General features: G+C 37.8%; 1 protein-coding gene across 11 annotated transcripts; it reads right to left on the bottom strand.

The window, feature by feature from the left end:
- Positions 1-5,468: 5,468 nt before the first annotated feature.
- Positions 5,469-89,517, bottom strand: RNF111 (ring finger protein 111). Of its 11 annotated transcripts, none has more exons than XM_084872223.1 (14): positions 89,348-89,517; positions 50,956-51,848; positions 45,014-45,140; positions 41,336-41,499; positions 37,970-38,164; positions 33,617-33,936; positions 28,677-28,941; positions 23,002-23,344; positions 20,615-20,740; positions 19,601-19,727; positions 15,249-15,341; positions 10,157-10,252; positions 8,972-9,075; positions 5,469-7,106 (listed from the first exon to the last, which is right to left on the bottom strand). In XM_084872223.1, exons 2-14 carry the CDS (start codon positions 51,827-51,829, stop codon positions 6,989-6,991), a joined length of 2,952 nt encoding a protein of 983 aa, XP_084728349.1. In that variant the 5' UTR covers positions 51,830-51,848; positions 89,348-89,517; the 3' UTR covers positions 5,469-6,988. The 11 variants fall into 11 exon arrangements, with proteins under 11 accessions (XP_084728349.1, XP_084728346.1, XP_084728342.1 ...); XM_084872220.1 differs by having other exon boundaries at positions 20,615-20,767; XM_084872216.1 differs by having other exon boundaries at positions 8,972-9,099; positions 20,615-20,767.
- Between the last annotated feature and the right edge of the window lie 14,721 nt (positions 89,518-104,238).

Here is a 104,238-nt window from a genome sequence, read left to right on the forward strand (position 1 = left end):
TCCTCCTATTTCCACACCTGTTCTTTTTTTTTTTTTTTTTAATACTTATTTTTTTGATTTTTTTTTTACAGAGAGGAAGGGAGAGAGATAGAGTTAGAAACATCGATGAGCCGAAGCCGGTTTGGCTCAGTGGTAGAGCGTAGGTCTGCGGACTGAAAGGTCCCAGGTTCCATTCCGGTCAAGGGCATGTACCTTGGTTGCGGGCACATCCCCGGTAGGGGGTGTGCAAGAGGTAGCTGGTCGATGTTTCTCTCTCATCGACGTTTCTAGCTATCTCTCTCCCTTTCTCTCTGTTAAAAATCAATAAAATATATTTAAAAAAGAAAAGAAATATCGATGAGAGAAACATCGATCAGCTACTCCTGCACACCCACTACCGGGGATGTGTCTGCAACCAATGTACATGCCCTTGTCGGGCATCAAACCTGGGACCTTTCAGTCCACAGACCAACGCTCTATCCACTGAGCCAAACCGGTTTCTGCCCACACCTGTTCTTTTGGAAATCCGTGCTCCCTTAGAAAATACCACCATTCCAAGACCTAACTCATATCTAATATGGAATTATGTAATTCCATACTTAATGTTCAGACCACCTCTGGAATAATGCTCATTAATAGGTGTTATATTTTGAAGAACATGAATAAACTAGAAGTATCCAGAAAATAGTGATAAGAACAGCTAAGAGGCTTTTCAGTTTAAATAAAAACAAGGGTTCTAAGGATCTTTCACTTGTAGACCTAAATAAGTCAAGATAGCAGTCCTACAATAAATATCTGAGGAACTAGCAAATAGCAAGAAACCAGATTTATGCTCTAGAATATAGAATAGGACCCTATGTGAGCTTATAGGAAGATCAAAAGAATGATTGCAACTGTTTACAAAAAAAAAAAAAAAAAAAAATGTGCTTCTTCAATAAGTAGTGACTTCTGCCGAGCCAGCTCGATGGTTGAATGTCGATCCATGAACAAGGAGGTCATGGTTCGATTTCAGTCAGAGCACATGCCTGGATTGCATTTGCAGGCTTGATCCTGAGCAGGGAGCATGCAGGAGGCAGCCAATCAATGATTCTTTCTCATTATGTTTCTAGTTCTCTCTCCCTCTCCTTTCCTCTCTCTGAAATCAATTAAAACATTTTTTAAAAGTAGTGACCATCATCTCTGGAAAAACATAACCAGAAGCAGGATAATTGCATTAGTCAGGGTTCTCTAGAGCAGTGTTTCCCAACCTTCTCTCATGATGAGAATCACCTGGTGGAGTTGTTAAAACACAGATTCCTGAATCCCAACTAAGAAGTGCTAAACTAGGATTTTTGGGAACATATAGGTAAAATTGTATACTTAACTAGTGCTCTAAGACAGATGTTATATACAGAGCACTAAGTTAGGTATGCAATTTTACCTATATGTTCTCAAAAATTCTAGAGAACCCTCTAGAGCAGTGTTTCCCAAACTTCTCTCATGATGAGAATCACCTGGTGGAGTTGTTAAAACACAGATTCCTGAATCCCAACTAAGAAGTGCTAAACTAGAATTTTTGAGAACATATAGGTAAAATTGCATACCTAACTTAGTGCTCTGTATATAAAATCTGTCTTAGAGCACTAGTTAAGTATACAATTTTACCTATATGTTCCCAAAAATCCTAGTTTAGCACTTCTTAGTTGGGATTCAGGAATCTGTGTTTTAACAACTCCACCAGGTGATTCTCATCATGAGAGAAGGTTGGGAAACACTGCTCTAGAGGTAGCTGACAAATCATGGAAGCTGATAAATTCCATAACATTAGCATAGGAAAGCGATTCCTCTGATGATTATATTTAAGAACAAAGACCATTTTGCACATATGGCTCCTCCAATTCTAGACTTTTTTTAGGGGTGGAGAACTAAATACATTCAGGAAGTTTGTACTAGGAATTCTAACAACGCAATGGGCTTGTTTTACTTTGCTGTGATTCAGGATGGCCACAATTTTTTGCTACCGTTTCTATTAACAGGTGTAGTCTATTTTCCTCCCCTTGAATCAGGGCTAGTCTCATTACTGGCTTTGACCAACAGAAGGTGACAAAATGATACTGTGCCTGTTCCAGGCTTGGCAGTTTCTTCTTAGAGCTCTGAGCCATCATGTAAACAGGTCTACCAAGCTATCCCTCAGAGGTCACATTGAGAGAAATGCTGTGAGTTTCCAGCTGTCCCAGCCACCCCAACGGAAGCATCAAACATCTAAAGGGGGGCAGGGTGGACATTCTACCCCAGTGGAGCTCCCAGCTGGATGCAGCCACGTGAGGAACACCAGTCATACCACACAGAGATGAGCTACGAGCTACTCCTGCCTTGCCAGTGCCCAACTACCAGCAAATGTTGTGTTTTAAGCCACTAAGATTTGGGTGGTTACAGGAAAGAGATACATTTATTTGGGGCATCCGAAATCTTTGCACCAAGTAAGCCTTTTACTTTGCTGGAATAGTCTTTGGTAGAATTTTGGCCACAGAGGTCCAGATGTATATAGACTAACTAGGTCTTGACATAGGAGTTAAATTAACTGTGATGTTTTGTTTTAAATGCAGTTATATGGTCGTTGACAGGCCACATACATGAAGGTGGAGATGAAAAATTCCTAGTGCCTAGTGATATGGTAGCTGTCAGAACATCATAGCACAAAGGTTGCATAAGTCAGCAAGGCAGAGGGTGCTTTAACCTGGGTGTGGATGAGGATGACTGTGAAGCTCCTTAAAGGTGGTTCCTGAGGAAATGTCTAATGAGGAGTTGTGGAAAATGGAACAGCAACGCGTAGCTGAAGAAGAGGCAAGAAAAAAGAAAACTAGAAGAAAGAGGCCATCTCCCCACCCCCACAAGAAAATTCAGTGAAGGGTGTAAGCAGAAGCTTTTGCAGACCTCAGAAAGCTCATTAAAAAGTGTGAAAATGGCCGAAACCAGTTTGGCTCAGTGATAGAGCGTCGATCTGCAGACTGAAAGGTCCCAGGTTCGATTCCAGTCAAGGGCATGTACCTTGGTTGCAGGCACACCCATGGTAGTGGGTGTGCAAGAGGCAGCTGATCGATGATTCTCTCTCATTGATGTTTCTGACTCTCTATCCCGCTCTCTTCCTCTCTGTAAAAAAATCAATAAAATATATTTTTTTTAAAAAGAAAATAACTTTAAAAAAAAAGTGTGAAAATGTCTCTCCCTTCCTCTCTGAAATCACCTAAAATATATTTTAAAAGGTGTGAAAACATGGACCACAACATTGAAAAGTTTTCATTAATAAAGAGGAATGTTCATGGTGTGTATCTGGCTACAAGCAAATCTATGAAGGTAAAGTTAATTTATTATTGAAAAATATATATTTTTTATTGATTTCAGAGAAAGAAGGGAGGAGAGATAGAAACATCAATGATGAGACTCATTGATGGGCTGCCTCCTGCAAGCCCCACACTGGGAATCAAGCCCACATCCTGGGCATGTGCCCTTGACTGGAATCGAACTGTGACCTCCTAGTTCATACCGTAGGCTGTTGCTCTACTATTGAGCCACACCAGCTGGGCTGCCTAACACAATTAGGAGAGTATGAAAAATTCTAGTTGTTTCTCCATAAAATTTTCTTTTAGGTCATAGAGAATAAATGGTTTCCTCTCCTGCACCAATTTTGATCCACTAGTAGTAACAGCCTCACACACAGCACTGGGCGGTTCTGGTGGGTGATGCTCCTGCTGTGACTGCAAGGCAAGGGAAGCAAGCATGTGTGCTGGGAATCTTCTGACCCTCTGGTAGAAGAAAAACTCCAACTACTTTCTTAGTAACTAGCTGCTTGTATATAAGAGGAAGATGAGCACAAACCCTGATCTATAGTTCAGCACCTTGCTAGGCTACAATTTGTAACCAAAGGCAAGAGTATTTGGGTGGTGAGGTGGGATGAAGCAAGCATCGAGTGAACTTACATTCGTAAGTATGCACTATATGCTCTCCACACTCGCTATCTCATTTAATTCTGATAACCTATGTTTTATAAAAATTGAAAAATTGGGCTCAGAAAGCTTCAGATGTTCAAAACTGCACAATTCAAAGCCCAATCTGTCTGACACTAAAGCATCCCAAAAATCATCTGTGTGGCCCATGACAGGATACACAGGAGAGAGGAGACTGTCCCTAGTAGACCCAACCACAAAATTGGTAACATTTAACTTTCTCAGTAAGAAATACTTGTTTTGGATATGTCTTAATTGAAGACAATTACTGAAATCTATAACTGAGAGGATATTTCAATCTTAATATATCTAATATCATGACACATATTGGATAAGTCTTGAATAAACAAGAAAATCCACTATGTTTCCAGAGGTTTTGTAAGTCAAGTGAAAAATCAGGGTGCATTTTTCTAAGGAATTAAACTATTCCCATTTATGAAACACTAATAATAAAATGTCCACAGAGTTTATATTTTAATTTCAGTGTTACAAATGCCATTTTTAAAACAGAGCTAGTTTTCTGTATGTCAAAGTGTTATGGTTCAAATGATGAAGTGTGCTTGCAGCTAAAATAAAGTCACCAGAGTAAGAAAAACGTTTCAAATATCAGTTTATCACTTGCATATTAACAACAATAAAAATAAGGATTTGCTGACAAAAGAATTTTAAAGTATTTGGACAACTATCACTGAAATTTTCATTTTGACATAAGATGCAGCAAAATATGTAAAACACCGAAACAAAGCACAAAAAGTTAAAATATTAAAAATTTTCTTTCTTACTGTTCATTACTAATCACATTTTCCTGTAACTAACTACAGTACCTTATAAGCTCCTGCATTAACAATTCAGGTTTATGCCACAAATACTTGCATTAAATAAATTTAAAAATAATAAGGCTTTATCTAATAAAAATTCAGTAGCAATTATTGAACAGGTCAACAGGTAGTTGTGCATCTAAATCTGATGTAATCTTAAAAAATAGAGAAATATATCTGTCCTTTTTGTGTTTGGGAACACCAAGAGGAGTCCTTTATGCAGAATTCTCCCCATCTTATCCCTTGGCACAGACCCTGGGTTTTCCAGTGGCAAAGTCCTACATCCACCACAGGCTCCTTGAAGACAGGCTACTTGCTCTTTCCCCAGTAAGATGGCAGACATGAACCACTCTTCCATTCTCTGGCCCCCCTGCCCCTGCCCTCCACCCTTCCACATCTTGCAGCTTAATCAAGTATTTTTTAAAATGTTATTTTATATCCAAATTTCTTTACCACAGTCCATCTTCCATCTCTACACATACTATGTTGAAGCATGTTTGATATTGACAATTACTACAGTGTAACATTTAATAATACAAAAAAGACAAACAGCCATAACTAAATGAATACAAACACCAAATGCAAATATGCACTTGTCAATTATGCAAATGTCAACCTCAGAGAGATCACTATTTTTGAATTCCAAGATGTGTAAACTGTTATACAAAAACTAATTATAAAACACAAAGACAATAGAAATATAAGTTATTTATTAATCAATCCACTTACAAAGCAGGTGACTTAATGCAAGCTTATTGACATCTTCACATATGATCCATGGGAACATGTCTTCCACATACAGACAGTGATGTTACTGACTGATGCATTTGCAATCTGGGACATATTAAGCATATTTAAACAAATAAAATCAGGCTATTCTGTATATGAAAGCATCTTGATAATATGCATTTGAAGTGGATTAAAACTTTCTCCAAAGGAGAAATGTTAGTATGTTAACTTAACTTTATATTCTATATTATGCAGTAAATCTTAACTATTGAAATTAAAAATTTTAAATCAGTGATCGACTCTTGGTTAATGTACGAAGTGGGAGTCTAAAATCAGAGCAACAGTAGGTTGACAGTATAATTTGTGCCTCACAGTATCTGCAGATTTATTGTTTTTCAAGTTTAAAGAGAAATAAAACAAGAGACATGTAGATTCAGCTAACTTTATTTATCTTTAAACTAATAAAAATCCCTTAAAAGTGATCCTGGGACCTTTAGTATGAATGCATAGATACCTGCTAATGACTGCAATTCTAAATCCTGACTGAATGTGTGTAAAAAAATCAGTGTAAGCAGCTATCTTTACTATACGTGCTTAGCAGAAGACTAAACGAATTCTACATGTCTTCTTCAATTTCCCCAAAATTTTGTTAAATCTGCAAGTATGTACAATCCAGCTAATTGAAATTAATATTTAGTGTTTATCAGAGCTGTTTCACAGCAGCAAAAACTGAACCAGGGAAATAAAATTTTAAACAAAGTAGGAAAAAGATAAATATAATCAGAACAGCAGTCTAAATGTATAATATCAATATCAACTTTCTGCATTGTGTTGAAAGGAAAAGGATACACCAAGACAATTTCTATTGATCACTGGTGATGTGAATACCACCTGCATCTGACTGAATATGGTTTGTATTCTGTTCCCAGTATTAAGGATGGTATTTAACTCAGAACTCCATATTGTAAATATACAGCAGCCATTTTTGTCCTAATTAAGGAATGTCTTAATACACAATATTATCATTTTCTAGAGGATCTTTATACATCAAACTAAAGTACATGATTGATTAAATTAAAGGTTAGTAATGGATAAAAAAAAATTCATCTTAAGACCTGATACTATGTAAAAAATAAAAAGACCACAAAATTCTACTTACTAAAGCAGCTAATCTTGCCTGCAAGTTTAGGGTCACAAGCCCATAATATGTGCAAAGAAATGCAATACAAGGAACCATGCAAAAATACAGTAAAATGATACAGGAAAAATGTCAAATCTAGAAAAAAAGCTTTTATAAATACATCAAAATCAACTGTATACATAAACTGTAGGTCTAGCATTAGTTGTACCATATAGCAGAGCCAGCACTCTAAGTTCAAGGCTTCCAAATCTGCGCAGGTAAGTCATGCCATCTTTGGTTGAACTGCAGTACCGGGAGGATGGGAATGAGAGGGAGGGCAAGAGTTCTGAAACATGGTGTCAACTTTCACTTGGCAGCTGGGCCTCAATGTCCACTCTACATATGGGGCACTTCTTATTGGTAATCAACCACTGGTCAACACACACTTGGTGGAAAAGGTGCATACAGGGAAGGCGTCTGTTATAGGCAAACAAAACAAAAAGCAAAATTAATATTATGACAACTGCATGTGGCATTTACTCTTAAACAAATGATATGTTTAATTGTAATGTTTTTAAGTTATTAGACATCTTTCTATTCTATTCAAAACAATAAAACATCTAATAAAAGTTACACTTAAATTAAATTAACTCTCTGAATAATACAATGTATAAATAAGATAATTGTCAGAGCAATTAAACCAAATCATGTAATATCAAAGAAATTTAAGAACAATTACACTGGTAATTAATGCTATTTTTGTTTCTATATGTGAGCTGCCAATACACTGGAGTTGGCAGTACCTTCTCTGTTATATAATCATTACATTATTAAAGTGCTTCAAATATATATAATTTAATTCTCTCTCAAAAACATTAGGATTCATATAAATATTTAGCAGCCATGTCATACTAATTAAGGAATTTAATATCAATATTGTTTTCTATCTAGACGCTAGCAGTAAATCTGGTGTTAAGTCATTCTAGAGGATCTTTATACATTAAACTTAAGTACATGATTGATTAAAGGTTAACATTATATTTACAACATAACTGTTGCATTCATTGTTACATTTACTTAATACTATGCTACATTTTTAAAAGTAGGTTAAAAGGAGATGTTTATTTAAGTACACTAAACTAAGTTATCAATTAGAAATTGAAAAATAAAAAAACCTTCTAGGAAATCCAGAGTAACATTAGTTACTGATTTAAATACCCATTTCGACTTCCATCTATTGTTAAGAGTTGTCATACATTTTCAGACTTCCTAATAGTTTCCAAAAATAGTAGCTAAATAAAAGTGTTGCAATTATTCATTATTGACATTATTGTCAACAATGTAAAAACAATTATCTTCCATATTTATAAATCTTCATTAGAAAAACAATGTTCAAAAAACCTTTTATGTGATATGAAAGAAAACTTTATATTTTTCTCTCTCAGCCAATTGAAGAAATATGACAAGGTTATCCTTATAAATTAGGGCAACAAAATTACCATATGGTTCTGTTATTTATATATATATATATATATATATATATATATATATATATATATATACACACACACACACATATATATATAGAACCTGTTTCACATGGGATCATGTTACATTAGGGGGGGGGGGGAAACTAGAAACAAAACAATTATCTAAGAGATTGTAAGAAAATGACTAAAATTAGTACTGTGTTAATATATTTTCTAAATCACAGAGTTGCCAGAAGAGAGTAGTCCTGCAAGTTGAGAGGAAATTTTAAGATAAAATTCATTTATAAAAGATGCTATAGCCCAACCGGTGTTGAGCGTCCACCTATGAACCAGGAGATCACAGTTCAATTCCTGGTCAGGGCACATGCCCAGCTTGTGGGCTCAGTCCCCAGTGTGGAGCGTGCAAGAGGCAGACAATCAATGATTCTCTCGCATCATTGATGTTTCCCTCTTCCTCTCCTTTTCTTTTCTGAAATCAATAAAAATGTACTTTTAAAAAAGATGCTGTAAGATAAATTGTATGGAGCTAAACTTGATCTCCCTATCTCAGCCTCAAAAGCATCTCAAATTCTCCTTTCCCCAAGATTTGTAGAAGACAATTCTGACCACAAAATTTCCATGATCGACTCATGGTGTGGCCCAAAAATAGGCAGTATATTTCCCATCCCTGTGTTGGCAAGATAGAGGCTTTAATCTTTTTACTCTTTCACTCACTATAAGAAGCAAATTCTATATGTCAGAGATTGGTAACAGGGTATGCCGGGAATAATCTTTAATTTCTAGTCTACTTTTACATAAATATAATCTCTTATAGTTTTGACAACAGATTTTAGATAATTAGTATCTAGTTACCTCACATCTTCACCTTCCTCTAAAATAGACAAACAGATAGTACATTTTTCCTCTGTGTCCTCCTCAGTCCCTTCTTCCCCATCTTGTTTGCAGTGCAGTTTCCTCTGTGAGAACCAATCAGTTGTTACCTTGTTAGTAGAGATGACATTATTGAACAACTGAGTAAAGACTGTGTTTATTTGAAATACAAAAATAAAACAAAACCACACATTCACCCACAACTTATTTCCCAGGTTCAAATATCATGAATTAGTGGACTTAAGGTACTATCACCAATTAAATGTTTCTTTATGACCCTTAAATAATTAGCATCAAAAGCAAAATCAAAGTTAACAGAAATTCATTAGTTTGAAATCTATGATTTTTAATTCACAAAAAGAATGATACACAATATAAACTATCTCTGTACTATCATGAGCATAGCTAAATAAACTTTATTTTACTAATAATGTTTCAAAAAAACCATTCAAATTAATTAATACTAATTACAGTACTTAGCTTAGTCAGCTGAAAGGACTTAAATTTAAAGGTAATATACACCGTTAATATACTTAGAAAACAGATGAAAAATACAAATAATAATTTTCACAATTTATTACTCTGTGCAGCACAGAACATTGTTGTTTGTTGAAACAAACTTATTTAACATGTCTATTTCACAACTTCTTGATATATTACTACGTAAGGAATTGGGGATAGAATATAAGAAATGTACATTAACTAAATCTCCATCAAAATAAGAGGCTGGTTAAATTATGGTACTGTCATATGATGGAATTCTGTATATGCTATTAAGTAAAAAATATGGATGATCTGTGAGTGAAGATAAAGAATGAAAAGAGAATGTGTCAAATTCTGTGCACAGCAAACCCTTTGTGTTATTTTTCAAAGTGGAAAAAATATATACATATGTACATTATTACAAATGTATAAAAATATTTGAAAAATTACCTAAGAAACCCTTAACCATTGTTTTTCTTTTGAAAAGGAAGACTGGGGACGGTCAGCAGGGCAATAAACATCAGAGTATATATTTTTTTATACTTTGAATATTTTTAACTATATGTATATATTGTTTTAATAATAAATAATATAATTGTTATAATGCACAAACTAAAAGAAGATCCATATTAAATTTTATCCATTTTAATAATAATGTAGGTGTTTCACAGAGTAAATTCTTACCTTTTTGTATTTATGTGGATATGTACATCTTTCAATTGTTCCCTGGGATGCTCCACGATTGACATTTCCTAATCTTTCTTCCAAATGAATCAGTTCCTGAAGGTGAAGAATAATTAGTATTAAAAACCAGGATGGTTATTCTTTAAACAGCACTGTCAATATTGTAAACTAAATAAAGTTCCATATTTATAAACCTGCAATGCAATGCAAATAGTGTTCAAAAAGCTGTAGATAGTGCCTAAGCAGTGTGACCTAATGACTGAACCAGGTGGTCATGGTTTGATACCTAGACAGGACACATGCCTAGGAGGGGGCATGCAGGAAGCAGCCAATCAGTGATTCTCTCTCATTATTGATGTTTCTATACCTCTCAACCTCTCGCTTCCTCTCTGAAATAAATAAAAATATATACTAAAAAAAAGAAAGAAGTGGTATGGAAAAGTTATTGTTACAGATAAGGGAAACATATTCCCACATAGTATTATATAAGTCAGTAAGTATGTATGTACAGCAGGGTGGGGAATCTTTTTACTGCCAAGGGCCATTTGGATATTTATAACACGATTTTCGGGCCATACAAAATTACCAACTTAAAAATTAGCCTGCTAGGAGAGAAACCAAGATGGCGGCATAGGTAAACACCTGAAATTGCTCCCTCGCACAACTACTTCAAAACTACAACTAAAAGACAAAACAGACATCATCCAGAACCACAGGAAGGCTGGCTGAGTGGGAAATCTAGAAGGAAAGAGAAAAGCACAACTATAAGGAAAGAAAAGCACACTGAGACTCAGGGGAGGTATGGAAGTCAAGTGCAGAGGTATGAAGGCAAGAGTGTGTGGATCCGAAACCGGTTTGGCTCAGTGGAGAGGGCGTCAGCTTGTGGACTGAAAGGCCCCAGGTTTGATACCAGTCAAGGGCATGTACCTTGGTTGCAGGCACATCCCCAGTGGGGGGTGTGCAAGAGGCAGCTGATTGATGATTCTCTCTCATCAATGTTTCTAACTCTCTATCCCTTTCTCTTCTATGTAAAAAAAAAAATCAATAAAAAAAAAAAAAAATATATATATATATATATATATATATATATATATATATATATTAAAAACATATATATTTAAAAAAAAAAAAAGTGTGTGGAAAGGGGCTGGCAACTGAGTATGTAATTGTGTTTTTCATTTTGGAGGGAGACACAAGCTCCTGACTGCTCTGAACTCCAGTTCCAAGTAAAACTCTGGGGACCCAGATTCATACAGGGAGAAATTGGACTGTCTGGCATCGGGCCAGACATGAGGGCAGCCTTCTCTCAGAGATGCTTGCAGGGATTAACAAGGGACATTGAGACCCAAGAGCCTATTAGGGAAGGGCTGAAGGTCTGCCATTGCTGTTTGCTCCGCCCTGTTAATTCCCTGAGACCCAACCCCACCCAAGATGTATGCATAGACTTTTGCATATGAATGGCCTGACCCTTTGCAATCTAAAATTACCTAACAAACTGCAGCTGGGTCAGAAAGCCCCAGAACATCCAAAAGAAGGCCCAAGGCCCCACAGAAACTTGCACTGCTTCACAGCTGGGCCTCATCTAGGCACATCCAAACCCCAAACAAAGAAGAGGAATTTGCAGATCTCTCTGTAGCTCCTGCAGGGTGGCCTAAGGCAGAGGCTAAATTTTCACCTCCTTAGAGATCCCAGAGCCAATGTACCCAGTGGTCAGAGTGGGACCATCCAGATTACAACTCCTCGGATCCATATAGGACACCTCAAGGGGCAGACTCTGAATACCAAAGCCCCAGTAAAGCAAGTCTTTCCCCAAAAGCACAAAAGTTCTCCCATCGTAGACACAGCTGATCCTCAAAGCCAATTGACCTGGAGGTCAATTCTTCCCAATGATACCAACAACAATCAATGCTTAACTACAACAAGACTGTGTACACAGCCCACAAAGGGATGCACTAAGAGTGTCCACCTCAGGTAATTGGGGAGGCTGAGCCACTGGGGCCTATAGGACACCTAACACACAAAGCCACTCTATCAACACAGGGAAGCAGCCAAAATGCGGAGGCAAAGAACAGGTCACAAATGACAGAAATGGAGGAAAGCAAACTACGAGTTCAAAACCACAGTTATAAGGTTTTTCAAGAATCTTCTAGAAACCACCGATAAATTTAGTGAGACCCTCAAGGATATGAAAAAGGACCAACTAGAAATTAAGCATACACTGACTGAAATAAAGAATAATATACAGAGATAAAACAGCAGACTAGAGGATCACAAAAATCAAGTCAAAGAGTTGAAATACAAAAAAGCAAAAAAAAAAACAAAAAAAACCACACCCAACTGGAAAAGAAAAAAGAAAAAAGAATCCAAAAAGTTGAAGATAATGTAAGAAGCCTCTGAGACAACTTCAAGTGTACCAACATCAGAACTATGGGGCTGCCAGAAAGAGAGAGAGCAAGATATTGAAAACCTATTTGAAGAAATAATGACAGAAAACTTCCCCTACCTGGTGAAAGAAATAGACTTACAAGTCCAGGAAGCAGAGAAATTCCAAACAAGAGGAATCCAAAGAGAACTACACCAAGACACATCATAATTACAATGCCAAGAGCAAAAGACAGAGAATATTAAAGGCAGAAAGAGAAAACCAGTTAGTTACCTACAAGGGAGTACCCATAGGATTGTCAGCTGATTTCTCAACAGAAATTATGTAGGCCAGAAGGAAGTAACAAAAAATATTCAAAGTGATGAATAGCAAGAGCCTACAACCAAGATTACTCTATCCAGCAAAGCAATCATTCAGAAATGAAGGTCAGATAAAGAGCTTCCCAGATTAAGAAAAAGCTAAAGGAGTTCACCACCACCGAACCAATATTACATGAAGTGCTAAAAGGTATTCTTTAAGAAGAGGAAAAAGCCAAAACAGGTTTGGCTCAGTGGATAGAGCTTCGACCTGCAGACTCAAGGGTCCCAGATTCGATTCCCGTCAAGGGCATGTACCTTGGTTGCGGGCACATCCCCAGTAGGAGGTGTGCAGGGGACAACTGATCGATGTCTCGCTCTCATCAATGTTTCTAACTCTCTATCCCTCTCTCCTTCCCCTCTGAAAAAAGTCAATAAAATATATTTAAAAAAAAAAAAAAAAAAAAAAAAAGAGGAAGAAGAAAAAGGTAAAGAAAAAAAATTATGAACAACAAATACCTATCTATCAACAAGTGAATCTAAAAATCAAGTGAAAGACCCAAGATGGTGGCTTAGGTAAACACACCTAAACTGCTACAGTGCACAATTTCAAAACTACAACTAAAAGATAAAACGTCTATCACCCAGAACCACGGGAAAGCATAACCACTGTTGCTTGTCTCATTTTCCATTCTTATAAGTATATTTCCAGTAGTACGTAATCTCACTCATCTAGGGGAAATGATGAACAACATAGACTGATGAACAAGAACAGACCCAGAGATAAGGAGCCATGGGTCAGACTGTTGAACCTCAGAGGGAAGGTGGGGATAAAAGGAGAGATAAACCAAAGGACTTGTGTGCATACATATGAGTCTAACCAGTGGTCAAGGATAATAGAGGGTTGGGGGCATGAGTGAGGAGGGGTGGGGGATTGGAATGGGGGATTGAGGACAAATATGTGATACTTTAATCAATAAAGAAAATTTTTTTCTAAAAAGAGGGAAACAGCCAAAACCGGTTTGGCTCAGTGGATAGAGCGTCGGCCTGCGGACTGAAAGGTCCAGGGTTCGATTCCGGTCAAGGGCACGTACCTTGGTTGCGGGCACATCCCCAGTAGGGGGTGTGCAAGAGGCAGCTGGTTGATGTTTCTCTCTCATTGACGTTTCTAACTCTCCCTCTCAATTCCTCTCTGTGTAAAATCAATAAAATATATATTTTTTAAAAAGAGGGAAACAAATCAAGCAATATTTCTAAGCCCTACTTCCTCTAAGTTACAAATTGACATGAAGAAACAAAACTTTAAACCATATTTAAATGATTTGTTCTTCTGAAAATTCAAACAAGGAGATATTTAGTTATAAACTAAATCACTTAGGATACTTTTCTTCCTGCAATATTTTAATAAAAATTAAACTTAGGCCAAGACCGGTTTGGCTCAATGGATAGAGCGTCAGCCTGCAGACTGAAAGGTCCCGGGTTCGATTCTGGTCAAGGGCATGTACCTTGGTTGCGGGCATATCCCCGATGGGGGGTGTGCAAGAGGCAGCTGATCGATGACTCTCTCTCATCGATGTTTCTAACTCTCTATCTCTCTCCCTTCCTTTCTGTACAAAATCAATAAAATATATATTTTTTTAAAAAAATTTAAACTTAGTCAAAAGCATTAAGCCCCCCCCCCCACCTCCAACATTTCAGTTTGGTTCTTTATCTGATATTCATAATGATTTTATACATTTCTATATTTCTTTTTTTAAAATATATTTTATTGGTTTTTTACAAAGAGGAAGGGAGAGAGATAGAGAGCTAGAAATGTCGATGAGAGAGAAACATCAACCAGCTGCCTCTTGCACACCCCCTACCGGGGATGTGCCCGCAACCAATGTACATGCCCTTGACCAGAATCGAACCTGGGACCTTTCAGTCCTCAGGCCGATGCTCTACCACTGAGCCAAACAGGTTTAGGCCATTTCTATATTTCTTTATATTAGGTTATTTTCATTTACTCTCCTTTAAATCCTTGGGTAATTTTTGTTTTGTTTTGTTAATCCTCACTGGAGAATATTTTTCCATTGATTTTTAGGGAGAGTGGAAGAGAGAGGGGAAGACAGAGAGGAATATCAATGTGAGAGAAACACATTGATTGATTGCCTCCTACATGGGCCCTGATCAGGACTTGGACTGACGCTCTATCCATTGAGCAAAACTGGCTAGGGCTCCTTGGGTAATTTTTAAACTAAGATTAATAAACCACAATCCACAGAAGCAATATCAGAAATTCAGACATTTTACTGCCTTCTGCTTTACTGCCCAGTCACAGAGGCAATCCTATACAATTGTGAATACGAATAATACATATATTTCCTCCCTGCATTAACGATAGTATGGCAGATAAATTAATTTTATTACCTACCTCAAAATTGCCCCTGAAAGGACCTCTAAATGACGTTCCATCCAATCCTGATGAAATGTAACGGATGTGAGGATAGCCGGCCATGTCAGGAACCTATTTTAACAGAAGAGATAAGTTAAACCCATCAAGCACAGGCTTGGATTCTTTTATTAACATTAAATAACTCAGACACTCAATTCTCTCCATTCAGCTACTCACGCACTTAAATTCAACTTCTGTAAATTTATATAATTCCAACTAAACATTCTGTAACAGAGTTAGGTTCCTCTTCAAACATAATCTTGTATATAATAGCTCTTAAAATGTAATTAGATAAAAAAGCAATAGCTGTCCATAAAATAACAGGTTTCTTATATTTGATTTATTTTGCATAAGGAATCCTAAGTAGAAAATACCCAATCTTAAGACTGATAATAGGCTAAACATATAGACTAATATTTTCATAAGATCTTATCAGTTTCCAAGAGCTTTATTAAACAGTATTAAGGAACAAAAATGCAGCAAATTTTCAAACAAAACTTTATTTTCAGTCTTCTAAAGTATTCTATTCCTTTGTTGTTGTTGTTGTTGTTGTTAATCCTCACCCAAGAACATGCTTATTGATTTTTGAGAGAAGGGAAGGGGGAGAGAGAGACAGAGAAACACCATTTAGTTGCCTTCCTGGGGGATCAAACCTGCAACCTTTTGGTGCACAAGATGACGGTCCAACCAACTGAACCACTAACCAGGGTCCCACTCCTTTTTGTGTTTGGTTCTGGTAGTGAAGTAGTAACAGCGTTTTCTAATTTTTTAAGTGTAGCTAATCCTCATTATCCACAGATCCTTTATTTGTGAATTTGCCTACTTGATAAAATTTATTTCTAACTCCAAAACCAATACTTGTGCTTTCATAAACTTTCATGGACATGCACAAAGCATGCACAAAAAATATAAGATGCCTGACGTGTGTCACAGCACAGGTAGAAACAAGGCCTTTTTTCAGCTCTTACATATACTACTAGAAACCCAGGACACGGATTCGTGCACTGGTGGGGTCCCTCAGCCCGGCCACACCCTCTGGAAATCCAGGACCCATTGGGGGATCTAGTAGTGTGCAAAGCGACAGGCAGCCAAGGAGGAGCCAAGCCAGGCCAGGTGCCGCGCCACTGCTGCTCATCCTGGCCCCGCTACATCTGCCACTGCTGCTTGGTAGTGCTGCCACAGAGGCAAGAGGCTTGTGCCGCAACAGCTGCACTTGCCAGCCGTGAGCCCAGCCAGCCTCTAGTGCCCATCAGTCAGATGAGTGGCACTCCCATTGTGGGAGTGCAATGACCACCAGGGGGCGGCTCCTGCATTCTGCGTTTGCCCCCTGGTGGTCAATGCATATCATGTTGACCGGTTGTTTGGTCACTTAGGCTTTTATATATACTAGTATACAGATTAGAAAATGTCTTTTTGCTGCCTCTTTAGTACCATGTTTCTCACATTTTTGTGCTTTCTATTTTTAAAAAAATATATTTTATTGATTTTTTACCGAGAGGAAGAGAGGGATAGAGAGCTAGAAACATCGATGAGAGAGAAACATCGACCAGCTGCCTCTTGCATACCCCCTACCGGGGATGTGCCAGCAACCAATGTACATGCCCTTGACCGGAATCGAACCTGAGACCTTTCAGTCCGCAGGCAGACCGACACTCTACCACTGAGCCAAACCGGTTTCGGCTGTGCTTTCTATTTGTGTTTCATTGTTTAAAATGGCCCCAAGCATAATGCTCAAGTGCTGACTGTTGTTCTTAAGTGCAAAAGGACTGTGATGTGCCTTATTGAAAAAAAATAAATGTAGACAAGGCACTGGCTTTGAGTTCAATGTTAATGAATCAACAATATGTATCAAATAAGGTGTCTTTAAACAGAAATATACATTAAACCAAAGTTATGTATTGATGGGTTTTGTGATCAAAGGCTTGCAGTAAACTAACCCTGTATTTATCCCAGGAATAATGGTTCAGTATTCACTTAGCATTGGCAACAATGTTACAAAACATATTTGCCATGAAAAACAGGGGTCCACTTTATTAAGAAAGGGAAATTCTGGAATAGAGCACCATTCTTCCCTCTCTCTATATAACTAGAGGTCTGGTGCATGAATTCGTGCACAGGTGAGGTCCCCTAGCCTGACCAGCAATCAAGGGCTAACAGGGGGGCTGGAGGGAGGAGGGAGCGTGGGAGGTTGTCTTGTGGGAGCGCACTGACAACCAAGGGGCAGCTCCTGTGTTGAGTGTCTGCCCCCTGGTGGACAGTGGCCAGTAGTTCAGTTGTAATGGTTGCTTAGACTAAAATCTATCTCTCTATCTATAGATACAGATATAGATAGATAGATAGATAAATATAGACATAGATAGATATAGATACACACACACACACACACACACACACACACACTAGAGGGCCAGTGCATGAGGTCCGGGGGAAGGGAGAGAGGAAGGGCGGGGCGGGGGGGGAGGGGAGGGGCGCGCCTCAGCCTGGCCTGCACCCTCTCACAATCCTGGTTATTATTTCTAACTCAGATATGTCTATGGTTTGCAAGTTCAGACCATAAACCTAACTCCCTACTGGACATTCCATCTTAATACACACAGTCATTTCAGATTCAATATGTCCAAAACCTAACACACTTAACCCCTTAATGAAACCCTCATCTAATATTCTCCAACTAAGTGAATGGCATCACTATAATATAATAATCCAAGCTAGATATCATCCTAAATATTACTCAAATGTGTCCCATCATGTTTATAGCAACTGCTATTGCCTTTGTTCAGGGATTCATCACTTTACTAAACTCTTACACTATAAGTCTTAACTAGTTCCGTCCACCCTGAAATCTATTTTCCACACAACTGAGAAGGTGGCCTTTATAATTACAAGCTGATTTAATCACTCTAAAACATAAATACCATCAAGATATTCCCTTTTCCAATGATTCATTGAGTCCAAGTTTCTTGGCAGGGCAACATTATTTTATATTGCTAAGTTTCCCTCCCCTTTAAGATTGAGAAATTCCAATTTACTTGGAATTGCTTGTACTTATGCTATTTGACAGTTCTTTATATGCTGTGGCCACTGTAAGAGCACCATTTTCTTTTCTTTTTTAAAAAATATATTTTATTATTTTTTACAGAGAGGAAGGGAGAGGGATAGAGAGTTAGAAACGTCAATGTGAAAGAAACATCGATCAACTGCTTCCTGAATACCCCCTACTGGGGATGTGCCGCAACCAAGGTTCGATTGCAGTAAACTAACCCTGTATTTATCCCAGGAATAATGGTTCGGAATCGAACCCGGGAACCTTCAATCCGCAAGCCGAAGCTCTATCCACGGAGCCAAACCAATTTTGGCAAGATCACCATTTTCAATTCCAAAGCCTGATCAGAAGCTACATGCATAATAAAGCATCTTGGAAACCCTTCCCTTCAGTGTCTTTACCTGCACAAAACCAAACACTCCCTTCTCTCTACCACTTGTATAACTAGTATGTATTATAAATAGCAAACTCTGTAAATTTTTTGACTTGTTCTTTGGAACTCAAACTGGAATCAACAAAATCTGGATCTATTTAAATCAGATATAGAGAATTAATAGTCCTACAGATAAGAGAATAAAGTACAAATACATCAGAACAAATTACTACTATGAAAAATAAATCACATTTTAATGACAATGGATCAAGATTATTATCTTTGTATAAAAGAAAAAACGGCCAAAACCAGTTTGGCTCAGTGGTAGAGAGTCAGTCTGCGGACTGAAAGGTCCCGGGTTCGATTCCCGTCAAGGGCATGTGCATTGGTTGAGGGCACATCCCCAGTGGGGGGTGTGCGAGAGGCAGCTGATCAATGTTTCTCTCTCATCGACGTTTATAGCTCTCTATCCCTCTCTCCTCCTCTCTGTAAAAAATCAATAAAATATATTTTAAAAAAAAGAAAAAAACGTATTCATTTTTACATTAAGAAGAGTTCATTTTACAATACAAATACAGATTTAAATGTATCCAATATCTTTTTTTTTTAAATATATATTTTATTGATTTTACACAGAGAGGAATTGAGAGGGACAGAGAGTTAGAAACGTCGATGAGAGAGAAACATCTACTAGCTGCCTCTTGACCAGAATCGAACCCGGGACCTTTCAGTCCGCAGGCCGACACTCTACCACTGAGCCAAACCGGTCCCGGCCCAATATCTTTTTATAGCAAATTTTCTCTAACAATTCTCAAATTCTATTAAGACACCCACAATTCCAATAAAATATTTAACTTAGAAAAGAAAGAATACTTTTAGGAGAATATATCAGAACTTTGAAATTTTCTATTTTACCATTAAAGGAAGTGCTCCTAATTGTAAGTGATGAAGTCGAGGTGGTGCATGGTAATGGGCCAAGTGAGGATGCAATGCTCCAGGTGTGTAAGTAGTTGCAGTCACTCCAGCTTCAATTCCCAATTCCCTGGCAAAGGATGAGAAGAGTTTAACTGTTAGACATCCTAAGTGGCTTTATTATCAATGAAAATGAGGGAGAAAGTAATCCAATGTATATAAGATGAGAAAAAGATAATTTAGCCCAAAAGATTTAACTCATAATTTCAAATTCATTGCAGAAATTAAAATTCAAAAATACAATTTTATGACCATCAGGCCCAACGCAATTTGTACATGGTTTCAAAACTTACAAAGAAAAGCAATACAGTTGACACTTGAACAACATGGGTTTGAACTGCATGAATCCACACCTGTTTTGTTCAAGGGTCAACTGTATAATGAATGGCCCCTAAGGTTCCTTCCAAACTAAAAGTCTGATCTACTTGAGGAGCATGCAAAGCAGAGTTGACTTTTTTTGTTTACATGAATGTTACAGATGCTCCCATGGCTTTTGTTTGTTGGTATCAACTGCCTACAGATAATTGTTTCAGAAAAAAATTTAAAGCAAATCTGCTTCCATTTCTCCAGGAAAAGACCAGAAACCTAGGAGGTTGGATTTATTATACTTTGTCAATGGCAGGGGTTTAGGGGCATAAAGCAAATTTGAGCACAAAGCCAGATAAAAATGTGAGAAGTAGGATTCACTTATGGAGTTAACTTTGATGATGACACCCCTGAAAACAACAATCAAAAAAGCTCTACTCTCGTTTAACATGGTTCCCTGATCCAGAACTCAAGCTCCTACTCTTTCATCTCAAGGTCTCTTTAACTCACCCATAGTCAGTGCCTCAAAGCTAAGCTGCAATTCAGTTTTTCCACATCATCCTTCTGTATGGCATTCCACTACAAAGCATCTCTTCCAGCAGTTTTACCACAAGATGCTGAGCAGAACTTTAAAATAAACAAGATACTGACCAGGCGGATCTCTCTGGAGCCTGTCGAGGATGTGAGGACATAGTCTGAGGCACGTGAATATGATGCCCATGACCATAGTTTGGGTGCATCCTATGTGGATGGGGTGGGGGGCGTTCATGTGCCCGCCTGGAAACACAGAACACAAAAAGACCACTGGAAATAATTGAATAATTGGTTATTTCTTGATGTAGAAAACAATCTGGTACAGTACAAACATCTATAGATTAGTCATAAAATTAACTGTAACAATAAATTATAGGAATATAAAACAAAATGATTCATAATAAATCAAGAAACCCTAACAACAAAATTCTTACTGCCCATTTATTATAATGCCTCCAATTCAAATATCATCCAAAAATAAAGGCAATTTTAACATTATCTACTATACCTTCTTTACAGTAGGTATTTTAAACGGAATAGTAGAAATTGAATAAAAAACAATTTTAAAAATTAAATACCCCAGCAAATGCTGCAGGCACAAAGAGGTTATTTCTATGTAAACATATAGGGCAAAAAAATATAAGCTATTTGTTTGCTTCATTTTTATATTATAACAACATTCATTTTAATGGATAAACTTTTAAGAGAAAAACATTTTGACCTTGTTCATTTTTGTCTAACACATGCCAAGTACAGGTTAGTATCATTTGAATTAACATCTGAAAAAGTGTTACTACTCCATTCATAATCTTTATTCTGCATCCCAGCTTATTATATTTTCTCTTTCTAGTCTTAAGTCAGTCAAATGTACAATTATAAATGACCACAAAGTTCTAAATACTTATTAAAAAAAACAGTGCCAGGTAGTAATTTTTATTCTAATTCTTATTTTCTATTTGTTTCTAACAATTACAGATTTTGAATCTTTAATTATTACAAAAGTAATTTTCTAAATACTAGATAACCTGGATGTTAAATTGGCAAATTCCTATATAAAAGGTTACTATATTAGAATGGCAATAGCAGTCAGAGGTTCTGGATATATAATCTTAAATTATGTAACTAAAGCAAAAAGTTACACAAGCGCCAAGTCATTAATTAGATCAACAGTTTGCAAACACATTCTGTAAGGGCGAAGTAATACATATTGTTGGCTCATTAGCCCACCTGGTCTCTGTCTCAAGTACTCAACTTAGTCTTTGCAGTGTGAAAAAAGCCAGACAATACAAAAATGAACAGGTGTAGATGTTTTTCTATAAAACTTTATTCACAAAAACAGATATGCAGAATTAGACCAACAGAGTTTACTGCACTGAATTAGAAAATTAGATCCTGAATTTTCAAAAGAAAACAAAAAGTTCGATTATAGTTTTTGTATGTTTGTGGAGTATACTATTTTAACATTTAAATTTGTAAATAAAAACTAAAGAAGGCTGAAACCGGTTTGGCTCAGTGAATAGAGCGTTGGCCTGCAGACTTAAGGGTCCCGGGTTTGATTCCGGTCCAGGGCATGTACCTTGGATGCCAATTTAACATCCATTTTCAAAAGAAAACAAAAAGTTCGACTGTAGTTTTTGTAGTGTTTGTGGAGTATAATATTTTAACATTTAAATTTGTAAATAAAAAATAAAGAAGGCTGAAAAATATAAAATATAAAATATAAAATATAAAATATAAATATATAAATATATAAATATAAAAAATATAAATATTAAAAAATAAATATAAATATAAAAATATATAAATATAAATATAAAAATATATTTTTTAATATATTTTATTGATTTTTCACAGAGAGGAAGAGAGAGGGATAGAGAGTTAGAAACAACGATGCGAGAGAATCATCGATCAGCTGCCTCCTGCACACCCCCTACTGGGGATGTGCCCGTAACCAAGGTACATGCCCTGGACCGGAATCAAACCCGGGACCCTTAAGTCCGCAGGCCGACGCTCTATCCACTGAGCCAAACCAGTCCTGGCAATAAAATATATTTTAAAAAAAACAAAAAAAAAAAACTAAAGAAGACTATTTTTTCAATACCAGTTGATAATGCTAATACTCTTCTTCCCTCTGGTTGATATTTAAGTCAAATTACATCTATAACATTATGTTTTGTTTCCCTGGACCATCAATTCTAACATTTATCTTTACTATGAAATAATGATGAAACAGGCAAAGAAGGGATTGGTTTGCAAAAGTAAATGACCTGGACACTATCCTGAAAATGGTTTGATTTGTTAGATAACCTGATATACAATTGTTTTGTCAACCCCTACAACTCAGGATAAGAGGAAGATTCTAGTTAGTAAAGAATTAATTTCCTTTTAAATTAAGGATTTAATACAGTTCTATCACTTCTACAGGTTTTATAATTTTAAAGACGAGTGGAGACAGAAGGGAGCAGAATAAAGTGTGATTATCTTTGTAAAAGCATAAAACCTACGTTGGATGCTGCATCATCCTCCTCCTTTGAACTTCCATCCTCTGCATTACTTCATGAGGATGCAGTCTCTGTGCTGGAGGCGCAGTGGCTGGAATATGGTGTGAAATCGGCTGGTGTGAGGGAGGAAGATGTTGAGGGATTGGTGCAGCTGTACTGGCTAAATGAGTTGGGGGTGGGGGTGCCACTGGGTGAGATGTTGTATGAGAAGACATCTGAGAATGGAAAGCATGTACAGGATGAGGAATAACGTAATCAGGTGGAGGCTGCGTCTGAGGAGGAGGGTTTCCATGAGAGTGGGGGCAGGCAGAGGCTTGATGATGAAGTGGTCTTGTTAAAGAAGCATCTGTAAAGAAACACACAGGCACCATGCAGTTAAGCATACACTGCAATTACACATCCCTACTGGATTTTACAAATGTATTAGCACATACTTAATTTTAATGAATACTTTATCAAGTCTGTTCAATTTTGCTCTGCATCCTTTCTTGGAATAATCTTAGATATCTTCTCATGTCAATACATATATCTTCCTTTTATTCACAGTCTCACAGCATTCTATTATAGGAACGTAATAAGATTTAGTAAAGAAACCACTATTGATAAAAATTAAAAGCTAGCTAAAACTAACAAGTCCGAGTAAACCATGGACTGTAGTTGATAATAATGTGTAAAAAAATAATGTATCCATATCATTTTATTAATTTCAACAATTAATTGTTTAATAATGTATGATATTAGTAATAGGGGAACTAAACATGGGGTATATACAAACTCTCTGAGCTATTGTCTCAATTTTTCTGTGAATCTAAAACTGTTCTAAAAAATAAAGTCTAGTATTTTATAAAAATTGAAAGCAACCCAAATGCTGTAATAAACATGTGTGTATGATCCTCCTGGGTTACTCTTTCACATGTACATATACATAAATGCGTGTGTGTGTGCGCACACATGCACACACACTCACAGAGACATTACTCATGGACAATTATTGTATCATAAATTCCTATAAGCATTTCTGAGTCTAAGAGAATAATATAGATACCAGTTGACAAAATATCCTTGCCAAAAGGTTACTGAAATTAATATTTCCACTAACAGTACATGAGTGTGCCTGATTATAAATATACTATCTCTAAATCTTTAAGATGCCAATCTGAGAAAAACCTTCTATTTATTAGCCACTTATATTTCTTCACAGAACTATCTATTCGTATTCTTAGCCTACTGTTTACCTTTTCTTGTTGATCTATAAATATTCTTTATATACATGGAAACTTTCTCATAATGAGATATAAACATTTTTCCAAATTTTTTGTTAATTATATTTTGCCACTCGCAAGTTTTTTTACTTTGTGAAGTCAAATGCATAAGTTATATATTTCTAAACACATGAACCTTGTTTTGCTTTAGGATTTACTGGTTATAGAGCACTAAAGAAAGGCAAGGAACTCAGGAGTCCTCTAGACAAGATCATAAAGACATTCTTTAACTGCTGCTCTTCTCTTTCCCCGCCCCATGCCATTTTTCCTGTGCTACATAAGAAAATGAAGGATTCAACATGCCATGGAAATCAGCCCTTCATACAGATAACTTCCCCCATATCTTTATTCTGAATATTTGTGTTTCAAAGTGACTGGTGAAAGGTCTCTCTGAAGAGTTTATATCTCTCTTACTCTAAAAGATATAAACCTGATTGAGGTCTAAAAATATGCTTGTCTCCTCCATCAATTTCAGTTTGAATTTGGAAGATTTTCTCAGTTGTCTGGTATGAATCTATGGCCATTCTCTAGTTTCATTTATGAAGAACTTCCTTCAATTTTTAATTCTTTTGATTCAGACAGTAGGTAGCCATGAATACTCATTCAGCTATATTTTCAAATGAAACCTTGCTAGCATGTATTTAAAAGAAACTTTCAGTAGCTCAAAAGGGTTATAAGACAAGTTTTTATACTGATATTTGTAAAAAGTTATGTTGTCAAATTAATGCTTTAGGAAGTTACCAAACTCAGTACTTCTTGATCATAAAAAAAAGAAGTAACTGTTTTATCATAGTTTACTACCTTTTCTCGGTTTCAGAACATTTTTCCAGTTTCATCTCAAAGTTTTCTATTTCTATAATCATTATGAAAAAAAAAAAAATATTCAGCTGAAACCAGTTTGGCTCGGTGGATAGAGCGTCAGCCTGCAGACTGAAGGGTCCCAGATTCGATTCTAGTCAAGGGCATGTACATTGGTTGCGGGCACATTGGTGGGGGGTGTGCAGGAGGCAGCTGATCGATGTTTCTCTCTCATCGATGTTTCTAGCTTTCTATCCTTCTCCCTTCCTCTCTGTAAAAAATAAATAAAATATATATTTTTTAAAATAATAACAACATTCACAAATATTATAAAATTTTAAAGTTTTGCTTCATAATGAATTTATTTAAGTTAAACTCTTCAACAATCATTTTACTTTTCAGCTATATTGAGGTATAATCCTATACAATAAAAGCCTAATATGCTAAGTGTCCAGTTGACCAGTCAGCTTTTCCACCAATCAAAGCGTAGTATGTTAATGATATGCTAAGGATGCTCAACTGCTCACAATAACATACACTGACCACCAGGGGGCAGACGTGCAGACTGGTAGGTTAGCTTGCTGCTGGGGTCCAGCCAATTGGGACTGAGCCAGAGGACTGGACAGGCCCTGGAACCCTCCCGCAGTCCCTCTCTGGCTGGCCAACCTCCCACATCTCTCCCCAGCGCTGATCATACACGGGTGGGGTCCCACAGCCTGGCCTGCGCCCTCTTGTAATCCAGGACCCTCAGGGGACATCAGAAAGCTGGTTCCAACCTGATCCCACAGGCCAGGCTGAGGGACCCCACTGGTGAACAAACTCGTGCACCAGGCCTCTGGTTAACAAATACAACTGTATATATTTAAGGTACACAATATGATTTAGCATACATATACTTTATGAAATAATGATATCAATCAGGTTAATCAACACATCCAATCACCTCACATAGTTACCATCTTTTTTTGTGTGTAGTGAGAATATAAGCCATCATTATAATCAATAAATATCTAAACAAAACAGATAGCTAACCATTGTGGAAAAATACCATTCTGCATTCCCACAGCTTATTTCTCTTCCTTCTCTATTTTATGTGTTCTTGCCAGTTAAAAAAAAAAAAAAAAAAGGTACTACTATTCAACTTTTTATCAATCCTAAAAGTTCAATATGTCACTTTGACTCAGCAATCCCACTCTTAGGAAGTTATCCTACAGATAGATTAAAAAACTATAAGCAATTTAAATGTCCATCAACAGAGGAATTGAAAATGCAATATTATAAAGGTATTAACAACAATATACTAGATTTTTATTTGCTAATATGGAAAAAAAAAATCAAGCCACTGTTAAATTTTAAAAAATCAAGAATCCAAAAGCAAGAGGCAAATAATGTTTAATATGATCCCATTTTAATATATACACTTGTATGTTCAAATAAAACTTTTAAAAAGTTTTATAATAGGCCATAAACAGTTGTTACCTCTAAGGTGTTAAGATTAGTAGGATGTGGGGAGAAGGGCTTTTAACTTCTCATTTTATATCATTCTGCAGTTTGAACTTCTTAGAATGTACATGTTATTTTTATAATAAATCAAGTTGGTCTAAAACATTTATTTCTTCATTAGGACATTAAAAATGAATGAATTCACTATAAATTGCCTGACTATATTATTTGAAGGAGGTGGGCAGAAAACCACACATTTTGAGTATTTAATAAAAGATGATCAGTTGAAGATGAATATCAACAAATATTACAAATCAGCCTGTATAATTTCATACCAGTGTTCATATACAGAATCTATCCATTTGTCAATCCTTTGCAAAACTGTTTCAAAACCTGTTTCCTCACTTACATTTTAAATGTTAAGTTGTATTATTGTAAAAATAAGTCTTGTCACCAGGTTTCACTGTACAAATCCTGGTTTGACTCTAGTTATATCTATAGAATACAAACTTAAAAAATTAGAGAAATGAAAGAAGAAATCTAAGGAGATACATAACTGGAAATGATTCTTTCCAAGTAATCAGAACAAAAGCCTGGTTTATTCCTGGCATGAATTTGTAGTTTTTAAATCAAAGTATTTATTAATCCTTTGCACTCCGAACCATTCTGGACATTGGCTACCAGCTACTCGACGCTAACGGCGGAAACGAGCGTTGAATTAACTCAATTCCCCGTAATCACTAATAAACTGCAATGTCCCCTGAGAGGGGACATCCGAGTGATATGCTAGAATTCCGATGTCCCCTGAGAGGGGACAGCAGAGTGCAAAGGGTTAAGTTTCCATGATTATTAGCTTATGATTTAACAAAGTAATAAATATATGTTACATAGCCTTAGATTACTTCTCATTTCTTGTGATACTGGGGATGCGCCCGCAACCAAGGCACATGCCCTTGACTGAAATCGAACCCGGGGCTCTTCAGTCCCCAAGCCGACGCTCTATCCATTGAGCCAAACCGTTCCCGGCAAGCTTCAGAATTCTTTTTTTTTTTTTTTTTTTTTTTTTTTAATATATTTTATTGATTTTGTACAGAGAGGAAGGGAGAGAGATAGAGAGTTAGAAACATCGATGAGAGAGAGTCATCGATCAGTTGCCTCTTGCACACCCCCTACTGGGGATATGCCCGCAACCAAGGTACATGCCCTTGACCGGAATCGAACCCGGGTCCCTTCAGTCCCCAAGCCGACGCTCTATCCATTGAGCTAAACCGGTCCCGGCAAGCTTCAGAATTCTTATTCAAAATTTACTTTCCTTTGTATAGAAACAACTACTAAACTTCCAAATTTTCTATTAATTTTAGGTTTTATTTATTTATTTGTTTTTATTGATTTTTTACAGAGAGAAAGAGAGAGGGATAGAGAGTTAGAAACATCGATGAGAGAGAATCACGGATCAACTGCCTCTTGCACACCCCCCACTGGGGATGTGCCCGCAACCAAGGTACATGCCCCTGACCGGAATCGAACCTGGGACCTTTCAATCCGCAGGCCAATGCTCTATCCACTGAGCCAAACCGGTTTCGGCACAAATTTTCTATTAATTTTAAAGGATAAATCTAAGTTCCCTAAAACTTACTTTTACAGGAGTCTAGTATGCCATTAAATGTATTTCAATTTCATAGACATTAAAATGTTAAAATGTAAAATAAAATATACTTTTTATTATCCTCACCCTTTTAAACAACACTTGATCTTTTTGCCTTAGAAGACTGTTTTGCCAAAACTGGTTTGGCTCAGTGGATAGAGCGTCTGCCTGTGGACTGAAAGGTCTCAGGTTCGATTCCAGTCAAGGGCACATCCCCCGTAGGGGTTGTGCAAGAGGCAGCTGATAGATGATTCTCTCATAGATCTTTCTAACTCTCTATCCCTCTCTCTTCCTCTCTGTAAAAAAAAATCAATAAAATATACTTAAAAAAAAAAAAAAAAAAAGCTGTTTTGAGGATATGGGGTGAAGGGAAGATGAAATGGGAAAAATACACCACATTTAATATTTCCTTAGAGCAAGCAAATACTAAAAATCTATAAATTAAGATGGCTGAAAGGTAATCTCATAGAGGAATGTAAAAGCTTCATTTATATGCCCCTAAGGTTTCTACCTGTTAAATTTATACTTACAAGGAGGTGGCATATAGTGTCGACATGATGAGAGTGAGGCTTGTGCAGGGGGCTGGGGCTGGGGCTGGGGCTGTGCAACCATGCTTGACCCATAACCATCTAGTGATAAAGGCTGGCTCGGGACAGCAGCAGCAGCCTGATGGCCAAAGATGGCAGCTCGGGAAGAAGAAACAGGGCAGCAGGGGTCAAATGCAGATGCTCCGTGAAAGCCAGCACTTCCATGACTTCTGATAGCATTGCTGCTCAGGTCCACTGGCAACGCCTGCTGCATAAAGAGGAATCATATTTTATTTTTCTAAAGTTTGTCAAAACATTGTTTCATGTTATGTTATAAAAGTACTTCTAATGTAATCTAGAAAATAGAATAATTGAATTAAGAATTTGAAAATGATAAAACTTTTAGTGTGAAACATACTGACCACCAAGAAAATACTCTGTAGCTGGGATTGTAAAAATTGTAGTAATTATATACTTAAAATCTATAATCAATTTTTAAAAATCATGCATAAGATCGTGCTACCCAATGAACAAAGTCAATTATTACTTTCAGGACTATTCCTCCTCCATTATCTAGATATTAGAAAAAAAGAAAACTTTTCAATCATACTTCCATATTCTCCTTTATCCCAAAATTCTGATTAGTAATTTAGGACTTCTTTGAACAACATATAATCACATTACTGAAAACATTAAGTTCTAGGTAGAAATTTGTTCTATTTCTAAACTGTATATAGTACGTATTCAAATGAATCTTAAATAGTGCAAACATTACCCAAGATAACAAAGGGCATAAAATTCCTTTTATTAGAAACATGACTTAGGGGAAGGTCCATATACTAAGTTGGAAAATAAACCCAAGAGTCTACTCATCAGTAATTTAGTTCCCTCCCCACCAAGTACTAAAAACTCCTATGTAAAACACTTTATCTTCCAATCTAAAACAGATTACAGAAATAGAATTGCTTATTTGTATTCTTAAATACAAAATCTTTTGCTTAGTGTTCACAATAGCTGTAATTTTAAAAATGTGATTAAAGAATATACTAGTAAAGATTTGGTGTTATATATGGAATTATATATAGGAACTATTCAACACTAGAAGCTGAGGGCTGGAGGTAAAGAAGACTCGGGCAATATGAGAGGCCCAGGCCATCCGAGGACCCAGTGAGGAAGACAGTGATCTCTGTGCTTTCAGTGGATACTAAAAGGAAAGGAAGAGGATGGTTAGGAGAAGCTGTGGAAAGGTGAAAAGGAATACAATAGATCCTTTCTTCCTCTATGTTATGTGTCTACAACTAATTAAATTAATGGCTGGCCTCTTTCTTTTGAGTTGGAAAATATAATGTATGCCCTCAAATTGAGTAAATAACGTTCAAGAATAATATTGTGAGATCATGAATTTTTATTTATCCTTTCCCTATTTTCCTATTTAGGCTAAAATTTGGCAAATGCACTGGAGTATCAACATACTATGAAGGTGAGCAAATTTCCTATCTTCTTTCTCCAGTCACTGATTAAGAACACTCCCAGAGAGTGAGTAAAGTAGGGTGAAGGTCCTCCTGGAAGGAACCGAAGGGAAAGTTACAAGTAAAGAATAAAAAGAAAGGGGGAAAAACCAACAAAGGGGAAAACCATTTTTTCACAATTCCAACAGTTCATTTAATTCTATTCTAGGGGGAAGGAAGGATAATCAAGATTGGTACAAAAATGGCAAATATTACTTTATATAGATTATAAGCAATGCATAATACTGAACTACTCTTTCAAAAGAGAAAGCAGCTTTATACAAAGGAGTAGTAAGGACTACAGAGAGACAAGTAACTACCGCAACTTCTTTGCTATCAGGCCTAATACTACCCAATCTTTCTCTGCCTATCCATCATCTGGCACTCAATCATAAGACTTACACTGTCACAAATCTTCAGATCAGTTTATGTCTCTCATTCTTCACTTTCTATTGTAGCCACATAGGTCTCAACTGGAGGTTATCTCATGAGCATGTGCCTAATTAGAGTACTCCAAATGTTTATATGAGTCTAAACTGTTTGTATCTTCAAAACCTTACTCTAGTCTCCATCATATCTGCTGTCACCACTGAATTCCTGATCCTGCTGGTTTTCCTCAAGTTTTGTATGTAGTCCAAATACATCCACTTAAGAGACAGTATAGGTTATATCTATTTTACACTGAATTAAGTCAGTCAGGTTGAAAGAAAATGTGCCATACACAACTGATCTCTCAAACCAGCTGTATGATTTTATTACTTTAATTAGAGGCCTGGTGCACAAAATTAGTGCACTGGGGGAGAAGGGGAGGCAGGTCTTTCAGCCTGTCTCTCACAGTCCAGGAGCCCTTGGGGATGTCTGACTAACACTTAGCACTGCCAGAGTCAGGAGAGGCTCCAGCCACTGCTGCTGCACTCACCAGCCATGAGCCTGGCTCAGGGCTTCTAGCTGAGTGGTGCTCCCCTGTGGGAGTGGACTGACCACCAAGGGGAAGCTCCTATGTTGAGCATCTGGCCCTTGGTGGTCAGTGCACATCATAGCAACCAATCTTTCCTTGCAGGCCTGGTCCCTCCCCTTCTGGCCATCTTGTGGTGGCATCTTGTGTCCACATGGGGGCAGCCATTTTTGACCACACAGAGCAGCCATCTTGGGTGTTGGAGTGATGGTCAATTTGCATATTACTCTTTTATTAGATAGGATAATATTCTATGAACAAAAGGCCCACCTTTTGGCAGCTCTTAAGTGAATGTGGAAGTTGGTAGATTTACTTTTTCATCATTTTCCTACTATAATTATAAAGCCCTCTTCAGCCCAAATTTCTAGTAAAAGGAAATTTTGATTTTAAACAGTGCATTTCATTCAATTCACTGAAAAGGTTTCCTTTTGCGTCTTCATTCCCAAGAAGCAAAAAGGTCTAGACCAGTGGTCAGCAAACTCATTAGTCAACAGAGCCAAATATCAACAGTACAACGACTGAAATTTGAGAGTCAAATTTTTTAAACTTTTTTTTAAAAGGTAACATTTTATTGGAAATGTATCTCTTTTTTTATTTTATTGATTTTTTACAGAGAGGAAGAGAGAGGGATAGAGAGCTAGAAATGTCGATGAGAGAGAAACATCGACCAGCTGCCTCTTGCACACCTCCTACCGGGGATGTGACCGCAACCAATGTACATGCCCTTGACCGGAATCGAACCTGGGACCTTTCAGTCCGCAGACCAACGCTCTACCACTGAGCCAAACTGGCTTCAGCAAATTTTTTAAACTTAAACTTCTTCTAACACCACTTCTTCAAAATAGACACATCCAGGCCACGGTATTTTGTGGAAGAGCCACAATCAAGGGGGCAAAAATCTGCATGTGGCTCAAGAGCTGCAGTTTGCCAACCACAAGTCTAGATGATTAGCAGATTATTAATACTTAGAACTGTTACCAAACCATCACCTATAATCTTTAAAATCAAATTTTCAATGAAACACTTTAACATTTCTTCTGGATAACAGCTCCTAGTTATTTGTTTTATTTTTTAAGGGAACACCCTCTTTCTTAATTATATTTTAATTTGTCAGATGCAGAAGAGATAACCATCAAAATTTAAAGATGAAACAAGTACTTTAGGAAAGGTCAAGGGATACAAGAAAACAACAACAGTTGCTCTAAATTTTCTTTAGTTTTTAAAGTGAACGTATTGGGGTGACATTGGTTAATAAAATTATATAGGTTTCAGGTGTACAATTCTATAACACATCATCTGTATACTATATTGTGTCCAACATCCCATATCAAGTCTCCTTCCTTCACCATTTATCTCTCCTTTACCCTTTTCTACCTCCCCCAACCTCCTTTCCCTCTGGTAATCACCATACTGTTGTCTGTGTCTATGAGGTGCTCTTTTCTTTTCTCTTTTCTTTTCTTTTCTTTTCTTCTCTTTCCTTTTCTTCTTGTGCTTTAACCCCTTATCTTTTTCTTTTTTTAACTTTTTTTCCCCAGTCTTTTTTCTAAGATATAGGTCAGCTACCACTTTACTTTGAAATAACATGCTTTGTTTTCTAAAGTATACACCACCCAAGTTTATATCATAGTAAAAGTTAAAATAGCACATAAAACTTGACTTCATTAACTACATGTGACCACCAATACTAATGCAGTATTATTTGACATTCTGAGCATTCACTATAAGCAACTAATTTACTGAATTATAATTTTTTGTTGATATTTCAATTCCCCATAAACTAAAAATCTCATCTGCTCCTGAGAAATTATATCACAGGTTTGCATCTGAGAGGTTATCTCTAGAGACTCATGGAGATTATAGGGAGCTCCAAAATAGGAGTTAGAGGAATAAAAACCGGGAAAATTTCCCAATTTTTCATTAAGTAGCTTGACAATGCAGTTTAAACACTTTGTCTGAAATACAATGCCAAAGATCAGATTTACCTGTATTTAACTAAAAAAATCAAAACCATTCTAGAATAAAAAATATTTCATTTCTGATTTTCTACATCCCTGGCCCCCTCAATTAAATGCAATAATTTAGAGCAGGGATGGAGAACCTCTTTTCTGCCAAGGACCCTTTGTATATTTATAACATAATTCAAGGGCCATACAGAATTAGGCTGCTATATTTGGTCAAACTCATCCCTAATTCCTTGGGAGGGCCAGACCAAATTATGTCTTGGGCCTTATATGGCCCGTGGCCAGACGTGCCCCATCCCTGATTTAGACCATCAAAAAATCCTAGATACTTAAGTAAAAGAAAAAATTACAGACCACTAAATTAGGCCACTTTTGCATGGTCAATAGAATAATGACTTATTTAGCATATAAAATTTATTATTAGGTATGTGGGGGTTTTTTCCTGAAAAAACAGACAAACTAAATACCCACTATTTTAAAATTTTAGAAAAGAAAGAAAAAGTCATAAATTCCACTTACCTGGTCATGGTAGCTGGTACCAGAACTACTATTTGCTCGACAAGATGTTTGTATTTGTGGAGGTCTTTCCACAGGGCATGTAGGATCACTATAGGAGGGAGAAACTGGGACAGCTGGGTGGGGAGTATGATGGTGGTGGTGGTGATGTTGAAAATGGTGGCCATGCTGCTGAAAGCAACTTGTGTGTGGATGTCCTAATGCATGGTGATTCTGTGACGACCCTCCACATGGCGAGTGCTGGGGACAGCAGGAAGGTAACCTTGGCATTGCAGGAGGGCCATTTTCCGTTACAGCACTAGATGCAGCTCTCCTCAAGTCATCTTGTAACCGAAAAAAAAAAAATGCATAGAAAAATCAAATGATCAAATATCACTGTGTAATAAACAGATGCTGTGTATAAATAAGTAAATAATTAAGAAATATTTAGCCGGGACCGGTTTGGCTCAATGGATAGAGCGTCGGCTTGGGGACTGAAGGGTCCCGGGTTTGATTCCGGTCAAGGGCATGTACCTTGGTTGCGGGCATATCCCCAGTAGGGGGTGTGCAAGAGGCAGCTGATCGATGACTCTCTCTCATCGATGTTTCTGACTCTCTATCTCTCTCCTTTCCTCTCTGTACAAAATCAATAAAATATTAAAAAAAAAAAAAAAAAAAAGAAATATTTAGTAAGTTCAAATCTGTAAAAAAGGATATGATAGTGCCACAGTTTTAACATACATATAACTTCTGTAAAAGAAATTAAGTTATAACATACATATTAACATACAGCCTCTCCTCAAATTACATATTATGTGGAAACAATATAAAACATAAATATGGAGATAAATTTTTTTACTTAAAATGTATAAATCAAAAGAGTGAAGAATCGAGCTGTCTCTTCCTATCGCATCACCCACATAACCCCTGAGGCATCTCCTCAGAACCATTAGGATTCTGGAGTACCATTGTTCTAGCCTTATTAGAGTAACTGATACCGGAATATTCTCCTCCCATTTGGCTCATAGTACATAGCTGATCTCTTCTGGGTCAATGTACCAATTAAGAGTCTTCTGGTTACTAACAAATAGTACAAAAATACAACAAAAACTGGTGGAAACAAGTAAGGGAATTTACGAGCTCTCATAAATGAATCTGGGTGGTGGTACTTTAAGCTCTAGTTGATAGGTTTGACTGCTGCAAACCGCAAACCTCCCTGTAATTCTCCTGGGTCTGCCCTCCCATCCATGTCCTACCCTGACTTCACTGGTTCCCTTCTGGATCTAACCCCTGTTCTGTAGTATCTGTGCACTGTTTTCTTTCCAAGCTCCTAGTCTGGCCAATTTGGGCAAATTTCCTGAATCCTTTTGTAAAGGTTCTTAAGCTGGAGACTAGAATTCAGGAGTCTATAAAATTGGATAGAAACACACACACACACACACACACACAAACACACCTTCTTCTTTACCCATTCATCTATATATGAACACTTAGGTTGCTTCCGTATCTTAACTATTGTAACAAATGCTGCGATGAACATAAGGATGTACATGTCTTTCTCTTTAGTGTTTTGGATTTCTTCAGAGAAATACCCAGAAGTAAAATTGCTGGGTCCTTCTTTATCTCTTGTTACATAGTCTTTGTTTTAGAATATATTAATTCTAATATAAGTGTTACTAGACTACCTTTTCTTTTTTTTAATGAAGTATCTTTTTCCATCCCTTACTGTTAATCTCCCTGTGTGTCTTTCAATCTGAAGTAAATCTCCCAGACACAGCATATGTAAGGGTCTTGTTATCCATTTAGCCAACATGTCTTTTGGTTGGAGCATTTAATCCATTTGCATTTGAAGTAATTATAGAAAGATATATATTTGTAATTTTATTATTCATATCTTTGATTTTCTTCTTCTTCCTAAAGAAATCCTTTTAACATTTCATTTAGCACTGGTTTGGTGCAGATGAACTTCTTTAGCTTTATCTTGTCTAGGAAGTTTTCTATTCTAAACTACAGGCCTGAAATTCGTGCAAGGGTCTTGGCCCCAGGCTCCACAGCAATCGGGGCCTCTGCTTAGCATCCCCCCTCCCACCTGCTACGGAAGGACGTCTGGTCTAAATAGCATATTACCCTTTTATTGTTCTAAATAATACTTTGCTGGTAGAGTAATCTTGGTTATAGGTCCTTGTTTTTCATCACTTTTAATATTTCTTGCAAATCCCCTCAGGCCTACAAAGTTTGTGTTGAGAAATCAGCTGAGTCCTATGGATCTCACTTGTAGGTAACAAACTGCTTTCCTCTTGCTGCTCTTAAAATTCTCTTTGAGTTTAATCTTTGCCATTTTAATTATATGTCTTGGTGTGGCCTCTTTGGGTTCGTTTGGAATTCTGTGTTTCTTGGACTTGTATGTCTATTTCCTTCACCAGGTTAGGTTAGGTTTATGGAAAAGTCACTGAAAAGGGCTTGAGTGGACCCAAACTTTGGGTTGGCATTCCCTTGGGTGGGAGGGAATTGCGGGGAATCACTAGTATAGGATGGATAGTGTGAAGTCAGGTTGAAAGACTAATATAGCATCCACAATCTGGTTCTGTGGGGATAGGGCTCAGTACTTCTCTGATGGAATCGGCCAGCACTTCTATCTGGGAGAAAGCTGCCCCTCCAACCCTTGCCCCAAAGCCAGACAATTCAGTTCCTCCCCATGTCCCTGATGCCTTTTGAGCTGCTGCCCCAGCGCTGGAGATTATAGCTAGTGAGTCTGAGTAAGGCCATGTGCATGCCCTTTAAGAGGAACACCTGTCTCCAGCAACTCTCCCATCATACTCTGCCACTATCCCTGCCGGTTTTCACAGCCACAAGTTTAGGGACTTCTCTTCCCAAGACTGGAACCCTGGGCTGAAAGGCCTTGGTGGGGGCCCTTCAGTCTTAAGAAGGACCTCTAGCCCTAGCTGATTTGGCTCAGAGGATAGAGCGTCGGCCTGGGGACTCAGAAGTCCCAGGTTCGATTTTAGTCAGGGCATGTACCTTGACTGCAGGCACATACCCAGTGGGGAGTGTGCAGGAGGCAGCTGATCGAGGTTTCTCTCTCATCATGTTTCTAACTCTCTATCCCTCTCCCTTTCTCTCGGTAAAAAATCAATAAAATAAATTTTTTTTAAAAAAAGGTCCTCTACAGCTGACATATCCCTCTCAATTTTTAACCATCACTTGTGAGTATGGGACTAGCTCATTCCATGTCTCTGTCCTACTACCAGTCTTGATATGGCTTTCTCTCTAGGTCCTTAGTTATAGGACTTATGTTCAGCTAGATTTCAGACAGTTCTGCATGGTGGTTGTTCTATAGTTTAGATGTCATTTTAATGTGGTTGTGGAAAGATATAAGTACCACATTTATCTACTCCACCATCTTGGCCGGAAGTTATGTTTAACTTTTTGAGGAATTACCAGTGTTTTCACAATGGCAGTGCCATTTTACATTCCCACCAGATTATTCATAAAGGTTCCAATTTCTCCACATTCTACTCTACACTAGTTATTGTATGATTTATTGTTGTTGTTTTTTTAAGTATAAACATCATATTGGGTGTAAAGTGGTAATTCACTGTGATTTTTATTAGTATTTCTCTACTAGCTAATGGTGTTTTCATCTAGTTCTTGGTCATTTATATGTCTTCTATGGAAAAATATATATATAAATCCTTTACCTATTTATTTATGATTCTATTTATTTCTTTTTCTTGGATTCAGAGAGAAAGGAAGAGAGAGAAACATCAATGATGAGAATCATTCATTGGCTGCCTCCTGCACGCCTTCTACTGGGGATAGAGCCTCCAACCCGGGCATGTGCCATTGACCAGAATGGAACCCAGGGCCCTTTAGTTCTCAGGCTGATGCCAAAAAGCTAGCATATCCTTCAACCAATTTTAAACAGAGTTGTTTTCCTTTTTATTGGTGAGTTGTGTGAGTTCTTTATATATTCTATATATTAGACCCTTATCAAATGTATAATTTTCAAGTTTTTTTTGTCCCATCTGTAAGTTTTCTTTTCACTTTCTTGATGTCCTTTGATATATACAAATTTTCAATTTTGATGAAGTTTAACTTACCTATTTTTTTCTTTAGTTGCTCACATTTTTGGTGTCAGACATTTAATTTTTTCCAATTTCTTTCAGTTGAGCTACGATACTTTACCAACATATAGCACCCAAACTCAAATAAGAAATCCTAGTCTAATTCTAATTGAGACTACTTAGTTCACATATGATATTGACACTAAGAGTATGTTCTTATGAATACAGCTAAAATTTGAAAATATTCATTTTTCTAACAAATGTAATACAAATAAAAATAAAAGAGTCCCTCCTCCCCCTGATTTTTACATACCTCCTATAGAAGTACCAGTCATACTATTGCTTGTAAGAGTAGTTGAAGTCTCTGACACTGTGGAGGATTGGCTACTAGTGACAGCTGAAGCAGTATCAGAGGCCTGCTCAGAGGTAGATGGATTAGAATTACTAGTGGAAGCGCTTGTGGTTTGTGATTCCATTCTTGCAGAAGTGGTTGGTACTACAGTAGGTTCTATAAAATGCAAAATGTTTAGTCAGCATTTCAATACAAATTAGGTAATGGGTTATATTGTAATCCAAGCTAATATTGTTATAATAAATGTTAAAGCAAACTTGAATGATATGAACTCTGTAGGAAATACAATATATAGTAAAAAAAGCTTTCATGAAGTTAAACTGTTAACATTAAAATGTAATATTTTAAAAACTGCATTTTTAAAAATCCAACAAATGCATATTCTAATAATTCAGATGATTAAGTTTTTTTAAAATAATGATTATATAAGTTTTCTGATCTATCAAAAAAAGAGGATAATGAAAGTAAAAATCTCTCTGCTATATTCATACATAATTATTATAAGCTGTCAGAAGGTATTACAAAGAGTACTTTCCCCTTCACAGTATATAATACAGAACTAGATTCTTGGAAAGTAAGTCTGATTTCACCACTGACAGTATGATCCTGGATAAGTTACATAACTATTTTTCATTTCTAACCTATAGAATTAGGAAAGTATTGTTCATAGAACTTTCTTCATAGAACTATTGCTAGGATGAACTGAGATCACACATATAAAGCACTTTGTACAATGCTTTACATATATCAATAATATAATAATCATCTTGTATAATGTTTTACATATAGTAATCACATAATTAACATTATCTATGATGTTTAATATATTTTAATCTCTTCTTACATGTATGTTTTACAAAACCTTTTTGTAAATATTCAGGAGTACTTTTTAAAAAAAATTAAAAATTTTGTAGTGGAATATAAAAGAAATTTCAAGCAGATTTTAACTTACAAATGATTTATATTTTAAACTGATTCTAAAATGGTTGTTTAAAAAGAGGGACTCTCTTAATGTGATGTTGAATGAGAAGACAACTATTTTATATAATGCAGTATGGAATGCAGACTCTTGAAACACAAATAGTACCTGCTTGGTCTATATAGAACAAATAGACCAAGTTGCTTAAACAAATGCATTTGCTTGTAACTAAAAAGTGAAGGGAGGAACCTATGTTTATTTGCAAATGCTTTTTAACAGCTTCCTAACCTTGGCAGTACTGACATTTTGAGCTGGACAATTCTTTGTTGGATGGGGGAGTGGGGACTGAGGGTGGCTGTCCTGTACAGTATGTTTATCAGCAACCCTGGCCTCTACTCATTACATGTCATTAGCACTCTCCTCACAACTTTGAGACCAAAAATGTCTGCAGATATTGACAAATATCTCCAGGGACACAAAATGACAGCTAGTTAAGATTCACTGGTCTAATTGATATAGTTAAGTTTTTGGTTTATTTTTAATAAGAGAGAAACTTTCCACTGAAAGAAATTATTTGGGAGAAGAGGGCATCTACTGATCATTAAAATACTATTAACGTAGTTGAAATAGTCTGGTTAGACTAATTCTAATGGGTTAAAAGGCTACTCTGTCACCTTTTCCTACTTCCTGGATAATAGGTGTCACATAATACTAAACACACAGAAAGTTTTCAAACTAGTAATTCTATATTTAACTAACTCCAATTGACCTTTAATTAATCCCTATTATATTAACATCTGACTTACAGGTAACTTATAATGCTTTAAAATAAAAACCAAGGCACTGTTGAATGAATGCAGGCTATGGAAATAAATTATCTCTTAATAAGCATCTTAATTCCAAAGTACTAGTAATCTGTAAACTATGATCATCCAAACTGCAAACAGCCTATCTAAAAAACTGATTGCCCAAGGCCTCTATTTCTACCTATTTAATGTATCTTTTCTCCAATTTATAGCTAACTCCCAAAGTTAACAAATTTATATATGGTTGACTACCTCACTAAGAAAATTATGATGACCACTTCCTTGTAAGATGAAACTAATAATACCTAAAGATAATTCTCAACATGTAGGAAAATTCATATATTATATATAGTCATATATTCAAACATGCTACAACCTTCTCTAATCCCTGTTTAGCAACTCTAGCTTTGCTTTCTCGGAGCAGTTATAAACCAAAACAAAACACTAAAATTAAGCAGCAAAAAAGGCACATACTTATTACATTAAAGAATCACATACTTTAAAAAGTAAATGACATTATAAATAACCAGTATTAAATCATTTGAATTCAGTTATAGCGCTTTACTGTTGTCCATTATTAAAAAGTGTCATTTCTGCCCTTATCAGCCAAAGTGGCTAGGTTGAATGTCATTCCATACACTGAAAGTTGCAGGTTTGATTCCTGATCAGGGCACATACCTAGGTTTCGAGTTCACATTCCCAGTGAGCACATATAGGTGGCAGCTAATTGAAGCTTCTCAATCTTATCTATGATTCTCTCTCTCCACACCTCCCTCCCTCCCTCCCTCCCTCCCTCCCACCCTCCCTCTCTCCCTCCCTCCCTCCTTCCCTCCTTCCCTCTCTCCCTCTCTCTCTCTGCCAATTGAAGCTTCTCAATGACATCTACCTCCCTATTCCTATCACTTGTAAACCAAAATTTCTTTTCTAAGAAAATAACTACCACCGAAGCCGGTGTGGCTCAGTGGTAGAGCGTCAGTCTGCAGACTAAAAGGTCCCAGGTTCGATTCCGGTCAAGGGCATGTATGTTGGTTTGCAGGCACATCCCCGGTAGAGGGTGTGCAAGAGGCAGCTGGTCGATGTTTCTCTCTCATTGACGTTTCTAGCTCTCTCTCTCCCTTTCTCTCTGTTAAAAATCAATAAAATATATTTTAAAAAATGGAAAAAAGAAAAGAAAATAACTACCAAGAATAAAGCAATAACCAGAAAAAAATTTTAGGCAAGCCGAAACCGGTTTGGCTCAGTGGATAGAGCGTCGGCTTGGGGACTGAAGGGTCCTGGGTTCGATTCCAGTCAAGGGCATGTACCTTGGTTGCAGGCACATCCCCAGTAGGGGGTGTGCAAGAGGCAGCTGACCGATGAGTCTCTCTCATCGATGTTTCTAACTCGCTATCTTTCTCCCTTCCTCTCTGTACAAAGTCAATAAAATATATATATTTTTTTAAATTTTAGGCAAAATTACTATATTATAACCAAGGTTATTACTGCAAATTGAAAAATAAGATTTAAAAATCTGAAAACGTCTCTTTAGTTTAATAGCACAGTAAGATATTTCATTTTATCATATTTTCTTCATAATTCTACACTGTTACTACTCCACCTTACCATCTTCATCAACAGTAAGGTCCACAACTTCTGCTGCATTCTGCCTCAAGGGCTGTATCACAGTAGAAATCCTACTGCGGTTCCGTGGCTCCTGTGGTCGACTTGTATGAGAACTTGAACCTTGGCTCCAATGAGATCTGGAGTGTCCAAGGTTTGAACGAGACCTTAAATGATATCAATATTCAAATTAGTAAACATAAAAAAAACACACAAAACTTTAGTTACCAAGAAATAATAATGCCGAGACCAGTTTGGCTCAGTGGATAGAGCGTCGGCCTGCAGACTGAAAGGTCCCGGGTTCTATTCCGGTCAAGGGCATGTACCTTGGTTGCGGGTGCATCCCCAGGAGGGGGTGTGCAAGAGGCAGCTGATCGATGATTCTCTCTCATCGATGTTTCTAAGTCTCTATCCCTCTCTCTTCCTCTCTGTGAAAAATCAATAAAATATATTTTTTTTTTAAAAAGAAAGAAAGAAATAATAAGCCTTTCTTTACAGAGTAAGTTGGGAAATACTTCATGTAAGACTTTTCCAAAGAAATAATGGTCACAGAATGCACAGTTATGACTAGCACAATGTCTGTCTGGCACTCAATAAATATTTCTGAATGAAATATTCACCAACCAACTGACCTAAGAAAATGAGAAATGATATGTTATCATTTTACACCAATCACGGGTATAAAATATAGGATATAGTTTGAAGAATAATGCTCTTTTCAATAGTTAGTGTGAATATTTACCCAGGTTACAATCAATTATTTACATTTTATATAAATACCTAAATTTACTCACAATAGGTAAAGTAACAAAAATATCAATACCAGAACAGTTGGGGAGTCCTAAACCAAGCTACCAGTAAGTTTCTGGTACTGATCTAAAGAAATTCAAGACACTAGAGAAATTTCCTGGGGTCAGGAAGGGTAAGGATAGTTGCAGCCAGTTTACTACAGATGGTCCTTGACTTAATGGTTTGATTTAAGATTTTTAGACTTTGCAATGGTTTGAAAGCAAGATGCTTTCAGTAGAAACTATACTACAAGATGCTTTCAGTAGAAACTATACTACAAACACTGAATTTTTATCTTTTCCTAGGCTAGCAATATGTGGTATGATACTATATTTTTTTAAAATATAGTTTATTGGTCTTTTACAGAGAGGGAGAGGGATAGAGAGTTAGAAACAATGATGAGAGAGAATTATTGATCAGCCGCCTCTTGCACACCCCCTACTGGGGATGTGCCGGCAACTGAGGTACATGCCCTTGACCGGAATCGAACCCAGGACCTTTCAGTCCGCAGGCCAATGCTCTATCCACTGAGCCAAACCGGCTTCAGCTGATACTCTCTTTTGATGCTGGGCAATAGCAGCAAGCCGTAGCTCCCAATTAGCCACCTGACTATGAGGATAAACAATGGATACGCTACAGTGTATTCAGTGTATATTCATTGATGATTTTGCCTAAGTTTAGGCAATGTGTTCTAAGTACATTTAAGGTAAGCCAGGCTAATTTATGATGTTTAGTAGGTTAGTTGCATTAAATGCATTTTTTTATTTCTTGATTGGTTTTGAGATAGAATTGGTATTTAATATTATTTAAATGCATTTTCAATTTACGGTATTTTAAACATTCAATGGGTTTTTTGGGATGCATTTCCCCATTGTAACTGGAGGAAGATCTGCAATTTGTAGCCTTAAGAAACATCACTTGTTTCAACTGTGTTGTGCTTTTAAAGTATATAATCCACAATCCTTCAACACCTAACTTTTATCATATTTTAACCATATGTACGGTATTCTATATGTGTACCTAAATTTCTTACCTGTGTACATTTCATTAAAAATATTTTTAAGGATTTACTGTAATGATCTGAATGACTGAGGATACAGAGGGATAAAACAGTATATGTTTTAGGAAGGTGGGGCTTATGCAGTCGGTGTTTTCTTCTGCCCAAGCTGGATGTAAAACTGCTTATATGCTTATTGTTACCATGCATGCATACAAAGAGCCAAATTCATTAATATGCAGTTCGTCAGAGTGCAAACTCAACTATTCAGAAAAAAATTCAAGCCAGAACCGGTTTGGCTTAGTGGATAGAGCGTCGGCTTGCGGACTGAAGGGTCCCGGGTTCGATTCCGGTCAAGGGCACGTACCTTGGTTGCGGGCACATCCCCAGTGGGGAGTGTGCAAGAGGCAGCTGGTCAATGTTTCTCTCTCATCGACGTTTCTAACTCTCTATCCCCCTCAATTCCTCTCTGTGTAAAATCAATTAAAAAAAATTTTTTTTAAAAAAGAAAAGAAAAGAATTCAAGAGTTTAGAAAAGGTTCAAATGAAGTAACAGGAGTATGAAGATTAATTCCTGAGACAGTAAAAAAAGGACAGCACAACCCTAGCCAATTTAGCTCAGTGGATATAGAGAACCAGTCTGCAGATTGAAGGATCCCAGGTGAAATTCCAGTCCAGGGCACATACCTCAATTGCAAGCTCTGGACCCCTGGCCCTGGTTGGGGCTTGTGTAGGAGGCAACCAATCAATTTGTCTCTTTCACAATGATGTTTCTCTCTCTCTGTCTCTCTCTCCCTTCCACTCTCTAAAAATCAATGGGAAAATATCCTCGAACAAGGATTAACAAAAAGAAGCCCAGCTAGCGTGACTCAGTGGTTGAATGCTATCCTATAAACCAGAAGATCAAGGTTCAAATCCCAATCAGGGCACATGCCCTGGTTATGGGCTTGATCTCTAGTGCAGGGTATGCAGGAGGCAGCAACTGAATGATTCTCCCTCATCATTGATGTTTCCATCTCTCTCTCCCTCTCCCTTCCTTTCTGAAACCAGAAAAGTAAAAATAAAATTGAATAAATAAATAGGAAAGCACATTCCGAGAACTATATGGACTGAAACATGACAGTAAACAACTGTCTCAGGATGAAATGGTTTGGGATGAGGAGAGATTACCATTCAAAACTCTTAAGAAACCAAGATTCTAATGAGACTGTGTAGTTTATTTCTGGGAAGCTGTTAACAGCTGTAGAAAGTTCCAGGTCCACTTTGCAATACTCTTGTGAAAGCTACATAGGATGCCTTAACTCAAATATTATGCTGAGTGGAGCATCAACAAAAAAGTTGATATATGGACAGTTGGTGCATGTGGCAACTATTACATCCTGACACAAAAGAATCTGAAATACAGATGCATTATCTTAAAGAGAAAAGGCCAAGAGCCAGCTACAGTGACAAACTTAATACCTTATATAACAACTAGAGCTCTGGTGTACAAAATTTGTGAACGAGGAGGGGGAGTGTCCTTCAGCACAGCCTGCATACTCTTGAATCTGGGACCCCTAGAGCGATGTCTTACTGCTTGTTTAGGCCCGATCCCAGTAGGATTCTTGGCTAGGGCAAATGCCCGGGTTGTGGGCTCAATCCCCGTCAGGGGCATGAAAGAGGTAGCCGACTGATAATGTTTCTCTCTCATCAATATTCTTTCTATCCTTCTCCCTTCTTCTCTCTCTAAAAAATAATTTAAAAATATTTTAAAAAAAGAAAAGCACTAATCTGGTATATACATACTCAAACTAGGTCTCTAAGAAAATGGTAAAAGATGCAAATATCTGCAGTATAAATGTTTAAATGCTTCTACTTAAAATTTCAAATATACAAACTAGCAATTAAACTCTTACCGATAGCTTTCTCCAACTGTTACAATCTCCACTTCACTATCAGTTGAGGTAACATTAATTTCTTCATTGGCAGCTACTTGGGGAGTAGAGGAAGCTTCTATCACCACAACATCTTCATCAATACTTCCTGGAAACAAAACGAAAGGAAAAAAAAAAAAAAAAACATTTGAAGGGCATTTGCCATCTTGCTAATCGAGGTACAAAAACTTTTATTTTGACTTTGACTATAAAATTCATTACAAAAATAAAAATATTATCTGTCAAAATGAAAGCTAATGAAAGCTATGAGTGTTTAGCTCATAAAACAGTAGTACCTATTCTCTTGATCTGTATGTCTTCACATTTATTTCCTCTTTTATAACTTTTGTTTGTTCTCTATAAAATTTTAGTGGTCTCCATATGAATTTGTATATTATATAGAGATATCAACACTGTTATATCTAAAGAACTGATTTTAAGATTTTATAAAACGTATTCACATTTTATGATATTTATCTTTTACTCCCTAAAATAAAAATACAGCCAAAACTGGTTTGGCTCAGTGGTAGAGCGTCGGTCTGCGGACTGAAAGGTCCCAGGTTCGATTCTGGTCAAGGGCATGTACATTGGTTGCGGGCACATCCCCGGTAGGGTTGTGCAAGAGGCAGCTGGTCGATGTTTCTCTCTCATCGACGTTTCTAGCTCTCTATCTCTCTCCCTTCCTCTGTAAAAAATCAATAAAATATATTTTAAAATAAAAATACATTTGCTACATATTTTCTACAAGGTGGTAATTTTCTGTGATATAGCATTCTTTTAAGAAATACACTTATTGCTGAAGCCGGTTTGGCTCAGTGGTAGAGCACCGGTCTGTGGACTGAAAGGTCCCATGTTCGATTCCGGGCAAGGGCATGTACATTGGTTGCGGGCACGTCCCTGGTATGGGGTGTGCAAGAGGCAGCTGGTCGATGTTTCTCTCTCATCGACGTTTCTAGCTCTCTATCTCTCTCCCTTCCTCTCTGTAAAAAATCAATAAAATATATATTTTTTTTAAAAAAAAAGAAACACACTTATTAGTTTTTGAGTTTTATATGCTATAAAATGTATCGTTTTTGTACTTGTTTTTTTTTCAAAATTATTCTGTTTGGAAAGTGCTTCCTTATTTGGAGGATGGATATATATTATATTTGGTTCAAGGTATTTCCTTAATTATTTCATGTAGAACTAATTTTTGTTTATAGTATTAGATAAAATTATAAATACAACTGGCCCTGACCCTCCCTGCCATTACCAAACCATTTCTTTTTTTTTTTTTTTTAATATATTTTATTGGTTTTTTACTGAGAGGAAGAGAGAGGGATAGAGAGTTAGAAACATTGATGAGAGAGAAACAACAACCAGCTGCCTCCAGCACACCCCCTACTGTGGATCGAGGCCGCAACAATGTGCCCTTTACTGGAATTGAACCTGGGACCCTTCAGTCAGAAGGCCAATGCTCTATCCACTGAGCCAAACCGGCTAGGATCATGGATCATTCCATGATCCATAACTTTTGTGTCTTACATGATTGCAAAAGGTCTAAACTCATATTTCTTGCATATGAATGTACAACTGTCCCAACACCATTAGTTGAAAAGACTAGAATAATTCTATTTTGATACCTGGTAGACTCAGGTTTTCCTAATTATTATACACAATTAGAAAATCAACGAGAAAAGAAAAAATTCTGATGTTTGGACTAGAGTAGCATTAAGCAACAATAATGAAGTCCCAACATGTCTAACATTCATTCCTTCATTCATTTATTCATTTATATAAACATATATGTATATATGCTATCTAAATATACAAAATATATATATTTGTTTTTCTCATCCTAGAATATTTGTCATCTACTAAAGTCATCTTTTATAAATCTCTAGAAAACCAGTAGGGTTTGGTTTGATTTTAAAGATAACTCTTTATAAAGCTAAATAATTTCATTTGGAGTTCAAATATACTATTAAGATTATTCATATACTTTATTCTCCTTGCTGCTTTTGTAAACGAGCTCTGTTTTTCATATTTTCTACTAGTATGTAATCCATTGATATTTTATATTCATTTTTATTCAACTCATTGGACTCTTGCTTACCACAATGACAAAAAAGGGTTCAACACTCTTGTCACTGAAATTTATGCAGTCTACATTCCTTCACCAAAGGTACTATTCCTTGGCAACCTGGAATTTCATCTCTAATACATCTCTACATCACTACACATCTGTACTACTTCAAAAGCTGGCCAGTATGTGGAGGAGATACAAGTAAGTGCATGACAAGGTTCTACAACATATTCTCTGGTACTCCAAAGAGTAGACCAAAACAGGCATGATAAATCATAGAGGTAATGAAAGATGTTCTGATTTAGAGAAAGTTAATTTTGAATATTTCATAATATATTTACAAATATCATATTTGAAATATTTACAAATCACTATCAATTAAATAGGATAATTAAGATTTAATAATTATGAGATATGCACATTTTTGAAGTAGTTTCAAAGTTCTAAAGATTATACACATAGACATACTGAAACATACTAGTATTGAGGTAGGATATATTTTAATAGCATAAATATATCTTATAAGCAGAGAAAACAGAATAGCAGCACTCAGTGGCTATTTAAAATAATATTCTAGATTCAATTTCCAAATTACCTTCTCAATTCTTGCTTCATAATCATGTACATGATGCAGTTTAAGGTAGGAGTACAAAGAGAATCATATATTTATGAATAAAACACTATTGATTTTTTTTAAACTTCCCTTATTTTAACTCACCAACAGGAGATTACCATTCTATAATGGGAAAAAAATCTACATCTATATATCAGCTCTATTAGTGACTTTTCTGCATGTGTGTACATGAAGTTTCTTTAAAAGCCTATAAAAAATAGCTTAACATTATTAAACATCATTTATATAGTTAAGCAAAGTCAACTACAAATGTAATGTTTTGAAGTTCCAATGATAAATGATACAAAGCTAGCTAATGCATTAAAACTCAGTTTATATAATTTTTTATGAACAGAGAGATTGTGTAACTAAAGATTATATAAGTAACTCACTTAAGACACTTTTTGTCCTATTGCTTAAATAATTACTTTTTCTAAAACTGATATTTATAAGCATAACTTCAGGAGATAAACTGCTACCATGCTCTCTCCAATTTGGCTCAGTAGAAAGAGTGTCAGCCTGCAGCCTGAAAGGTCCTGGGTTCGACTTTGGCCAAGAAATGTACCTCAGTTGCAGGCTCAAACCCAAGCTCTGTCCGGGGTGTGTGCAAAACAACCACTAAATGTGTCTCTCTCACATCCATGTAGATTCTCTCTTTCTCTTTCTCTTTCTCTTTTTCTCCCTCTTTGTCTTTGTCTTTTTCTTTCTCTTTCTCTTTCTCTCTCGTCTACTCTAAAAATAAATGGAAAAATATCCTCAGGTGAGAATTAACAAAAAGAAACTAACTTTACTTCTGGGTAATAAGACTGGGATCTAAGAAAAAGAGGCCAAGTTTTATTTCTCATTTTATCATTTCTTGGTACTTTAAAAATTCTACACCATTTGAATGTTATTAAATAATTACTATTTTTTTTAAATACAAAACACTTATCTAGAAACCAGAAAATATCAGGAGTCCTTGGTTTCAACTTCTGGATTTAGATTTCCAGAGACAAGCATTTAAGGATAATGTCTGAAAATAATGTAATTCTTCCAAGAAAGTAAAACACCACATGCTATAAGTATTAAACAGGATTTAAAAATAAATAACAGAGTTTTCATTTATCTTGAATACCTGAGAATATATGAACTACTTTCTTCCTAGTAACAGACAATGATACTGACCTAGATTTACTCTCCTCTCATGTCCCCTATAAACTTCAGCTCCTTGGAACTTCTACACCACATCACCAACCACCCTGCCTCACTAATTTCAAGTAGAAACTGGGCTCTGCTGCTCCCTCTCCCCACACTTCACATTCTACCCAAATGAGAAAAATGTGAAATGTGACAATTAAGCAAGACAATTCCCATTCTCATTTCCCTCTTTCTTAATGGTTGCTGTAACCCTTTCCCAGCTGCAGTGTGATCTCAATAAACTCTTTTTAAAACAAGTATATGAGTAGGTTTAAAAAAGAACTGAACATGGCTAAGAGTAAAATTAAAAACAAAATTACTGGTCAGGGTATGGAAAGGAAGTCTTTGAAAATGAAGTAACCAATGAAAGAGAAAAAGAGGGAGTAATGGCATATTTGCAAAGTATTAAAACAGGCTCTACCTTTAAAAAGCAGGACATCAGGCAAAGACTGAGAAAACTTTGTGCCAGTATTAAAAACCATAACCTGTGCTCTCCCTCTTGTGAGCACACATCAAATTTCCCTTTATTTCCCCCCAGGTGCAATACCTTTGCCTTTCTCCTGAACTCCAAGGACCTTCTTCTGCCTCTTTAACTTGTTTCCTGAGCCTGCACAAGCCCAGCTGGCTCACTTCTACTAGCTCTGTAACTTTCTAAAAACACTTTCTCTTATAATTTGAAAATACAAACAAACAAAGCCCATAATCTTAGCCCGTTAAAAAGCTCTCCCTACCCCCTATTTTCCTATACGTTCACAAGGAATTAACCTTTTTCTTCAGCTCAGACTTTACTCCTAAAGATGTTTTCATCAACTTCTTTTAAATTACAACAAACTGTAAAAATGATATACATGGAGCACATATTTCAGAGACTGTACATAAACTTATTCTAGTTAAATATAACATTACTGAGGGGAGGGAGAGAGCACATGCGAGCTAATCTCTAAATTCCATTTTAACTGATTGGTCATATGCTCTACTGAGCATTGTCAGGATTAATGTTTGTGTTCCAATATTAGAATAAAAGTTACCTCTCAAATACTTGAAATTATTTTTCAGTTATAAAGAACATGACAAGTTAATAGTAACCAATAAGAATAGAATACTTAAAAGAAAAATAACTTTTTAAAAATATATATATTTTATTGATTTTTTACAGAGAGGAAGGGAGAGAGATAGAGAGAGAAACATCGACCAGCTGCCTCTTGCATACCCCCTACCGGGGATGTGCCCGCAACCACGGTACATGCCCTTGACCGGAATCGAACCTGGGACCTTTCAGTCCGCAGACCGACGCTCTACCGCTGAGCCAAACCAGTTTCGGCTAACTTGTCTTTTTTAGTGACTAGAATTGCTTTTACTGTGGTTAAATGTGAAAGGAATCCATCACACAGCTATTGAAAAAGTATTCACAAAATATAAATATACTAACCCTGGCCAGTGTGCCTCAGTTGGTTGGAGGGTTGACCTGTACCCTGAAAAATCAAGGGTTCGGTTCCTGGTCGGGGACATACTCAGGTCTCATGTTCAACCTCTGGTCAGGGTGCGTATGAGAAATTCGTATGGAATGCAACTGAGTGTTTCTCTCTCACACTATGCTTCTCTCACTCCCCCACTCCTTCTCTACCTTCCTCTCTAAAATCAATTTTTAAAAATATATTTTATTGACTTTCCACAGAGAGAAAGAGAGAGAGACAGAGAGCTAGAAACATCGATGAGAGAGAATCATCGATCAGCTGCCTCTTGCACACCCCCCACTGGGGATGTGCCCGCAACTAAGGCACATGCCCCTGACCGGAATCGAACCCGGGATCCTCCAGTCCGCAGGCCAACGCTCTATCCACTGAGCCAAACCGGTTTTGGCTAAAATCAATTTTTTTAAAATCATACTTTGTACTTAGAATTGGAGTCATGGTTTAATACTATAGTTGATAATTTACTTATGTGGCTTAAAAATAAAAGTTAACAGAGCCTCATACTCCATTTAAATACAATAAAATCACTAAAATGTAGAAGGAAATAAGCACAAATACAATGTAATAGCTTCCATGTTTCCGTAAGCAACATTTTTACCTGAGGGGACAGCTGCATTGTTTTGGTGGTTTTCACTGGTAGAAACAAACAAATCATCTCCTTCAGTTGATGAGCTTGAAGAGGATTCACTGCTGAGGTCATTTTCACTGGAACTACTGGAACTGGGGAGCAATGCATACTTTCTTCGGGCTAACACTTCTCGTTTTTTCCTCTGCATCAATATCCTCTCTTTTTGTTTCTGTGTCCTCTGTGAGGAGCTGTTTTTTACAAATCTCTTTCTGCATGGAAGTCTCCTTAATGAACTGCTATGAAAACAGGGTCTTTTCATTAACAATCCTGAAACAGACTCTGTCTCAGTGGGAGGCCACTTTTGGGACCGTGCACTCTGAGTTCTACTTTTAGCATTCAAAATTGACTGGGAATGTCTTACAGAGAGTCCTTTATCCTCATCTGAAGTCACAGTATCAGAATCTCCAAAATGCAGACTAGATGAAGGGGAAGAAAGACAATCACTAAAAGAGGAATCATTGTCTTTATCACTTGGTGCTTCTAGGTGTTGCCTCAATCCTAATACTCCCTGGTTTTCTTTAACACAATTTTGCATGTATGAAGGGCCAGCCTGCTGGCTTTTGCGTTTTTTCCTCACAACACTTTTTTCTTGCTCTTGTTGGTTACCATTCATGTCCTTCTCTTGTTTTTGAGAATCATCACACAAATGAGAGAATTCATTCCCCACTTTACTATTAATCATCTCAACTCCCGCAGGAAAACTTTTGGCTGCCCCAATGGGCTCTGGATGCAAGAGGATCCCTTTCAGACTCTCCTGTGTCTTTGGTGCATCAGAAGGAATCTCACTCTTCATATCCACTTCTAAGGTATAGAGCTTGCTATATTCAGGAGTCCATTGAGACATGGGAAACGATAAGGAAGGCCTAGAAGATAAAATTAGATATTAAAAAGATTGTTAATGTGTTATATTATACTATTTAATTAAAAGAGTACTCAGATTCCACTGAAAACAGCCCTGTAACAGGGCAGGATTGCCTTTTCCTCATCAAAATGTAAAACAGTTGTAATACGTCATTTTACTATTCTTATAAAACATTTTCCTCTGTTACCTCTACCCATATACCCAATTTTTAGAAATAAAAATCACCGAACATAAGCCTATTCGACAACTTCTTTTAACTAAAAACTGATCTTACTGTATCTTTTCCTACCTTTAGGAATGTAACACATTTTGTTAAAATCAAACAATTTTTTCAAAACCTAATATAGTAAAAATGGATTTAAAAATTAGAATTCAGCCGGAACCGGTTTGGCTCAGTGGATAGAGCGTCGGTCTGCGGACTGAAAGGTCCCAGGTTCGATTCCGGGCAAGGGCATGTACCTTGGTTGCGGGCACATCCCCAGTAGGGGGTGTGCAAGAGGCAGCTGATTGATGATTCTCTCTCATTGATGTTTCTAACTCTCTCTCTCTCTCTTCCTCTCTGAAAAATCAATAAAATATATATATTTTTTTAAATTAGAATTCAAAAGACTTTCACTACTCAGCAATACTTTTCTCCTGGTGTCACATTTTAAAGTGATACTGATATTAAATATTTCTGAACACCTAGGTGGTTGCTATGTTAGATGGATTACTATGAATAATGAACCAGTATGGATATAGATTTTCTTTCCCATGGATCTTTCTTCCTTCATACTAGTCTATTATCTAATGACAGTCTGAACTTACTGATAGACAGTAGGTACAACTGCATTTGAGAAACTTTTACTTACTAACAGGAAGATTCAAGTCAAGACAGTAAGTTGCTAAAGATTATTCATATAAAGCAGCAGAACAGAACATAAAATCAAACTTCCTAGAGTTAATCTAAGTGTATCTAAATAACTTAATCATTGAAATGATGAGTTGTTGAACAAAGTAACTTGAAATTAAAACATCTACATTAATGCAATGTATATACAAGAATAATGACACTGTAAAAGCTGTAAATAATCCTGACTCAAAATGGAAAGGTAGTTAATGTAGCAAATAGAAAGCTTTACTAGTCTGTCCGGTGTGCCTCCATGGTTGAGCATCAACCTATGAACCAGGAGGTCACAGTTCAATTCCCAGTCAGCACATATGCCCGGGTAGTGGACTTGATCCCCAGTGTGGAGTTTTTATTGTTGATGTTTCTATCTCTCCCCCCCCCTCTCCTTTTCTCTCTGAAATCAATAAAATTATGTGGTTTTTTAAGTATGAATATATGGGCATAGCAATGCATAAATTGAAAAGGCAGCCGAAACCGGTTTGGCTCAGTGGATAGAGCGTCGGTCTGCGGACTGAAAGGTCCCGGGTTCAATTCCGGTCAAGGGCATGTACATTGGTTGTGGGCACATCTCCAGTAGGGGGTGTGCAAGAGGCAGCTGATTGATGATTCTCTCTCATCGATGTTTCTAACTCTCTATCCCTCTCCCTTCCTCTCTGTAAAAAATCTATAAAATATATTTTAAAAAAAGAAAAAGAAAAGGCAGTCAGTTAGACCAGAATCACCATAATTAAATGCAAGAAAACACAAGTTGCAATGATAAGGCAAAAATACATGTGATTTAAGATTCAAAGGGGCCTACTAGAATGGCTATAACAAAAAATACAGATAACCAGTATTGGCAAGGAACCCTCATACATACATGGCTGGTAGGAATGTAAAATGGTATAGGCATTTTGGAAAGCAGTTTGCAAGTTCCCCAAAAGATTAAACACATGGCGGGGGTAGGGGGGTGTCAAGGGCGAATAAAAAGGAGACATATGTACTACTATTTGTAATGCTTCAAACAATAAAAAAATAAAATAAAAAATTTAAAAACATTAAACACAGAGTTACCACCTAATCTTCCAATTCCACTCCTAAGTGTACACCAAAGGAAAATGAAAACATACATCCACAAAAAAATGTACACACAAATATTCATAGCACCATTAGTCATAACAGCTAAAAAGAGTGAAGAATACAAATGATGGATATAATGGATTATTACTTGACTAGAGGTCCGATGCATGAAATTTGTGTAAGGATAGGCCTTCGCTGCCCCAGCTGCCTCGCTGCCCCAGCTGTTGGGGCTTTCACAGCCCCATCTGCCTCCCAGCCCGCCCCCACACACACACATACACCCTCAGCACTGCCCGCATCCACTGCCACACAGCCCCAGGTCCCCAGTTCCCCAAAGCCCTCCATCGATCACCCAGCAGACGCTGGCCTGGGCCCTCTTTGGGGCGATCGCAGAGCCCCCCAATTGACTGCCCCAGTGGCCAGTGGCCTGGGCCTCCCTCTACGGGATGATCATGGGGTGATGGCAGGTCGCCCGACCAATTGCATCACACCTGCCTTGGCGTTAGTTCATGTCATAGCGTGGTCATCCAGAAGATCATCTGGATGGTCGTCTGCTGTTTAGCTGTTGGTATCACTGGGAGGAATTGACCATTAGGCCAATTCGTTAGTGAGGACCTGCTACGACTACAGTGGAAGAGCTGCTGTGCAAGAGATACTCCTATGGAGCAGAACTTGCTTCAGTGAGGCTTTGGTGCTGAGTCTGCCCCTTGAGTGTGTCACTTGTGGATGTGTAGAGTTGTAATCTGGTATTGTCTGAAGCTGTTCACCAGGTGCACTAGCTCTGGGGCCTCCCTGGAAGTGCAAAGTCAGACTCTGCCTAGGGCCACCCAGCAGGAGCTACAGTGATCTTCAGATGGCCTTTATTTGTGTTGGCTTGGAAGTACCCAGGTGAGTCCAAGCTGTAAAGCAAGGCAGGCTGGTGCTATGCCAGTTATTGGACCTCTTACTTATAGGTATGGGGCACGCTGAGGCCAATTGCTTATTTTAGAGATTTTAGGAAAGTCTGAAGCCTGAGCCAGGACAAGCCATTTATATGGAGAAACCACTGCAAACAGCTTGAATGAGGCTGCAAGTTGGATGGGGTGGGGTCTCAGGGAATCACTAGGATTAAGCGAACAGTTTGAACCATGCTGATAGAAACTTCAGATATGTTGACTGGCTTTATAACCAACTCTACTTATAGGTAGACAAATGGACAATATACTTTATTACATATTCCAAGTAGTCAAAATTTCATTAGCAAGAAAGATATTTCCCAAAAAAAAGCATCATTCTGGGCTCATAACTATATTAATAAAGTATCCAAAATAAACTAATCTTGTTAGAGTTTATTTTTCTCCTATAGGTGTAGGAGCACAGACTCTAATAAAAAGGAGATAATTTGATAAAACTTATTAGCAGATAGTAATTAATTTACAGACTGATACCTGGTAAAAAGGAGGAAGTTATACTTAGAATAACTATTGTGAAACTGCCAAGTCGTAAACTCAACTTCTTTTAGGAGGCTAGATGTAAAATAAAACTGTGGGGAAAAAACTAGTCAGGACAACCTACCCTGAGTAGAAAATAAAATTCAGAAGATAGACTATTAGCTATTACCTAAAGATATATTTAAATTCTTGTTGATCAAGGAAATCAAAATGAAATAAATAATTACAGATAATTCACTGTAAGTTCTAAAAGAGGAAAGTATAGATATGTTATTAGAGCACCAGAGAAAATAAGGCTTCAGAATTAAAATCACAGAACACGAAACGCTGCACTTAGTGAACCAGGAGTTCCAACAGGTCTACAGTGCATTATCAGGGACTGTATAAGATATTGGATCAGCACACTAACATTCTAAAAGCAAAATCGCAAAAGATCCTCAAGTGCTAACCCTCAGAGAATTCATAGATTGAGGAAAGAGACAAGTACATATTACAAAGCACCAAAGGAAAGATATTACAAGGACACTTAACTAAAATATCAGGGATAGTGAATGGAGGAGGTTTCAAGAAGGAATAAATCATTTGTGGGATAAATAAGAGTCAGACAGTAGGATAATAGTACAGGTGGGGGATAGATGAAACAAAGAGGCAAGACTTTGTGAAATATCAGACAATAATAACACCTTGAAAAACTCTTAAGCTAGACAGTTGCATCATTCTAGTTGCACTTTAGTTGGATCATCTGATAATATTGTGTGAAAATGAATTGAGATGGGCCAAAACAGTATGCAGACCAGTTAAGAGGTTATTGCCATATAAGATAAGAAAATATAAGAAGAGACAACAACAGACTAGTGACTGGAACAGGGAAAGCACAAAATCCAGAGATAATTAAAGACAGAATTACTAGGATTGTATTAAACAAAATCAGTTAAGATGTTATTGCCACTGAAACAGGTTTGGCTGAGTGGATGGAGCATTGGCCGGAGGACTGGAGGGTCCCGGGTTCGATTCTGTCAGGGGCATGTGCCTTGGTTGCAGGCACATCCCCAGTAGGAGGTGTGCAAGAGGCAGCTCATCGATGATTCTCTCTATCAATGTTTCTAACTCTCTATCCCTCTCCTTTCCTCTCTGTAAAAAAATCAAAATATATTAAAAAAAAAAAAAAAAAAAAAAAAGAATAGACAACAACAGACTAGTGACTGGAACAGGGAAAGCACAAATCCAGAGATAATTAAAGACAAAATTATTAGGATTGTAGTAAACTTTGGATAGGAAATACCTACAGCTACCATCCTAGTCCAAACTACCATAATCTTTTACTTACACTACTGAAACAGATTCCTAATTTTCTTATTTTTACCAACAATTCAATACTATTCAGTAACTTGAGAATACCCTAAGACTAGTACAACCAGAGTATAATCCTGCTAAAAATTTTCCAGTAGTCTCCAAATGACTCAAAAATAAAATCGAAACTCTTTTTTTTTTTTTTTAATGCTCATCTGTCTCTTAACTCTTCACCTCTTTATTCACTAGATTGCAGTCAAACTGGCCTTCATTCCATTCTTGAACATGGCAAGACTTCTCTGCCTCAGAGCCTTTGCACTTGTGTTGCCGTTTTCAAAGATTTTTGAAACTGCCTAGATTGTAGTTTTCAAAAATTTTTGAAAGGCTAAATAACCTCTGCTCACCACTCAGGTCTTGATTTAAATGCTACCTCTCTGGAGAGATCTCTGACTGCTCTGTGGGAATGTAGCTTATAAACTTCCAAATACAGAGAGCTTAATTGATCAAGAGCCCTATCTGCTATACTCTGAAATCCATTACATTTGCTCAAAGTCTCACTTCTCACAGACTGCACCTAGCCAATGACTGAGGGTGGCAAAGATACTAAGTTAGGCCTATACTTGGAGACACAGGACTCCTTCAATGACTGACTGGATCTAGGACTTCAATGACTGTGCTGCAGATCTGACCCATAGAGAATGAGAGGAAAGAAAGTTTGGGTGAAGTCTTAGGAAGTTTCAAGGTCAATCTTCAAATGAAAAACATTGACTAGATTCTTGCTCATATACACATTTTGTTTGTACTGAACAATTCAGGGGGAAAAAACAACTAAAAATCCTATCCCCCAAAAAAACTGATGGTTAATGGTGAAACACTTTAGACATCCTCATTAAAATCAACACCAAAAAGTTTTATCAACATAAAATGGGAAAATATTCTCAGATGAGGATTAACAAAAATATCTGGAAAACCACAAATATTAAAACAGTACCTAGTTAGAAAATATTACAGAATTAAAAAAAAACAACAACCATGCCACTCACAATATGGATGAAAAGATTAATTTTTAGAAAGAGAGGGACAGGGGAGAAAGAGAGAAAAAGAAAAACATTGATGTGAGAGTGAAACATTGATTGGATACCAAATTTAACAAGATGTACAGATTTAAAAACATTATTTCAATTATGCAAAAATTAATGAGAAATTTAATGTGACCCCAAAATACCAGAAAATTTTTCAATTATAAAGAAACTAGCATTCTATTTCTCTTCACCTTCAAAAATTCTGTCATCCATAGTCCTCCAGATCACTATAGTTCTTTCTATATTAAATGGCTCAGAATTTCCTTTACTTTTCTTAGAACCAAGATAAAATCCTGATACACTTTTGCATTGACAGGGAGTCTCACTGGAGGATTCTATGTTGATAGAATGGTGAATAACCTATTGTTTGCTAGAGTCGTGAGGTCAATCTTATGGTTCCCTTTAAGTTACTGAGGTGGTGTGCTTGCTTTAGCAACACATATGCTAAAATAAAAAGTTATGGAGGTGGAAAGTAGGGGCTGGGTGGAGGCAGAGTTGGGGAGGAGAATGAGAATTGAGGGACATCTGTAACACTGTCAAAATAAAAACATATATTGAAACAAATAAAAGTTAGTGAATGAAGAATGATTTATATGGAGAGCAAAGAAATTAAGAGACCTAAACCCAAAGATGTTCATTCTACTCTTTAACCTAAACAGATATCCAAAAAGACAATGACTTTAGAGGAAGTAGACATGAGATATTCACATTTTGGGGACATTCTCCATTCCACATTGCTCTGGATATTACTGCTTATAGTATTAAAAGGAATAATGGTATATAGTTCAATAGAGCTTAAAACTGTCCGACTCTGAAAGTTGCCTTACGAGAGGTCTGGCCAGGATCATTATCTCCTCTGAGAAGATAAAGGAGAACTGAAGAGCGAAGAGAGGACCATGTTTACATTCTGAGACTTTCACATGGGTTGTCTATCCTCAGCTAAGGCTAAACAGGTGTACCGGTTAATAATGCAGATTTTGTAATCAAAGAAAACACAGTAATTTCAAAAGAAACATCAAAAGTGCTTTATTCAAAGTAATGTCCATTGCTAGCTACACATTTCCCCCATCTTTCAGGTAATTTGTGGATACCGTCCCAATAGAACTTTCCTTGTTTTGAGACAAACCATTCAGAGACCCAATTTTCCACTTTGTACATTTTGAATTGCTGCTCAGAAAATGTGTGTGCCATCTATTGGAACAAAAATCAAGTGGTAATCTGAAGGAGCAATGTCTGGTGAATACTGCAGGTGGATTAATACTTCCCAGGCAAGATCTTTTAACGTGTCTTTAACTGGTTTTAAAGTGTGTGATGTTCTATCATCATGAAGCAAAAATACTTTGCCATGACTTCTATCACATTCTGGTCATTTTACAAAGCGTGGTTCAAACTGATTATTTGTTGTCAGTAGTGATCAGTATTAACGATTTCAACTGGTTTTAGACGCTCATAATACACCACACCTTCCCAATCCCACCAAATGCAGAGCATTGTCTTCATTTCTGATGGATTTGGCCTTGCATTGAATGTTGATGGTTGACCTGGACCAACCCATGATTTTGTGCATTTGGGATTCTCAAAATAAATCCACTTTTCATCGCCATCCACAATTCAATGCAAAAAAAAACCTTGCCGAAACCGGTTTGGCTCAACCGATAAAGCGTTGGCTTGGGGACTAAAGGGTCCGGGGTTCGATTCCGGTCAAGGGCATGTACCTTGGTTGTGGGCATATCCCCAGGAGGGGGTGTGCAAGAGGCAGCTGATCGATGACTCTCTCTCATCGATGTTTCTAACTCTCTCTCTCCCTTCCTCTCTGTACAAAATCAATAAAAAATATATTTAAAAAAAAAAGACCTTCTTTCATGCCGTTGAAGCAACATTTTAATGATGACTTTTTGGTTTTCCATTTGTCTTTTTTTCAGTTGATGTGGCACCCATTTCCTTCCTTTAAAATCTTTCCCATTGTAAACAATTGGAAATTGTTTGCTGAGCAACTTTTAATCTTTCTGCAAGTTGTTTTTTAGTTTGACATGCATCTTCATTCAATAATGCTTGTAATTATTGGTCTTCAAACTTTTTCGATTGACCTAAACGTTCTTTGTCTTTCACATCAAAATCATCACTTTTGAAGCATTTAAACCAGCATTCACAAGTATCTTGAGATGGAGAATGTTCACTATAGCTTCCCAAAGTATATAATAACTTTCAGTGGCACTTTTCTTCAAAATAAAATAATGAATTAAAACTTCTCTCAAATGCTCTTTTTTTTGGCACACAATTCAACTTTTTAAAAAAATATATTTTATTGATTTTGTACAGAGAGGAAGGGAGAGAGAGAGTTAGAAATATCGATGAGAGAGAGTCATCGATCAGCTGCCTCTTGCACACCCCCTACTGGGGATATGCCCGCAACCAAGGTACATGCCCTTGACCGGAATCGAGCCCGGGACCTTTCAGTCTCCAAGCTGACACTCTATCCATTGAGCCAAACCAGTTTTGGCCAATTCGACATTTTTAAGGGTAAAAAAACCTGATATTAACACCTTCACCAAATTTGACATATGAAGTTTTGAAGTTTGCTGTCAATACAATATATAACAAATCACATGTATATCAATATATGTGTAACTCCATCTATTGAAAACAATCCACATTATTAACCGGTATACCTGGTACTCTGCAAATAAAGAGTTTTTGTCCGGGCTGCGTACAAATTTGACCTCAAATGACTTAGGGTAAAAAAACTAATTGATTAACCAAACCAAGAGGGAGATTTAAAGCCTAAGAAATCTTATAAGATAATTTCAAAATATTCTAGGAAGCTAGAAGAAATGAACCAAAAATGGCTAGTGCAAATCTAAGAACTATGGGGAAACATTATGGAAAATGAAACATTCAAAGGATATTGCACCATAAAGAGGGATGGTGATTTTCCATGTTCAAGTAGGATCACTGACATAAAGGAATAAAAATAGTCAAGCAAAGTTAAGTGCCAATCATTTGTACATTAAAAAGATCTGGGTTCAAGTCTGCCCCTGACTAGCTGTATAACCTTGGACAGAGTACTTAAAATCTCTAATAACTATTTCTCATCTATAAAATAGGGATGATAATAGTATCTACCTGTACAAATTGCTTAAATGGATTAATGAGAGCACCTAGTAAAATGCCTATTATTGTCTTTTCTAGAGGAGCAGTTACGTATGTAAAACATAGAATGTTTAAGATCTTCCTTTATATCAAGTAATAAATGAAATCCTTAGAGTCAAAGAAGGGCATAAAATCCAATGCTCCTACCAAACCTTAAAGTACAGAAATAAAGGGCTAAGTTCTTTGGTATAAAACCCGTGAAAACAAATCATTCTTACAGATTCTCTTCTACTATAGAGGATTCAAGTTTGAGGAGGTAGATGTTTCAGCTCCTTAATTTCTAATACTAGACAGTCTACTTTTAGAAAAAGATAAATACATCTCAAATAACAGGTTTTATTGCTCAATGAACTTAATTATTATCTTGTTTAAAAATATTTTAAAGTTCCTACTAAGTATTAGTCATCAAAGAAAAGCATATCTAACATCTATTTAGGTCTTCTATCAGTACAAACTGGGTGGAGTTCAATTTATTACACTGTGTACTGCCCTGGCCATGTTTGTTATTATCAGGGCCAGTAGCAAAATGAAGGGTGTATCTATCCTGGCAAGCCTGAAGAGTAACTGGGAATCAGTTTCAACTAGTTAGGAAGACAGTCCTAAAAATGTCTAATATTTCTGGTATGAAAATATTTCTGGACTCTGAAATGTATACTGCAATGTGAAATATGAGATATAAAGATATTGCTAATTATCATAAAATATAGTCTATCAAGAAAATCTAAAACAATCAACAAAGGGGGGTGAGGGCATGTATGGGAGTGGATTGGGAGGGAGCAATGGTAAGATATGTACACATATAATACCTTAATAAAAAAATGAAGAAAAAAAAGAATCAACAAAAAAAAACCAATATGCAAAAACTATAAAACTGTACAATTCGCATACATTAAAAGACACTTAATTTGTGCCATGGCCCAGTAGCTCAATTGATTGGGGCATCGACCCATACACCAAAGGGTGGTGGATTCAATTCCCAATCAAAGCACATGTGGGTTTGATCACTTCCTCTCTAAAATCATGAAAACATATCCTCAGGTGAGAATTTTTTTTTAAAAAAGAGAGAAAGATACCTCATTTCTGAATGAGCAAAGACTCCAAATTAGCTCTGATTAAAAATTAGAAGAAAGCCATCCTTTTTAAAAATATAAACATACAGAAAAACCAAGATGGCGGCATAGGTAAACTAATATGCTGCCTCGAAAACAATTTCAAGACTACAACTAAAGGACAAACTGTCTTATCACCCAGAACCATGAGAAAGATGTTTGTAACTCTCAGTCCTCCTCTCTTCCTCTCTGTAAAAAAATCAAAAATATATATATATTTTTAAATTTTTCTATATGGTTTGAGTTTAGAAACTATTTGCCACTTCTGAAATCAAAGTATAAGGATTTTTAGCCGAGACCGGTTTGGCTCAATGGATAGAGCGTCGGCTTGGGGACTGAAGGTCCCGGGTTCGATTCCGGTCAAGGGCATGTACCTTGGTTGCGGGCATATCCCCAGCAGGGGGTGTGCAAGAGGCAGCTGATCGATGACTCTCTCTCATCGATGTTTCTAACTCTCTATCTCTCTCCCTTCCTCTCTGTACAAAATCAATAAAATATATTAAAAAAAAAAAAAAAAAAGTATAAGGATTTTTAAAAGAATAATTAGAAGATAGCCGAGATCAGTTTGGCTCAGTGGATAGAGCGTCGGCTTGGGGACTGAAAGGTCCCAGGTTCGATTCCGGTCAAGGGCATGTACCTTGGTTGCGGGCACATCCCCAGTAGGGGGTGTGCAAGAGGCAGCTGGTCAATGATTCTCTCTCATCGATGTTTCTAACTATCTCTCTCCCTTCCTCTCTGTACAAAATCAATAAAATATATTAAAAAAAAAAAAAAAGAAGAAGATAATATAGTTTCTTTTCACTGGAGGAGGACATAACTTTGTTAAAAGCAGATGCAATAAAAAGCAAATTCATGGCCCTGGCTCAGTAGTTAGAGCACATATGTCAAACACAAGGCCCGCGGGCCAAATCCAGCCCGCCAGGCCTTGCAATGTGGCCCGCACCGCACTGTCATCACTGCACTCCGCTGTCAGTTTATGACATTGTCAGTTTATGACTGTTCAGTAAACCATTCGGCCCGCGATTTAGGCTGGATTTTAGATTTTGGCCCCTTCTCTGATTGAGTTCGACACCCCTAAGTTAGAGTGCTGGCCCGTACACTGAATGGTCATGGGTTAAATATCCAGTCAAAGGCATGCACCCGAATTGCAGGTTTGATTCCTGGCCCCAGTTGAGGCCCATGTGGAAGGCAACCAAATGATGTATCTCTAAACATCTCAGTTTCTCTCTCTCCCTCCCTTCTCTCCTTCCCTCCCTCCCTGCCTTCCATTCTCTCTTTAAAAAAAAAAAAAAAAAAAAATCAATGGAGAAAATGTTGTCCACTGAGAATTAACAACAATAACAACAAAATAAATAAAATATATGCCTATGATTTTTATGGAAATCTTGACTAGGGATAAAATTCCTCCCTGTCTCCTTATAACCAGAAATGACCACCAATCCTGGAAAGCTTAATGACTGGACAGAACTAAAAAATGGCATCTGATTGTTATCAAATTTGAATGGAGTTGTCAAAGGTGAAAGTTGATTATGTTTTTGTTTTTTTCTAAAATATATTTTATTGAGCCGAAACCGGTGTGGCTCAGTGGATAGAGCGTCGGCCTGCAGACTGAAGGGTCCCAGGTTCGATTCCCGTCAAGGGCATGTACCTTGGTTGCGGGCATATCCCCAGCAGGGGGTGTGCAAGAGGCAGCTGATCGATGACTCTCTCTCATCGATGTTTCTAACTCTCTATCTCTCTCCCTTCCTCTCTGTACAAAATCAATAAAATATATTAAAAAAAAAAAAAAAAAAGTATAAGGATTTTTAAAAGAATAATTAGAAGATAGCCGAGATCAGTTTGGCTCAGTGGATAGAGCGTCGGCTTGGGGACTGAAAGGTCCCAGGTTCGATTCCGGTCAAGGGCATGTACCTTGGTTGCGGGCACATCCCCAGTAGGGGGTGTGCAAGAGGCAGCTGGTCAATGATTCTCTCTCATCGATGTTTCTAACTATCTCTCTCCCTTCCTCTCTGTACAAAATCAATAAAATATATTAAAAAAAAAAAAAAAGAAGAAGATAATATAGTTTCTTTTCACTGGAGGAGGACATAACTTTGTTAAAAGCAGATGCAATAAAAAGCAAATTCATGGCCCTGGCTCAGTAGTTAGAGCACATATGTCAAACACAAGGCCCGCGGGCCAAATCCAGCCCGCCAGGCCTTGCAATGTGGCCCGCACCGCACTGTCATCACTGCACTCCGCTGTCAGTTTATGACATTGTCAGTTTATGACTGTTCAGTAAACCATTCGGCCCGCGATTTAGGCTGGATTTTAGATTTTGGCCCCTTCTCTGATTGAGTTCGACACCCCTAAGTTAGAGTGCTGGCCCGTACACTGAATGGTCATGGGTTAAATATCCAGTCAAAGGCATGCACCCGAATTGCAGGTTTGATTCCTGGCCCCAGTTGAGGCCCATGTGGAAGGCAACCAAATGATGTATCTCTAAACATCTCAGTTTCTCTCTCTCCCTCCCTTCTCTCCTTCCCTCCCTCCCTGCCTTCCATTCTCTCTTTAAAAAAAAAAAAAAAAAAAAATCAATGGAGAAAATGTTGTCCACTGAGAATTAACAACAATAACAACAAAATAAATAAAATATATGCCTATGATTTTTATGGAAATCTTGACTAGGGATAAAATTCCTCCCTGTCTCCTTATAACCAGAAATGACCACCAATCCTGGAAAGCTTAATGACTGGACAGAACTAAAAAATGGCATCTGATTGTTATCAAATTTGAATGGAGTTGTCAAAGGTGAAAGTTGATTATGTTTTTGTTTTTTTCTAAAATATATTTTATTGAGCCGAAACCGGTGTGGCTCAGTGGATAGAGCGTCGGCCTGCAGACTGAAGGGTCCCAGGTTCGATTCCCGTCAAGGGCATGTACCTTGGTTGCGGGCACATCCCCAGTGGGGGGTGTGCAGGAGGCAGTTGATTGATGATTCTCTCTCATCAATGTTTCTCACTCTCTATCCCTCTCCCTTCCTTTCTGTAAAAAATCAATAAAATATATTTTTAAAAAATAAATATATATATTTATGTTAATGCTTGAAAAGTAATAATTTATCATCAAACTATTTCACAAAATCTTTCATCATTAAAGTATAGTTAATTAGACATCAAAATTACAACTAAACTATAGAACAACCATCATTCAGAAATCTGACTGAATGGAAGTCCTACAACTAGGGAATTAAAGAAGACATAGGGAGGCTGGAAGGAGGTGTGGAGACCCTTGGGCTGATTCCACGCCCACCTGTGGCAGATAAAAATAGGGAGGGAATGGAAACTAAAGAGAAAATAAACAAATGGGACTACCTCAGAATAAAAAGCTTTTGCAAAGGAAACAATCAATAAAACAACAAGAAAGCCCACTGCATGAGAGAACATATTTGCCAATAATATCAACAACAGGAGATCAACCAAAGAACTTATGTGCACACATATGAGGCTAACCGGTGGTTAACGACAATAGGGGGGTGGGGGCATGAGTGGGGGGGATTAGAATGGGGGATTGAGAACAAATATGTGATACCTTAATCAATGAAGAAATAATAAAATAAAAAAAAAACTAGGGGTTTAATCTCCAACATTTACAGGGAACTGGTGCAGCTTAATAAAAAGATTAACAACCCAATCAAAAAATGGGCAACTGATCAAAATAGACAATTTTCAAAAGAAGACAGAAGGCCAAGAGACATATGAAAACATGCTCAGTCACTAATCATCAGGGAGATGCAAATCAAAACAACAATGCAGGACCATTTCACACCTGTCAGAATGGTTATTATCAACAAGTCAACAAATGACAATTCCTGGCGAGGATGAGGAGTAAAAGGAACCCTCGTGTACTGCTGGTGGGAATGCAGACTGGTGCAGCCATTGTGGAGAATAGTATGAAGTTTCCTCAAAAATTAAAAATGGAACTCCCATTTGACCCAATGGTCCCACTTCTAGGAATATATAGCAAAAAATTAGAAACAACCAGAAAGGATATATGCACCCCTGTGTTCATAGCAGCACAATTCACCATAGCTAAGATTTGGAAACAGCCTAAGTGCCCATCAGCAGATGAGTGGATTAAAAAACTGTGATACATCTACACAATGGAATACTATGCTGCGGCAAAAAAGGAGTTCTTACCATTTGCAACAACATGGATAGAGATGGAGAGCATTATGCTAAACTAAGCCAGGCAGAAAAAGATTAATATCACATGGTCTCACTCATTTGTGGAATATAATGAACATAAACTTATGAACAAAAAAAGATCCAGTGACAGAGAAACATCAATCAGAACATCAAACCTCAGGGAAGATAGCGGACAGTGGAGCTAAAGGGGAGAGATCAATCAAAGGACTTATATAAGCAGAGACAAATAAGATATAGGATCCTAATCTACAAGCTGCTAATCATTATAATGGCAGAATAAATCATTATAATGCATGCATGTAAGCCTAATCAATGGACACAGACAACAGGGGGATGGGAACATGAATGGGAGGTGGGGGTAATGGGGAAATAAGGTCACATATGTAATACCTTAATCAATAAAGAATCTTTTTAAAAAATAGGGAGGGATATCTCTGTTGCAGATGTTACCCCTGAGGAAAGAATGGTCCCAGGCCCACACAAGCCCAGGGTTCCTGTCCCAAGAAGAGAAATCCCCTTAACTTATGGTTGTAAAAACCAACAGGGATTGTGGCTGAGTGAGGTGGGGGCCTACTCAAGTCCCAGATATTCCTCTTAAAGGGTCCACACACAAATTTACTTGGGCTCACTTGCTCTATGCTCCAGAACTGGGCAGCAGCTTGAAAGGCACCAGAGACATATGGGAAGGACTAAGTTACTTGACATTAGGGAGAGAGCTAGGGGGAGCAGCTTCCCCCAGACAGAATTACAATAATAAAAGGTGAACCCTTCCCCAACAGAGCAAGCAAGTAGGCAACATATCTGAGATTCCATCAATCTGGTTTACACTGTTTGCCCACCCTGGCGATTCTGAGGCCCTGCCCTACCCAACTTTGGGGTCCAACCAAGTGATTTCCAGTGGTTTTTCCGTATGAATGGCCTGTCTTAGCTCATGCTTCAGATTTTCCTAAAATCTCTCAAACAAGCAGCATCTGACCTTTGCTAGACCCTGTACCTCTCACTAAGTGGTCCCAGGGCCCCCACTAGCAGCAGTCAGCCTTGCTTTGCAGCTTGGCCTCTCCTGGGCACCTCCTAGCGCAGCACAAGTAACAGTCACTGCAGACTGCTGTGTAGTTCATGCTGGGTGGAAGAGCAGGCAGTGGCTGAACTTTGCCTAAACCTCCTGGGAGGTCCCAGAGTCAGTGCATCCAGTGGACAGCTTCAGACTATGTCAAAGCACCACTACACAAGCAACACATTCAAGGAGTGGACTCAACAGGTAACAGAACCCCATTGAAGTTAAGTCCTGCTCTGTGCGATAGGCCCCTGCACAGCTGATCCTCCACAGTTGTCAGAGGTCTAGAGGGCCATGGTCTCAGCTGATCAGCCTAGGGGTAAATCCCTCCCAGTGATGTGCCAACAGCAATCAGGGCTCAACTACAACAGGAGAGTGTACATGTACAAGGAGAACAGAAACAAACACAGATGGAAGGGAGGTTAGGGAATGGGTGAAAAAGGTGACAGGAGTAAGTAATACAAATATTTTATAGAATAGTCATGGGATGTAAAGTACAGCATTGGGAATAAAGTCAATAATATCTGAATAACTTCATGATATCAAATGAGTGTGGGATTTATAGAGATGATCACTTAGTAAGTTGTGTAATGTCTAATCACTGGGGTATACACCTGAAATTAATAATATATTACAACTAATAAATGATGATTTTTAAAAAGTATGGTAAGTATTGTTGTGTTAACTAAAAATTGTCAATAAGCAAAAAAATAATATGCAAGGTAAACAAACCTCCACAATCTTTCACTGTTGATACTCCTTCAAACAATTAATCTGCCAACTTTCAAGGCTTCAAGTTTATAAATTAGTCTTAGAGATTGTTGTTTAAACATCCAGTTTCCAAAACTGAGCTTCAAGAAGTCTCCAGGTTTCCTTGGAAATTGGAACTCCATGAATTGAGTTCTCTTTTTTTTAAAGTGACAGAAGCCAACTTAAACATGATTAATAGTTTTAAATTGGGAAAGGTATCTGCTTTAACATGTTCATTATGTTACCAAAATTTAATAATCTGTACAAGCTTAATGTAGAATTAAACCATCTTAAATCTTTACAGCAGCACAATTCATATTTTGAACTAATTTTTGTCAATAATTTTAAATAACTTGGTCTTTTTCTTCTGAACAAGCACTCAGATATGTTGAACGATGCTAAAAGAGAAATCAAAATACAAAATTAAAAAATATTGTGTCTTACACAAGACTCGTTGAAGAGAATCACTTTAATGAGCATATAAAGCAGGAAATACTATTTGAAATAAGTAGAGTGGAATCAAATTATGACAGGCAAAGTCAAGATGACAAATTTTGATTGATATGGTATATGCCTGGTTATTCAAATAATTACAAAATAACTATTTGTATGCTGGATCTGTGAGCAGAGACAAATAAGGTATAGGATCCTAATCTACAAGAAGCTAATCATTATAATGGCAAGATAAAGCAATTGGCAGACTTGCTCAGCTGGTTTGGTTCAATGGTTGAGCACTGACCCATTCACCAGGAGGTCGCCAGTTGGATTCCTAATCAGAGCACATGCACAGGTTTCCAAACAATGGCGATGTTTCTATCTCTCTCTCTTCCCCTCTCTCTAAAAAATTCAATAAAAACATGTTTTCAAAGGAAAAAAAGAAAAAGGAATAGCAGGCTCATGTGTTGAGTATGGGGTTTTGTTTTTATTTTTTTAGTGAAAGAAAATAAGCTAGAGTCAAATAAACATGAAGTGAGGAGTTCCATGTTTCTGCTTAACACAGTGTAGAAAGATTTAACTGAGCAGCTGTTGACAGGAATAGACTAGAGGGACAGTCAGAGAAACCAAAAAGCTTTCCAGTGATGGAGGGTGGGGTGGAGGCAAAGGGCAGTTTTAAGGATGAATGGTGGAGCAAAGTATGGGGCAGGATAAGCAAATGTGTGAGTTATTTAAGAGAAAGAAATAAGACAAAAACAGGAATGAAGAAAAAAGCCAATGACTAGTCTGAGGCCTCTTGATTGGGTATCTGAAAAAAAACGAAGTCATTTGTCAGAAATAAGGTTACCTAATCAAAAAGAGAATACAGGCTTTTCAGTTTTGGATATTTTGATTTTGAAATCATATTAAGATAATCAGATGGAAATATGCCTATAATATCAGGTTTTAAACAATAGATTTTAGCATTATCTACTTAGAGGAAAACAAAATCACTAGAGTCAGTAGGTTATCTACTTTCATCAAAGTGAAGTTCTGAATATAGAGAATAAATAGCTAAAAGCATATTGGAGGATATTGACCATAAGTAACACAATAAGGAGGGGGGGGGGGGGAAACCCCACTAGGAAACAGTATAACAAAGTCTGAGAGGAGGAAATCTGAGAAGGCAAAATCCTGGAAGCCATTCTCCCTCCTTTTTTCACATTTTGACTAACCAGTAAAACCTATCAGTACTGCTCTTACCAGCTCTATGAATAAGTGCTTCCCAACAACTTTGGTATCATGATACAAATAGAATCTTATATTTGTTGTGATACAAATAGAATATTATATTTGTTGTGCATTTAGGATAAAGTGGCTCTCTATAAGATGGCATAGCCCTGGGGCTGCTCTAGCTACCCCAGAATTCTCCCTTGATCCTTCGGAATGAGGGGATCTATATCTCCACATACCTTCAACCCTATCAAGGTACACTAGCTGAACAGTTCTGCTCTCAATTCCTCATCACTTTCTTCTGTACTCTTTCAAACAATAAATAACTTTATACCAATCAAACCACCTGCCTTTGCTTTAAGACCACTGCTATGCTCTTTAAATCATCTGACCAATTCCAAATATTTCTTATTGAAAGATTTTTTTCTTTAATCTCAACTAGGCCAATAATAACTACCTGGCAATTCTTTCTTATATCTATTTGCTCATTCCTCCTAGTACAGAACCCAAATATATATTTTTAAATATACTTTATTGATTTTTTACAGAGAGGAAGGGAAAGAGAGCTAGAAACATCAATGAGAGAGAAACATCGACCAGCTGCCTCTGCACACCCCCTACCGGGGGATGTGCCCGCAACCAACATACATGCCCCTGACTGGAATCGAACCTGGGACCTTGCAGTCCGCAGACCGACGCTCTGCTCTATCACTGAGTCAAACCAGTTTCCGCCCAAATATTTTTTTATTTCTTCAAGACCTCAACATCTTTTTACATCCTCTCACTTTAAGTAAATGACTAACTCTGCCTCTTATGTCAAAGAAAATACAGGCTATCAAAAATAAACCCCAACATCTTTCTTCTCTTTACCCAATCACTAACTTTTCAATTTATATCAGGATTCATCCATATCAAATATGCCACATGTTAGATAAAAGCTTCCCTCTACTCAAAAAAGAACTCAAACTGGCAACTTTAGACTGTGAAAGCAGCCAAACCAAAACCAACAACAATCTGCTATTAAGTAGATTGACATAAATTTTATAGTCTCCCATGAGAGGAAAAGAGGGAGGGGAAGTAAGCTGATTTACTAAATCAAGGTCTGCATCCCTAGTAGAATTGACCAAACAAGCCAAAATGCCAAAATATAACCTTGAAGTCTTCAACATTTTTTCAGAACAACCTCAACAAGTAAGCTAGAACTACAAACTGCAGAACATTACAGAATTATGTTATTTTGGAACAAATGCTGGGTGTTTTGTTTTGTTTATTTATTTATTTTTTTTGCTGATACCATCCTTGGACTTAAACCTCATTCTCCCACCCAAGTAAATATTCATGTTAAAATATAGTCATAGCCCTGGCTAATGTGGCTCAGTGAATAGAGCGTCAGCCTGCAGACTGAAAGGTCCCGGATTCGATTCCAGTCAAGGGCATGTACTTTGGTTGCGGGCACATCCCCAGTAGAGGGTGTGCAGGAGGCAGCTGATCGATGTTTCTCACCCATGTTTCTAGCTCTCTCCCCCTCTTTCTTCCTCTCTGTTAAAAAAAAAAAAAAATCAATAAAGTATATTTAAAAAATATATATATAGTCATAATTCAGTTACTTCTAATTTCCTTGCATAAAGTGCTCTTTGGTCTTATCATGTTCAAGTAACTCCCATTTTCTCCTTCTGTAAGGCAGTAATAAATACTTCGTTTATTTGGAAGTCAGATTTCCAGCAACTTCAACTCTTGGGAACACAGCCTAAAGGAAAATGATTCTCTGAAGGTCAAAATAATTGTCAGAAAGGCCACATGCAGTTCAATACTCAGAGACTATTTTATTTTATATGTAATTCTAGTAAGTTTAGTTGTCTGGATTCTAGACACAACAGACAGCATTTAACAATTAAGAGACAGAAGAACTAAGGCACTTGTCCCTATAACTAAAAAGTCAACCATTTACCTAGATTAAATACCATAATTTACATGAACAGATTCTAAGGGCAACACTGTAATATAGCACAGAATTAAAGCTTATGTTCAGAATCATAATTCTGAGACATCCAAAAAACACACTGTTCTCAGGAAAAAACAAAACAAAACCACCGTAACAAAAACATGAATATAGCATGTGTAGGCATGTAACATATGGTTAATAATTTTTAATTGCTTACCAGCTTAAAATGGTAACATGCCAGTTGTGACAAACAATATGTTTTCATTGAAAATGTACAAAATAAAAAATTTCAATAGTACAAGAAAACTGAATTAAAATTCTTAAAAAACTGTAGAAGAAAAAAATTTAAAATACTATACAGATCTTGCAAAATATGAATCTACTAGTGACCTGGTGCACGAATTTTGTGCACAGTAAAAGGAGATTAGAGAAAATAATTTAATATTGCTTTTTATCCTTTATAATAGAAGTATCAGAGATGAAAGAAAATTAGTAAAATGTATATGAAAATCTTCCTCCTGTCAGAGTCACTCTTCCCTTCCTCTCTGTAAAAAGTCAATAAAAAAATATATTTAAAAATTATAGGGGTGCCAGAAGAAAGCAAGATATTAAAAACCTATTTGAAGAAATAATGACTGAAAACTTCCCCTATCCCAAAAAACCAGAAACACCAATCAGAAAGGATATATGCACCCCTATATTCATAGCAGCACAATTTACCATAGCTAACTAAGATTTGGAAACAGCATAATGACCATCAGCAGATGAGTGGATTAAAAAACTGTGGTACATCACAATGGAACACTGCTGTAAAAAATAAAGAAATCTTACCATTCACATCACATGGATGGACCTGGAGAGCATTATGCTAAGCAAAATAAGCCAGTCTGAGAAATGTGTGGAATATAATGAACAACATAAAACTGATGAACAAAAATAGATATAGAGACAGAGAAGCATCAAACAGACTGTCAAACTTCAGTGGGAAGGCAGGGGAGGGCGGGGAAGGATAAGAGATCAACCAAAAGACTTGTATGTGTGCATGTAAACATAACCAAGACACACAAACTAGGGGGGTGGTGGAATGTGCTGGAGGGTTGGGTGGCCAGGGAGAGGTCAACGGGGGGAAAGGAGACATATATAATGCTTTATGCAATAAATAATTAAAAATAAATAAATAAAATGCAAACAAAAACATCAATAAGCTTGACTGATGGATGGTTAAAGAAACAAATATATGAAGAGACATGTGATCAAGCAAAAATAGCAAATTGTTAATTGCAGAATCTAGGTGCTAGGGAGATGGGTGTTCACTGTGCAATTCCCTTAACTTTTATATGTTTGAGATCACATCATAAGATATATAAATTTAGAATCATAAGATATATAATTTACACCTGAAACTAATATACTATTGTATGCCAACTATACTTTTCGAGTGTCCTTCATCCCGCATGGTTCGGGGTTCGGGTTCAGGGTCCAGGTCTGGAGGAGGACGCACTAAATCAAGGAGACAAGAAATGCTAATTTGAGAATTGGGGGCCAGGAGGAAGCCCAAGGGAGGACTCTGCTTTGCTCTGGCATTGCCATCCCTTTTATTCAGGTTTGGAATACAGCCATAACCCTTAGGCAGGCAATTCCAGTAATGACTCGGTGATCAGCAAGGATTTACGTAAGACTAAAAGGTGGAAGTTGCTTCAGCTACCTTTGTCTCAACTCGACAGAGGGTGTATGACTCTGACCCTTGCCAGAGCCTCAAGGTTGACCAGCCTTTCGAACTCCTTGTCCACCCCTTTATGCTAGTGAAGGCAATGGGCAGCTTCCAACAATACTTTAATACTAAATAAAAATTAAAATGCTAGACGGAAAACATTTGCAGACCAGAAGAAGCTGTATACAAAAGAATGATGCTATATAATTCTATTTATATGAAGTTCTAGAACAAACAAAACTAATCCATAAGGTTAAAAATCAGATCAGTGTTTGCCTGGGGAAGGAGATGCGACAACTTGCAGCAAAGGAGCAAGAAAGAACTTTCTAGGGTGTGGAATTTTCCTATCCTGATTGGGGTATTAGCTACATGAATATATACTTTTGCCCAAACTCATTTAACTGTACAGTAAAATGTGTGGCTTCAATTGTATGTAAATTATACCTCAATTAAATTTCTTTTTAAAATATGTTCACTATATCTCTCCCTTCCTCTCTGTAAAAAGTCAAAAATATATTTTAAAAAAATAAAAATTTAAAAATAAAATATGTTCACTATAGAAAATCTGGAATACACAGAGAAATTGTGATCCCCTATCCCAAATCACGCCATCCAAATAAAACATCACCATCCTTTCCTCTCTTTTGACAAAGGCCATGCCTACTGAGATATACACGTGTGGTTACAGTTAATTCCAGATGAGGGCACATGCCAAATTGCAGGCTCAATCCTCAGTAGGGGCATGTAAGAGGTAACTGATCAATGATTCTCTCTCATCATTGATGTTTGTATCTCTCTCTCTTCCTTACTGAAATCAATAAAATCTATATTTTTAAAAATTACACCTTACTGCCAAGACCGGTTTGGCTTAGTAGATAGAACGTCAGCCTGCGGACTGAAAGGTCCCAGGTTCGATTCCGGTCAAGGGCATGTGCCTTGGTTGCGGGCACATCCCGGGGGGGGGAGAGGGGGGTGCAGGAGTCAGCTGGTCGATGTTTCCCTCGATGGGTTTCTGACTCTCTATCCCTCTCACTTCCTCTCTGTAAAAAAAATCAATAAAATATATATATATATATTTTTTAATTACACCTTACTGTTTTTCTTAAAGGCAGTGCAGAAATACTGGTTAAGCCCCTAAATTTTGGACTTCCTTTCTTAGGTGACTCAAGGCCTACTAATGTAAATCTCTTTAAACCCATCAGTGCTGAGTCTTTAGCAAGTTATTAACCATTATGTACCTAAATGTCCTCATCTGAAAAATCTTTAGTACCTCAAAGGGTTGTTAAATATTTTAAGCAAAAATAATGTATGTAGATTCTGGCTTTTATTATTATTTTTAAAGTTGAAGTGTCAACTAGCTTTTAAAAATCATCCTGGGGGGGGGGGGGGGGAGAGAAGCAGCCCACTGGCTCTCCTTTGAATTTATTTTTTTAAAACAGGCCTTCAATTCTCTAGGTACATGTACCTCAAGCTAGTCTATCTTATTTGAGTGAACCTCTTGACCCTGAATTGTTAAAGACCCAAAGCAAAGGTTGAAGTAACAAAATAAATAAAAATGAAACATAAAACTAATTTGGAAAGCTGGCAGCTGCCCTGAGAATGGAGAATCTAACATGGTGAGCCTCAGAGCCCAAGGAAACAATTTCTCCTTGAATGAAGTCCAACAAGTTTTAGATAGAAGTTGTTTTTGCTCAACCTATATGATTTAGGTCAAAATATGTAACCTAAGAACATCAGCTGAAGAGTCTATTCGAAAGAATGAGAATAAGAGTCATAAAAGAAAAGCCAGGAAGAGTGACTGACATTTTAAAGATTAAAGGCAAAGGCATACTGAAAACTAAATTAAATAAAACACTTCTGGAAAGAGAGCACACCCACAATGTGAATTTAACTATATGAAGTCAAGAAAAAAAAGAAGTTAAACCAGCCCTAACAGGTTTGGCTCAGTAGATAGCCTCCAGGTTTGAATCCAGTAAAGGGGCATGTACCTTGGTTGCGGGTATATCCCCAGTAGGGAGTGTGCAGGAGGCAGCTGAATCAATGTTTCTCTCTCATTGATGTTTCTAACTGTCTATCCCTCTCCCTTCCTCTCTGTAAAAAAATAAAACAAAGTAAAATCAATAAAATATAATTTTTTAAGTTAAATCAGATAGATTATGCTTGATATTCTGCTCAATGATTATATGCCCAGAATTAACACAAAATGATAAAATTTTACTGTTCTGTAGTTGGTCTCACTTCCCATGTGCCTCTCAAGATATGAGCATCTTGCTGTTCTGTCAGATTCAAATGGTTAGAGCCATTTATTCTTCCCCACAACATGGACCACAAACAGACTACTACTTCATCTGGTGTTTAACAATAAAATGTGATTTCTTACAATACTAAAGAAACAACAGTATGTTGGACTTTGAGAGATAGTATGTATATACTTTTATGGGCAACTTTAGAGACTTCCAAGATTATTCTGACTAAATAATAAATTTTTTTTTTTTTCTTCCGTAGAACTGTGTATTCAAATAGCAAAGTTAAAATCTTTGTGGCGCTGAAACCGGTTTGGCTCAGTGGATAGAGCGTCAGCCTGCGGAATGAAAGGTGGCGGGTTCGATTCCAGTCGGGGGCATGTGCCTTGGTTACGGGCACATCCCCAGTGGGGTGTGCAAGAGGCAGCTGATCGATGATTCTTTCTCATCGATGTTTCTAACTCTCGATCTTTCTCTCTTCCTCTCTGTAAAAATCAATAAAATATATATATATATTTTAAATCTTTGTGGCAAGAAAACAAAAAACAGCAAAGCTATTAAACAATTCTAGGATACTGGATTGGGGAAGTCAAGGATTTATTATTCTGTATGCTAATATCATCGGTTTATTCAAACTTTTCTTGTGGGGGGGTTGTTTTTCTTGGCTACCAGTCATTGCTCATGGTGATAATTAAGGTAAGTAATATGCCATACTGCCCCCAAAAATGTCATAGTCTAGAACAGTGATTCCCAAAGTGGTCTATATCGACCCCCAGGGGTCTATGACAACCTGCAAGGGATGTACGTCAGCGAAAAAAAAATTTGGGGGTCCATGAAATGAAAATGGGGGTCCACGATAGTGGATCTCAACATACACTGATAGTACCTATTTACTTACATCATATTATCTTATAATATAAAAACATATAAATTATTTATTAAAGTACCTATGAAGTAAAAAATTTATTATATATGTTTATAAAATTGTGTAAGTTGTAGGATAAAAACCTGCACATAATGATATACCAGTATCATCTTGTTATAAGCATACGCGCAGTAAACATTCTTGCCAATTTTTGTCTCAAAGCTTCGCGAACTTGCACCGACTTGTTCAATTTGTCACTCTATAAATATGAATGTGAGAAAAATACGTTCATTCATTTCCTGAATCTTGAATAGGAAAGTGCTGAGAAAATATTTTAAAAAATATAAACTGGTAGTTTATCACACAAATTATAGTGAACCAGTGTTATTTTGTTTGAGAATGCCGGAGAAAAGTAGGTACATTATTTTTTATTAAATTTTAACACTAAACTTCACTACAGTTATAAATTTACAAAAAAATCAATATCAGGTAAGTAGGGGATCTACCCAAAACCGAAAAACATGGCAAGGGGTCTACGGCACAAACAAGTTTGGGAACCTTTGGTCTAGAAAATGACCGTAATCCCAACCCTAATAATGTGATACATGTATTTACTCAAAAACTTTTTTGGGCAGCCGAAACCGGTTTGGCTCAATGGATAGAGTGTCGGCTTGGGGACTGAAAGGACCCGGGTTCGATTCCGGTCAAGGGCATGTACCTTGGTTGCGGGCATGTCCCCAGTAGGGGGTGTGCAAGAGGCAGCTGATGGATGATTCTCTCTCATCGATGTTTCTAACTCTCTATTTCTCTCCCTTCCTCTCTGTACAAAATCAATAAAATATATTAAAAATAAATAAATAAATAAAATCACAAGAAATAATTGCTCTTTAAAAAAAAAAAAAACACAAAAACTTTTTTGGGCAATCTTCAGAATTTGATATACATAAACTGTGAGTTCTTCCAAATAATCCGAAAAAGAGGCAAATCTGGGTTAGTAAAGATGATGAGTAAAAAAGAAAAAATATTTTAAACTGAAGCTTGTTCAAGACCAAGGAAGACTAGTGAAAAATAAGTCCAGGTCTTAGAACTGCTACTCAGAACTGCTATCTATGAAGAAAAACATTCATTCACACTAGAATAAAATGGGTAAGTCCAAGAGAAAGATCAACTCAGTTATGGTAAACAGAATAAAGCCAAGTTAGGTTATCCAAACTTCCTCTATCTCAAGCATCTGGAATCAAACCAGAATCTGAAAATGTCACCCAGGTAGCAGAAGTTAATTTTATAGTAGCTCATTAATATTTTACTTTTAGTTATTTATTTATAGTTTTTTATTTTAAAGAAGGAGGAAGGGGGAGAGGAAGAAAGAGAGAAACATTGAAGTGAGAGAAATACACCTATCAATTGCCGCCCGCATGCACCCCGACTCGGAATTGAACTTGCAACCTACATATGCGCTCTGACCAAAATCAAACCTGCAAACCAAAAGGACCAAAAGGTGCACAGGACAACGCTTCAACCAAACCACACCAGGCAGGGCAGCTTATTAATATTTTAGAAAATACAATATCACTGATAATATATTAGCTAACATTTATTACTTATTATTTTCATTCAATATTTATTGTGAGCCTATGACAAGCTAGATACTATTTGTAGACACTGGGATCAGCCATGAACAAGAAACATGTAATTTCCTTGCTCTCATTGAAATTACATGTAAACGAGGACAAACAAGGCATACACAGACAATGAAGTTAATTTTAGGGAGAAATAATGTGCTATCAAGGAAATAAAGCAAATGGTAAAGGCTGACCATCAACAAGTTCCTTGCTAAGAAACTAAAGTCCTGAATCATAAGAAGGAACCAGTCACCAGTCAGCCAAGCCACACAGTTCTAAGAGGAAGAGAATTCCTGGTAAAGGAAGCAGTAAGGAAAGATCATGAAACAGGAATAGGCCTAACGTGCTAACGTGTGCAAAGAACAGAAAAAGGAGAGTGGGAGAAAAGGTGGTCAAGGGCCAGATCAGGCAATTTTGCCCTCACCAAAAACTACTATCTCCACAGAACTGAGATTTATAGAAGTTTAGTAACTTTAGTAGTATAGAAGTTTACTTGACTAAGGTCTGGCACAAACATCTAAATCTTAATTCCCATATAAATTGTTGGTTTTGATCTCTTTTTTAAAAACTAAATGAAAAGACTGTTCATCTGTTCAGTCATGACTTCAGTTCCCATGATCTTATTTTTACATAAAATTTCTTCTATTTACCATGGAAATTTTCAGAACTTAACCTCCACAGTGGGAGAATGCTCAAGTTCTAATAAAATGTAATAACTACAACAAGATAAGAACCAAATACTAAACAGAAGAACTGATTATGGTTCTCACAGAAGTTCTAAGTTAGTGCTTAAAAGTGAGTTTAAGAATAAAGGCATATCAGCATGACCAATGGACATAGACAGCAGGGGGTTTGGGGGCGCGTGCTGGGGGGCAGGGGCGGGAGTAGGCAGAAAAAGAAGACATATGTAAAACTTTCAACAATAAAGAATTTTTAAAAAAAAGAATAAAGGCCTATCAGAGGAATGACAGGCAGGACAACAGTTATGAAAACAAAATGGCAAGTTTTATCCAGTACTATATGTAGTTCTTTAAAGAAATGTGACTTCATAGAAAATACAATATAATCCGTGATTATAAATCACATTCTATAGATGTCCTGTACTAAAAATGCTGTATCATGTGATTTTCTTAATAAAACTTAGAATTTATAAAGTGAACCTATTCACCGCACATATAAGTGTACTATTTAAATACTTTACCATTAAAAATTAGGAAAATTAGCCGAAACCGGTTTGGCTCAGTGAATAGAGCATCGGCCTGGGAACTGAAAGGTCCCGGGTTCGATTCCGGGCAAGGGCATGTACCTTGGTTGCAGGCACATCCCCAGTGGGAGGAGTGCAGGAGGCAGCTGACAGATGATTCTCTCTCATCGATGTTTCTAACTCTGTATCCCTCTCCCTTCCTCTCTGTAAAAAATCAATAAAAATATATATTTTTTTAAATTAGGAAAATTAATCAGCTACAGTAAACCAAACATGTTAATATAAGTAACATTTATAAATATACTTTCCCCCAAGATTGAGAACATGGCACTGCTATAAATTTTTACTCTTTATTGTCTGACTTACTAAGAGAAAACTGGATTCTTATACCTGCTTCTGTATTCAATCCAATAAGGAAACCCAGCTCCATACAAATATGTAGTTGAAAAAGGAAGGAATATTTTTAATAACCTTTCAGATAAATGTGGATACCGTATTACTCTTCTTTGACGTTATGTCAAATCTTAACAAAGTGTAATTTTATAAATATGGAATCGGAAACCTTATCAATGAAATGTTTTATACCATTCATTAAAAATCTATTTACTTAAGTAGATCTTCCTTTCACCCACAGAATAATTTTGTAATATCATACATTGGTCATTTGAAAAAAGTGGGCCCACCAAGTTATATACAACTTTCCAAAAACGGACACATTTCATTATACAATAGCAAAAAAAAAAAAAAAAAAAAAATCTCATTGTTTAATATCACCATCATTATCATCAGAAAGGTGCTGAGAAGCTGCCAAGCTCATAGTGGCAGATATGTTTTCCAAAATTCTAATTTTTGCTTGAAAGCCTGAATTTTATCTTGGCAATAAATTGTCAGTTGTTTTCCCTGAAGTGACAGGCTCACTTCATTTGTTTTTGAGAAAATATGTACAAATACCCGTTTAAATGACTATAGTTATCATTCTTTCAAGTAAAAATAGTGTTTCATGAAAAAGCAACTAGTTTGCTAGCCCAGCTCACAAGTCAATCACACAAGTATTTTTCTTCGAGACAAGGATCATACTTTGGTATGTAGCCATAGCACTTTATAACAGTCTTCCTATTTTGTCACATGAAATATTAAAAAGGCATGTATTAAAGTGCCAAGATGAATCAAATTAACAAGTTTGACTGCTTAAAGGTCATTCTTAAATGAAACCTTTTTCCCCCCGTAAATGTGTGGAGGTAAACAATATAATGATTATGCCGAAACCGGTTTGGCTCAGTGGTAGAGCATCGGTCTGCAGACTGAAAGATCCCAGGTTCGATTCCGGTTAAGGGCATGTATAGCGGTTGCCGGCACATCCCGGTAGGGGGTGTGCAAGAGGCAGCTGGTCGATGTTTCTCTCTCATCGACGTTTCTAGCTCTCTATCTCTCTCCCTTCCTCTCTGTAAGAAATCAATAAAATATATTTTTTTAAAAAAAGAATATAATGATTACAAGTACAATTTTACCACTGTCCTGATATACACTGCAGGCCAGCAGTTTTACCACCACTGTATTTGCACCATCGATGCAAATGTCAACATAGTTAAGCAGCAAAGAACAACTTAGTATTACTGTATTATTAAGTAGTTTCAACCTAGCAGACCTTCTGAAACATTTGAAGTCGCCCTAAGAATCTGGACAGCCCACTAAAAACTGCTGTACATATAAAATAGTAAAAGAAGATATATCTCCAAGAAAAAGGACTGGATAGTAGAAAGACAGGGATAGCAAGACTACTTATTTTTCCTTGTACACCCTTTATACCTTCTGAAGTTGGTAATATTTACATGTATTACTTATGTCTTTAAAAAAAGTAAATAATTTTTAAAAAACAAAAACATCAAAAGTGGCTAGACATATACTACTCAGAAATATGGAAATACAGAAAAAAAATTTTAAAAGCTGAATGTTTCTGCTTAGAAAGTAGAACTAGGGGGCAATGAAGTAGGACTGCTGTTTTTCAGTATAAGCCTTATCGAATCAACTTTTTAAACCATTTGCAGATTAACTGGTTCAACAATAAAAATCATTCAAAATATTATCTGGAAAAACATGTTAGATTTAAAAGATAAATAGACCAAGAACACACTCATGCATAGAGGAGAGACGGTATGTAAACTTTGACAAGATCCTATATAATAAAAGACTAATATGCAAATTGTCTCCTCAACCGAGATTTTGACCAGGGGGCAGGGCCGGCCCTCACCCTGGCCAGCCCTGCCTCCGATTAGCCCCCACCACCCTGTTGGGGGTGATGGGGGGCCAGCCAACCAACCACCTGTGGCCTCTCCCCCAGGCTGGCTTGGCACAACTGGCCCCGAACAGGGCAGGCCGACCAGACCCCACTTGTGCACAAATTCATCCACAAGCAGTTGGTCAGCCAGCCCCACCCCCTGGTCAAAATCCCAGTGGAGGGAACAATTTGCATATTAGTCTTCTATTATATAGGATTATAAGCATTTTCATTAAAAAAACAAACAATTGCCTTCAGACCAGAAGGTCTTATAACTTAAAAAGTTTTAAGTATATAAATCTTTTTTTAAATATATTTTATTGATTTTTTTACAGAAAGGAAGAGAGAGGAATAGAGAGTTAGAAACATCGATGAGAGAGAGACATCGATCAGCTGCCTCTTGCACACCCCCTACTGGGGATGTGCCTGCAACCAAGGAGCATGGCTTTGACCGAAATCCGCAGGCTGACACTCTATCCACTGAGCCAAACCGGTTTCGGCAGTATATATAAATCTTAAGTCTTTTTTTTTTTTTTAAGTCAAGTGTTTAAACCCTCCCCTATACACACACCTCCACACATACACAAAGTAAAGATAATCTTTTATTTTATTCTTTCTATTTCATTTTATCACAATTAAGATCAAATCAATCACTTACTTCAGTGTTTCCCAAAGTGTGGTACGCATACCCCCAGGGATACAGGAAGTTTGGTGGGGGTACGCGTTGCACCAGAGTTTGGTGGGGATATGCACTGCACCGTGCTTAGCTGCACCTAATTCTACATTCTCATGAGTACGAGGGGTACTCGGCGTTACGAAAATTATAGAAGGGGTAAACATATGTCAAAAGTTTGGGAAACACTGAACTTGAAAAGAATAAAATAGTTGCTTTCTGAAAGAGACTTGACTTGAAGTGGTGAACACACAATTCAATATACAGATGATGTATTATAGAATTGTATACCTGAAACCTATATAATTTTATTAACCAATGACACCCAAGAAATTCAATTAAAAAAAATTTTTTTAAAGTTGGGGTGCCAAAACCAGTTTGGCTCAATGGATAGAGTGTTGGCCTGGGAACTGAAAGGTCCCAGGTTCGATTTCGGTCAAGGGCATGTACATTGGTTGCGAGCACATCCCAGTAGGGGGTGTGCAGGAGGCAGCTGGTCAATGATTCTCTCTCATCGATGTTTCTAGCTATCTATCCCTCTTCCTTCCTCTCTGTAAAAAATCAATAAAACATTTCTTTTTTAATTCTATTATTGGGACAAACTGACTAAACTGGAATAGGGTCTATAGATTATCAGGGGTCTTCAAACTACGGCCCGCGGGCCACATGCGGCCCGCAGAGGAGTCTGATCCGGCCCGCCAGGTTTTTTGGGCAGTGAGCGCAGCCGAGGTGTTACAGTAGGAATTAGTAGTTCATATAGTCCGGCCCTCCAGCTCTCTGAGGGACCGTGATCTGGCCCCCACTTTAAAAAGTTTGAGGACCCCTGGATTAAAGGTTTTATATTATCAATGTTAAATTTCCTGAGTTTAGTAACTACTGTAATAATGCAAGAGGATGCAACATACAGTGATTATTCCTATATAATAAAAGGCTAATATGCAAATCGACCAGACTGTGGAACAACTGGTGACTAGGACATGCACTGACCACCAGGGGGCTGACGATCAACACAGGAGCTGCACCCTGGTGGTCAGTGCGTTAGAAGCCAGACTCACAACTCCCGCCTTCTGTGGCAGCACCTGGGATGTCTGACTGACAGCTTAGGCCCGCTAGCCGTCAAACATCTCCCAAGAGCTACAATACTGCAAGAGGGCGCAAGCTGGGCCCTAGCTGGTTTGGCTCAGTGGATAGAACGTCAGCCTGCAGACTCCTTCAATCCCAGGTTCAATTTCAGCCAAGGGCACATGCCTGGGTTGGGTTGCAGGCTCAATCCCCAGTAAGGGGCATGCAGGAGGCAGCCAATCAATGATTCTCTCTCATCATTGATGTTTCTACCTGTTCCTCTCCCTTCCTCTCTAAAATCAATAAAATATTTTTTTAAAAAGGGCACAGGCTCGGCTGAGGGAATCCCCCCAACAAGTGCACCAATTTTGTGCACTGGGCCACTAGTCCTATCTAATAAAGAGGGAATATGCTAATTGACTTCCCGCCCTCAAAGATGGCAGAGCCCACAAGATGGCAGCGTCCAGTCCCCTCAGCCCTGCTGGGCGGCAGAAACAAGGCAAGGCCTGCCTCCGTAGCCCCCCAATTTCCTAAGCTCCCCAGCCACCCAGGGCCAGCCCGAGGTGCAGACAAGACTCAGATGGCAGCTGCCCAGCCCCCAAGGATCACCCAAGGCTTGCACAGCTGGCAGTGGCAGCAGTAGAGGTGTCACCTCCTGCCCCTGAGGGCTCCTGGACTGAGGGAGAAGGGAACAGGCCCAGCTGAGAGACTCCCCCCATTCCAGGGCATGAATTTTCATGCACCAGGCCTCTAGTTTAGAGATAAATGGTCAGAAAAGAGAATTAGAAAGCAAATGTGACAAGTGTTAAAAATTGGTAAATCTGAGTACAGGGTATTTAAGAGTTTTCAGTACTATTTTATATTTTTCTGTACTTATGAAATTATTTCAAAATAAATTTTAACAAAGGCAAATTGGGATATGAAGAAATAGTGAAATGAAGTAATTTATTCTGATTTCCTATATTGTACAAACAAATAAGGGAAATGACTACAACAGTGACTCAGACTGGCATATAGCTAGTTCCATATAGAATTTCTTAAATTTTTAATTTTCTAAATAAAGAGAAAGACTTTTCGAGGAACCACATAAACACTAAGATGCTGATCCTGTATACCTCCACAAAAACCTATGATTTCATGCTAACAGTATACACTGAGGGGCTTTTCTTTCCTCCAGCAAACCAGAAACTCCTCAGAGGCAGGCCTAAAGGTCCTGGCTCTTTGTTTTAACTCAAGCACTGACACAGTGTCTGAAATATAGCAGTCATATTTGTTGAATAAATGCTGGTATAAATTATTTTAAATACATTGCTAAACGTAGACATTTTCAAAAATCACAAAAGCAGAGGATATTATTAATATCCACATACCTATATACTCCAACCCAACAAATGTCAAAATTACACCATACTTGCTTCATTTAGCTCTTCTCTTCCCCTTGTCTGCTTGGAAGTATTTTTTAAAAAAAATTTTTTTTAATTGACTTCAGAGAGGAAGGGAGAGGAAGAGAGATAGAAACACCAATGATGAGAATCATTGATGGGCTGCCTCCTGCATGCCCCCTACTGGGGATCAAGCCAACAACTCAGGTATGTGCCTTGACCAGAAATGGACCGTGACCTCCTGGTTCACAGATGTAAGATCAACCACTGAGCAATGCCAGTTAAGCTTGGAAATATTTTTAAACAAATACCAGACATCTTATTTGTCCTCCTCATTCTTCAGTTTCCATCTCTGAAAAATATGGGTATATTCTTACATAAACATAATTCCATTATCATCCCTAACAAAATTAGCAATTCCTTAATATCATCTAATACTCATTCCCATTCAGGTTTCTTTCGAAGTGTTTTAAAAATATTTTTATTGATTTGAGTCAGGATTTAAACAAGGTCAACATATTACATTTAGTTGTTACACATAAAATATCTCCAACCTTCTTTTTTAAATTGTTTTTCAGCAATTATGAAAAAGCCTAACAGACAAACCAGTTTTCACTTGTCCAGAATCAAACCCAATATAATGCATTTGCTGTTCTTTCTCTACAGTACTCTTCCTCCAGATTGTCACTATGGCTGATTCTTTCCAGTCATTGATCAGAAATCAAATAAAAAGAGGCCCTCTTCACTGAAACCAGTTTGGATCAGTGGATAGTGTCGGTCTGTGGACTGAAGGATCCCAGGTTTAATTCCGGTCAAGGGCATGTACATTGGTTGCTGGCACATCCCCGGTAGGGGGTGTGCTGGAGGCAGCTAGTTGATGTTTCTCTCTCATCAATGTTTCTAGCTCTCTATCCCTCTCCCTCCCTCTCTGTAAAAAATCAATAATATATATATATATATATATATATATATATATATATATATATATATATTAAAGAGAGAGGTCCTCTTTAACCACTCGACCCATAGTAGGGCTCCACTTCCATTCATTCTCCATTACATGGTCCTATTTTATTTATGGCACTCACAACTACCTAAAACTATTCTGGTTTTTTTTGGTTTTTTTTTTTTAATATATTTTATTGATTTTAGAAAGAGAGGAATTGAGAGGGACAGAGAATTAGAAATGTCGATGAGAGAGAAACATCGACCAGCTGCCTCTTGCACACCCCCCACTTGGGATGTGCCCGCAACCAAGGTACATGCCCTTGACCGGAATTGAACCCGGGACTTTTCAGTCCGCAGGCCGACGCTCTATCCACTGAGCCAAACCCGTCCAGCTAAAACTATTCTGTTTATTAGATGTTTCCCCCATAGATTGTCAACCCCATGAGAGCAAAGTGCCTTCTTCACTGAAGACCAAGAACAATGCCAAAAATATGAGGCATTCAATAAATACTTACCAAATGACTAAGTAATAAGGCAAGTACCTCTATTTAAAATGTAAGCTCAGCCAAAACCAGTTTGGCTCAGTGGATAGAGCCACTTTCAGAGCCGGAGGACTGAAAGGTTCCAGGTTCGATTCAGGTCAAGGGCATGTACCTTGGTTGAATGCACATCCCCAGTGGGGGGTGTGCAAGAGGCAGCTGGTCAATGATTATCTCTCAGGGATGTTTTTAACTCTCTATCCCTCTCTCTTCCTCTCTGTAAAAAATCAATAAAATATATATTCTAAAATGTAAGCTCAGTAGTATTTGTTTTTAAACATTTGTCGCTCACTCCTTGTGTAATGGTTTAAATCGATTATCTGTAGAAACCTGGGCCAGCTGTTACCAAGAATCTATGACATACAGGAAAGAAAGAACAGAGGTATATGCCATTTTAATACTGGACTTTTACTGAACTGTGATCATAGTTTCCTGAAAGAAAAATTATTCAGGATGATTTCAAAAGCATTACCAGGATTTAAAACAAAGTTTCATTTTTAGTATCACATGAGAGCTCTTAAATCATGAGAAATAGCTACAATGTGACAGAAGCATTACCTAGAAAAATAAACATGGCTTCCTCACCAGGTTTTTTCCTAAGATACAGTACCAGTTTGTATCATGAATGTATTCATAGTCTCAGTATAGCGTTCTTTCTGGAGACTGGATCACAGTGAATACCAAAAACCATTAAATTTGCGACTTAGACAAAACTTACCTATCCCACACTAGTCCTTTAACAGTTGAGAGATCTGAAGTCTACAGTGGTTATCAATAAAGTCACAGATCTAATGAATAGCAAGCAAAGCTAGATCTTAAATCCGGATCTCCAGTCGCTAGCCCAGCATTCTTTCATAAGATAATGTTCCCGCATAAAATGTTAATGTTGTGTTATAACATACTTTAATTACTATCATTTTTTAGTACTGTCATATCCCCCCCCCCCCCTATTTGTAGTCCTGGCTCATAGGGGGGGAAATGTCATCAGCACATATAATTATTTTCTAAATAAAGCATGTTACAGAAACACTTCTTTGGCAAAATAATAAAAGAAACATCTAAAAAAAAAAAAAAAAAATCCAACCGGATTTGGCCAGTTTGGCTCAATGAATAAAACGCAGCCTGCACACTGAAGGGTCTCAGGTTCGATTCCAGTCAAGGGGATGTACCTAGGTTACTGGTACATCTCCAGTAAGGGGTGTGCAGGAGGCAGCTGATGGATGTTTCTTTCTCATCAATGTTTCTAACTCTCTAACCCTCTCCCTTCCTCTCTGTAAAAAAAAATCAATAAAATATATTTTTAAAATAAAATAAATTTAAAAATCCAACTTGTTTAATTCAATTATTTTTACTCCACATTTTAAAGTACAAAATAACTATTTAGGAATATTTATTGACTAATCCTTGCTTTACACATGTAAAGTTGCTGATCTCTTATTTTAAACACCTGTATAGATATTTTTCAATTACCCATGGAAATAAAGTACTGCAGTGAAATCTGTTAAGATATAAGCTCCACCATAATGTATTTTTCACCAAAATGGAATTTTGATTATATCTTTCTTTAAAAACCAGGTCTAGTGAAAGATCTAACATGAAAGTGACCAAAAGACACCGAACAAAAGGAAAAAAGTGATAGAAGAATCCACACACATAAGATATAGCAGCTCTGAAGAACAGGGAGAGATTTTAGTAGTTTTTCATACAATACTTATCAGACAAATTCACAAATACCCTCACTAGTTCTTTAAAAACTATTAAATCTTAGATAACAAACAAAACAAGCAGAAGAGAGATGTCATTTGTCCAAGGTTAAATGACAAGAAACAAACTAAAGTAAAATAATTCAAGGCTTTAAAAAAAAAAAAAAGATTTAAAATTATTTTTAGAGTAAAAGGGCTCCTTTCTCACCTGTTTTGTCCAACAAAAAACAACTACTGTTTAGTATGGGAAAACAACATGGTTTATAAATATATGAAATTTTTTTCTAAAAAATACAGTAACAAACTATCAAAATGTAGATTACCCTAATAAAGCTAAGTTAAAACCATTATTATAGGACTCCTATGTAATAATGACATTACCTTCTATTATTTGAAAGAGCAATGACAAACAAAAATGGGAAAGAAAATGAAACTATTTTCCCCAGTCTGTTCTTTTTTGGTTTCAGAGTTCCCTAACACAAGAAAATTAGACATATAGTACCAATGGAATAAAGTTTGGATTGACAAATTCATAAAGGACAGGAACTATAAAGTCTATGTCAGCTGGCATCTTTAACCCTTCAGGGTCCTCAATTCATACTGCATATATAAATCAAGAAACAGGAGAGCATAAAATACAACTAAGTCACTCCACACTAGGAACAGGAAAACACAGTCAATGAATACCCTACACTTCCTGGTATGTTTTTAAACGTTAAAACTTAAGACGCGTTAAAAAGTATCCGTAAAGGTTTACTGTAACCTACTTAACGACTATGGTGAAAAACCTTCCATTTCTGCAACAGAGAGCAGCTACTTCCACTATGGCAAATGCCACTGACAAATTATCTAAGGACAACAAAAATATCAAGCTTCTCCTTTTTTTTTTTCTTCTTTTCATGAACAAGCCAACTCTCTACAAAATCGGACGCGTCTGTATTTCTGCGGCCCCGCGGACGGCGTTTCCTTGATCCAGAAGAAGGCAACTCCCCAACCGCCAGGGCCGACTCGGCGCCCTCCGACAGCCCGGGTGCGGGTTACCTTCCTCATCCCTCCATTGTCACATCGCGCTCCCACGCCGGGGTCCACAGCCCCCATCCTGAGACTCCAGGGAGAGTCAGAGAAGAAGAAACCCCCTCACCCACACTTCCTCGCTGTGCGGGGTGTGGGTGTGTCTGCAGACAGAACGCCCCGCTCCAACACAAATCTACAGGGAGACCCGGACCCCCAAGTCTCGACGCCGCCAGCCAGCCAGCCAGCCAGCCGCAAGCCGGCCGGCCGCCGACCCCAGCCTTCCGCGGCCGCAGCCCTTCCTCTTTCTCCCCTCCGGGCCGGCCCCTCCCCCGCTGCGCACGCGCGGCCTCCGCGGATCCCCTCCCCCCGGGCCCCTCACCTTAGTCATTAGCCACCCTCTTCCCAGGGTCCCTGGGACCGCCGGCCCGGGAAGGAAGACGGGGGATACCCGGGCGGAGGCGGCTAGGTCGAGAGTCCAGCGATCTGCGATTCAGATCTCGGCCTTAAATAGGCCCCTATGGTCAGGAGCAGCGTCTGTCACCGCCACCAAAACTGGACGAGCGGCAACGCCTGGTTCGGCCCAGCTCACCCAGTCCGGGTTCAGAGTGCCTAATGGGGACCCACGGGAACTCCTTCGCACAAGCTGTGGGCGTTTCTAGGCTGCACCGACCTCACACCTCGCCGCCACCGCCACCACTGCTGCTGTTCTGCTGCTACTGCCGCTGCCGCCGCCGCCGCTGCCGCCGCCGCCGCCGCCTTACCAATCCCTCCTCTGCCCGACGAGCGCGACACTCCGCGGCTTTACGACAGTTCGGAAAGTGAGGTCGTTGTAGCCTTCACGCCTCTCTTAGCTTCGGTTTGTTTCTGCGCATGCTCAGAGTCTGGGTTCTCCTGGTCCCGCCCCTGCCTACCCGGCCCTCCCCTTTGTACTTGCTTTACCAGTCTGTCCCTGAAGCCGAGCGGTGTCGGAAAGCTCCTTACACTACTAGTTCATTTTCCTTGGTACTTGTGCAATGCCTAAGCAACATACTGACTCCATCGTAGGTGGTTTTTCGTAACTAAAAATGACAACTGACCACGGAATTATTGACCATATTTACGGCACAATTAAAAAAAATAGGGTTTAACAACAAAAAAAAAATAGGGTTTAGTTTTAGTGTCTTTCACAACAAATGATAACCCGTTACACCCGCTAATGACAAAGATCGTGGCACCTCACTATTAAGACGAATTTGCATCCAGATCAGATCAGAAGCAGTCATAGATATCCTGGGAGCTGGCTGTACAATCATACACTCCTTCGTAGTTATTTTCTAAAGATCAGTAGATAGCAAATGCTTCATTATGTATATTAGGAGGATGTAGGCTTCAGGATCAAACTTCTTTTCAAATCCCAGTGATGCCAACTAGCTGTCTGATATATTACATGTTTATAAATCTGTTTAAAATAAATAAAATGTCGATTATATGTTTAAAAAAATAAAAGCATATCTAGAATAAAAGATCTGTATCCTTCCCAATAAATAGACATAACATTATTTATCTCAGCCGAGACCGGTTTGGCTCAATGGATAGAGCATTGGCTTGGGGACTGAAGGGACCCGGGTTCAATTCCGGTCAAGGGCATGTACCTTGGCTGCAGGCATATCCCCAGTAGGGGGTGTGCAAGAGGCAGCTGATCGATGACTCTCTCATCGATGTTTCTGGCTCTCTGTCTCCCTTCCTCTCTGTACAAAATCAATAAAATATATTTTTTTAAAAAAACATTATTTATCTCAAAAGGTTCTCAAGCAGGGATGATTTTGCTCCCCCATCCCCCTGCCTCAGGACATTCAGTAAATTCTACAGATATTTTGGTTGTCACAGTTTGGATCAGGGTGTGTGTAGCTACTGGCATTTACTAACAAAGAGGCCAAGGATGTTGCTAAACATCTTACAATGCTCATGACAGCCCTCCACAACACAACAAAGTATTGCCCAGCCCCAAATATTAATAATACAGTTGAGAAAGCTTGAGGTAAAATGTTAAATAAAATATACTATTAAGCCGAAACCAGTTTGGCTCAGTGGATAGAGCATCGACCTGTGGACTAAAAGGTCCCACATTCGATTCCCGTTCGATTCCAGTAGAGGGTGTGCAAGAGGCAGCTGATCGATGATTCTCTCTCATCAATGTAACTCTCTATTCCTCTTCCTCCCTCTCTGTAAAATATCAATAAAATATACTTTAAAAAAACATATATATATATACTATTAAAATTAATTTTAACTATTTCTTTTACTTTTTAAAATATTGCTAGTAGAGCCTTGGCCAGTGTCTCATTGGTTATTCCCCCCACCCCACTCCCAAACACACATACATACAGTTCTATTCCAAGTTTCAGGTTTGCTCTCTCCCCTGAGTGGGGGTGTGTGAGCGAGGCAATCACATGATGATTCTCTCTCTCCTCCCTCACTTCCACTATCTCTGAAAAGCAATAGAAAAAAAAAAAATCCTCATATGAGGATTAACAAAAATAAAAATATAAATAAACAAAAAATATACTTATAGCCAAAACCGGTTTGGCTCAGTGGTAGAGCATAGGTCTGCGGACTGAAAGGTCCCAGGTTCGATTCTGGTCAAGGGCATGTACCTGGGTTGTGGGTACATCCCCAGTAGGGGATATGCAAGAGGCAGCAGGTCGATGTTTCTTTCTCATCGACGTTTCTGGCTTTCTATATCTCTCCCTTCCTCTCTATAAAAAATCAATTATATATATATATATATATATATATATATATATATATATATATACACAAATACTAGAAATTACTTTTGTAGCTCACATTATATATCTATTGGCTCATATTATACAATATATGTCACTTCCACTTTAATCCTGCCAGGCATCTCTAACCCATAATGTCTGGAAAGAAGGAAGGAAGGGAGGGAGGGAGGAAGGGAGAGAGTGAGGAAGAGGTTGTATTTATACCCAATTCATCTCAGTCTTTGGGGGGAAGAGGAGAGGGAGGGAAGGAGGGAAGGAGGGATTGTATTTACACCCAATTCAACTCAGTCTGTCCTGCCTCAGTCAATAGGACCAAGTTATCTAACTAGAAACCTAAAGGTCATCTTTGACTACTCCCTCTTCCTCATTCCCTATCTCTAATCAATCTATAAATCTCTGAAATATCTAAAATATTGAAAATCTCAAATATCTCAAGTGTCTTTAGTATTCATTTGTTTAACAAACACTTATCAAATAGTTACAAGGTGCTAGATGTTGTGTTGGGCACTGTGAGTACTAAATATATAATCATTGCCTTACTGGCAGTGCTTTATGAGACGAAGAAAGCAAATTCATTATTTACTCTATAATGTGGGAGGGGCAGGATGGTGTACTAGTGTGCTGAGAACACAAAGATGGAATACTGTAGTCAAGCCAAGAGTAGGTGATATTTAAACTAAATTTAGCAACATTAACAAACACAGTTAAATAAAGCAAAAGGAGAGGGTATTCCAGACAGTAGTATCAGCACATGCTAAGGTACGGAATCCTGTACTTGAAACAGCATGAAGCAAACGCTCTACTGGAAGCTACTGAACGTGTCATGCAGGGAAATTATCAAGAAACAAGGGAAGAAAAGTAGACAGAAAGCATTAAGTAAGGTTGCTTTTGCTAGGATAAGGAGTTTGGCCTATTTTATACTGAGACCAATCAGGAAACTAACAATCAGATTTGATTATTAGAGATCCCATTATGTAATATAAGCAAAACGGAGGGTGGAATGTAGAGGAGCAAGAATAGAAATGAGAAGGGATGGATTCCAAAGATAAGAAAATTGAATAACTAATTGGATATAGGGGGTGTTGGTGCCATTCAAGAAAAAAAGATATTTTGCAAAACCCAACTTTTTTGGTTTGGGACTTTTGGTTAGGGCAGCATGAGGGAGGAAGTTGAAAGAAAGGAAATGATTACTTCTTTATTGGGCAAGTTGCGTTTGAGGTGCCTAGCATTTACCTAAAGTGGAGATTCCAGTAAACTGTTGGATATATGGGTCTGGAGCTCATAAGAGAGATCTGGACTGAAGGCAGAGATTTGGACTCATTAACTTAAATGTAATAGCTGACACAAAAATTTTGAATGAGTTCACCCAGAGCGCAAGTGAGAAGAGACAGACAACTGGGGATGTGTGATATTTTAAGAGTTGAAGAATGAAACAAAGTTCCAAAAAGATACTGATGGGCCAGAGCAAAGGAGAAAAGGAAACTAGAGAGGTAGGTAACAGGACAAGTAAGAAAAAGTTTCAGTATCAAAATGGGTAATCAAGAATATGAAATGTCTGTTAGTTTGGCAATAAGATCTGTGAGTAAGAGCAGCTTTAGCAAATGCTAAAGGCTCTTATATGGGGTCGACTTTGACCCGCAGGGGTTATTTGACAATGTCTGGAGGTATTTTGTGTTGTTACAACTGGGGAGATGCTACTGGCATCTAGTGGATAAAGGCCGAGATGCTGCTAACCATCCTACAGTGAACAGAACAGCCTCCACAAGAAAGAATAGTCCGGCCCGGTCCAAAATACCAATAACATTCCAATTGAGGAATCTGGTTTAGAAAGGAATGAGCCGAAACCGGTTTGACTCAGTGGATAGAGCATTGGCCTGCGGACTGAAGGGTCCCGGGTTCAATTCCGGTCAAGGGCACATACCTTGGTTGCAGGCATCTAGTCGATGTTTCTCTCTCATCGACGTTTCTAACTCTCTATCCCTCTCAATTCCTTTCTGTGTAAAAAATCAATAAAATGTATTTTTTTTAAAAATAGAAAGGAATGAACAATGAAATTAGATTTTAAAAAAACAATATATTTTTCAATGAAACTGGTAGTAAATGTAAAAAGAAAGATAGATACATATCTAGAAGTCTATGGAGTCAAACAAGTTATGCTGAAGGGAAAAGAGCTAGCAGAAAAAGAAAGAGGTGAAAAATAGTGGAAATAAAGGAGTGCTCAATGGAGGCAGAGGGAATGGGATTCAAAGCTCAGATGGAAGAATTAGCCTTGGACAGAAGGAAAGTCCTTTCATAGAAACACGTGATGCTGACTTGGAAGTGATTTAATTCAAACAAATGAATTAAGTTTATTAGCTTCAGAGGGAATATTGAGGCCTTGCTAAATCAATGACCTTGATTTCTCTGTGAAGCGTGAGGTAAGGCCATTGACTAAGATACTGGTTTTTGACATGGCTGGTTGGAAAGTAATTAGAAGAGAGGGATTGAAAAAAATCAGAACAGTCACTAACATGATGGCAGGGTGGATATTAGATGAGCAACAAATCAAAGGCAGGAAGCCCAGTGCAGAAAAGGTGTGAGACTGAGAAAACAGGTGCTACAAGGTTGCATTGAGGGGAACAAGGATAAATTATTCAGCTGGGAGATACCTTTCACCTGAATTACATACAATAGTTTCCTGATTTCTATGCTTCTGCTCCCAACACTATCAACATACCATCCCCAAGTCAACCTTAACCACTAGCAGAATATAGCAGAGGCCTGACTGGTGTGGCTCAGCGGTTGTGCCTATGAACCGAGAGGACAAGGTTTAATTCCTGGTTAGGGTACATGCCTGGGTTGTGGGCTCAATGCAAACCTTGTGAATATTACAATTTTATTTTTTTTAATATATTTTATTGATTTTATACAGAGAGGAAGGGAGAGAGATAGAGTCAGAAACATCGATGAGAGAGAGTCATCGATCTGCTGCCTCCTGCACACCCCCTACTGGGGATATGCCCGCAACCAAGGTACATGCCCTTGACCGGAATCAAACCGGGGACCCTTCAGTCCCCAAGCCAACGCTCCATCCATTGAGCCAAACCAGTCCCGGCTGAATATTACAATTTTAATTGTGATTCACATATTGGTAAATTATTTGCAAATTCATAACATGAAGTAGAGGGATTTCTATGTACTTGTTTGTTATTTATAAATCATGTAAAGGTTCCCAAAATATTAATTGTTTCTCTAAATTATATTAGTATTTCTCTAATTGCCTAAAATGTATCTTGATGATAATTTTGCGTTACAGAGTTGCAAACAGATACTGTGCTTTGTTTAGTTTATAGATTTCAAAGTACATTTAAAATACTGAGCCCTAGCTGGTTTGGCTCAATGGATAGAGCATTGTCCAGGTTCGATTCCAGTCAAGGGCATGCCCGGGTTATGGGCTCGATCCCCAGTAGGGGGCGTGCAGGGGGCAGCTGATCAATGATTCTTTCTCAACATTGGTGTTTCTATCTCTCGCTTCTCCCTTCCTTTCTCTGAAATCAATGAAAATATTTTAATAAATAAAATACTGATATATTTGGGGAATATTTATTTATTTATTTTTATTATTTTTTTTAAAAAAAATATTTTAGTGATTTTCCACAGAGAGGAAGGGAGAGGGATAGAGAGCTAGAAACGTCTATGAGAGAGAAACATCGACCAGCTGCCTCCTGCATACCCCCCACCAGGGATGTGCCCGCAACCAATGTACATGCCCTTGACCAGAATCAAACCTGGGACCTTTCAGCCCGCAGACCGATGCTCTATCCACTGAGCCAAACTGGTCTTGGCTATTTGGGGAATATTTAGATGTAAGGTTATGGAAGAAGAAAAAAAGGAATAAAATTAAATTGCCCGTCATAAAAGGATATTTTAAAAATATTTAATAACTCACCAAAACCAGTTTGGCTCAGCGGATAGAGCGTTGGCCTGAGGAGTGAAGGGTCCCAGGTTGGATTCTGGTCAAGGGCATGTACCTTGGTTGCGGACACATCCCCAGTAGGGGGTGTGCAAGAGGCAGCTGATCAATGATTCTCTCTCATCGATGTTTCTAACTCTCTATCCCTCTCTCTTCTTCTCTGTAAAAAAATCAATAAAATATATTTATAAAAAAAAACTTAAAAAAATATTTAATAACTCGACTATGAATGCTTTTTACTCAGGGCTTCTGGTAAAACTTTAATTATTTTTAACTCTTGAGAGAGCATAAGTCACTATTGTATTACTGTTTCAGAAATTTGTAGAGATTATTTAGAGATTTTAATTTAATATCTTTATTTTAAAATATGCTCAAATTGGTTTTTTTAATTTTGTATTTATTGATTTGAGAGAGAGAAAATGAGAGAGAAAAAGAGATAGAGAGAGAGAAAGAGAGAGAGAGAGAGAGAGAAACATTGATTGTTTGTGCCACTTATAGATGCAGTAATTGGTTGCTTTTAATATGTGACCTGACTGGAGATCAAACCCGCAGCTTGATGTATCGAGATAATGCTCTAACCAACTAGGGCAAATTTTTAAGTACTAAAAATATAAATAGGTCAAAGTTGATGATGACCAAACTCTGAAACCTTATTTATTTGGGTTATATGAATAAACAAAGCCTTTCTACCGTGAATCAATCAAACACTAATTTAGGACTGAGTTAAACTAGGAAAGAGTGCCACCTACTGAATCAAAATTACTTAAACCTCTCAACATTAGGTTAGTGTTTCAGAACATCTAAAGTTCTAGCATTATTTTTTCAAATATGCACATTTAATATTCTTTAAAAAGTATTCCACTAAATGTTCCCATCTGGGAGAAGACAGCAGTCTGGTCATATATGTTTATCATCCCCAAAGTCACTGCAACAAATGATAAAAGAATAAAAAAAGGTACAAACGCAAAACAACAAGAAAATGGGATATCGTCAACAAGGGAATTATTCCACCAAATATCTGAAAGATAGAAATCAGATAGAGAACTAATGATTGTTGTTGCAGAGTAAAAAAAAAAAAAAACTACCAAAAGGGCTGTACCAATGAAGGAGTCCATAGGCCTTATGGAATATGCCCCAAAGTCTAGGAACTTGGACCAAAGACAAGGAAGGCCAAGAAAAAAAATCCTATGTAGTAAAGAAGTAATATGCAAATTGACCATCACACCCTCACAAGATGGCGTTACAACCAGGCTGGCAGGAGGGTTGGTGAGCAATGATCAAACAACTGAACAGCAGGTTACATGGTGTGACCAGGCCAGTGGGGAGGGAAGGCTGTGAGGGGTGACCAGGTCATCATGGGGGGGGGACAGTTAGGGGCGACCTGGCTGGCAGGGGGACAGTTGGGAGTGATTAGGCCGGCGGGGGGGCAATGAGGGGAGTCTAGGCTGGTGGGGGATCATCTGGGGGCAACCAGGCCGGCAGAGGGGGGCAGTTGGGGGCGATTAGGTTGGCACACAGAGGCAGTAAGGGGCAACCAGGCAAGCAGGCAGGTGAGCAGTTAGGAGCCAGCGGTCCAGGATTGTGAGAGGAATGTCCGACTGCCAGTTTAGAACATCCCCTGAAGGGTCCCAGAGTGGAGAGGGATGAGACTGAGCGAAGGGGACCACCACCCCATGCACGAATTTCATGCACCAGGCCTCTGATGTAGAAATAAAAAAGGAAGAGATTTGTGCAACTGTAAGTCTATATGTGGCATGGTCAGACCTCTGCATACCTGTCTTTAGCATGTAAAGAACATATGACAAATAGGCTTTGAAGTCCTGGGCTACAGACAAGGCCAGGGAGTTCTGAAAAGAAACACTGAACTAGTTTTCCAGACTAGAGCAGCTGGTGTGACAACCTACACTAAAAATTTCATATTTGAATACTTATAGGCTCCACCTGCCTACACCCTTTTACACAGACTTTACATTTAGTTTTATATTATTTCATTTATAAATATTTATTGAGCCTGGCTGGTGTGGCTCAGTGTTTAACCATTGGCCTATGAACCAGGAGGTCATGGTTCAATTCCCGATCAGGCATGTGCCCAGGTTGTGGGCTTGATTCCCAGTGTGGGGTGCGCAGGAGGCAGCCAATCAATCTCTCATCATTGATGTTTCTATCTCTCTATTCCTCTCTCTACCTTTATGAAATAAATTTTTAAAAAGCCAGTCTGTTTAAAAATAAAAATACTTATTGACTAAAGAGATATGTCAGATATTTGAGGAAAACCTGTAATGTGAAAGAGACAAAGATGAACATTTTAAAATTACTATAAAGAGTAGAGATAATTTAGCAAACAGGAAAAAATATTTTAAATCCATGAAAAAAGCAAAAAGGAATACCTATAAATTAAAATTATGATTTGTCCTAGCTGGTTTGGCTCAATGGATAGAGCATTGTTCTATGGACTGAAGGGTCCGGTTCGATTCCGGCCAAGGGCACATGCCTGGGTTGCAGGTTCAATCCCCAGTGGAGGGTGTGAAGGAGGCAGCTGATCATTGAATCTTCTATCTCCCTCTCCCTTCTTCTCTGAAATCAATAAAAGCATATATATGTTAAAAGATTTGACATACATACCTCGGACAAAAGTATTCCTGAAATGAATATGATGTTATATGTCAATTATACTTCAATTTAAAATATTGTGTTGCTGGCTTTGGCTGGTGAGCTCAGCTGGTTAGAGCATCATTCCATTAGGTCAAGGTTGTGGTTTCAATCCCAATCAGAGCACATAAAGGAAGTGACCAATGAATGCATGAATAGTTAGAATAACAAACCAATGCTTTTCTCTGTCTCTTTCTCTCTAAAAGTCAATAAATTTATTTTTGAGCACTGTTGGTGGAAATGCAGACTGGTGCAGTCACTGTGGAAAAAAGTATGGAGTCTCCTCAAAAAATTAACAATGGAACTGCCTTTTGACCCAGCAATCCCACTTCTGGGATATATCCTAAAATTCAGAAACACTAATCAGAAAGAATATATGCATTCCTATGCTTACAGTGGCATTATTTATAATAGTAAAGATTTGGAAACAGTCCGAGTACCCATCAGCAGATGAGTGGATAAAAAAAGGCATAGTACATTTACACAATGGAAAACTATGCAGCTATAAAAAAAGAAGGCATTCTTGCCCTGTGTGGCTATGAACCAAGAGGTCCCAGGTTTGATTCCCAGTAAAGGCACATGCCTAGGTATGAAGCTTCACCCCCAGCAGGAGGTGTGCATGAGGCAGCCAATCAATGATTCTCATCATTGATGTTTCTCTCTCTCTCTCTCTTCCTCTCAGTAAAACCAAAACCAAAGAAATTAAAAAGAAAATATGGACCAATATCGCTCGTGAACATAGATGCAACTACCTTTAACAAAATTTTAATAAGTCAAATCTAGTGATATATAAAGATGTGTAATACATCATGACCAGGTGTGTTTTATTACAGGTATACATGGTTGAGCTAATAATCAAAAGTAGTTGCCCTGGCTGGTGTGGCTCAATGATTGGAGCATCGGACTATGGCACCGAAGGCTCTTGGATTCAATTCCTGATCAAGGGCACATACCTGGATTGTCGGTTCACTCCCCACCCGCACTCCCCACCCCCAGTGCAGGAGGCAACCAATCAATGTGTCTCTCTCACACCAGAATTTCATCCTCTCTCTCTCTCTTCCCCTCCCTCCCTTCCACTCTCTGAAAAACAATGGAAAAAATTAATTACATTGATTACTTGTTTGTTTTTGTTGATGAGAAGCAACAAAAACAAACAAGTAATCAATGTAATTCACCATATTATTATATTAAAAAAGAAAAATTATAAGATTATCTCAATAGATTGAGAAATCATTTGACAAAATTCAGCATCCACTCATGATAACTCACAGAAAACTAAGAATGGCAAAAAAAACAAAAACAAAAACAAAAAACAACTCTTCCTCAATCTAAAACAAAAGCATCTATAAAACATCTACAGCTAACATCATACTGTTTTTTTGAAAATCTTTATTGTTGAGAGTATTGCATATGTCCCCTTTAATTCCCCATTGATATCTTCTAGTCTGCCCCTGCTCCCTCACCCCTCCCCGACCCCCAACCCCTGCCCAGTAGTGAAAGACAAATGCCTTTTCCCCTAAAACAGGAAACAAAGAAAGTTAATTTATTCACCACTGAATCTTCCCCTGGGTATGCAATTAGAGCCCATTTCTCTCCTCTGTATCAATAAAATTATGTTTATAATCTCTATTAGAGCACATACCATATTTTATTTAGTTAATCCACTTATCTTTCTGTTTCTTACACTACAGTGATTTTCTGAAGGACCAGTCCTTTGCTTTACTCATCTTTGTATGGATACTTATTGAATAACTCAGTTAAGCATTGTATAGTATCTCAAGAATGTAGTTCAGTCATCCTATTTTTCCACTAGAGTAACTTGTCCAATATCTCATAGCAAGTTAGTAGAAATAATCAACCATGTATCTTCATCTAAGAGGTAAAATGATGGTTAAGTGAAGTAGACTTTATTTACATTGTAAATAAGAAAATTATAGCTGAGAAAGTTTCAGTATAATTGCATATGGTCATAGTAAGTGTTAAAACAAGGAATATACAAACAGAAGAAGTTTCACATTAAAAATATTTTTGTTGTTAAAGAAAGAATATTTCCCATTGCTTCACTTTTGGTTTATGTAAAGCAATAAAAAAAAGGAGCTTAGAGATACAATCTAAAAATCTGAAATTATGACTGCACTTTAAAATTTGAAGTAGTCATCAATCCCTTGCTACAAGTGCCACTTTAAAGTAAATAAAATAAATATTTTATTATATTTACTTATTTTTTAAAATATATTTTTATTGCCCTGATGATTTGGCTCAGTGGATAGAGCGGACTGAAGGGTCTGGGGTTCGGTCCCAGTTAGGGCCTGTGCCTTGGTTGCGGGCACACCCCAGAAGGGGGTGTGCAGGAGGCAGCTGCACTTCCCAAATCCTTTTCTTGGGGCAGCATTACTCTGACAAAAAAAAATCATTTAAAAATATTACAAGTGAAGAAAAATTAGCCCTAACCCGTTTGGCTCAGTGGATAGAGTGATGGTCAGCAGACTGACGGGTGTCAGGTTCAATTCTGATCAAGGGCACATGCCTGGGTTTCGGGCTTGATCCCCAGTAGGGGGCATGATGTTCCTCTCTCTCTCTTGTTCTCTCTCTCCCTCTCTCTCTCTCTCTCTCTCTCTCTCTCTCTCTCTTTCTCTCCCTTCCTCTCTGAAATAAATAAAAATACATCTAAAAGAAGAGAAAAATTAATGCCCTATAAACATAGATTAAGAAATCCTTGCCCAGCTGGAGTGATTCAGTGGTTGAGCCTCCACCCATGGATCAAGTGGTTTCCAGTTTGATTCCTGGTCAGGGCACATGCCCAGGTTGTGCCTCAATCCCAGTAGAAGGTGTGCAGGAGGAAGGCAATCAATGATTTTTCTCTTTCTCCCTCTCCCGTCCTCCCTGAAAGCAATAAAAAGACATTAAAAAAATTTTTTTTTTGAGCTGGCCAGTAAGGCTCAATGGCTCAGTTGGTTCAATTCCCCTGTCAGGGCACATCCTCAGTAGATGAAGCAGCAGACCCATGTTTCTCTTTTACATCTATGACTCTCTCTCTCTCTCTCTCTTTCTCTCTCTCCCCCCCTTCCTCCTTCCCTCCCTTTCTCTCTCTAAAAAAACAAACAAAAAAAATCCCAACTTTTGATGAGATACCATAACATACCTGTTAAGACAGCTAAAATTTTAAAAATAGACAATACCAACTGCTGGTTAGAATGTAGCAAAGCCTGATAGCTTAGAAATTGCTACTGGGAATATAAAATGGTACAGCCACACTGGGAAAGTTTGGCAGTTTATTAAAAAATAAAATATACATGCCACTTTTTCTCCTCTATTTAATATCCCTCTTTTTATATTAGGGATATTAAACTTTTGTTTTTCACAAAGCATTCACACTCCTGGGTATTTGTCCAAGAAAAATGACTTAAATCTGCAAAACCCAGGTCCAAAATGGAGTCACTTATGCTAAAGTGCAAACCTAGGCTTGATACCTGACCTAATTGCAGTTTCAACCTTCTCTGGGAATGTAATCTTAATTGGTAAATCTGGATTTTCTGCTCAGTGGCAATGAGGTAATCTGTCATATGGGCTCTTTTCATCCCTCAAGGAAGCTGAGGTAATCTGTTTGATAAAGCCACCTCTGGGGAAGGCAATCTTCCGGAAACAATCCTTTCTTTTCTTCTGCTAATAGCTTTCTAGTTTCACCCTGTTTCTGCCTACAAAATCCTTCCATTTGCACAGTTTCTACGTGCTAGATGGGATGCTGCCAGATTTGTGATCGAACAATAAAGCCAATCAGATCTTCAATTACTTGATTGAATTTTTGTTCTTTAACACTTTTTTATTTTTAAAGAATCCAGAGCAGTTATTTTGTAGAATGTTCTACGATTGGACTTGTCTGACTATTTGCTCATGAGATTCAGGGTAAACATTCTTGGCATTTTTGGTAGGTGATGAGTTCTTTGTCAGCGCACCAGATCAGAAGGCACAGATCTTCATTTTGATGTAATTCCATTAGTAGATTATTTTTAGAGAAACAAAAACTCATTCACTTTAAATATAACATTAGCTTTTAAAAAATATATTTTTATTGATTCCAGAGAGGAAGGGGGAGAAAGAGAAATAGAAACATCAATGATGAGAGAGAATCATATGCCCTTGACTGGAATCAAACCTGGGACGCATCAGTCCCCAAGCCAACACTCTTATCAACAAGCTAGGGCAACATTAGCTTTTTATAACCTTTCTTTACAAGCTCCATAGGTGGTAGGACCATGGCTCAGTGGAAAAGACACTGAAATAAGATAAATGATATGAGATTTAGTGACAAGTTGTGGGTCCCTAGATTAATTTATTAAAATCTTAATTTTTTTTTTAAAAGTATTGGGTGAGAAAATTTCTGAAGATCCTTTGAATTCTAAAATTCTATGACTGTGAATAATGTTGTAGTTGAGACAAAGCTAGATTTGCAATCAAGAGAACCGGATTTGAACACCAGTTTGGCTACATACCAGCTACGTGAACAAGCTATTTAATCTCTCTGAGCTTCACAGAACTTGACCTCACAGAGTCCGGAAGGATTAAGTGAGTTGTATGTCAAAGTGCAGTATAAACTTCAAAAAACTACCTCAGGTTATGATGTCCAGTTTCTATTATTTTGATCTAATTAGTTAATCAGAAAAAGCATTCTAAAGTGAGACTCAGCAATTTAAATTTTATAAAACCAGGAAAGTGCCAGTATACTGTTTATGGAATTTCTAGTTTCATTCTATAAATGCTTATGCTTTGGTGATTAATAATACTGGCTAAAGTTACAAATAAGTACCCACTTGCATAGGCCAGTGGCCTGTAAGAAGATGATGGTTGTTCTTGGGATTCCAAACTTTGGGAGGGCAAAACAGTGAACACAGCACACACCAACAATAACTTCCTCATTTTGAGCCATCAGGTCTGCCAAAGAGGATGGCAAACTGAGCCAGCACACAGGAACGTGGTCCTGTTCTTCAGTGAGCAGGGCAGCTGTAGAATAAACTACGCCTCCTTGGGGTGGAGGCATGCATTCCCTGAGACAGTTGGTGGAGCAATTCACACCAGCCAGCCCTTAATTTTCTTATAACCCTTTTATGCTTTTTATGTTCTTACTAGAGGCCTGATGCCTTCCTTCCCCTGGCTGCCGGCACCTCGTTTGCCTGCCTTTCCTCCACCCCACACTGCCCAGAGGCCTGCAGTGGCGGTGTGTGTGTGTGTGTGTGTGTGTGTGTGTGTGTGGAACACCTGCGTCATCCCCACAGCAAGTGTCCCACCCCTGGCAGCTCCACTTCTGTGTATTCAAATTAACCCACCAGTTTTTTGTTGTTGTTGGGTTGATTTGCATACTCACTCCTGATTGGCTGATAAATGTCATGAATATATGGTCAATTTGCATCTCTCTTTTATTAATATAGACCAGTGTTTCCCAAACTGTGATACAAGTACCCCCAGGGGTATGGGAAGAGTTTGGTGGGGATATGCACTGCACTGTGCTTAGCTGTGCCTAATTCTACGTTCTCATGAGTACGAGGGGTACTCAGCGTTATGGAAACAATAGAAGGGGTACACACATGTCAAAAGTTTGGGAAACACTGACTAGAGAGGCCCAGTGCATGACAATTTGTGCACTGGGGGGGAGGGGGGGTGGGGTAGGGGGGGATCCCTCAGCCTGGCCTGTGCCCTCTCACAGTCCCAAGCCCTGCCATCTACCCGCACCGCCCCCCCTACTCTGCAGAGGAAAGGCCCTGCCCACCCACCACAGGCTGCCAGTCCTCCCCTTCCCTTCCCTCCCCTCTCCCCCCATTGATCACCCTGCTGGCCAGTGGCCTGGGCCTCCCTCTGCAGGTCCATCATTGGGCCATGGCCGTGACCAACCTCATATACCTGCCTTAACTGGTTGGCTGGCCTGGTACCAGTGCGTGTCATAGAGTGGTCATACCCCTAGGTCTATTTGCATATTAAGCTTTTATTATTATATATAACCACCCTAAGGTTTCTTTTCAGCCTTTTGGAACTGGGGAAGCTAGTTCACTAGTGCACACAAGCCACATTTTTTTTTTTTTTTTTTTTTAGAAAGAGTGGAAGCGGGTGGGAGAGAAGAGAAAGGAGAGAGACGAGAAAGGAGACAGAGAGAGAGAGGGGAGAGGTTAGAGGAAGAGGGAGAGAGAGAAGCATCCGACGTGA

Source organism: Pipistrellus hanaki, assembly GCF_964339955.1.
Source record: "Pipistrellus hanaki genome assembly, chromosome: 1".
In the NCBI taxonomy this organism is placed as follows: Eukaryota; Metazoa; Chordata; class Mammalia; order Chiroptera; family Vespertilionidae; genus Pipistrellus; species Pipistrellus hanaki.

What these genes read in the sequence shown, in the direction of transcription:
- RNF111 (XM_084872216.1), bottom strand. Translation starts at nt 51,829, where the DNA reads ATGTCTCAATGGACTCCTGAATATAGCAAGCTCTATACCTTAGAAGTG. An exon ending in AGGATGATGCAGCATCCAAC is followed by an intron (nt 20,768 to 23,001) that starts GTAGGTTTTATG and finishes AATTATTTCCAG; the next exon opens with TGGTCTTTTTGTGTTCTGTG. An exon ending in ATCCACATAAATACAAAAAG is followed by an intron (nt 9,100 to 10,156) that starts GTAAGAATTTAC and finishes TCTACTAACAAG; the next exon opens with GTAACAACTGATTGGTTCTC.